Source organism: Mercenaria mercenaria, chromosome 19 (genome assembly GCF_021730395.1).
Source record: "Mercenaria mercenaria strain notata chromosome 19, MADL_Memer_1, whole genome shotgun sequence".
Classification (NCBI taxonomy): Eukaryota; Metazoa; Mollusca; class Bivalvia; order Venerida; family Veneridae; genus Mercenaria; species Mercenaria mercenaria.
In genome coordinates, this window is record NC_069379.1 from 28,889,965 (window position 1) to 29,034,143 (window position 144,179).

A 144,179-nucleotide genomic window follows, 5' to 3' on the forward strand; every position below is an offset into this window, starting at 1 on the left:
ATGATAAAAAAAACCAATAATGTAACAGCTTGAAAAATTAACAACAAATAAATTTGGATAGTATAAATTTCAAAGGAACTTTGGGCTTATTTGTTCGAATTCTTTTTAAAAACATGCCCTAATAGTAGTTTAAATCAGCCTCTTGAAAAAGAAAAATACTGTGACAATAACCATCTGTGTTAAAAAATGGGGTTTTTTTTGTAAAGTTTCAAAAAGTCATGAAGATAGACACTTTTTTCATAAAAAAATTATAATCAAACGATTTCCTTTTTTTGCGTGGGGATTTTTAAAAACTTATAAAGAATTTCAAAAGGGTTTTGTGTTTTTAAATTAATTCCATGTCTTTCAGTTCGTCACTTCGCTTGCCCAAAAATTAAACCCAACCCAAATTTGGGCCCACTCAACGTTAACTACGGGTTTTAAGTCTTTTTAAAAGGTTTTTTTTCTGCACTTATATAAAAAGAAATTTTAAAATTAAAGTGTCAAGAAAACGTATTTGTTTCAATGAAAATCAAAACCTTTCATTGGGTGAAACCCTTTTTACAATGGCTTACAACTAGCTTGTAGAAAGTGTTTTAATTTTAATTTTGATCAAATATAAAAACTTAAAGTTTTTAAATTGAACTAAAATACGTAGTTAGGGGTCTCCGCGCATCACAATCTTGGTTGAATCCATTTGGTCAGGACCGATCTCACGACCCCCAAAAAAAATGGTTGGGGTAATTTCTCTGAGGCACAGAGAATCACAAAACCCTCAGAGCCATGCATTTGAAAAACTGGGGCCCCAACAAAAAGAAGCTGAAAGGGAAAAAATTTTACAGATTTTTGCTTCCAAAAATAAAACAATCTTAAATTTTAAAAAATAAAAGGGGGAGAGGAGTGGAAAGGGGGGAAAAAGGCGTTGGGTGGGAAAGCGGATTTAAGGTGATTCAAATAAACCTCAAGTTTTTATCATTTCGAGCAAAAAGATCAGTATAAGCAAATCATAATTTTTTTATCAGTTACGTATTGGATCGCCAGAAGGTGATACCGGCGGGTATAAATTTCCCAAAAGGATTTTTAATTTAGATTTTATTTCATTCCTTTTAAAAATCTGTGAAACAGTATATTAATTTGTAAGATAGTACTTAAATTTCATTTGTAAAAGGCTTTTTTATAAACAATTAAGTACAATATCTCTACTCTTTCTAAAAATTCAGTCATCTCAAAATATTTCAAGTCCGTCCCAAAAATACAGATAAATACTGTAAAGAATATTTCATTTAAAGGTCAAATTTGTGTTTTTGGAAATTTTGACTGTGCTCGCGAAGTTTATTTCACAAAAAGGGAAAAAATTGGTTCCACTAAATTGTTTATATTTACGGTGAATATTTGGGGGAGGATCAATTTCCGGAGATTGGGCCTCGCGTTTAAAGCAAAAATTTAAAACCCCCTCGGGGAAATTTCTCTTTTAAAACAGTACATTTTTAAGGATTCGGTAGTTTTAAAATATAAGCTCAATCCCAGGGAAATTCGAATTTAGAGTTTCAACTTTTTATTATTTGCAAAATAGCGTTAAACAAATAATCATTGGGTTACCTTCTATATTATAAGTGTCTGAATTATTCTGATTTGTCAAATAAGGCAGGCCAAGTTTCGTAATAATTTGGGCAGATTACTTTCTATAGATTTACCTGTGTGAGCAGTGAAGCGATAAAAGCCGTCATAGCTCTCTTTCTTGCAAAACTTTTATTCCTTTTTTCACCACTGATTTCATGTTCTTTTATCTAATTATTATATCTTTCAGCCTTTTCTACTCACGTGTCAACAAATCCGCCAACCACAATTGGGTCCATATCACGTTGCAAAAGGTTTAAATTTTGCTTTTAAGTTTTTAAGAGCAATGTATATAGAAAAGTAAACATTCAAGTGTCTAATACGTCTAGCTTCAATGTAAAGAAAAATATATTTCTTGAGTATTGATAAGGACCTTTGGACTTTTTTTAAAAAGGGTCCTTACAACAGTTTGGGAAAGTGCTTCAAAATATTTTTTTTAATAAAAATTTAAAAATTAAAATAAACATTAAATTTAAAAATTTTATGGGTCATGTTCCCATTAATTTTTAAATAGATATTCATGATTTAAATCAATAGAATAAGGTTTTTTTCATGTACTCTATATTCAGTCTGTCCTTTGGCGCCTAGTATGTTGCATTTGAAATTCCCCAAAAAACTTTTTATTGCCTTAACACTAGCGCTTTTGATTTACTTCGTATTTTTTGTTACTTAAAAAGGATTCTTTTATTTTGTTGCCAAATACTTTGATTACACATGTTTTTATTTTAAAATACTTTGATTCCCTTTACATTTTTTTAAAATACTTTGGTTTACCCCCCTCAAACTATTCTTTTTATCATCTTATTTCCCATAACGCTTCTAGAAGGTAATCTTAATTGTTTCAATATTACAATGAAATTAAAAAACCAAACCTCTCCCAAAATGGTCCGAAGGTTTTGGAAAGGTCTGCTATTTGCGGTAATGGAATAACAAACGACTCGGCTTGGGAATAGGGACGGGGACTGGTTTGGGCCCGGGGAAAACCCATTTGAGACGGCCCCTTTTTACTGCCAGCAAGCCAGGTATGTTAATGAATCGTGTACCGAATTACACATTCATTTTGGATTAACTTGAACAATGTTTTATTTTTTCTTTCTAAATTATAAAATTTATTTTATTCGTTTACCCTGGTTCTCTTCCATAAAAACTAACAGTGATTCAAGAACAACTAGGCCACCGGGAAGTGGTAATTTTTGTCCAATTATTAAAAAAGGACCCTTTTGACTTTTTTTTATGGAATTAAAAAAAAGAATAAAGGAAATGCATTTTTCTACAAAGATTGATAATTTAAAGTCCCCCCCATAAATGGGGGCCCCCGAGGTAAAATAGGAAAAACCTCTCCGGCTTTAAAAGGTAAAACTGCTGGTTGATTTCAATGAAACTTTACGGAAAAGATCAGACTAACCCTAATTGTGCATGTCGCTGGCACGTTTTACTTCGCTGCACAAAATAGTCGCCAGAGTTTGAAATATAAAAATCTGCTGACTGGATTTTAATGAAACTTCAGTAGGGTGATCAGTAACAAGCCTAGTTGTGCATATTACTGTCATGTTTTGCTTCAAAATGGCCGCCAGGGCTAAAAAGCAGAAAAAATTCTGTCCGGGTTTTTTTACGGTCAACTCTTTTAATTTCGACAAAACTACACAAGGTGATCGTCCGCCTAGCGAGCATATCCCAACATTTTCCGCTCACTTCGCTGCACAAATGCCGCCAGAGCTAAGGTTACAAAGGGGAAAAACAAGTTCCTGTGAAAAAAAAACCTTGTTTCTGAACATTTTGGCTGAGTTACCATCATCACTTTATCATCATTCATACCACCCAACATCATTAAACCCTTATCACATCGCGCATTCTTTAGATGTTTTTTGATAACTGAACCTTTTTTCCCTAATTTTTAAATTTTTTTTATAATAAATGTCAGTTTAACCCAACATGTAAAGATAACAAAATCATAACAATAAATTTATATTATCATTATTTTTTTCTGTTACAGCAGTTTTTTAAAAATCATTTTTATTGGGGAAAATATTATTATTAAAATATTTTTTTATAACGTAAAAAAAAGATAGGTCTTTGAAACTAATTCGTATTTGTTTTTAACAGTCGATGGGTATGGCTGAAGGCACATGGAGCAGGCACCAAAACCTGTGGTGTGGGAGCAACACGAAAAAGGGGGTGCGACAATCCGCTCCAACATGGCGGATTTAAATGCAAAGGAGTACACAACGAAACAAATCCCCCAAATATATGGGTGTCCCCCGTAAAATAACATTGGAACTTTTTTCAGGCTTTGTCTATATGTGTCGCTGTAATGCGAAAAATGTTGTGAATGAACAAATTTGTTATAGGTTTTAAAAGGTTCTCGAACTCTGAAAAGATTGGGGGGTTTTTTTCGAGATATACTTATTTGATTTCAACGATACTTGTGCACATGGTTTTTTAAAAACTCTGGCGCCTTCAAATTTAACAGTTTCTTGCTTTATTTTTATGCAAAAAGGCTATTTCCAACATTTAGCAGTTTTTTAAATTTCAAAAGTTAATTTTGTCAAATTTAGAAGTTTTGGGAGTTACCTAATGCACAAAGCTGTTTTGATGAAAAAAAAGGAATTTTGAATCCTTTCCCTTAGGGAAAAATTTATGTTTTACTTTTTCCTTGCAGATCACTCAAAAATTCAGTCAATTTTTAAAAATTTAAAAAAGTTGTGGAACAAGCTAAATTTTACTTAATTTATTACATTTTACTCGGGAAATTTTTCGTGGCCTCCCGTGTCAAATCTCAAATTTGGGAATTAAACCCCCGTATTAAATACTTAAAAGCTTCTTTTGTCCGGGATCCTCACACAACTAAATTTGTTTTTTTGATATAGGGTGATATTCATTGTAAAAATGTTTTTGGTTTACCCAAGCGGAACCTGGCAGGGGTTTTGCCAAAGTGCCCTTTGTGGCAATTTTAAATATATTTCATTTTAAATTTTATTTAACTTTTCGGTGTGTTCCTTTCCTCCCGGGGGGTTACCTATTTCTTTGATTATCTTAAATTTTCCATTAAAAGTAAGTCGAATTCATTTTTTCTCAAATTTTACGAATTGGAGGCGTCCTACTAGACCCGGCGTCGGCTCCCTTCCCCGTCCGCAACCCGGTTAAAATTTTTTTTATGCACTTTCTCTTTAATTCCCAATTCTTATGGTAGTTTCAAACTTTAAACAGTTATTCCTCATCATCACCTCCCATATGCCAAAGGCCATAAATTCATCAATTTCTGAATTACCCCCGTTTTTCTTTGAATTTCGGTACGTTTTCGATATCTTCATCCCAAACTCATTATTACTTACCGATGGATTTAAAACCTTTAAAATATTTTCCAACATGTCCTAAAAACATTTTACAAAAGGTCAAAAACTCCGGGACCAATTTTTCCCCCATTTTCCCTTTTAACTAGAATTTTTGTTTAAAATTTTGTGCAAATTTCACATTACTCAGTTTTTTTAATAATTGGATAAACTTAAAATATTGCATGGCTCCACCTTATCATCCACTATTGACACAAGTTGCAAACTGTTGTCCCTATTTATTTCAGCCCTTTTACTTATTTGTGTTTTTATACACTTTTTCTTTTTCTCTCTTATTCTTAATTTTTTGACTCATTTCGCTATTGTCCCTTTCTATCTTCTTCACAATTTCCCAAAAACGAGTCTGAAACACTTCGTGACAGCCCGTTCCTCAGATGTGCCAAAAAGGCCTATCCAAATTAATGTTAAGGGCCCCTGTCCCTGTTAGCTCCCGTTTTAATGCTTTAGTGAGACTCCCAAATTGACTATAATTGTCGTTAAAAATTCTCATCGCTTTTTTGTTTCGACTGGTGGCTTTTTGGGAATATAAAAATCATGCATTTTAACTGTGGTCGGGCATCTACAACTGAAAAGGTATGTAGTACAGGGAATCAGTTGATTGACCCGGGAAAAACTCACAAAACCATGCAATTACGAACTGCTTGTAAATTAGCAAAAAGTTTTGGTTTTTGGGGAATGAATTTGTGTAAACAAAATTTTTTGTGCTTTTTTTTTTTTATTTTTCGATTTTTGAAGTACCTTCACTGGTTTGACGGCTTTTGTAATTATGGTTAAAAACAAAAAAATAGGGACTTCGTCCAAATTTTATTTATGTTTTAATTTTTTGAAAAAACCGCATAATATTTATTTTTTTGGGGGGTGCTTAGGGGATTTATATTATACAGTCAAAACCCGCTGCAGAACCCTCTTGGGGCTGAAAAATGCCGGTATTGTGAAAACTATATTTTCTAGAAAAGTGCGTGTTAACCCAAATAACGGTTTTTATTTTTTGGAGGTGTCTACGTACGGGTCCGACTGCATAAGGGAGTTCATCGGTTTAAGTCAAAAATGAATGTACCAAGTAAAATAGCAAAAAAAAAACAAAATATGTGGGAAAAGGCCGTGACTTTATTTAAATTTTCAATGAAAATTATGGCATATTGTAAATATATAGCATGGTATATATGAAAATGATGAGAAAATATGAAAGACAAAGCTCCAGCTAAATGCCTGGAAGCAACATAGCAGCGCGAAGGTGCAGAAAACTATGAAAATAAGCGCAGAACATACCAGACCTAATAGGAAATTGTAGGTTCTAGTACTTCGCACTAATGAGAAACGAGGCAAAGATGCTCTCAGAGATCTCTATGACATGAGATGATATATCAACAGAAATATTCTTCCTAGATAAAGTAAATGCGAAACGAAACATAACACCAAGATCAAAAATAAAATCTGATGTAAGTCAAGAAAGTCTTCAGCAAACAAACGCGCAAAAATATAAAATATTGAAAAAAATTGTTTCAATGTAATATATGAACAAACGGACCGGTGCGAGGGAATGGTTATAGCAAACTATGCTACAATAATAATATAATCCATCCAAGCGATTGACTGAGCTAACCAGCAGACTGGAAACGTAAGAAAACAGGGGGGATTTACATGTCTGTTTCAACATAACCCATGTGTTAGAGGTTTGTAGCAAAGTGATCCACAAATTATAAAAATATGTACGGACCTACACGTACATATAACAAATGCAACTTTCGACTGATCACTAATAATCGTATGGCCGATAAGTTGAACAACCCTGTTTATATAAGACACAGTCAATCCATGGACCAGGTGAATGGCCGACCACATGGTACAAGGCCCCTCTAACGGTTAAAGAGCGCCCGCCCAATAACACCAATAATAAGAGATGACCAACCGACGCGAGGTTGCAGATACGAGAAGGTCAACCTAGACAAGTGAGCTTTTATTTTGATACTGTCTAGTATACAAATAAAATATTTGTGGATCACTAATTATTGCTCACAAAACACGGACAAAAAAATTTAAATAAAATTAGAATTGACTGGAGCCCAAACATTTTAATAAAGAAGACTTTCTTTACTGTACCCCGAATAAAGATTACAATTTGTAAGCGCCATTTTAGTCACGACAATAAATAATTCTAAATTGATGAAATCAGATCAATGCAATAATGTATGTTTACTAATAAAATCAAGTTTATATACGCATACACGCCTTATTTCTTTCCTTTACTATATAACTAATACCAAACAAACAACTTTAACTGTTTCAAGATGGTGGTTAACTACTGTTCATATGCAATCAATATCCCAATAACACAATGCATCAATAGAACGCCTTCGAAATATATATAGACAGAAATATCATAATTCTTTCCAAATATGCATGTACTTAAGCAATCAATATGCCGAAAGAAACATAAAATATACCGGACTATTTATGAACATATGCAGTAAGACAGAATACAGAATGGACAATTCATATGTAATATGACAAATACTTGTCTGTTTATCTTATCTTTACGCATTATTATTATAGATTATTATTTTTTGTTTTAATTTCATCCAAAACTACCCAGAAAGACAGTTAATCGTATGCTGCGAGCCGGCTGCCCCAACCCTAACTCTTTTCTATTTTTTATGTTATTTTTATATAAGAGGGGGGAGGTAGGGAGAATCCGATGCTCTGACCAGCGAAAAGGCTCTCTCCACCCCTGCTTTCCGAGTATTTACTATCATGATGTTTCTAGTAGATAAAATAAATGTGCCAAACAGAAACAAAACACAAAAAACTGGGTAATGTTCATGAGCTGTCATCGAATTTAAATCGATGTACAAAACGATGTCCTACAAAAATATTTCAATTATGTTTGTTTGTTGTTTTTTTACAGAATAAATGACATTAAGACCATCTCTCATATTTCTGCAATACAATGCCAGAATTTGGCGAACCTGCATGCTATCGATTTGTGTAGTAAACCCGCACTAATTCATGATATCTTCATGCTTAATTCAAACCAAATTTAACAAAAAAACAACAAACAAAGTACCAAAACGAAAAAGATAGTAACATTCGGAATGTTAATAAATGAATACATGCAGTTAAAAATCAAGCCGGTTTCATTCAACCGTATTGTTCCATGATGATTAAATGTACCAACAGAAGCATACTAGCAAAATTGAGTTTATACACACACACTGTAAAGAGTTTGTTCTCTAATATACCATAGATTACAGAAGCGGCGTGTACATGTTTGGTGCAGCAGTACATTTTGTGGCAGGGTTCAGCAGTATGATTCACCATTGTGACCCTGAAACAGATTAAACTTGACGGCAGAAATATGTTAAAAAAACAACAAAGTTACTGTAATGGGAATGGGTGGAGGGAATTTTTTTATAAACGATCTGTCCTCAACGGATTTCCGATAAAGAATGTACTTGTCACTGCACTAAATTTGCCCATGAAAATCCCGTGGGATTAAAACTTGTCAGACTAGTATTTGAACTGATACGACTATAAATACAAATACAGGTGCGGATTAGCAGTGAGGCGTTATGTTAGACAAGACGATAGCCACCAAAATTAAAACAATTTATTTCATAAGAGAACATAAATTTACTTAATTTATTGGTGGGTGCTAGGGTATTTATATATATACAGTCAAACCCGGCTGCAGAACCTCTCTTGGGGACTGAAAAATGCCGGTATTTGTGAAAACATATATTTTCTCAAGACAGGTGACGTGTGACCATAGTAAGCAGGTTATATTTTTTGGAGGCTGTCTACAGTACGGGTCCGACTGCATAAGGGAGTTCATCGGTTCTAAGTCAAAAGTGAATGTACCAAGTAATATAGCAAAAGCAAAACAAAATTATGTGGGATAAGGCCGTGACTTTATTGTAAATTTTCAAATGAAAATTATGGCATATTGTAAATATATAGCATGGTATATATGAAAATGATGAGAAAATATGAAAGACAAAGCTCCAGCTAAATGCCTGGAAGCAACATAGCAGCGCGAAGGTGCAGAAAACTATGAAAATAAGCGCAGAACATACCAGACCTAATAGGAAATTGTAGGTTCTAGTACTTCGCACTAATGAGAAACGAGGCAAAGATGCTCTCACCGATCACTATGATATAAGATGATAACTATAGATTTCAACGAATGTAATGCATTTTAGATTTTAGTACTAATAAGATTTACAATATGCCATACCGAAATGCACATTACGTGTATTGAGGGCCACTCAACATTTTATGAAAATAAAATTCGCCAACACGAGGTATGCAGTGAATACACATTTACTCAATAGGTACAGCAGGTCATTGAAAAACAGTTAAGTCTGAGCTAGAAAATTGCCTTTTACTATGTACCTTAATTTTTAAGATGTATCAAAATCTATGAAACTCGCTACATATTTTACACATTGTATATCTTTAAATGTTACAATGTCAGTCAGGTACATGTAGATATTATCCAATAGTTCGATTACTATAAGCCAAGGTCATCATGAAACCTTTTGCTGAGGTTTCAGTCAAAATGTATTATCTATTTATTTTGAACGAACATCAGGCGAACGGACGGACGGGCAGACGAATAGGAAACCAATAGCCATAAGACTTTCAATTAGAAGAGTCTTACTGCCACTGACTTGTTACGTCATAAACAGAATATGCTTGAACAGTTTCCTGTGACGTCTTCTTTGCATTCATATTATTGAAATTATTATTCATATCATTATTGTTATTATAATTATTATTATTATCATTAACATTATTCTCATAATTGATTCAATTCTGTTTTACTCCTATTTTCGATATTTCTTGATTATTTCGTTTTCCATATCAATGCATTTTTATTACTTATTCTATTACATGCAGGCAGTTAAGTAATACATGCAACGGACCTAGATAAATCGGATCTAATAAAATTAACCAGGTACAGCAGTTACCTTTCAACACAAGGTGCCCCAACAGCTGCCGATCCCGACCATGCCACGCCGCTCCTATAGCTAAACTGTTTTAAAGACATGGGAGAATAGCCGGTTGACGACATTAGTTTTTTTGCAGCCCCTTATACCAGAGATTGACCGTGTTAATGCTGGTGTTACAGTTGCTGACGTAATGGATTATTCGCATCAAAGCGTACAGGCTAGAACTGCGTCTAAAAATAATGTGTATGCATTTCATTAGCGTGTAACAAAATTGATAACCAAAATCCATATTTTAGTCATTAAGAAATACATTTAAAGCTGAATATTGTTCAAAATATAACAACAATCTGTATCCATTTTTATAAGTCCTTGTATATGATAATCTTTTGCAGAACGGAACCATGCAAAGTATTAGCAGATTCGGTTCGATTAACTTGGTTCATGGGAAATCACTCGTGGCACTCCAAGTATAGTGTGGCTTATTCCATTTAGCTCAGAATGTTTGTGTTTTTATTTCTATAGCACCGTTCTCCATAAGTTTTCGTTGTTTTGCTGGATTTTATTCTTATGTAAAATACTCTCAGAAAAGTAACCAGACTTAAGTATGAAAAGCACATCTTACCTTAACTTCGAACATGTCCGGCATTATATTATTTAACAGTTCTGAAAGAGCTTTGTAATTTCATTACAATGAATTAATAATATATCTATAAATCCGTGAAGTATTTGATTTAAACATGACGCTTTCGTGCTTTAAGAAATATTTCTACGACTTAGAATTGTGACAGTATGTTATTAATTTTCATAAGCATCACTTACCATTTACTGTTATACATTACAAACAGTTGAGATCTAGGTTACCCTGCCGATGTATAAATGAAAATATATCTTACATTCTTTCGATATCTAACAAACAGCAGCTAACCAATATGTTACATTATGAAAACATCCAATATACACGTATCTTTCTTGTCAGCTGTTAATGTTTCATGCCATGGTACGAACCCAACTGGAACGCTCTCTTGCCAGGATAGCTAATAAGTTAATATAGCCAATTTCGTTCCTGGACACGTAAAAAGCGTAAGCTTACATTACCTTATTACATACCAATTTTCCAATGTGCAGTCTCTACGAACACTCCAAGCATCTGACTGAAATACTGTTGAAAACGGCATGGAACCAATTAATTGTATGCCGCTCCTTTCTCATCGGATCTGTTAAGCTGTAACTAGACTATGCACATGCTTTTTATCATTTGAAGCAAGATATTTAAAGTATAATTTTGACAATTGGTAAGAAACAACCAAATGTATATTTCTATTTGATTTAATGACATAATAGTTTGTAATTGTTTTTTTTTTTGAAATTATATTAGGCTACAAAGCAAAATTCTTTGATTGATCCCAGCGATACTAAATCATGTTACAAAATATTTCCGCAACAATGTACGTTAGAAATGCATAAACCTCAATACACCTCGGGTGAAACCAGTACATGCATACTGTACATATGATTAAAGTCCATAAATAATAATGACCGAGAATAATGTACAGGAACTAACGTACTGCATTTTTGCGCATGTACATGCAAACAAAAAAAAAAACGCTCGACCACACCCATGTTTTACCTGTGAGTGTTTGTCAGCTCACTATGTCTGTTAATTTTATTTATTTATTTATTTTTTTTTTTTTTTTAGACTGATTCAGTCAGTGATTGAATAAAACCAAATAACCAATGTCTTGCTGACTGTACGATGAACACGTGTCTCCATTACTTTCCAGAGGACATATTCAAATGCCGTATAAACAGAAAGTTCAGCAATCAAAATTATAAGCGCAGACATCTAAAGAAAATATATAATGTATACTCATCTCAATTGTGAATTTTCAAAACAGTAGCGCTGCAGTTTTCCGTCGTAATCTTCTTTAAATTTTTGTAAACGATCTGTCCTCAACGGATTTCCGATAAAGAATGTACTTGTCACTGCACTAAATTTGCCCATGAAAATCCCGTGGGATTAAAACTTGTCAGACTAGTATTTGAACTGATACGACTATAAATACAAATACAGGTGCGGATTAGCAGTGAGGCGTTATGTTAGACAAGACGATAGCCACCAAAATTAAAACAATTTATTTCATAAGAGAACATAAATTTACTTAATAGTTACGCATCCGTTTTAGAAACAATACTTTTACTGCACTCTTTCTCATGATTCTGAAATCCACCATCATCGATAAATAACAGATATATCTGCGGAAAAAACATAATAACGCTAAATAGACATGATTTCACTGTATTAAGCTAAATTAATTGTGCTTTCGCCAGATTTCATTATGATATGTATGTTTTCTTAAGGTTATGTTATAACTGACATGCTGTCATTGGATCACGCTAAAATGTCCGTGTTTTCATTTGATTATGCTAAGACATAATGTGCTTTCATTGGATTACGCTAAAATAAGTGTGCTTTCGACGTTATTACGATATGATATGTGCGCTTTCATTGGATCTCGCTATAACTAACATGCTTTCATTGGATTACGCTAAAATACATATGCTTTCATTAAATTATTCTATTATACACGTGCTTTCATTGGAATTCTCTGAAAAACATGTGCTTTCGTCTTGCATCGGAATACTCTAAAATGTATGTGAGGTCAAAAGAATATGCAAAATGTAGGTGCTCTCATCTGTCGTTGTATTATGTATGTGATATAAATATATATGTTTTCGCTATACTTCGCTAATTTTTTTAAAAATGCTTCCATCGCATATTCTTTCATTGCAAAAAGGCTAGAATACACGTTCTTTCATTGGATTACAACGAAATACTCGTGCTCTCATTAGAATTCGCTAAATACAGTTGCTTTAGATTTTCATTCAATTCCATATTCATTTGAATACACCTAAAATTGCTTTCTGCTTTGATTTGATTACGCATTGTTTTCACTGAATTGCGCTAAACTACAGGTTCTTCTAGCTTTCTTTGGATAATGCATATACTCTCATTTAAACAGGCTACAATTCTTTTGATTTAATTTGATTGCTCTTAAGTACAAGTGTTTTCAGTCTTCATTGGATTACGCTTGAGCTGTCAATGAAACACTCTACAATGCATGTGAATTACATTAGATGCAGGGGATTTAATTTGTTAATACAAAACGTGCTTTTCATAGATTACACTAAAACACAGGTACTTTCGGTTTTCATTAGATCTTACAAATTAATGCTTTCACTGGATTACGCTAAAATACATATATGCTTTCAATGGATTACGCTAAAATACATATATGCTTTCAATGGTTTACGCTAAAATACATATATGCTTTCAATGGATTACGCTAAAATACATATATGCATTCAATGGATTACGCTAAAATACATATATGCTTTCAATGGATTACGCTAAAATACATATATGCTTTCACTGGATTACGATAAAATACATATATGCTTTCAATGGATTACACTAAAATACATATATGCTTTCAATGGTTTACGCTAAAATACATATATGCTTTCAATGGATTACGCTATAATACATATATGCATTCAATGGATTACGCTAAAATACAAATATGCTTTCAATGGATTACGATAATAGCTTGCTTCGTTGTATAAAGCATTTGGCAAGCTTAAACATAAGACGAAGTTCAAACTATATCTGTACGCGCTATTTGATAAGTGGTCAATCGGGAACAAGTCTTTAAACCAAGCACCAGTTAAGCAAGCAATAATCATCAAATCTTTTAAGCCAGGCATTAGGCATTTATTTCAACGCACCAGTAGACCACCGTTCGTTGAATAGCTATTGGATTGTTATACGAACATATCGCAACGTCTTCTAATGTATTAAAACTCTCGACCTCCCAAAACGACGATGGTGAATAGGATGAAATTATGAAATAATTTTGACATTCCGCCATCGTATTTTCGCTGTTTCAACATTTCCACATCACAGTTTCGTGTTTCCATCATTGTGGTTTTTGACCTTTTACCATCGTTGTGTTATTTCAGTTTATCATCATCATCATCACAGTATCGTAGTTACCTAGTTTCGAACTCACAATATGTGACGATGGCCTTCACGGGACACTGTATTTTATTTTTAGTTAAACGTTAGACAACTGCTTGGGAAAATGGTTTATTTTGCGTTGATAATGCCTGATGCAGCCAACAATTTTATCTTTCCGTACCTGATAAATGTGAACTAGATCAAAGTAGAATATTTTAATTTTGTTAGCAAAACAAATCGTAGTGTCGACCAAACGGCATTGTATTTGTTTTGTTTTGGTTTTGTTGGGTTTAATGTCACATGAGCACAATTATAGGTCATATGACGACCTTCCAGCTTTGTTGGTGGAGGGAGACCCCTCCGCGCAGAGCAACCGCTCTTCCACAAGCCAGCCGGATGACTTCCTCACTTGAAGAATTTAACACCCCAAGTGAGGCTCCCACCCACATCGTTAAGGGACATGTGATTGTCAGCCAGCGACCTTAACCAGCTGGCTAGGGAGGCCCCTACTGTAAATTCTAATTGACTTCTCTACTACTGTAGACCTTTTTACACAGAGCTATTTGCCTAGGAAAGGGAAACAATTTTTGCGCATGCGCACTCTACGTAGGGCAAAAAGGCATGACTGCACAATATAAATTACGTTAGAGATATATTGTATTTTGGTCTATTTGAGCAATAATGAGTTTGTTTATAGTAAATATCCACCGAAAGACAAAGGAAAATATATGTAGTTCTTTGCAAACCCACAGCTTTAACTAATTTGCATTATCATTGATGATTTTGGATTTATGGACTATTCATTCGACAATTTCGATCTCAACAAATTAAGGTTAAGAAAAATGTAAAAAAAATGATATTTTCCATGAATTTATAAAGTAATAACAAAGATTTTGTTTTATTTTACTAATGGTATCTCTCGTAACTTACCACGTATCGCAATTAGCTTACATGATACTTGAAATATGATTAACAGTCGAAGTTGAGAATGAAATCTTCAATTAATAAAGTTCAGCCTGTGGTTTTGTATCCAATTATACTCAGACGGGGATCAATTCATTCAGTATTAAAAAAAGTAAAATAATCATCTTCAAATTGTTATTTTTTATCTTAATTGTTTCCTCGAATTTGATAGTTTTTTTTATTTGACATTATCAAAGTGGTTCGAATGGTGAATGCAGCGGTCAGATTTAATAGAGAGGGGGCGGGTAGACGGGAGGGGTGTAATATTCTTATCTTATCTATTCTTTGCGGAATTCAAGTTTATCATAATTATTCTATTAAATCATGGATTATGACTTCTTGCGCGATACATTTTCGATATGAAAATGATCCAGCATGTAAACATAAAAATAAAAAAATAGAGATTTGTATCCTTCAGTGTTTAGTTATAGTCCTTGATTTGATTAATATATTACGAATTAAGATTTTTTTGTAACTACAATTTCATCGTTTAAAAGGAAATGTCCATGGTACATTCTTATAGGTTTTGATATACTAGATATCACGTAAAATGATTATTTTTTGAATTATAAAAAAGCTCCGCCACGTGATATATTAAATTGAGTACTTTTTTTTAATGTCATTGATGACCGAAGACATTAATGTATACCACACCAAAGCCATCTTATTTGCTTCAGTAACTTTTATGGTCCGCTCTAATTAGGGACACCATCGAAATTAACTTACGGTCTTGATTACCCAGGTGACCTATTTTTTATCATGTCAATTGCATAATAGTTACTCAATGATTTCCGGTATATCAGCAACTTCAGTGGCATGGAGCCGCGACCCCGATGTAGATGTCATTTAAGGCGGAGAAAAAAAATATATGTTACAACTATTTGAAGTTGTGGGAAAAATAGATATAATGAAAAATATGAAATTTTCAAATGTAAGGAACAAGTTTTATATTTGTATAATGTGTGGAAGACTGGAAATGCTTGTTGTTTTCTGACGAAAATAAGAATAAAGCAGGCTTTTCAGGTAAGATAATAAATACGATTAATTAACATACATGTCTTTAATTAAATACTACTGTATAATATATTAATTGACTCAAATTATCTTTATAATGGCAAAACAATTCGTAATATAATGCTAGTTTTATGTAGGTTTTCTTATCGTTGAAAGTTCTTTTGCCACACGTAAAGAGCGCATGCGCGTTAAAATCAGGACATGCGCGGGTTAGCATAGCAACCAATAACTTGTGTAAAAGAATCTATTAATGCTGGCGAAGAAAATATGAAGACAAATGCCGTTTTGAAAAGCATTTCAAATATACAGTCATACTTCTTTAACGTTTGTCTCGTTGTAATGTACTTTATACATTTGTACCTGACACAACATTAAAGACATAAATCACAAAACTGATTATAAGCAAACTGACACTTGAAATTAAAAGCATAATGATTACTTAATCGTAATAGAACTTTAATTTTTTTTTCGTATCCGTCTACGGTTTCGAAGCACATGCATTGAATGCATGTACAGGAGTGATGAAATCCAAAATCATGACATGTAGTTAAAGTTGTTTTTCAAAAAGTTAGTACTTTAGCATGAATAAAATTTAGTATGTTTGATAGAAATCAAATTTCTTACCTCTGTGAATATTTGTTATATAAAAAATGTCGTATTATTTAGTAGAAATAAGAAAAAAAATCACAAAATTTCCGGAGTCTGAATACTAGCATCTTACTTTATTTCATATTATAATAATTTATTTTATCTGCCAATGTAGACACGATAAAAGCTTCACTGACAATCGTAAAGTTTCGTTCGATTCCGTATTTTACCGTATACGATTTCAGTATTATCCGGTTGCAACTCAAAGTCATATGGCCGTATAAGACGCATTTACGTCCGAGGAATGCCGAAACGACATACAAGAATTCATAATCGCACGTAAATTACCGATTGTCAGAACGAGGCTTAATTATGGGCTAAAATCCGGCCAAACATAAGTTGGAATGGCAAAAACCTGAAATCTTATCAAACAAGGTAATGGGTTATCAAAAGTGTGTCATATTCACACATCATAATATATTAAGGAATTTAAGTTTTAATTTTAGTCTTTCGATCACGCTTTTGTAAAATATTATATGACAATAATTTTTTATGTTATATCGTTTAATTAGGAAGAATCTGCAATAAATAGATATCTAAAATAAAGCCAAGGTCAATGAAATACCAAAGTGTGCTTATTGTAAAATGGTATTAAGGTTTATATGCATTCTTGGAATATGCAGCGGTTTTACAAGTAAGTGATTTAAACATCAGTAAAAACATTTTTCATACGTCCCACTATTTTCCACTTTAAATTAATTTGCTTATACTTAGTCTCTTTCCTGAGAAGAACCAGTACAGGCCTCTTAGTAAGGTGGGAGACACTCAAGAGCATCTCAGAAATTTCCAGTGCCTGGACCGGGATTCAAACCCGGACCTCTGGATTGACAGTCAAGCGTGTTACAACTAGACCACCGGCCCACCTACTTGAAGAAGATCATTCTGAACAATCACTTAAAATGTATGCCTTTACATTAATGCTAATCTTTACTTGATATAAAAAATAATTAAAAACCAGCAGTATAATTACAAAGTGCATGAGATTCTGTTGAAATACATCTAGTGGCTTCAATATATGGTCTTTATACTACAGTTGAACCTGCCTGAGCAGTCACCTCTATTAAACAGCCACTTACCTTAAGCAGCCAGTCAACTTACTTCTAAAATTGACTTTATGTCCTAATTTCAACCTCTCTTAAGCAGCCACCTGCCTATAGCAGCCAGATTATGCTGCTCCCATGACTGGCTGCTTAACACAGGTTTGACTGTATATAATATTAAAAATGTTACTGTGTTATGCACGTTTTGCTTTAGTATATTCTCGACCATTTGTAGTATATGTTACAGGGAACTAAGAATTAAAAAGCAGGAAAAAAGTAGAAAGAATTCCAGGTCTTTATATTCAAAGTTAACAATCGCATGCTTGTAGCGAATCTTTTATCGTTCTCAATTCGTTTAAAATATTGTGTATTTTCCACCTGTTTCTTATCAGATATGAAAGTAGTGCAGTATAACTAGTCTGTCTTGCTCTATGGGCGAATCAGTTCGGTGCATGTTTTTACGTATCTAAATTTTTACCAATAAGTTGCACATAAACAATGTGACACAGTTAAATGTGTCCTTCAGATCTTCAAACAATAGTATCACAAAGAAATGTATACATAAAAAGCAAGGTTAGTTTAGATTTAAACGTTTTAAAAGGACTAGCCTCAACATTTTGTTTACAGATACCTGGAAATAAATGCTGTATTTCTAAAGAAGGCGTTAAATCGTAATTACTGACACATTATATGTTACGGAAACACATGAGAGTTTCCTACTTTTACTACATTCATGATGAAAATCGAAAAGCATTTGTAACGCGTTACTCCAAAAAAAACTGTCTCGATTATAAATATCTATATTTTGAAGTCATAATTCACTAATTACGCTAAAGCGCTATTGTTTACGACGACTATAAAATGTCTATTGCCGCTGCGGTCAGTGGTTCGATTCCCGACGTAGTCATCTTTTTTTCTTTATTTGGATTTTTTAAAAATATTTTAGAAACCGTCATTTTTATGTTTTCTAATAAGGACGTATCGGAACTTTTTCTTTTTCATACTTTTTTCTACGCGTGTGTTAGGCAAGACCGTTCCCAGAGACGTTAACACCAAACAAATGAGAAAAGTACCAGGCAAAATCAAAGGTGCAGCTCGTTCATTTGTTTCGAGTATGCAATATTAGGGCAGGTACCCGTTCAGTTTAGAACAACAACAACAACAAAACTACCAGAGTTTTAGAAACTTCAACATTGACGTGCTTTTGACGTAAGATATACTAGTATTCTGCACAACAGGCGTAAATATATTAATATATGGATTTAACTTCTGAGCACCCACACTTTAACAAATAACACATCAAATATACCTTTCTCTATAAAAATAGATCAAATTATCAATTTTGTAAATATATTTATGAAAAAAAAAAAAAACAACAACAAAGACAAATACCAAACAGGGAATGCCTCGCACCAAAAACGCAGACCCCACAAAACGAAACCCACAGCACGTAGATGTGCACACCACAAACACAAATACATACACACACACTTGTCCTCAGAACAAAAAGAACAAACAAAGGAATACAGTGGAACGGCCAGTGGCAAAAACACCACTGGGGAGCTTAAACCGGTTAATGGTGCGCACCTAACCTCACTCTTACCCCCACAATGTTCCAAAGATACGGGACAGTGTAAATAAAAGTAATCCCGCCAGGTGAATCTCTAACACACGTAATGGAAACAAAAAGGCATTGCATGTAAAACACAAAAATGGTCGTGTATAAATATATTAAAAGCAAACCTTAAGAACCAAAAACGTATGTACTCAAGGTCTTTTCAGAAGACAGAGCAACAAGAGAAACATCCTTAAGGGCCCGACGAAACACGCCAGAAGACAGATATCAAAACAGTTCTGTCCTGGTAGGATTTAAAAACTGCTTATCTTCGAATCCTCCCCCTCTTCCGTCAGACACAATCAAAGAGGGAAGCGTAGTGTCCAACTGTAAACGGGTTGAACACTAAACATGCGGTTTGTCTCAAAACAGTTAGGTCGTACATGTAACCTCTTTTAATAAATGAGCCGTGCCATGAGAAAACCAACATAGTGGGTTTGCGACCAGCATGGATCCAGACCAGCCTGCGCATCCGCGCAGTCTGGTCAGGATCCATGCTGTTCGCTAACGGTTTCTCTAATTGCAATAGGCTTTGAAAGCGAACAGCATGGATCCTGACCAGACTGCGCGGATGCGCAGGCTGGTCTGGATCCATGCTGGTCGCAAACCCACTATGTTGGTTTTCTCATGGCACGGCTCAAAACGTTTTATAATTTTACCAAATACAGTTCGACATTATCATGACCTAAGATCTTACGAAGTTTGTAAACCACATCCGCATAAAATTTTAGAAATACCTTCTCGCAGAAGTGTCTTTAAATTACTATTGAATTTTCAAACCAAATCAGAATTACGAAAGTAAAATTTAGCAAAATGTTTACGCGATTTGTAATAACGGTAGCCTTACGGAAGAAGTTTACCTGTAATATATTGATTATGTTCATTGAAATCCTTGACATGACTACACGCTCTAGCCGCACCATGAGAAAACCAACATAGTGCACTTGCGACCAGCATGGATCCAGATCCATGTTGTTCGCTAACGGTTTCTCTAATTGCAAAAGGTTTTGAAAGCGAACAGCATTGATTCTGACCAGACTGCGCAGAAACTGACAATTAAGTACCAGATATTTAACATGATATCTAAATACCTAAATGCTGATATGAAGAAATATGTTTTATAACTCATTCATTTTACCGATTTTTGACTACGCATTAGCTATATGGAAAAACTCCTCTAAATATAGAAAAAACACCAACTTTAAAATTCAAAAGAGGACAGCTCGACTTGTATTGAAGGCATCCTTTCACACATCATCCAGAACTCTCTTCTGTGCACTTTAATGGTTAATTGTTTCAAGAAAGGATTTAATACAAAAGATTTGTACTGGAATTATATTCCTTTGAACTGCAGTGTTAAAATATACTTATATCTATAGTAGTATCGGAATTCATATAAATAAGTTTAAGATTAAATAGCTTTTTTTCATCACTGTTCTGTAGAACGTTAAATAAAAAAAGACGAAAAAAAAAAAAAAAAAACAACAAAAAAAAAAAAAACAAAAACAAAAAAAAAACAAAAACACACTGTACAGTCGAAAACACACTGTACAGTCGAAAAAACCTCTAATAACCTGATAGATATTGAAGTGTCTATAGTTTAAATCGTTTATCGGAACTTAAAATAAAGCTTTTTCCCGGTAAACGAGAAATGTAAATTATGCTACGAATAAGCCGCCATCCGATCAGATGATATTAAGTAAAACAACAGTTTTATTCAAGTAAGTGGAACATACTAGTATTATTATTTTTTCAGGTTTTGCGTCGTGTTTCCTTTTACCAACAGTATCACCTACAGGTAAATGACCATTATAGCTACTTTTTTACTCCTGTGGGCCTAAAATTACATTAAATATCATTGTACGAGGGGCGTTCAATATGTAATGTTATTCCGTATGTAGTTTCGTAACCGCTGGTTATTTTTAGATGCGGTTTTCGGCACATTATAGAGCAATTTATTGGAAACACAATGCTGTATAAATGATAAAAATCGGTAGATTCAACGTAAAAATATAATCATTTGAGTGAGGTGTACTCAGGTATGATGGACAATTTTATGTCCACAATATTGAGATTGTAATATGCAATTCCTTGATTCTACTATTCAACAACTAGAACTATAGTTCAATTTTCAGTTTAAACAGATAAAACAAATCATGATCTTCACAAAAACATTTGAATACTAAAATAAAAAAGTTTGTAACAGTATTAAATTGGGTGTGTTTATTTTTACTCGAAAAATGGTAAATTGAGTATAATAAGCCTCTGCAATTTTGTCAGGCGTGATAATCATCGTTTAAAAATTCTTGTATTTTAAGTTGATACTAATATCTTAATTCTCGATTGCGAAACTAGTTCTTACAACTTTGATTAATCGCTCTCAAGACCAATTCCAAATGGAATCAACCTAGAGTTAAGATGTTTTAGTTCAGTTGTAAAATGAAAAACGCAATAAGTAGTTTAAAACAAACTCAAACTCATCACAAATTGCTGTACCTCGTAGAAAAACGATTTTACAAGTTATTCTATTTTTCTGAGACCCTGGATGCCCAGGACAAACCTAAATTATAATTATTTTTGGAATGGTCCAGTATACCTGAGTACACCTCACTCAAATTATTAAATCTTTACTTTGAATCTACTGATTTTTATAATTTATATAGCATTGTGCTCCCATTAAATTGCTTTATAATGTCCGAAAACCGCATCTAAAAATAACCAGCGGACTACGGAACTACATACGACTGGTTCAGTTTTCTGTGACCAATTACGTAGCTGGGTGTGGGGATTTACATGCTCTTTAATTCTGTTGGTTCAAGCCAAGGTCGGGCCTGCCATGTAAGCAATCGAGATGACATGTTTAAATTCTACTCTTAGTTCGACACGTGTCTCAAAATAAAGCCAATAACTGCACCTCTGGTCTTTCTCAAAGATTTAAGCTGAACGACCGTTATAATGACTTTTATCAAGCAGAAATGCATTAATCTAAAACGTTTAGATGTTGGATAATTCAGATATCATTTACCATTATCATCAAATTCAAGATCTTTTGTTATGTTTCAGATGCGGATGTTTCAGAAGAATGGAGTGCATGGACTATTATCCGCACAAATCCTTGCCTTCGTCTTAGGACTAGGCACTGTGCAAATACATCTGTTGACTGCACAAACAAAGAATTTGCCCTTTGTCCAGGTTAGTCCAATAACAATAGGAATAATCATGACAGTGTTTTTTTCATCAGCAAACATATTTACAATTTCTAAAATATTTTTCGTTTTTAGTTTTATAAAATTTATTTATTTAAGTTCTATCAAAATAATTTGAAAAACTTTATGAAATTGATTTCTTCATTTACTTATACATTTAAGTGTATCTTAAAAAGATACCTATACTTTCCATACCACCATATTATAGAATTTTGTTTTTTCCACAGACACCCATTATGAAAACTTGTGTAAGATTCAAATTTTTCAAATCATTATATCAGAAAATCAAGCACACGATCATATCGTTTTTATTTGTCGGATTTTTAAATTACTTTCTGAAGTTTTGAAAAATCAGGATTGCATCAAATTCTACGTTGTGGATAAAAAATTTGATCCGAACGTACAGAACTACCTTAATTTGTTAAATTGCATATAACATAATTAGGAATTAAAATACATAGCTTGTACCTGTAAATTAAATGCAAATTTGATTACAATTCAAAGTCGTCCCTCTTTGGGAAGAATGGAGTCCGATACACTGTACAGTCCATAACGGAAGAACATGCATCATTGCTAGAACCAGAAATTGTTCTGTGCCGACACTTAAAGACTGTCAGAGTAATGAGAAGAGTCGTACAATACAAGTTTGGGGAGACATGAAAACGTGTCCTTGCAGAGAAGGTAAACGATATGTACATTTGAATCCGGTTTCTTAAATTCCAAAGAATGGAACGTTTCAATTCGAGATAACCAAAATTCGACTAAAATGATATTTTGTGCAATGCGTTTTCTGATTGGTGCGACTTGAAAATGTTTGCGATGTGTAATTTTGAACATAAGCGAGTTCGAGATACTGAGCTTTAACTGTATTTTAAAAAAAGTATTGTTTGTTTTTGGGGGTTTAACGCCGTTTTTAACAGTATTTCAGTAATGTAACGGCGGGCAGTTAACCTAACTAGTGTTACTGGATTCTGTACCAGTAGAAACCTGTTCTCCGCAACTACCAACTTCCCCACATGAATTATCATAGGTGGAGGACGAATGGTCTTAAATCAAATCGTGACGGAGAACATACGCCCCGCCCGGGGATCGAACTTGCGACCCTGCGATCCGTAAACCAATGCTCTCCCTACTGAGCTAAGCGGACGGGCTCTTTTAAAAAAGTGGATTACTACAATTTGAACATGTTAACCAGTCAGCCTACCTTACAAATGCACATTTTGTTTTTAGTCCAACCTGCTTAAAGTGGCCATTTAGCTTTATCAGCCATATTTCGCCACTCATCAGATCTATTAGAAGGTCAGAGGACAACCGAAACCCTACTGTTTTGGTCAGTTTATGAGAGAAAACGGAATATACACATCTCTCATGTCTTCCCAGACACCATATCACGTGGAATTCTATTGCAAATGCTTCACGTAATAAAACATTTATTCTAATTTGCTTGTTTCTGTTAAAACGCTCAAAAGCTTAAATGACCGATGACGTGAATGTTTTGTTGCGACCAAGATGGAGTGCTACGAAATTTTATCTTCTGTTTCAGATAAACGGAACTAAAAAAATGTATAGCAAATTCGTGTCTAACTTAAGTTAATACACTTAAATTCGACTCTCATGCAATTACTCCGCGTACGTATAACCTCTTTGTCATGTGTTAATGACGCTTCAACACGATTTTTCTATACATTTTTTCTTCAGTAATGTTGTGCTTGACTTTAAGCACCAGAGTACCGGTTCCGCCTTAGGCAATGTTTTAATTACAGAGAGTTCAATCAAACCTTCATGGTCAGAGTGGGGGCAGTGGGAATGCCATAGGGAACAAATTACATGCGTATTGTATCGGCACAGACGTTGTATTGGTGGGCAAGAAATGGACTGCGAGAAGATTGGCGATAAATCTTATGAGATGAAGCCATGCTATGACATCTGCAAAAGTGAAACCTTTTTATTTCCTTCACTTCTGCACATGTTTCTCCCGCAAACTTGCTAATTAATATACTAATTCGGATTTTTGTTCTTAACGCAATCAATTAATTTGATATGAAAGTTTTGTTTAAATGTTTACTACGTTACAGGTTCATTCGTAAAGACAACAACAACTGAAGTACCAGATGCATCAGCAACATTTGTTCCTCCATTATTGACGTCAACACAAACCTCTTCCCCTATGGCTGCCCCTTCATCAGTACCGCCTACTTCTCCTCCTACTGCTGCCCCTTCACCAGTATGGCCTACTTCTCCTACTGCTGCCATTTCACCTGTACCACCTATTTCTTCTCCTACTGCTGCCCCTATTTATTGGTTTGAATGGACAGGCTGGGACTGTCAAGAAACACTGGGTCTGTGCTTAATGAAAAACATAAGAAATTGCTCAACTTACAATCCAGATGACTGTGAGGATAAACTGGGAGGCAGCCATTATGAAATTCATAAATGCAGAAGAGAAATATGTCCAGGTACATTTCTACCTAACAAGACTTTTTTCCTTAAATTCTAGGTCTTGAACCAGGCAGTCTTTACAAATATATAATCGATGTCATTCCGAAGTTGGTTATTTTGTGTTTAAAAGAATACATACACTTTATGCTTTAAGTGTTATTTTTTCTTTAAAAATGTTTAACCTAATCTAAAATATGTTCAATATGGTGATAGAGCGAATGTTTTGATGTCGATCATATGTTTTTTTAAGAAATTCGAGTAGGAGAAAAAGGAATAAAATCTATTATAAGGTTCTTTGGAAGAAAAAATTTCAACCAAGCAAAAGAATAGCAGACTACGTGTAACTAGATGTTCGTAAAGGAAATGGAAAACGCAACAATCCTCGCTCCCATTACCCTAGGCTAAAGTGTAATTTCATTACACCTTTATTGAATAGACTCCATGGTCCAAAATATTTTATTTCCTCATGGTGCTGCCTTATATAGTAAAGCAGTAATTAAACAAAAACATTAGACTTCAATCAATTCTATGTCTGCATATTGCAAATCAAGAAAAAGTTGAAAATTTTTGCTCTGATATAGAATCTAGCGTGTTCTATACGGGCTATCTCAATGTTTTATACCGATACTTACAAAAATTTGATAAACTGTTACGAGACAGGCTTTTGTCATTTATAAAGAACGTACTAGGCTGCAAAAATTTGATGTGATGCAATTGAAGTATATCTCTATTTTTGGATTTACTTTTTTGTAGCTAATTGGTTACAGTGGGGAGAATGGAAGTGTTGGATGGGATATAACGGCTCTTGTAATATGACACGGACTAGGGAATGTTCAACAGGTATTTCCCTTGCATGTGGACCAATATCATCTATGACATTACCATGTGCAAAACAAGTTTGTCCAGGTAATTACATAGAGAATACTTGTTTGTTTTAGTGTTAGATCAAATATGTATTTCTTCCAGCCACTAGTGATAATCTAAATGTCAGTGTCATTGGTGATTTTTTTTTTTTTGAGATAACACTAAAACAAACAAATTTTCTTTTTATTATATGTATTTTCATTGGTTTTTATCAAATCATACATTTTTTACAACGCGCAACGTCACAAGCATCTTCTACGTTGAATAAAGATATGAATTTTTTTTCTTAACTTCCACGTTTCTTTCCCATATTATACAGGTGGTGTGAATATGTTTGTGTTCATGAAGGTATATATATATATATATATATATATATATATATATATATATATATATATATATATATATATATATATATATATATACATACAGCTGCATTGAAGTACATTTTGTAAAGAATATCCGATTTATTATGAATGACTATTCATGTTCTTTCGCATTGATATGTAGTCCTCTACCGTTGAAAAAAATCTGATGATGAAATTATCATTTTTAATATCACATCACTAATATATTCCAGTTGTTCAAAATAAAGCATAAAATAAACATTGCGTACATTGAAACGCCATTCGCTAGAGCAGTCGGGTTCAACTTAGAAATGTCGTGTGGTTGCAAGCCATTTTCCATATACAGTTGAAAATTTGTATCTCCAATTTGTTTATCTAAAACTTCCAACTATCTCGAAGACATGTTCAACTCTCGTCCCGAACACACAGAGTAATATGCTAAATCCCTTGAAATTACAACTAGATCTGGGCCGTGCCATGAGAAAACCAATATAGTGGGTTTGCGACCAGCATGGATCCAGACCAGCCTGCGCATCCGCGCAGTCTGGTCAGGATCCATGCTGTTCGCTTTCAAAGCCTGTTGGAATTAAGAGAAACTGTTAGCGAACAGCATGGATCCTGACCAGATTGCGCGGATGCGCAGGCTGGGATGGATCCATGCTGGTCGCAAACCCACTATGTTGGTTTTCCCATGGCGCGGCTCATCTATATTTTCTATACTTTTAATCACTCGAGACCATAGAAAGTTCAAAGTTTTTGCACACCTTTTCGTGAACCTGAGAGCGTTGTGGTGTTTCTTTGTATATTCACTTAATCAAATGATATAAAAGTGATCTTGTTTATTTTATATTTATAGTGAATTTCGTACAATATATTGGTGATATTTGAAAGGGAGTTATTCCATTGGGACCACTTTATTTGTTTGAAAGTGAATAGAATTTTGGTTTATTGTCAAATAAATTGTAAACAAACCTTATGCCACGGATTGCTTTGATTAAGTTTTTGTACCAAATACCATTTCTTATAAAGTTACAAAAATCTTTTTATATGGCTTTGCCGGGTGGCAAATCACACTTACACAATACTGTGAAATCATTAATATTCGTGGGGGACTAATTTTCGTGGATTTTGTGGTTGACTCAATCCACGAAATTTTATCCCAACGAACAAGTAAAATCCCATTCATTTTATGTTCAAAAGTTGAAATCCACGGATTCATATCCCCACGAAATTGCCGTTTTGACCAAAACCACGAAATTTCATGCCCACGAAATATAATGATTTTACAGTATAGGAAACATGACAAATTTACAACATATTGTGCAGGAGGAAACGTACCTGATATCTTTTTGCATAGAAAAGCAAATAGGCTCTTTTCTAGCATTCAGTGTTTGATAAAGGAGTTGGGCTTATAGGGTAATTTAAATCATATTGTCAAAATTATATTTGGACACCATTTGAAATTAACCCGGCTGGATGTATTTTTATTTTGTTTTTGTTTGGTTTAACGTCACATTGACACAGTCATCGGTCATATGGCGACTTTCCAGTTTTAATGGTGGAGGAAAACCCTAGGTGCCCCTCCATGCATTATTTCATCGCAGGCGGGCACCTGGATAAAAAAACACCGACCTTCCGTAAGCCAGCTTGATGGCTTCCCCACATGAAAAATCCATCGCCCTGAGTGAGGTTCGAACCCACATTGGTGACGGGTAAGTGATTCAAAGTCAGCGACTTTAACCACTTGGCCACGGAGGCCCAGGCTTGATGTATAACACGCACGAACAATGACCAGTCTGAAATGTCATAATTCATTTTAAATCTATATATGCGTTCTCATTATAGTGTTACCTCTGTTAGAGGGGGCAATCAATCTTTTTAATAATGACACATATCTCGTTAGCATTCTGTTCATGACCGGCGTCAGGTATATAGACCATTAGTTACCATTCTCTAACTAGTAGACGACTAACCGATAAGTGTTGTTAACAATATCCTTGTACCATATTTTATTTACATTTTAGACAAGGTCGAGCTACATGAGTCAGGCAGATGCATAGGCTATAGTAAGTACTTCAGCAGAAACTCTATGCCTTAAACTTGCTTATTTAAATACGATCCCGACAATACATGCCAAAATATAATTTTAAGTCAAATATCGGTCATATTGAAGTGAAACGTTCGGTCCCTCGAAATTTGAGATATCGAGTTTCATCTTAATTCTAGATAAGAATTTCCTGTTTGTGTTTTGTTTCCTGATTGTCAAATAGCTCATTTATCAAGTGTTATGAAAATACAACATCTAGCTAGAATCATTACATAATCATCTTTATGTCAAATAAACACTTTAAATTAGTTTAAACGTAAAACAAATACAATGTGCTGCCAAATTGAGGTGATAAAGATGAAATAACTTACAAGTTCAATCAGCTGAGAAGGAAACACAGTGCTACGAAATAACACCATAAGCAGTACAATGGAGAGCCAAAGGGTACAGATAAGGATAATTTACTTTTCAAAGGAACCAATATTCATTTTTGTAAGAGTATACACATGGCCAAAGAAAAGTTAAATGAGGAAAAAATGTCGTTAATTTCAACTTTTGGTGATAAAATGAATAGGCATTCTTAAAATTTAAATTAATTGGATTGACGTAACAACGAAATATTATAAATATTACACACTATATAATCTATTTCAATATAACCATTTTTGTCATGACTATTAAAAAGAAATTGATATCTGTGCCTCTGTTTCAGATGATACTAGTTGCACAGATGCCTCAAGTTGCACCATCATTACTGATCCACATGAGTTAGTTTGTCAGTTTAAAGATACGGCAGCTAAATATTGTCCAAAGGCATGTGGTTGTTGTGAAGGTATGTGTTTTCCCTGTTGATCTAACATAATCATCAGCTCATTTGCCAATTTAAAGATACGACAACTAACTCTTGTCCATTGGCATGTGGTTTTTGTGAAGGTATGCGTTTTCCTCCGTTGATCTTGCATACTCATCCGCTCATTTGTAAATTTAAAGAAGCGTCAACTACGTCTTGTCCAGTGGCATGTGGTTGTTTTGAAGGTATGTGTTTCCACTTAGCCACCCAAAGTTGATGGAATATGAGGCTTTTATTATATTTTACAATCGTTCGAATTTTTCATTTAAGATGGTAGACATTAATCATAAAAGCAGATTTATGTGATCCATGTTTGCTATTTCAGCATTTTCCGGAATTTTACGGAAAGATTGTGGTGCGTTGTGCCACATTTACGATCGAAGAATGCCATATGTGTTCATGTGATTACGTAATCGCAAGAAAACTGACGAAATTCATTTCGGTTGCATTACCTCAAGCGTAATAAAGTCCCTAACGAGGGATATAATATTCTTGTATACATTTATATGAGTTCTTTAGAGGTACAAAGGAAGGTTAACTGATGTAGTTTGATATTCCACCTGTGTTTCGAGGTCATCTTGACGGTTTCCCTTAAACAGCCAACTCACGAAATTAAACTTTGATGATATTCCCCTTTTCTTTAAACTTTCAACTGTCTTATTCAGTCAAATTGTTTCACTTCCTAGACAGACTGCTTAAAACATGTTTGTCTGTATATCAAGTGTTATTCAAGACTTTAACCCTCACACCGACTTCGTTTTTATAATACAGATGAGCCCCACTGGTCGAAATGGAGTGACTGGGAATGTAATATGTTGCCAAACAACACGTGCAGAATGAAACAGACAAGGAAATGTTCAACTAATGATACAAATGAATGTAAAGGAATGTCTGAAGTAATAGCAGCCTGTTCTGACAGCATTTGTCCAGGTATTATCATCATATCACCATGTTTAATGCTTGTTTGGAATTAGTTCGACTAAGTGTTGATATATTTCTTAGTCCTTATGGATCATGAAATTGGTTTTCCTGTAACTCTATATAACAAAATCGTGTCTAACTTAAGTTAATGCACTTAAATTCGATTCTCATGAAATTACTCCGCGTACGTATAACCTCTTTCTCATGTGTTAATGACACTGCAACACGATTTTTTTTTACATTGTTTCTTCAGTAATGTTGTGTTTGATTTTAAGCACCAGAGTACCGGCCACCAGAGTACCCTTTTAATTTGATTATTGTATCTTTCAGCTTTATCTACTCACGTGTCAACAATTTTGCCAACCACAACTGGGTCTACATCAACGTTGACAACAGGTTTAGTTGCATTAAAGAGCTTTTGATAGCACATGTATATAGCAAAGAATAACATTCAAGTGCTAAGAATACGTGCAATTTTCAATGTGAAGTAAAACTCTTTTATTGGCCCTCACAAGTAGCTTTGTGGAAGAGGCGACTAATAGGGTCTTAACACTTGGTTTTGCTGTAACTCTGTGATTCAAGCAGGTATGCAAATTTTAATTTCATACCTTATGTTTTTATTTTGATGTAAATGAAACCAAAATTTGTAGTCCTGTTTGGCGCCATATAACCTATACTGTGTTTGTGTGCCGTAAAAACCTAAATAATATAAATATATAAAGCTTTGTTTAAAGTGCTTCACAGAGTTTATCTTCAAGTTGATCAAATGTCAAACAATATAAACATTCCATTGAAATATTTTAGGTACTGGATATAGACTTCACCACTAAATGTTCAAACATATATTTAACAATTAAAATCATGAAGTATAAGGTCCATTCAATGATATTTCATGCTTGAGCCTGTGCGCATGAGTGGTGTTGCACATTTTATTACCTAAATACATTTGATTGCCCAAATCTATTTGAAGGCCTGAATACATTTGATTACCTTGCAACTTTTGACAAAATATTTTATAATTATTTTGATTACTTTAAATCATTTGATTACCAATCATCTAAAGTCAATTGGTTAGCATGTACAAAACAGCAGTTTTCCTGTCCTTTGCCGTATTGTGACAGTAAAAATATCGCTCCGTACTAATCATTCTACAACAAGTGTCAGATGAACAGTGTATTATTCAACGAAAGAAATTTTAGTGTTGTTGTTGTTTCATTAACAATAATGACGTCAAGAGAAGTCAGCCTGTAGTCAGGCATGGATGATGAGCAGTTTTATTCCTCTACTAAAACTGGGTCTGCTATGTTGCGTAATGCTTCGAGACAATTATATTAAACATCTTACCATTAATTACAACTGTAATTAAAACATAGCTCTGAGTTCGGCACAATGGTCTGAATGGTTTTATGGAAAGTGTTCTGTTAGTTGTGGTAATGGAACAACAAACAGACTGCGGCATTGTAATACCGGACGTGACGTGGATTGTGCAGGGAAGCCATTTGAGACAGTCCCTTGTACTGCCAGCAACTGTCCAGGCATGATAATTCAATATTTACAAACACGCATGCAGACGTTTGAATGTTAATGAATGTAGGGATAACGCTAATGTTGTTTTCGTGTTATAACATCTGCAGAATCCAGAGGCTGCCACTTGTGCTACTATTATAGTAATAGAAATGTAAAAAATAATACTAATTATTATTCATATCACCGCAATTATTCTTATTATTATTATTTGGTGAAATGTATTATTACTATTATCATTATTGGGATTTATATCTAAAATGATAACAAAAAGAAGAAGAAATTTTGGAATACTACTTTAAATACTTCACTTTTGTTATAAGTCGATGGGGTATGGTCTGAATGGACACGATGGAGCACGTGCACCAAGACCTGTGGTGATGGGATGCACACACGGATAAGGAAGTGCGACAATCCTGCTCCACAACATGGTGGATTACAGTGCAGTGGAGTACACAACGAAACAACTGCCTGCAGATATATGGATTGTCCTCGTAAGATAACAATAGGATTTACTTTTGGATTCTTGTCTATATATGCATCTTCTGAAATGCGAAACATGTTAATGAATGAAACAAATTTGTTATATATTTGAAACGCTGTATCTCGAAGTCTAAATAATCGGGCCCTTTATTTGAGATAGCCACAAATTGATTTAAACTGATATTTTGTGCATATGTTTTCGACATGTCTCTGACGCCATTCACATTGAACAGTTACATGCCTCATTTATATGCAAAGTTGCTATTTGGCAACATTCAGCAATCATAATTTCAAATGATAATTTTGTCAAATTTAGAGCTAGGCAGATACCAAGTACCTATGTACGAATGAATTATAAGCAAGCACAATGAATGAGATACATACACAAACTGCTTTGAATGTATCGTAAAATAGATCTATCAGTTTTATTATTTTTTTGCGCTTTTAAATCACATTCTATTGAATATTTTAACTGTTTTATTCCGAAACATTTTGGAACGATGCTAATTACACTTGGGTAAAATTTACATTGTACTCGGACTTTATCATAGATCTCAAACTTTGAATTAAAACCGATGTATTAAATACATGTAATATTGCTTCCTCTAGGGCATGTGTGGTCAAATCATAACAACTAAATTTGATTTCTGAAATATTGTGATATTGATTTCTACAGTCACTCTATGCTCTTTGTGAAAATGTTTTTGTTTACCTGAGCGGAAACTGGCAGTTACTTGAAAAAGCGGCCATTTGATTGGTCAGTTAGAATTTCTGATGTCATTTTGAATTCATAAATAACTAGTTCGGATGCGTATGCAGAGTTCCCGCCAAGTGTTTCCCATTACTTATGATTATCTTAATTACGTATTATATAGTAAGAAGATTTGCTTTAGTGAGACTCCGTAGTTGACTATAATTGTCGTTTCTGTTTCAGACTGGTTGGCTTTTCAGAATATTACATCATGCAGCGTAACATGTGGTACGGGCTTCGTACAACTGAAACGGTACTGTAGTACAGGGAATCAGTCTGATTGCACCGGAAGTGCTCACATAGAGATGCCATGCAATTTACAGAAATGCTTGTAAATTAGCAACAATTTCTGTTTTGCAATAGAATCTTAGTATTAAGAATCTTGTGTGCGTTTTTTATGATAAATTGTTCTGATCAATGAAGTGCTTTCACCCGTTTATCGACGACTTCGTAGGTTATGGTTAAAACAATAAAACAATATGGGTACTTCGTCACATTGTTCAAAATTATGATTTAATTTCTTGTAAATGTCGACATGCACTATGAAATAGTTAAGCATCCGTTGTAGAAACAATATTTTTGCTGCAGTTTTTTTTATTACTCTGAAATCCACCATCCTCGATAAGTAACAGATATGTCTGCGGAAAAAACATGATTACGCTAAATAGACATAATTTCACTGTATTACGCTAAAATACGTGTGCTTTCGTCAGATTTCGTTACGATATGTATGCCTTCTTTGGATTATGCTATAACTGGCATGCTGTCATTGGATAACACTAAAATGCATGTACATCCATTTGATTACGCTAAGATATATGTGCTTTCATTGGATTACGCTAAAATAAGTGTGCTTTCGACGTTATAACGTTATGATGTGTGTGCTTTCACTGGGTCACGCTATAACTAACATACTTTCACTGGGTTACGTTAAAATACATATACTTTCATTCAATTATTCTATTATACACGTGCTTTCATTGGAATACTCTGAAAAACATGTGCTTTCATCTTGCATCGAAATACTCTAAAATGTATGTGCAGTCAAAAGATTACGCAAAATTGCAGGTGCTCTCGGCTGCCGTTGTATTATGTATGTGATTTGATTGCAATACGCCAAAATATATATGCTTTCGCTATACTTCGCTAAAATGCAGGTGCTTCAATCGCATATACTTTCATTGCAAAAAGGCTAGAATACACGAGCTTTCATTGGATTACACCGAAATACTCGTGCTCTCATTAGAATTCACTAAATACAGTTGCTTTAGATTTTCATTCAATTCCGTATACGCTTTCATTTGAATACGCTTAAAATTGCGTTCGGCTTTGATTTGATCACGTATGTGTTTTCATTGAATTGCGCTAAAATACAGATTCTTTTAGCTTTCTTTGGATAACGCAATACTCTCATTTAAACCGGCTATAATTCTGGTTAGTTCATTGGATTAAGCTAAAGTACAAGTGCTTTCAGTTTTCATTGGATAACGTTAATAACAGAAAAATGCCAAAACCAAACAAACAAACATTTTTGCGATTTTTCTCTTACTACTACCCAGGGTAAAATGTTTTCCTGGCAAGGAGTGATGGTCATCATGAGTCCGAATTTGAAAACGATGAGCACAGTGTCTGTGCGCAGATACCATACCTTAAAGCCCGGAATACTCTTATTGTGGTTGATTTTCAACACGGCTCACAAAGCGTATTCTAAGCTTGCAACTTAGTTCCAGCCTAGGATGATAAATGAGTGCCATAATTTACTTGATAGGGTGACTTTATTTACTGTCCAGGTTCCCTCTTTTCAGTTCATGGTATTTTGTAAATAGTGCTTCTAATTTGTTGTAGATAACATTTGTTCGTTGTTACGGTTATTATATTCTGAAATACTCCTTTGCTCAAAGTTATAAAGTACGTCCCTCATGCTTGCCACTTTGTATTATATACAGTAAAATGTGGTTGTAACACGTATTATTATTACACACATTTGTTAGTTCTTTGCGTTAGTATTATATATAGGCATTACATACAGTGATGCACCCAGTAAGCGTAACGCATCAATATACATAAGTTTAACGTTCCGTTAAACAGGCGATTTTAGAGGCAACTGCCTCGGTTAAAATGTTCAAAGCAGAAAAAATGCAAAAAAAACCAAAAAAAAAAAAAAAAAAAAAAAAAAAAACACAAACAAACAAAAAAACCTTAGGCCCAACAGTAAAACTTAGTTCTGAATGAAAGGTTGACTTCTGATAGGTCAGTTTTATACTTCTAAATTCAATATTAGATACCTCTATTATCCTACTAAATGAAACCACAATGAGCACAAACATGATATATCAATTCTAAATAAAATGCATGTCAAATGTTTGCACAATGCCAATTAGCAGATATACCCGAAGGTGAAGAGGAAAACGAAACAGACATATTTAAAAGTGCTTCAAAAAGGCACACACTCCAAACTCTCTCGGATCTTAGATGGTTATGAGTCGTCGCACTTTCGAGTGACATCACATATGTACAATGTTCTAACTTGCTAAAGGAAATAAAGGACGAATCGTTGGGTTAGTTAGCTGCTGATGCTTCCAGTTATTTGCGGGCAATGGAAAATTTCGAGTTCACAGCGAAAGATAGTGACCTAGTACGTGCGCGAAATAATGCAAGTAACCTTAAAAGCATTTTGAAAGTTTTCGATTCTATTTTGTTTGAAAAGATATTTGATAGACCTGTGACAGTAGCTTCAGAAATAGTTATATTGTCACAAAGGCCACAGACTCTCGGTAGACAACGGTTCAGGACAAATGCCAGTTGAAATACGGCAATGACTATAACTTTAAAGGTGAAACATTTTCTCCATTCTAGACCAGTGATACAGCATCTTCCGCCTCGTTTTCCAAACCAGCTAGAAGACGTATTACATGCTATCTATAGGCAATAATGACTGTCAAACGAAAAACGTTGAAAACAAAATCAAAAGAATTTTTAGTCCCGAACACCGGAGGGGGGTTATATGAATATCCTCTGTCCGTCTATCTGTCCAAGCTTACATTTGCATACTTTGGTGGCTACAGTAACAATAGATGACTGTTCTTTTTCTTTGATGTCATTCATCCCGTAAGCTTTAAGTGACTTATTTTCTTTTACGAGGCTAAAAGAACTATAGAGAAAACAAAACAGTGACAAAATTAATACCCATGTGAAGGAACGTCCGTCCGTCCGTCTGTCCGTCCGCAATTCTGGATCCTGCAATTACTCAAAAAGTATTCAAGTTAGGTTGATAAAAGTATATAAATAGATGGCATTATGTATATTATGCACATACATAACTTATGCTTGTAGGTCAAAGGTAGAGGTCATTATTGAAGGTCAATTTAAAATTGTTTCCACTTCATAAGTTATATATGAATGGATGGATTATCTTAGTGCGACACAGAAATGTTGCCCATGTTAAGACAATATTTCATCACATGACCTATGCTTGTCAGCCAAAGGTCAAGATCACTATTGAAAGTTTTCCACAGGTAGGGGACTTCTGTAATGCTACTGCAAAACTAGGTCACTTGTTTCTCATGACTAAGCGATGAAAAACCAATTTAAGACAAAATCTGTAAGGTAAAAACACGTAGATTATAACATTAAAAGTGTCATGTCTCTCAAAAACGGGGTTGAGCTATGCGACAAACATTTACGCCATATATTGCAGCTGATTCTGAAATTGCCTGTTGGATCCTGCTTTTTGACGAACCTTCAGAGCTTTTAGACGACTTAAAACTTGGACACGAATGACTGACAACCGGCCTTATGTTCGTTCACAAAAATACGCGAATTGATAATTTTGAAATTACTCAGGTCTGGGACGGGACACAAGGTATCTGGGGATGGAAAATGGAAGCGGTTTCATTTTTACCTTGTAAAAACCAAGATGTGTAGATAAAATGTTGATTCACCAAAACAGAAACCATTCCAATTTTGAATATGTTGTTGCAAATTCGTTTATTAACTAAAAGACAAAGTCATTAGGAAGACATTTATAGTTTACATTTTTGATTTTTTTATGATATCAATTATTTTAATGAGAACTTACAAACTTATTTCTGTTAAACTTCTTTTTTGATCAACACGAGCTAGTAAGTATCATTATTAAATGACGAAATCGCATTTCTCATCACATGACATCGACAGGCATTTCTCAATTTTTGAGCTTTCTGGTGAGTTTCAATAAAAAGCTTTTCTTATCAAAATAAATAAATGCTGACTTTTACTGAAACAAATAACACGACGAACAAATATAGATTTTTACTATTGTAAAGTGTTCTCTAAAATGATAACATCATTTTTTATTTAATTGTAATTTACAATGGACTAGATACTAATACCTTTAATCAAACAAAATGTGTAAAAAAGTAACCGATAACATCTTATAGGCGAAGCACTGTGCATAACATCATATAATTATTTGTCTGTAATCTCGATTTTTCAATTTGTAAGAAGACTTGCTCAATTAAGGTTAACTTTTAGGTTTTAGATCACCCGCGGCGGTGTTGTAACACAGCAAAGTGTAAAAAATCAAGATTTGTATTGCGAAGAATAACAGGATTAGAAAATCAAGGAAAATTTATTCTGGTGTGTTAACAAATACCACATTGCTCACAGTATATGTTCTATTCATTTTATTTGCAATTTAACTCTATACCTAATGATACGAGTTAACATGTATATATAACTGCACACTTTCGTGATCCGTGTATTATCTTCTGTTTCGAAAAATAGAACTTGATAATAGACACTGCATATAAAAGATGAGTGCAAAATGAATGAATTTGTTTGTAACACACGAGCTTAGATTTAGCTTAAGTGGAGGAACTATTTTTTAAAAAGGTTGCTAGTTCGAGTCCTATTAGGGCCGTTATGAGAAGAAGGTACGATAATGCGTCGTAGAACACCGGGTTAAGGTCGCATGTTTCGAATCACCAGCCCCATACTGTTGCTAGTTCTGGACCTGTTCGGGTCATTATGAATATCTTTATTTTGACTTATAATAAAATTGTGGAATAAATCAGTATTTTGTCATGCAGTAAAAGTGAGGATAGAAATTTATTTTGGTTTACAACAAACGTGTGGATAAAAATATGCATGTTCTTTTTACAGCAAAAGTGAGGATAAAAGCGTTTTTGTTTTACAGAAAAGTGTAGATAAATTATTATTTTGGCTTACAGTGAAATTCCGGTAAACTTACCTTTTGTTTTAAGGCAGAATTTTGGCTTACAGTAAAATTGTGGATATATTTATTTTTGTTTACATTAAAATAAAAAAAACAACAACATAATATTAGTTTACAGCAAAAGTGTGGATAAAAACATAATTTGGTTTATAGTAAAAGTGTGCATAAAAACATAATTTGGTTTACAGTAAAAGTGTGGATAAAATCAAATTATCTAAAGTAAAATCAAACTATGAATATGTGTAAAACATCCGCCTAGTTTTGACCATTGCCTAATCTACATGAAGTCTTATCAATCCAGACCATGGGACATATTGGAATTTCGTGATTTTAATATATGAATAGAGCTATTTTAATATAATGCTACTTAGTGCTAACAACAATGTATTAAAAATCTACACTGGAACTTTGCTTTCATTAAAGGCACTTCAGCAAGTTGAGATTTAAAAACTGACGGATTTTAATCAATGCGTGCTTTGGTTCAATATGGAGGTTAATGTTAAATACATGTTTGAACTTTGCACCATCTTTGCATGTATGTTGATTTTCAATTTTCGATTTAGTGCTAGCGTATATTTAAAACTTAAACTTCATTTACTTTAAGTTTACATGTGGCTTACGTTCTTAACTGTTTCAAAATTTTAAAACCATTTTTTAAAACGTGACGACATGTATGTGTGTCTGAAACAAACGGTACAAAATAATAGCTAAATCGGTAAATAGCTAAATAGGTAAATAGGTAAATAGCTAAACAGGTAAATAGCTAAACAGGTAAATAGCTAAATAGGTAAATAAACACGATGACAATCGCTAATTTCGTGAGATTACGTATTTTTGTGTATTTATTGTACGGCAACGTAGCTTATACGTTTTAATTTACCGGAGAATGCCGAAATTGCAATGGGACTAACGTCATCGAACAGAAATTTCCGATTGTCTATTCGGAACCACTGCCTTAAATGGCTTTATTCATTTATGATATGGATAAAAATGTGAGAAATCACTCTCGTTGTTTACAAATGTGTATCACATGTTTGACGTTGCAGGAGTAAAACAAAGCCATTACATAAAATTGATAATACACTAGAGTAATAAAGCTTGACGTTGATGTTGTTTAAACATGTTAAAGTATGGTATGATAGACGTTGGCCAAAGTGGCATGTTTATTGTAATTAAAGAAAGTAGATTTTTTTTACGTTTCGGAAGGAAAATCTAACGTGTGATCAAAAGAATATTACCTTTGTGGCATTCCATATTGAATTTATGAAACTTAAACTGAATAAAATTGATACCTGCTCGACAGAACCTCGCATTTTATTGTTGTATTCAACTCGTTAAACAAACTCGGTATGAAAAGACACTCATGTAATATCCTTTATTTATGTTACAAAGAAATGCTAAATTCTAACTTCTTACATTTTCAGTATCAGGACTGGTATCGACTTTTTTTCTTTCACCAGCATCAAGTAAATATAAAATTTCATTACTAAATAGTTACTACTTAAACACAATCACAAACAGTGGGTAACATGTACATGTTGCTTAATGAGCTTACGTACAAATACGTTTTATTTTTTTTTGATATCAAATTAAATAAACGTACAAAGACGTGTATTGTGTGTTAAGATGAGGTCTGTGAACTTGGCTGGAAGATGGGTATTGGGAGTTGGATATTCAATATCTAGTTAGGTTCAAATTCCCAGCCAGCTCTGAGTTGGGTATTCAAACTATTAAACGCTAATATCCAGTCAGAGGCGAATACAAAGCTAGCTATGAGTTGGGTATTCACACCACGTAAGAAAAATGAATACGTAGCTAGAATCGAATATCCAGCTAGCTCTGAGTTGGGTATTCAAATTACCTAAGACGAATATCCAGCCAGAGGTGAATACAGAGCTAGCTCTGAGTTGGATATTCACGACATATACGAACACTGAATACACACCCAGGATTGAATACCCAGCTAGCTCTGAGTTGGGTATTCAAATAAAAAAAAACCGAATATCTAGCCAGAGGCTATTTTCAGCTGGCTCTGAGTTGGGTATTCAAATTACGTTAGATGAATATTTACCCAGAGGTGAATACCTAGCTAGCCCTGAGTTGGGTATTCAAATATAAAAGACGAATATCGAGCCAAGGATGAACATCCAACTTGCTCTGAGTTGGGTATTTTAATTACGTAAGGCGAATATCCAGCCATAGGTGAATACACAGCTAGCTATGAGTTGGGTATTCAAATTACCTAAGACGAATATCCTGCCAGAGGTGAATACCCAACTAGCTCTGAATTGGGTATTCAAATATAAAAGACGAATATCCAGCCAGAGGTCAATATCTTGCTAGCTCTGAGTTGGGAACCAAATAACATAAGACGAATATCAAGCCAGAGGTGAATACACAGCTAGCTCTGAGTTGCATATTCACGACACATAAGGAAACTAAATATACAGCCAGGTTTGAATACCCAGCAAGCTGTGAGTTGGGTATTCAAATAAAAAAGATGAATATCCAGCCTGATGTGAATACCCAGCTAGCACTGAGTTGCGTATTCAAATTACCTAAGACGAATATCCACCGAGAAATGAATACCCAGCTAGCTCTGAGTCGGGTATTCAAATTACCTTAGGCGAATTTCCAGCCAGATGTGAATACCCAGCTAGCTCTGAGTTGGGTATTCACGACACATAAGGACACTGATTATACAGTCAGGTTTGAATACCCAGCTAGCTCTGATTTGGGTATTCGAATATAAAATACAAATTTCCAGCCAGAAGTGAATATCCTGCTAGCTCTGAGTTAGGTATTCAAATATAGAAGATGAATATTCAGCCAGAAGTGAATACCCACCTAGCACTGAGTTGGGTATTCAAATTAACTAAGACGGATATTCACAGAGAAGTGAATACCCAGCCAGCTCTGAGTTCGGTATTAAAATTACCTAAGACGAATATCCAGCAAGAGGTGAGTAACCAATTAGCTCTGAGGTGGATATTCAAATAAAAAAGACGAATATCCAGCCAGAGGTGAATATCCAGCTAGCTCTGAGATGAGTATTCAAATTAACTAAGACGGATATCCACAGAGAAGTGAATACCCAGCCAGCTCTGAGTTCGGTATTAAAATTACCTAAGACGAATATCCAGCAAGAGGTGAGTAACCAACTAGCTCTGAGGTGGATATTCAAATAAAAAAGACGAACTTACAGTCAGATGAGAATATCCAGCAAACTCTGAGTTGGGTTTTCACAGAGGCTACTAATGGGACGATGTTATCTCCCGCCACTTGTTCCTGGAGGTCTGCGAGTGTTCCTGAAAGTGTCGCAGACCGTTTTAAATGATTTAAAAAGAAACAGGAACTACTTGGTTCGTGTTACCTCTCCTTGCACCGATTCCCGAAAGTCTGCGAGTCCTCGTGAAAGTGTCACAGACCGTTCTGAATGGTTTGAAAGGACACAGGGATTGCTGTGTCGGTGTTTTCTCCTTTGGCACCGATTCCTGAAAGTCTGCGAATCCTCCTGAAAGTCTCGCAGACCGTTCTGAATGGTTTGAAAAGATACAGGGATTGCTGGGTTGGTGTTTTCTCCCTTGGTACCGATGTCACAGACCTTATTATATGATTGAAAAAGGAACAAGGACTATTTGGACAATATTTTCTCCATTGGCAAAGGTTCCTGAAGGTCTGCGAGTGCTACTGAAAGGGTCACAGACCGTTCGTGATGTGTTGAAATAATATAAAGGCTACTAGGACAGTGTTATCTTCCTTGACACTAGTTCCTGCGAGTGTTCCTGAACTGGTGCCAAGGGAGAAAACTTTGTCCCAATAGTCGTTGTTTTTTTTTTGTCTTTTTAATTATTTAAAACGGTCTGTGACACTTTCAAGAGGACTCGCAGAATTTCAGGAATCGGCGCCAAGAGAGAAAACACCGACACAGCAATCCTTGTGTCTTTTCAAACCATTCAGAACGGTCTGTGACACTTTCAGGAGGACTCGCAGACTTTCAGGAACCGGTACCAAAGGAGAAAACATTGTCCCAATAGTCCTTCTTTCATTCATTTTAAACGGTTTGTGACACTTTCAGGAGGACTCGCAGACTTTCAGGAATCGGTGCCAAGGGAGAAAATACCAACACAGCAATCCCTGTGTCCTTTAAAACCATTCAGAACGGTCTGCGACACTTTCAAGAACACTCGAAGACCTCCAGGAACCGGTGCTTAGGGAGATAACACTAACCCAGTAGCCTATGTATCATTCTTAGGTAATTTGAATACCCAACCCAGAGCTACCTGGATACTCACCTCTGGCTGGATATTCGTTTTATGTATTTGAATACCCAACTAGCTGGGTATTCAATGCTGGCTGTGTATTCAATTTTCTTATGTTTCGTGAATATCCAACTCATAGCTAGCTGAGTATTCACCTCTGGCTGGATATTCGTCTAAGGTAATGTAAATATCCAACTCAGAGCTAGATGTGTATTCACCTCTGGCTGGATATTCGTCTTTTTTTTTTGAAAACCCAACTCAGTGCTAGCTGGATATTCACCTCTGGGTAGATATTCGTCTTAAGTAATTTGAATACCCAACTCAGAGCTAACTGGGAATTCACATCTGGCTGGATACTCGTCTTTTATATTTGCATACCCAACTCAGTGCTAGTTGGATATTCACCTCTGGCTGGATATTCGTCTTATTTATTTGAATACCCAACTCAGAGCCTAGCTGGGTATTCAATCCTGGCTCTGTATTTAGTTTTCTTATAAGTTGTGAATATCCAACCAAGAACTAGCTGTGTATTCACCTCTGGCTGGATATTCGTCTTAGGTATTTTGAATACCCAACTCAGAGCTAGCTGGATATTCAACTAAGACTGAATATTCGTCTTATATACTTGAATACCCAACTCAGAGCTAGTTGGATATTCGATTCTAGCTATGTATTCATTTTTCTTATGTGGTGTGAATACCCAACTCATAGCTAGCTTTGTATTCGCCTCTGACTGTATATTAGCGTTTAATAGTTTGAATACCCAACTCAGAGCTGGCTGGGAATTAGAACGTAACTAGATATTGAATATCCAACTCCCAATACCAATCTTCCAGCCAATTTCACAGACCTAAGTTAAGATATATATCTATATGCGCCAACTGCAGTAAAAAAAGGGCGACGTCCGTCTAGCCCGATGACGTAATTTTCTTGAATTTTAGTAACATTTTATATCAACTGAAATATAGAGAAACACATGTTTTGACAACTTGAAGACTGATTTTTGAATTTACATTATCATTAAAGTCCTTGCAGCATTTTATAATTGTAGATTTTTTTACACTGTATTCTTATCAAAACATTACGCAATGTGCATGTAAATAAGACTAGCAATCAATTAGCATGACAATAATTAAACGTGTATTACATCAATCTAACTATTGCTATTGACGTCAGTAAAGAACTGCAGTTGAACGTCTCAAATTTCGAAGGATCGAGCATTTACTTCAGGATAACCGAAATTCGACTTAAAATTATATTTTATTGACTTGTGTCTAAGGGACGGGATGGGACTTGAAAATATCTACGAGATAGCCGAAATTTTGAGATAAGCGATTTCGAGATATAAAGTTGCATCTGTATCTATATACTCTCTTTTACAATTTAATAGATGCATTTTCTTTTATACTAAGGTGCAATTAAATCTGAAGATTACGGTGAATGGAGTTCCTGGTCAGTTGTCCAGACGCAACCATGTCTTCGTTTACGGTCCAGAAACTGTTTGCCAAAATCAAACAACTGCACTACAGATGAAGAATTCAGTCTCTGTCCCGGTAAGCGAAATAAACTTAAATCACAATACCTATTTAATGTGACATTTCTTGAGCTTATATCATTTTTAAATTAAAAGAAAATGTATGTGTTTAATTACATTGTCAGATAATAAGACAAGATCAGTTCCAACGATTACAAAAAATGAGGAGTTTTATTCTAATTTTGTAAAACAATATCGTTAACAGCAAATGTGATAATATGAGATATTACCGCCTCGGTAGCCTAGTGATAGAGCATTTACTTCGAAGCGGGAAGTCGTGAGTCCGATCCGCGGACGTTTAAAATGGTACCAATGGTTCACTTGCTTGGCGCTCAGCATTAAAAGAGAAACTGGTTTCTTTTCTAATACCCTGGTTGCAAAGGATTCCATCAGGGCTGAGGTGTGGAGAGTGATTAAAATAGGTTGTAGAACTTGCCACACAATCAATTTAAAATAACTTGGTATAAAACATTTGAAAAAAAATACCGATAAATGGGAGTAAAGATTAAAGCATCAAAGTATAATATATGTTAAACAAGCTAAAATTGATAATAGCATACAGTGGAGCGAAAAACAAGCTCAACCATTCACACGTGCTATACATTTTGATACTTTAATGTTGTTCATTTATCTTGCTAACAACCTTTAATCGTATCACATTCACTTGTAGAAGAAATAAACTATTAACAATTTTAACGGTCAACAGTTAAAAGTTCCATATTAAATATGTGTAGTTGTTCAATGGGGCGAATGGGGCCCGACGCAGTGTACAATTACAACAGGGGTGTGCGTTATTGCAAGGACCAGGAATTGTTCTGTGCCAACAATAAAAGACTGCCAGAGCACCGAAAAGGATCGTGAAATACATGTTTGGGGAGATATGAAAACATGTCCGTGTATGAAAGGTAAACTAATTGCTATGAAATAGCCATGCTTTATCAAAATTATACAATGCAAGCGAGTAAGATAAGGAACAAAAAATGGCAAAGATGTTCCCCTTCGTGAAGAAAGCACCAAATTTTGCATTCAATTACTTTGAGGTATCCCAAATCCTACAAGAGGAGGAGACACGCTATATCTGCCCTGGAACCTCCTTTTAAATCAATTTAAAAAAGGGAGGTCAAAATGTTTTGAAAAAAAAATAATTTCCTTTAAATTGAACTTTATCTATAAAGTAATGTTTCATATGATCTAAACATGGATAACATATTACTAGCATAGACAGACAACCATTTGGTATTGACAAATATACAAAGTTTACTACAAAATACTCTTATTTCTCAAGATACATACTAAAAAGGGAGGTAATCAGATTTTACTGTAAGTGTAATTTCAAAACGGCGTGTGAAAAGATGTTTCTTATGAAGAAAGCATGAAAGTTTGTTTTTAAGTATTATAAAGTATTCTGGATCAGAAATGGACTATATGTACGATCTGTTGGCTTGAATGGACCAAAACATGAGGCCACAAAGGGGAACTACCTTTTATTTATTTCAACTGAATATATCTATAACAATTTCAAAAATGATGATTCATTACCTTAACTAATTATAACCCTTGACACAAAATTTATTCAGTTACATTTTATACACATTCAATATACATAAAATAATATGAGGTCCTTAAAAGCGAAATTGTTAAAAATCACATTTTAAGGGCAAATTAATTTATTTTAATCGTTAAAATATCATATTACTGAACTAAACTTAAGTAAAGAAACAGAATTCATGGATATTATGTATAAAATATAAAAAAAGTAAAAAATATTCAGATGTTTAGGTCCACCTACATATCTGTATTTATTAGGGCAATAGATTTATATAAAAAAGAGAGGCCCTTCAATGGATCATTTTAGTATGTTACATAACAGTATAATTATGACATAATCATGTATTTAAATCTAATGACTCACCCAAAGACCCATAAAATAAAGAAACTGATAACTGCACCCATTCAATAGATATCTAAGAATTGTAACAGGTTTCCCAATACTTCTCTGATACATTTGTTTGACAATTTTATATTTGCACATAGTAATGAAAGTCAAGTGTCTTTACTGGTTAATCCAGATTCAACATAATTAAGCAATGCAAGTGCCACATTTAGGGTATACAGACACTAAATAGAAAACTGGCGCGGAAAAAATCATGGTAGTCGCAAAATGGCGCTTTCAAAGAGTCTGTCTTTGCTTTTTTCCTTTCTTTTTACATTTTTTTTTTGCTGAAAGCACATAACTTGTAAACTTGCATAACAGATATATCCTTGACATATAGGAAGCATTTTCGCAATAATATGATAGCATGACCGATTTGTTATAGAAAAATAGGTCGTACAATTTGGGGCATCATTTTTAGCTGATATTGTTGTTGGTTTGTTTGACTGAAGTACATGACCCCCAATTTTCTTTTGATGTTTTTTTTCAGCACTGACAATATTCTTTAAGAAAATGTAAAAATGTAAGCTACATACTTTTAAAATGGGTCCTGCTCTGTGTTGTAGCTATTTGAAATTTGTCAATTGTATCTAGAATAAAGAAGGCCAGCTATTAGGTATGTTCATACCTTAATGTCTCTCCCCAAACATGGCTTAATATATAAATGTTAGAAATGTGAACATCAGGTAATTTACATGTTTCCATGCTGTCTATTTCCTTTTGGAACTAGAATTTTATCTGGCACCATTTACTGTCTTACAGCTTGATACCTTTGTTTATAACATGACCATGTATTGTTCCAAAAGTTTAAAGTCACAGCATGTGCACAAAAAGTTATGCGACATGATACACATTTGTTTGCCGCAGATGTATAAAAACAAAACCACAAAGGTATAATATTACGAGCAACCAACACTGATACACACTGTTATTTCCTATAGTAAAACAGTTTACTAGTTGTTAGCTATAGCTTCATTTGGCCATTCCAAACAGTTCTGGTACATGTTGACTAATTCCGTAGTAAGCAGTCTTTTTTTACATAAAAACAAGGACAAAATTCTAACAGGAAAAGACACATCAAAGAACGTAGACTTAAAGCTAACATTCTTTTTAACGCATTATCTGGTTGTGATACTGTCTCAATACCTTTTCAAGGCAAAGGATATCTTTGCATATGGTTAGGCCGTGTTAAAAGATTCAAGAAGCGCACATGACAACTGGAAGGATAGGTTGTTCTGTCATGCAAAGAAATATAAAAATGAAGCCAAAGAATATATTCTCTTAAGCAATTAGACGTATTGAAAGCATCCCCTGAGAGATGTTCATGTATGTAGCAAAACTATTGTATCAAGCAGGTTGTAGACAGGACTTTATAGCAAATTACATTGACATTGCTAATCCTGTCAACAGGAAATGGTCAAGAAAACAGGTACTTGGCTTTAATTATGTAATACGCTTCATAATTAGCTGCTGTAAGTTGGAGAAAACTCATCAATGTAACTACAAGAATACATACAAAGGCAGATATAAATGTATTAAGCCAATCCTGTGTACTCTAAGATATTTTGAAGACGTGAGTGCTAGAGAGTGAACTACTGGCAAATCTATTACAGTTTTAGTTAAATATTGAAAGGGTTGTTACACCTTAAATTAAAAATTGTTTGTTTAGGGTATCTTGATTGTTACTTTTCTTTCAACTTTTGTAAGTTCACAAAAACATGCTTGGGACATTACCCTAAACAAGTAATTATTCTAGGACTTATAATTGCGCTACGGAGAGGTATTCCTAACACAGTATTGGACAAAGAGCACTTATCAGCTATGATTATAACTAGGACGGCCTGTAATAGCCATTTTACTCGTGCTGAAAGAGTTCCATTGGCTATACCGAAATGCAGAGTATACTCAACTCTGACCCACAAGTACAATGTTCTGAATGATCATTTCTTTATCAGATACATGATATCATTATACAAGCCGATTTGGAACCTAAGACAGAAAATACACTATTTCGTTATTTGCCAAAAGGCTTAATTAATATGCATGATAACTGTAGCTCAGTATATTATAAGGAGACATTGTTTTTAAACTAATCCATTAATCTTTACCTTCAAAAATTTGCATCTAACTCTATTTGGTATGACTTTCTTTATTTCTGTATCATATTTTCATCTTAAACAATTTTTATATGTAACTATTTGCGTTCTTAGGGTGTCTGCAGTAAATCAGTGCACTGTAGAAATGTTTATAGTTATAAGCTCTGTGGAGGGGTTCAGTGAGTGTGACTGTCTAGTGGTAAAGGTGTTGCCAAATCAATAGGAAGGTCGTTGGTTCAAACCGTACAAAGGTTAATCTATCATACAATACCAGAGCTATTTTCAAGACAGCAGAATTTAGACTGATTCTAAAACTTGAAATCTTAAACTAATTCAAAATAAATTAGTATCATTGAATATAGTACGAATTAGCAATAATAAATACAATTAGTCCACGTTCCATTTTCTTTTGTTGTAAAGAAAGCATTAGGATGACCGTATGCTTTAGCTTAAAGTCATTAATTGTCTTGAAAAACATATATTAAATTATGTTTTGTATAATACGTTTTACATGAATTTAAATTAGATATTAAATTAAAAGAAAAACACAAATAACCCCTTCTTTAGCTGCTCTTTTGACTGCTAATAACAGGAAAATCGAACTAACGGTACCCCAGTATGTACGTATATGTGAACTTATTTTATAAAATACTCTTAATGAACCTCGGAATGTAAAGAATGTTTAAATAATATTTTGATATATACCAAAACATGATATAATTTAATACCAAAATTTAAGTTTGTTTACCTGAGTGATATAATATTCACACTTAAAAATAAAGCCATCCTGTAAATGAAATTTTTAAACAATTTCCCCCCTTTTTCGGACCTCATCTATGTCATTTGTCAGTAGCATATATATCAAATGTGTATAATATGTAACTAAATAAATATCATGTCAATAGTAGTTACTAATTTAGGTTATAAATTAACCTTTTGGACATTGCTTTCAAAAATATATGATTAAAATAAATGAAATATAGGTCCCTTTTTGGGTCCTCATTTTAAGCTAATTAATGTTAACGAACAGCGTGTCTCCTCCTTTTTTGGATTCAGCATACTTCAAAATAGTTACATACAAAGTTTGGTGCTTTCTTCACAAAAGCAAACATCTTTTTCCTATAACCTATTCACTATGCGTCTAATACGTCTTGTGCGAGCGGTGTTCGACAGAATTTAATAAAAATCATGTTCAATGATCTACATTTCATTGTAAGAATTTTTTTTTGTTCTGCATGTGATCAATGATAGTAATAAACAAAACTTTAACGCTCCATAGTTTGGCGATATCTTTTAGATTACTGATAGTGCATATATGCAGTGTTTCACATGTTTGTAACAATATGATGTTAAAGACATGATACAGGTTAAGCAAATCGATTAAATACGGAATGATATTTCACATCAGCTACAATAAATAACTTATAGACTTATGCGTAAGCGGACGTGACGCTATGAAGATAACGTTACGTTGAATGGTGGTAAAACGTACACTGTTTTCCTGCTAATCATCAACCTCGGACAAAAAGTGTTCTACCTTTAGAGTCTCACTTATTCGTTAGATACAAACGAACCGACGACATTTCACATACAATCAAACCTGTTTTAAAGACCACCTCTGAACAGTGACCACCTGTCTCTAAAGATCACATGTTTTGTTTCCTAATTTAACGATTACAATTTTGTATTTTTCTTTTTTGGTAAATAGAATGTTACCAACACTTTGTAATACTAAATAGTAACTCCCATTATTATCATCAAAGTGTTAACATTAACTATTTACAATACTAGAAAATAACGCATTGCAGCATCTGCTTCGGTAATGCTAAGTCTAGACATACTCAAATGTAGATATATCTTTATGTTGATGTAGAAAATGAAGAAACCATACAGATGTTCATTCTCATCCATCAGATGTTCGTCAAAATCCCGAGATGAACCTCTGATTTATTTCTGTCGTTTATTTGGTGAGCATGCGCACTCGTAATTACTGCCGAGAGAAGTTTCAGCCAATCAATGTTCGCTACTATTTGGCACGCCGAATTGAAATTTCAAACAATATGTAAGCAAGGTAGTTGCTAACGATGGATAAAGGCAATATTCCATGATTGCGATTAATTAAGATTTATTTCTGTTATTCGATGTTAAGAAATTTACCTGAAGAAACAATAACATTCCTCGTAAGTCGGCATCGATATGAAAAGAAGCGGTCACGCTTTTCACGGACGATTTTGATTGGTTCGCTACATTTTGTCGCGAAATGACGCTGATTGGCTGAAACGTTTTACCTGTAATGTAACCAAACCACAAATATCGGCGAAATGTGCCAGAGGTTCGTCCGGGTGACAGATGTTATATTCAAAACATTGTTTCACTAATGGTTTTTCGTTCTCTGTAATTCATAATTGATAACTGGCTCATACCTGCTAGATATCAACCTCAGACTAGAGTTGTCTACCTTTTAGGTCACTGTTATAAGAGTTTGCAGTTAAATTCAAATAAACTAAAATTTCACATGTTAAAATAATTTATAAAAAAAAATCTTTTCGTAATTTAAAAGACTTGCAATTCAATGTTTAAGCTTAGATCTTCTGTGATTTAACATTTGAAAAATTAAGGTACTTACCTGTGCGAAACACGGACCAGGCCCTGTGTTCACAAAACATTTTCAGTTTCAGCTGATTTTGATAATGAAACTATATTTGTCATTTATATCTAAATAGCATGTTTGAAACAAATTCTTAAGTAAATAACTATTTTCAAGTGGCTATTCAGTATTGATGGTCAGTCTCTGTGGAATTTTACCTTGAAGATTTAATAAAATTGATATCAAAATTTCAAACTCAAACTCAGACCCAAAAATGTTTTGTGAATACGGGGCTTGATTTATAGTTCAAAAACGTCTGTTGAAGACCTAATATTACACATTCCAAACTAAAGGACTTGTTTAGGGAGCTCTACAAAATACGATTGTAAATATTTTTTATGGAAGGAAATTGTAAGCAATCTTTTTTAAATGCATGTTTTGGACTACATTTACTAAAACACTGGGTTTTCATTTGTAATAAAATAAGTGTAAACATTGTTAATATACTTGTAACAGAAATAATATATAAACAATATATTAAGTAATAAAATGTTTAAACTGGTAAGAATTATAGTAATAACTGCACTAATGTAATTTGTTTTAATGGTAGTAGACTATTCGATAAAAAGGATCCATGGTTTCTACTTTGTAACACCCAAGTCTGCAAGTAATATACTGTACTTGATCTTTCGTTTTTCTTTTTGTAGCTATTTTTGCCTTTTATAGTGCAATACACATTACCTTTAAACTACCATGGCCCCTATACTATCTCTTCTTTCTGCACCTTTTAAAATAACACTTTTACAGTTGTAACCTTTTGGTCGTACTTACAGCTGTATTTATTTTATGCTTACACTTTCATTCTTATAAAGCTGTATCTAATTTGCATAAATAGTAATGTTTTACAGATGTTTTATAACTGCAAAATGAAATCTATAGCTGTATGAAACGCGCATGTTGATATATGACATCTACAGGGATCATATACTATGTGAAAAGACAAAAGAATTAAAATCTTGTTTATGTATCTGTTGCATATATTCGTGATTTATGTATTAGCTATTTTACTAAGAATAATATGTGGTCACGTGGTCAGTGCGTCATTGGTTCAAGAAGTAGGCCATTGGTTTAAACCCCAATGAGGTAAAGGCAGCATTATTTTATATTTTTATGACACTCGTAATCATTCCTCATGGAGGCCGACTTGAGAGTGAAATAGGGCATGGCTGGAATATATATATATATATATAACTCCAACCATGCGCGAGGCATTCTGGGAAAACAGTTTGTTGGTCTGTCTTCATATGCCAGATGCCAGAGCAATCGACAACACTTAGCTCAATACATATATTATTTGATATTTTCTTAAACCGTTAGGTGGAACAATAGATTCTGCTCAGAACAGCGGTCAATGGGAAGATTGGAGTAGCTGGCAATGTCAGAGAAGTGCAGACAGCTGCTATGTATTCAGAACGCGTCACTGTAGCGTTCCAGATACTAAGAACTGTCCAACGAAGGGTAGCAGTCAGCTAAAATTATGGGAAGGCACATGTCCATGTGGAAATGGTATTCACACCCATAACACTTACTTTTATTTAAATGATAATTAATAAGGAAAAAGAGCAAAAGACTAGCTTAAATTAAGGATAAAATGATATTTTTATGCAAGTATTGTCGGGACGGTACTTGAAAATGCCTTACTGGTAGCCGTAATTTTGAGAAGTCGAGTTTTAAATGCAACTTTGCGAACTTACCATGCAACTTAGCGAACTGCAAGGTGGTAAGATGAATATTTGTATCACGTGTTATTTGAACTAAACTGGCCGAAGGTTTAGGAAAAAGTACAGGGTCAACAAGTTTTGAAGTCTTGTCAGTTTACTCCTTATAGTACCCTTTGTAAACTGATAAAAGCGTTTTCCTGACTTTTATCTGCATTCGAGTCATTACCTTGCATTTAAGACGACACGTTGAACCATTTACCTAGTACTAGTATCAGTGATGTGCCATTTTAATTTATCTGTCCAACTTCTTTTATATTTTACATAAATAATTTTTGAACGAGTTTTCTTTTTTAATGTACACTTAAGTGATAGTATTTTTTATTATTAAATGTAGATCATTGCCATATCCATTGACACGTAGGCGGAGCAAAAACATGTATTGACCGTTGACGTTAAAAGACTTTGTTGTCATAACAAGGTGACGTCGAGCTCAATTTAAGATCAAAACACTAGAAAAAAGACAAACTGTTGGAAATTTTTGGATTTTGTTACAGTTACAGTTGAGTTGTGATATTTTATTAAAAACACAATTGTGACCTTTTAGGGATGACCAATATTAGGATTCATCGAATTAGGGGATATCTATTTCAACCTCAACATAATCCCATGGTCGATATGATTCTTCCATGTCGATAAGTCATGATATCGCATGTCGATAAGTCATGATATCGCATGTCGATAAGTCAAGATATCGCATGTCGATAAGTCATCATATCGCATGTCGATAAGTCATCATATCGCCTGTCGATAAGTCATAATATCGAACACGAACTAGAATATTGAAAGTAATAACTGTACATTGTGGTTTTTATTAATGTTGCCTTGTGAAACGTGGTCAAGTTTATTTATTCAATTGGTTTTCAATCTTGTTATCTGTTAATCCGTCCATGCGTTTGTCTCTGTAAGTGCTGATGTATAACTATTACCTTGTCTGAGACTCCAAAGATACCTTTCTTTTTGAATTGATGTCTTCATGTTTTACTAGTCTCAGAGAGTATATCAACATCATCACCACCATCAACAACAACAACAACAACAGTATCAACAGTCGCAACAGTATCAAGCACTCTACTTACAACACAAAGTCAACCTCTCATCCAGACTACCTATGCTAGCCATTGGCTTGAGTGGGGAGAATGGGACTGTCACAGTGTCGGGTTCGGATGCATGCAAACTAGATGGAGAAACTGTTCGGCGGAAGATCATACTAAGTGTAATGGAAACCGTTACGAACTGAATTCTTGCACACAAAACACATGCAAAGGTAATTTGTTTTTGTGTTCAGTCAAATGTCAGATATTCAAACTCGTTTTGAAAAAAACAACAACAAAAAATATAAAACAGTATTAGGTATAATCCTAATCAAGGGGGTGGACGTGTTTTGCACTTTGCTGCTTTTTAGGCGAGGAAAATGCTGTTTGCAGTTCAAAATGGCATTATTTGTTTACTTTTTGACCTAATAGAGGACACACTTTGCAGTGGTAAGTGTGTTTATTATATACACATTTTCAAACGATAACGCCCAGTCGGTGGCCATGTAATTTATTTTCACTCGGCTTTTGATCTTACATGTTTATCGTTGTTTGTTAAAACGGTATTGAAGGTACAGTGCTAGTTTATAGTGACGAAAAAACTCGTAGCCGTGCATGAAATGTAATTCCTGTACAAAACGAACTCTTTACGGGATGTTTATTGATTTGTACATATACATACATTTATACTCTGATTTAAGATATTTATCTGCTACTTTTAAAACCTTCCATTGCAAAAATATTTTGGTACAAGCAAAATTTTGGTGTTTAATGTTGTATACACGACAGTGTTGTTGTTTGATTGTTCTACCGAGATGTCCTCTTGAAGTTTTCTATCTAATATAATGATTGGCAACATTAAAAATATTTAAAAGTGATATATATATATATATATATATATATATATATATATATATATATATATATATATATATATATATATATATATATATGTATGTGTGTGTGTGTTTTCCTACAATATATGTACAAATAACAACATAAAAATGTCAGTTTATAAAAGTTTTCGGATGGAACAGCTGTTTAATTTCATTCTTATTATATCACTAATATTATTCATTGTTTGTGCATTAATAACATATCTTCATACAGGTATAATGAAACATATACTTTCTTTCGCGTTTTTGTGCGGAACCTACATAAGTCTTGTGGTCCTACCTAGGGACACTTATTTGCCTGTAAATGACACTGATGCGTTCAATCGTTTTAGATCTTACTATGTAGGCAACACGCAACACTGCATTCTTCTTCTTCCTTCTTCTCATTATCATCATCATTATTAGATTAGTAGATTTACTCAAAAGTTATGTCCTTGTACGCTGCACTTCATCTCAATGACCTCTGTCATTGTATACTATTTGCGTAAATTCCCTACATCACTTGTAGTGTAATGTCCTGGACAGTAAAACTTACTTAAGGGACATAACTCAAAACGTAGGGTAGAGTAATGGTTCGTGTGCGTCGCACATTTTCACTTGAACCAGTTTTACGTGCAAATAAAGGAAGAGCTATGTTTGTAAGACAGCAAGCTCGACTTTTCTCAGTGCTTGACTCTGAATTAGGTCTTTGCCAGTAAACACGTTATAAAACATTAACCAAAAAAAAAAAAAAAAAATTAATTTAAAAGGGGCATAATTGTTACAAAATTCAAATCAGAGTAATTTGTATTGTTTCTCGGTGTAGTAAATTACTATTTTAAGGTTCAAGTCAAAAACTTTCACTGTATGAGACATATTTGACTTTATCAAAAATGGTCATAACTGTGTCAGATTTCAAATAAGAGTTATTGGGATTGTTTCTGCTTGTATAGACTTTGATAGTGAATAAATATTTTAAGTTTTAAGTGAAAAGCTATCACAGTAACAGAGATATTTCACTTTAAATAAAAGATATAAACGAAAAATTCAAAGCTAAAAAGGGGCATAATTGAATTAGACTTTCCTCATCGAAATCAAACTTTCTTGATGGAAATAAGGAATACGTAATTATTTTTTTAATTTGTTTCATATGGTACCTAGGAACATGACATACAACGGCTGCAGATTGGTGTTATCAAAACTTTTTATATATCTGCTTCCCCAGGCGACAGTAGTTAACTGATGTTCATTGATAGGAATTAAAAATGTACGAAGTCTAGAAAAATGCATAATATTTTTGTCGCTTTCACTAGTATCGGTGAGAATCACATTAGACTTATTATTATCAAAGAACTATAAAATATTCACTTTTTTAAGCTCTTTGGTATTATATATATATCACTTTTGAATACTTCTAATTGCAAATCTTTATATTGGATTGAAAAACTTACAGAAGACCTCTCGGTAGAACAATCGAACAACAAAATTGTCGTGTATACAACATTAAACAATAAAATGTTGCTTGTACCAAAATATTTTTGCAATGGAAGGTTTTAGAAGTAGCAGATAAAAGTCTTACATCAGAGTATAAATGTATGTATATGTACAAATCAATAAACATCCCGCAAAGAGTTCGTTTTGTACAGGAATTACATTTTTAGCACGGCTACGATTTTTTCGTCACGATAACCTGGCACTGTACCTTCAATGACTTTTAACAAACAACGATAAACATGTAAGACCAAAAGCCGAGTGAAGATAAATTATATGGCCACCGACTGTGCGTTATCGTTTGAAAATTTGTAAATAATAAACACACTGACCACTGCAAAATGTGTCCTCTATTAGGTCAAAAAGTTAACAAATAACGCCATTTTGAACTGCAAACAGCATTTTCCTCGCCTAAAAAGCAGCAAAATACAAAACACGTCCACCCCCTGCTAATGTCAGACAGTGGTGTAAAAATGCCATAGGTATCAAATTTAAGTACAATTCTATGCATTTCATGACTCACATGTATTAGAAAAAGATGGATTCCACGTACAGTTTACACAGAATTGATCATTATTTTATTTTTGCATTTTAATGACAAATTTTCCAGTTATAATAAGTCAAACGTTCAACAGTAACACTCGGAATACGAATATTTGTAATAGCTGTTTGTACAAAGCATACAAAGCAGGTTTTTAACAGACTCTTCACCAGATGCCACAACAGCAAGCCCCCTGGCGAAATGGACTCCATGGGGACCATGGGAGTGTCATAACGAGCAAATACCATGCGTTTTATACCGATACAGAAACTGTTCGACATTTGAAATTGACTGTGAAGCTAAAGGCGGATCAAACTACGAACTGATGACATGCGGTGATATGTGTGCAGGTATCACAAAAATGATTTTAAAATGTGTCATGGTAAACATCACAAAACCGTTTTAACAAAAGTAAATACCTAAGTATTTAAGTTGATATTCTGGTATTGGGAATTAGAGTTGAGGTGACTGATTAACATCGCACTATCATGTCTTCGACAGAAAACATCATAAAATCAGTTTTCTTTCCGTTGAAATTATAATTTCATAGTTTATCTGAAATATAGCATAGTTTGCAAATAAATATATTACCTCTCTTTTTTTGCCAATTCATGTTCAAAATTTTGGAAGAAATATCTCATCCAATGAATACATGCCGCTTTATAAGGAACAGACGTATATATGCTTTATTTATAATCGAACTGCATCATATCGAAGAATGTTCCTCAACTGCTTTTTTCGAGTTGTCTTTCAAAAGTATCGATTTATTTTAGTGTTGTATAGTTGAAAAAAACTGTACTTGTATGTTTGGAATGGCGATATCAGTATTTTTTGCGCATGAAATGCTTTGACATTATGCCTGTATTTATAATGTGACCGCAACACTTTTGCTATTAACATATATATTGATTTCTTGTTACATCCTGTTTTCGATAATTGGTTTCTCTAATAATTGTTAAAGATAACAAAACACAGCTTTAACGAAGAGATTGTTTAATTATCTCCATTTATGGTTCTAATGGAATAGGTTCATATACAGTATGAAATAAAACTTAAAACTAGTGTTATTTTGATCATATAATTACAGATACCATCTATTTTGATAGCTATTTCATCTAATATTTACATAAAAATTGTAGCTTTGTAGAAGTTCAATTTCGTTTATGTGAAAGCTATGAAAATATCGCTTCAGTTCCAGACAAAGCGAGTACAACAGATACATCAACAGTTGATATATCTACACCTGTAACGACATCGAGTAACACGACACCATTTTCAGTGACCTACTGGTTAGAGTGGGGTAGCTGGGATTGTAAGAAGCAAGAAACAGGTTTATGTCTTATGGCTCGCACAAGAAACTGTTCAACGTACAATCCAGATGATTGCGAAATCAAAGTGACTGGAGCACATTATGAATTAAGACCTTGTGATACAGATATATGCGCAGGTTTGTTTTCCTTTCTTTCAGGTTTTTGTGGATATTACATGAGTGTCTTTTCATACTGAATTTATTAAACGAGTTGAATAAAATAATAAAATGTGAGGCTCTGCCGAGCATTTTATCAATTTTGTTCAACGAGTTTAATAAATTCAATGTGGAAAGTCACAAATGTAATATTCTTTTTATAACATGTTAGCTTTTCCTGTCGAAACATCAAAAATCTTTTTTCTTTTACTATATAAACAAGTCAATGTGACCAACGTTTTCTATACTGTCAATGACGTCGACGTCAAAGCTTTATTACACTAGTGTATTATCAGTTTTAAGTAATGGCTTTATTACATTCCGCGACGTCAAACATGTGATATAGTGTTATACATGTATATTACGGTTGCTGAATAGTGATGATATCTGACTAAGGTGTTGTTTTTTTATTCGGGACTCGCCGAAGCAAACTCTCCGCATCGTTTGTCTAGCATACAGTTTCATTAATTATAGAAGTCAACAAAACCATATTTCTGCAGTCAAAATGATTGATCGTATATTTTTTTAAGTATGCAGTATTTTAGAACTAAGATATAGTTCTGTTATAAATATTAACAAAGGGCGCTATATAAATTTGGTATAATAATATTAATAATAACAAGTTCAAGATACATCGTCACGGAGAACATACATCTCGTTCAAGCACTGCGATCCATTATCTGCGCTCTCATTACAGACCCACGCGAATGGGCAAATTTTACAAGTCCAACACTCGATTTAGATCTTGTTCTAGCTAGCGTAAATGTAGAACTTCATATGAAATATATTTTATTTCATCTATGAGTGTCACATTTTAAATGATCTGTTGGATTTATTGAATTTGCTCCATCATAAAAACATATATTTCGGTTCATTTGATATACAGTGAAAAATTGTGAAAGACCAAGCCGTGTCAAAAATAGCTACAACTTATGCGCTTAACGCTCAAACCTCTGTGCATATTGTATCTAAATATAGCTCAATCCTCTGTGAATAATGTGTCTAAATATAGCTCAATCCTCTGTGCATAATGTGTCGTAATATAGCTCAATCCTCTGCACAATGGTCTGACTGGTTCTATGGAAAATGTTCCGTCAGTTGTGGTAATGGAACAACAAACAGACTGCGGCACTGTAGCACCGGACATGATGAAGATTGCGCTGGAAGTCCCTTTGAAACAGTTCCCTGTGCTGCCACAGATTGCTCTGGTATAAGAAAATTATGTTGTTTTTTGATAACTATGATCACTTCACTTTTAAGATTACAATAATTTATTTATTTATTTGGGTTTTACGGCGCACCAACACAGTATAGGTTATATGGCACCAAAAAGATTACAATAAGGACTTAACAAACGATTGCGTACCATTTATTTCGCGCCATATATCTATTTAGCGTTTGTTGCCTACAGACAAATGCACAGATGGAAAACCATATTTGACAAGGCGATAAATTGTCAATTGACTGGACCCTTAAAATTTATGGTAGCGATTGCTGTTTCTACATGTTCAAAGACCGAGTATATAAGGGAATACCTGTCTGCCTACTTCACATAACTGAGACATGTGTGTCTATTGACACATTCCTAGTTTAAATCTAAATAATTTCATTACTCATACCCAAAATATTCTAATCACTTAGCCAGAAAAAAGACATACTTTGTGCATTATTTAAGTTGTGTTTCTTTTTTTCAGTTTTAGAGATATAACCAGCCATTCCTATTGTCTCGGAAGTGCTTACGTCGAAAAATGATTTTAATGACTAAAATGCTTGTGTTTAACTTATTTTGTTTGCAATATGAGTTAAATATTAAAGAATATGTTGTCTGCGTTTGTTAACATTTTATGATTTTTGTTTCCCATCTAGATTATTGTACTGACTGCTATTGAATATTTAGCAAAGTTAAATAATCTCCCGAAATACGCTAAAGTCAGTGTTCGAGAGCGCTGCATGCGCGGTTATGCTTAATCCGCGCAGGTATCTTGATATTACAGCATCGTGCCCTTGTCCTTCCGTCCGTCTATATATGGGTCTATGTTTACATTTGCATACTTAGGTGGCTATAGAAACAATATATAATTGTACTTTTTCTGTGATGTCATTCATTCCGTGAATTTTTATGGGGCTAATTTTCTTTTCCATGGCTAAAAGAAGAAAAGAGAGAACAAAAGAGTCGCCACATAAATACCAATATGGTGGAACGTATGTCTGTCCATCCGTCTCACTTCTTGATAACTCAAAATGTATTAAAGGTACTAAGTTTTAATTTTGGGTGATCCCACTTTTGAATTATCTTTTTTTTTTTAAAACCTTGTCCAGAGCATAACTTGAATACTTTGTAAGATAATTACTTCATATCTTATATATTTAGAGAGTTTAGTGAGAGAAAGCGCAATGACTATTTATAACTTTGGGTTGTCTCAGATTTTAATAATTTTCCTTTTCCTTTTCTTCTCCATTTGTTTTGAAAACCTTGTTCGGCCATAACTCGAATTCTGTGTAAGGTCTTGACTTGATACTATATACATGTATATTCATAGAGGTCAAAAAGTGCAGTAACTCTAGGCGGTCCCATTTTTGAATTATCTCCCTTTTTTAAAATACTTATCCTGGACATCACTATTTCTATATAAGGTATTGTTTTATTACTACATTTATTCATAAAAATCAGTGAGAAGGAGTAAAGTCGTTAAACCACCACTCTCCCTGGCCACATTTCTCCTTAATACAAACTCCCTGACTTATTAAATAGCTTGCCAGTCAATAAACAAAACTATTAGCCTTTCGGACATCGGTTAATACTTTTATTTATTGATCGGCGAGCCAGTCAATGTGTTTATCGTTGAATCGTTGACCTCCCTTCAATGCTATGAAGAAAATTTCAAAATCGTATATAAATTAGAAAGTTATCAACATGTCAGTATTTTCTAAACATTACAGAAATTTTGATTCATTATCAACATTAAAACAAAACGACGGATTTAAGTTTAGAGAAAGTAATAAAGAGTTATCAAAAATATAATAAGTTGTTGGTAAGAAAATCTCAGACTCACAAAAGTATAAAACTTGTAGCTGTTTATCACCTGTATTATAAGAATGATTTTCATGAAGTTTTTGTGAGTTACAAAATGTTTGAATTCCTCACGCTATGATTTTAAACATCACGTTATCGTTTGGGCATTTACAACTCGTTTAACGGGGTCAACAGTGTTGTTGTACTTATAAAATAGACTTGCCCGGTTTATAGGTTGGTCAGAGCTACAGATATGTATTGTATTTGCCATCGAAATACCTCTATAAAATGCTTCTCCACGTTCCGTTTGGATCCGCCCATGTTTACAAACACGTTTGTTTATTCTATGGTCTGTACAACTCGCTACTGTCCATAAAATAAACAAACGTGTTTATAAACATGGACGGATCCAAACGAAAGGGGAAGAGTTATTTTTATACAAATATTTCGATGGCAAAATACAATACATATCGTAGCCCTGACTAACCTATAAAAAGGGCCAGTCTGTTTTATAAGTACAACAACGCGGTTGACCCATTTAAAGGAGTTGTAATATATTTTGCATCTAGTTATAAAATATAGCCTCGTTTCGGAGCATTCTCCGAAAACATCCGAAGATGCGCGACGGGTTCGTAAGGAGTCGGAAAACATACTTTCGGTTTTAAATACTAGGCAAAAGGTTTTTGTTTATTTGTTGCTTATTCTTGAACATATTCATGACTATTTGATCATATCCGATGTAGTGGGACATAATCTCAGTAAAAAATATGAAGTCTTAGCTACAAACTCTGGTTTCATTTAATACTCGTTCGGACGTTACTAGTGAACCTTTTAAAACTTGTGAATAGTAAGAAGTATTATTCTGAAGAATTCTGAAACTACATACGAGAATACGTAATCGCGCGTAAATTACCGATTGTCAGAACGAGGCTTAATTGTGGGCAAAAATCAGGCGAAACAGATGTATGTATGAAAAATCTACGACGAAAACATTGAATCTTATCAAACATGACATTTGGGTTATTAACAATGTGTCGCATTTACTGATATATTATATTGAGGAATTTAAGATTTAATTACAGATATGTCAGTCTTTCGACCACGCTTTTGTAAACGTATATATGACAAATATTCTTAGTCGTGTCGTTATTAGTATTGAACATTATAAGTACTCAGGAGCAAATTACAATAAATAGATATCCAATAAAGACAATGTGTGCTTATTGTAAAACGTTGTTCAGGCTTACTTGCATTTTTGGAATATGTGGCGGTTTTACAAGTAAGTGCTTTAAAACATCAGTTAAAACATTTTTATAGGTGCCATTATTATCCACTTAAAATTAATTTGATTCTATTTTTAGTCTTTCCAATCGAAGCAGTGATACCATTTTAGCCTGACATGCGTCTCTATGTCTAGTCATCTTATTTTTAACCCTTACCCTGTTAAATTTCTACAATAAATTTATCCAACTTTCATTTTGGACTGTACCAGTAACTGTTAAAAGGGGTGCAGACCAAAAATATACTGAATGAATGGCGAACAGTGAAGATCATGATCAGAATGGATGTGTAGGCTGATCATGGTATGCACTGGCCGCAAAGGCAGAATCAATCGTGTCCAGCATATTAAGGGTTAAGGACTGCAATAGAAACGAGCGGTTTTTACTGTGAAATCATTAATTTCGTGAGCAGTTTATTCAGTGTGAGTTTACCGAAAGGGACATTTTGCGGGGATATAAATTTGTGGATTTGGATTTTCGACCATAAAATATATTATATGAAATTTATCGTTCGTTGGTATTAAATATCGTGGATTGACTCACGGAACGTCTAAGGAAATAGATGTGCTTATGTTTACCGTATTTCCTATCTAGCATTTACCCTGCTAAATTTCTAGAATGGACTGGTCTATCATTCAGTTTGGGCAATACCATTTATTATTTGAAGAGACGTTCCTTAAAATGTACTGAATGTATAGCGATCAGAGCAGACCATGATCAGCTAGTGCGCGGATCTGGCTTATCTTTGTCTGCACTGGTCACAAAGGTAAATCAGGCTAAAAGCGAATTTGGTTTTATCTTACAGACAAAGGAATCAGTCTAACGTTATTCATTTTAGAGGTTGAATGACGTTGTGTCTGAAGTCATTCAACCTCCACATCGGAATAAAAAAAATGGCAGTTTCTTATGGAGAACTGATTAGTACTGGTACACAGTCCAGGAAAACTGGTTAAGTTAACTGCTTGTCGTTGCATATCTGGCTGACTGTTGCAAAGATATGCTAAACCAAAGCAAACAAACAAAAGAAAATATACAGGTATTGATAAGAAGAACTTCTGGATTTGAACTCTAAAATTTTATCTGGTATAACACAGAAATGTTAACTTGATGGATATGAAATTTAAAAAAATCTGTAGTCATTATGAAACTTTCAAAAGCATGACAAAATATATATAATATTTTTTAATGTTTCAAGATTTACAAACACTAGATTACAATCTACTATGTAGTCGAATTTCTTAGATATACTGGAAAATTATGAGATCCACCAGGAGATATATATATCAATAATAAAACTATAGTTTATATAGACAAATCAAAATGATCAATTTTCATACACCTTTTTGAAATGAACGGACGTATTATGGGTTGGTGTGTGCGTCAGTCTGTCTGTCCGTCATAATCATTGTCCGAAGCATAACTTAATAACCATGCATGGTACTGACTTACTGACTTGACATATAGGTAGATGGCAATCTGACTAAAGTACTTGATCTTCTAAACGAAGATCTGAGAATGACCCATTCACATTTGTCTTCCGTATATTTTGGATTTCCAATTTCGCAAATCTATTTTTATTTGAACCAAGCAGACGACTTGTTCGAATGTCAAAGAGTAAGAAAAATGTGCAGTCAGTCCGGGGCTCTAACCCGGGATCCCTCGCTTACAGAGCAAGTGCCCTACCGACTGAGCTAACCGGCTATCTGACACATTTCGTCATAAGAATTGTAAATATGAAAATGTGTTTTCTTCATTGGCAAACTTATGACAATATAACTTTTATTAATATATTTCTTCATTCTATTTTTTACAAAAATATAATAAGTTATTTTTTAGATTGAATAACGAGGGTCGTTCGATAAATACAATATAGATTGAATCAATAACTTAGAGATGGTTCATGTAAATCAAAACTTAAACAGAACCGTATATTTCTTAATGAATTTATGAATATGTAGCTTGAACATTAGGGCATCTAACCAGTGAGTCTATCATAGGTCATTTTTCAGGTACCGACAGTTCAAACAAATATCCGTCATGGTCAGAATGGGGACTATGGGAATGTCATAATGAACAGATTACATGCGTATTGTATCGGTACAGATATTGCTTAGGTGGAATAGGCGAAGATTGCGAGATGATTGGCAGTAAATCTTTTGACATGAAGCGGTGTGACGACAGCCGCCAAAGTATATCATTCTAATCTCCTAGTGCACCTTTTGAAAACTTCTGCACATGCAACACTTGATATCTTGCTAAGATTACTATCTTTATTTGATTGAGAGAAAACATATTGGTAGAACAATAAAATGTGGATGATAAATCAAAACTTAAACAGAACCGTATATTTCTTAACGAAGTTATTCTTTTTGTCGTCACAATGTTTTTGAAATATTACACAATCAAGATAAATATAAAAGGTTAATGAAACAAGTTGATTGCGTTATAAGGAGAGAAAGAACTAGAAATGGACCACGTAATAGATTCTAAGACAATATTTGTATTTTCTTCTTAAATTTCACCTACAAGCTCTGAATACAATATGAAAGCAATTGAAATGTTTACTGGTTGTTTTATTAAATTTATTGTAGATTCGTTAGTAAAATCTACAAAAACTTTATTACCAGATGCAAATGTGACCTCAGTTCCCACATTACCAACGACTACGAAGGGGCTTTCTTTTATTTCTGTCGTTACAAAGACGTCATTTGCGTCTTTTGACCCGTCGTCTGTCGTTATACCATTTACAAAGTCATCAGTGACGACTACTTCTCCAAGTACTGCAATCCCTATATATTGGTTGGAATGGACAGGCTGGGATTGTCAGGAAACATCGGGTGTGTGCTTAATGAGGAAAATAAGAAATTGCTCAACGTACATCTCAGAGGACTGTGAAGATAAACTGGGAGATGACCCTTACGAAGTTCGTACATGCAGAAAAGAAATATGTCCAGGTATATCTGACACTGAAATTACCATGAAACGAACAGGCCTTTCAATGATACACTCAGTACATCCAAAGACGTAAACCTTTTGTTATCGCATTTCTCAAAAATATGATCAATGTAGTTAACGCATTCGCATTCAAACAATACTTTTGTGTAATTCAACATTTTAAATGGAAAAATGAACTCCAGTATGCAGTAACTACACATATATTATAATTTGGACCTTACTAGAATTGTTTTCAATTTGTTTCGTTGTTTGAAATGCATTCTCGTAAAATAAAGGGTTAGACTTTTCATGACAAAACATTTCAAAACAAAAAATATGTTTTAATTGTATACATGTTTGTTTTTCTTATTTATAGCTAACTGGCTAGCATGGGGCGAATGGAGATGTAAAATGGGATACAATGGTTCTTGCAATATGAAACGGACTAGAGAGTGTTCTACGGGCTCTACCGAAGCATGCGGACTAATATCTTCAATATCACTGCCATGTGAGAAGCAAGTTTGCCCAGGTAATATATAGTGCATAGTGTAAATGCACTTCCGCAAGTCGTAATATCTTTTGATTGTATCTATATGCAAAGTGCCAGTTTTCTACTTTATATTTATTAGAAACATAATATAGCTGATGTTTCAAGAAGAAAATCCATTATTCGAAAGGTATTTTTATTAAAGTAAGTCATGTGCTATGACATGGATTTCTTATTGTGATTACTTATTTTAACACTAACTGGTCGTGCATTATAAAAATCAAAACGTCGCTCCATGTCCCTATTACGCAATTTATTTGATGCGATGAAGTTCTGCCTTACTGTGCTGGATGGTGCTAGTTCCTGCTAGTATGTTCGGGGATGGACCAGGGGTCACCTTATTACTTCCGCTATCATAATATGTTGGAACATTGACATATCAATTTTAATCAATTATAAACCTTGCCCGTCATTAGTCTTGTCTGTAACATGATATAAATATACAAGGTGTTGACGTTAACCTAAACATATCTGTTGATGGCGATGAGACAATGTGTAGAGGGTATAATACTGGTCAATGAGTTAAAGGCTAAGGCCGCAAAGGGAGATTAAATGTCATTTTGTCCCTCATATTTTGTGTCCAGTGCATGACTTAATAACTTTTCAATGAATTGACTTTTAAATTGGCATATCTGTCGGTTTGCGATGAGATGATGTGCAGAGCTTATTAACCGGGTCGGTAGATAAGATCAAGGTTACATCTGGAGTTCAAATGTCACATTTATCCGTCATTTTTCGTGTCCAGAGCAAAACTTAATTACCATTCCAAGTACTGACTTCAAATTTATCGTATGGGTAGGTGGTGGTGAGGTAATATGCTGAACGCATGAACCAAGTAGTTAGGTCAAACGTAAATATTACATCAATACAAAACATGTCTGCCATATTTTGTGTCATAAGCATAACTTATTATTGGTATTATCATCGATTCAGCATATATGTATATGGTGATGAGAGGATGAGCAGAGTGCATCGACTTGGTCGGTTAATCAAAGGTCGAAGTTGAGTTCAAATGTCAAGTGTTTCCTTTGTTATTTTTTTTTGTCCACAACACAACTTTTAAGTCTATTCAAGAAATTAACTTATTATAAATCTAGGAATATAGCATGGTTGTGATGAGAGAACTGTAGAATTGCAGGTGTGCAAAAATCCACATTACTCCCCAACCCACACACATTAGTTCATTAATCTTTTGCCTTTATATTCCGTCACGGCTGCAGCATAAAACTTAATCCCTACCCACCGCCACTTTACATCCATCGCCAAAACGAACTCCAAAAACATCTTTTAAGTTGTATGTCCTCTCTCTCTGGTCTAAAACTTTGGGCGTATATTGGTTTGTTTTGTGGAGCTCTTCTTTCAAATTGCTTCATGTTTGATTTAAATATTAGTAATTTTATGGAAGAACATTATTGTACCTTTGAGTCTTATTACATTTTAGACAAGTTTGAACTTCAGCAGTCTGGTCAATGCAAGGGGTTTAGTAAGTATTATTCTGTGTCAGCGTGTACACTGTTCTGAGAATCGTATGTTCTTTATCATATAAGGATAGTTCAATTCGACGAGACATAGACAAATACACCCGAATTTGATGCATAGGCAATTATAAAATTAATCATATATAGTACTTACTTTCGTTTTAAGAACCTTGTTTTAAAACCAAATACAAGTAACATTAGAACGTCTGAGGCTTCAGTGAATACAAGTTTCAGGTACAAAAGTAAGTTTTACAAGTGGTAACGAATATAATTGTTCGTTTAACGTTTGTTTAAATTAAATAGGTATGTCATAATGAAAACTATACTCCATTATATGTATTTTAGTTTTACTTTTACCTGATATATTTCGGGCTACATTAAATTACTAAATAAATGTAATCGCATTACATACTTCTTTTGCTTGTTTTTAGATGCTACTAGTTGCGCAGACGCTTCATCTTGCAGCGTTATTACAGATATGCATCAGCTAATTTGTCAATTTAAAGATACGGCAACCAAAGATTGTCCGAAGGCATGCGGATGTTGTGAAGGTATGTTTTCTCCCCGTACATTAAATGTGTACAGCCTTATAAAAATCATTTTGCGGGAACCCGAATCGACGCAAGCACAACATTGCCTAGCAAGTACAAAATCTGTTTCTGTCCTGCCAGTAACGTTTCGGTAAGCATAGAAAATACACGTTTTCTATAAAATATTGCACAAACTATTTCACCCAGAATTAAACAGCATTTGCACCTCAAACAAGACATTTAACAAATACAATAGTATACAATTTTTATGCGGGTTATAATGATACAAGATGATATTCGCTGATAAACGTTGGTATTATACTTAACGTTTAAATGTCATCTTGACGTAAGTTGGGGGAATAACTATTGTTTATTTGAATGTTATTTTTTTCCGTACGCATAAAGAAAAGCGCCTTATATACATTCCTATTTATAAGTATAGATAAAGTTGCTAAAGCGCCCCTTGTAAGCAGCCAGCCACAATGTGTCACTTTCTCAGCTGTCTTCTTGATACAGGGTTTACGATGTGATTTCCAAGACTTTGATTTTCTCACCAGACTTCGATCCCTTTGTTACAGAGGAGGCACATTGGTCGGAATGGAGTAACTGGGAGTGTCAAAGATTGCCAAACAACACGTGCAGAATGAAACAGACAAGGAAATGTTCAGCTAATAATACAAATGACTGTAAAGGAATGTCTGAAGTAATAGCAGCGTGTTCTGACAGCATTTGTCCAGGTATGATCATTATATCAACGTTTCGGATCATGGAATTCATTCAATATTCCTGTATACTGCTTCAATCAGTGCTACATGGGAATTTTATTATTTTTTATGAAAACTCTTTTGAAACGAGTCTGCTATTTTGTTCGCTTTGTTGCAGTCAGTACTTCCACACGCACGAAAGAGATCAATTTGAACAAGATATTAGCAATAAAACTTTCTGTTTATTTAATAGTTGTTGATATGCCTTTTGCAAGACTGTATAGTCAACATTGTATCGAAATGCGTGTTAACAAACAGAACAATTTTGAGTGCCTTTGTTACATCAATCGCATCACTTAATAGCTTTGAAGATCTGTGCAGATGAACACTAGAGCAAAATGTAATGTGAATAACTTATATAGTAAACGGGCAACTTATAGTCTTTCCTTGTGAACAATTTGTTTTGACTTTCTTTGAATGTACTTGTATATGCCATTTATTTGCATTTAACGGATTAGCTATAAAGATTGTGGACCTGTGATGACAAATCGACAATTTCTGTGCTATTACATACTCGGGAATGCTATTTCGGCGTCCTTTAGACATTACCGAATATTGTTCTTTTTACAACATCCGACGAATGCAAATTGCATTCAGTATGTAGTCAAATGGAAGACGCAGATCCACTTAAATGTGACATATCGAGTATGTGTTGATAAAAAAGCGTTTAAGCATATAGCTTTACTTCCGTTAAAGAGTATGAATGTTGTTTTATTTATGTGGTTTTGTTAGTTTAACGATATATGTATTCATGTATTCTAAGATCTATGTGAAATTCCTTACGAAATTTATGAATACAACCATTAAGGAGGAGCGCTTGGCTAGTGGTTTGGGTGTCAGCTGTTCAACCCATAGGGCGTTGGTTCAAGCTCCAATGGGGTCATGACCACACCTCATAATACAACACCACTCTTGTTTTTGTAAAGGAAGCGGATTCAAGGGTGATTCAAATAAGCTTCAAGCTTGCATCACCATCGAGCTAATTTACATCAGTATAAAGCAAATCATGATTTTTGATTAGATACGTTATTCTATGATCGTATGAAGGTGCTTGCGTGGTTTGTTATAAACTTCCATATGATCCTAAATTAGATTTTGCTTGTCTTGTTATGCACATTTATTAATCTTTGTAACAATATAGTTTCGTAATGCAAACTTCATTTTGTAATAAATCTGTTTTATATAAACAGTTGAAACTCGATATCCCGAACTCGAAAATATTTTCAAGTCCAGTCATGAAAACACTAACATACAATTCTATTTTAAATAATACTTCGGTAGTCTCGAAATATCACATTCACTCCCGTGGAATAAGAAACGTCATTTCCAAAAAAGCTTTAAAACAAAATAATAATTACGTTATCATCTACATCGTCGTCGTGCTCAATTTCCAATGTATAGAGTAGAATCTTTATAAACAATCTTCCTGTCAACACTGCTGACTCGATCTCAAAAACAGGTTTACACAACTGTTCACTGGGCACCTTAACCAAAGTTGTTTCAGTTATTCCGATTCGTCATTTATCATGTCCATGCAGTATGTATTGTCCTAATTAGAAATGAGTTCACAGCTACGTTTCATGGGTGACCATTTGTCAGTAATGATTATATTAATCCGAGTTTTCAACAAACACGGAAAACATAGCTAAGAATATTCGGCAAGTGGCATTCTGTCCCATTTTAACACAGATTCACAGAAATCACAGAAATAATGCAATCTTTATTTGTCAAAATAAGGGTGTCTGTCCCTTATTAGTCCCCTACTGGTTGAAAACCAGTTTTGGGGACTATAGGAATGCTCTTTTCCGTCATTCCGTCTTTCCGTCATTCCGTCATTCCGTCCGTCCGCAATTTCGTGTCCGGTCCATAACTCTGTCATCCATGAAGGGATTTTAATATTACTTGGCACAAATGTTCCCCATGATGAGACGACGTGTCATGCGCAAAACCCAGACCCCTAGCTCAAAGGTCAAGGCCACAATAGGAGGTCAAAGGTCAACAGGGCTTTTTTCCTGTCCGGTCCACAACTCTCCCATCCTTGAAGGGATTTTAGTATTACTTGGCACAAATGTTCCCCATGATGAGATGATGTGTCGTGCGCAAATCCCGGACCCCTAGCTCAAAGGTCAAGGTCACAATTGGAGGTCAAAGGTCAACAGGGCTTTTTTCCTGTCCGGTCCATAACTCTCCCATCCATGAAGAGATTTTAATATTACTTGGCACAAATGTTCCCCATGAGGAGACGACGTGTCATGCGCAAAACCTGGACCCCTAGCTTAAAGGTCAAGGTCACAATTGGAGGTCAAAGGTCAACAAGGTTTTTTTTCCTGTCCGGTCCATAACTCTCCCATCTATGAAGGGATTTTAATATTACTTGGCACAAATGTACCTCATAATAAGACGATATGTCATGCACAACTTTCAGACCCCTAGCTCAAAGGTCAAGGTCACACTTAGCAGTCAAATGTTAAAATAGCATGAACAGGGTCTGTTTCGTGTCCGGTCCATAACTCTGACATTCATTAAGGGATTTTAATATTACTTAGCACAAGTGTTCCCCATGATGAGACGACGTGTCATGCGCAAATCCCGGACCCCTAGCTCAAAGGTCAAGGTCACAATTGGGGTCAAAGGTCAACAGAGTTTTTTTCCTGTCCCGTCCATAACTCTGCCATCCATGAAGGATTTTAATATTACTTGGCACAAATGTTTCCCATGATGAGACGACATGTCATGCGCAACACCCAGTACCCTAGCTTAAAGGTCAAGGTCACACTTTGAGATCAAAGGTCAAGAGGATTTTTTCCTGTCCGGTCTATAACTTTGTCATGCAAAGCAGGATTTAGATATCAGTTGGCACAAATATTCCCTGGATGAGACAACATGTCATGCGCAAGAACCAGGTCCCTAGGTCTAAGGTCAAGGTCATATTTTAGAAGTCAAAGGTCAAATTCAAGAATAACTTTGTATGGAACATTTCTTCTTCATGCATGGAGGGATTTTGATGTAACTTGGACCAAATGTTCACCACCATGAGGCACCCTTGTTTTTAGAATTACATCCCTTTGTTGTTACTATAAATAGATTTTATTGTAACTTTTTTATTACTGGCAGTAGAGAAAAATCGAGACCACTTTTCTGTGGTACAGCATGCATGTTACATCCAATTTTTAGGTGTATTTTGACCTATCTCTACCTGGTAAAGAGTTTCTTGTGGACTTATATTATTAATTTTTTTTTTTTTTTTTTTTTTTTTTTTTTTTTTTTAAAGATTAATTTCCCTTTGTTGTTACTATAAATAACTTACATGATAACATTTTTATAATCAGCCAAAAAAATTCAATATGAAAACAACTGTGGGTTTTTATATATGCACATTTTAATCCAAGTGTGTTGTTATAATGTTATAACATATTGTATATGTAGTACAATATTGTTTATACATCATTGACAGATATCAGTTCATTATGTTATACTGCAGTAGAAAAAATTAGGTGCCTTCCAGTAGGGGACTTTGTATTGCATGGCAATACTTCATTCACTTGTTTGGTTATATAATCGTAAATCTTGAAAATCTTTTCCTCGGCGTCTGTCGGTCACTTTTCATAATAATTTGGGCAGATTAATTCTAATTATATCTGCTTTAGTTGGTAGCGATATAGGGCCTTCGCCATAGCTCTCTGTCTTGCAATAAAGTTTATTTCCATTTCACCATTGCTTTCTGTCCTTTTTTTTATTTGATTATTATATCTTTCAGGTTTATCTACTCACGTGTCAACAATACTGCCAACTACAATTGGGTCCATATCAACTTTGACAACAGGTTTAGTTGCATTAAACAGTTTAATAACGTATGTACATTGCAAGGAAGGAATTAACACAGTAAAGTGTCGGGAACACGTATTTGCTTCAATGTAAAGTAACATTATCTTTCATTGAGTGAGCCCCTTTTTGTTATGGACCTTACAACTAGCTAAGCTTGTAGAAAGTGCCTCATAAGTTTTATCATTTTTATAACAGAGTCATAAACATTCAATTGAAATATTTAAAGGTATATATACTTCGCTTTTCAATTGTCAAATAGATATTCAACGAATAAAACCAAGAAGAATAAGGTCCTTACAACGGTATTCTATGCCTGAGTCTGTGCCTAGGCGCGTTGCTGGTGTTGAACATTGTATTACCTAAATATGTTTGATTAACTGTAAAATATAACCACGTACTAATCATTCACGAGTTAGTGTCAATTGAACAATTCGCTTCTTAATAAATCAATTGTTGTGGTATTGTTGCTGTAGTGGGTATTGTTTCTGGTTTTTACGCTCATGGCATCGATTAAATTATATGTAGTTAATGACAAACATCCGCCTAAACCCCATTACACGAAGCGTGAATAGTTGCATTGCCCCGTTCGAACATAGTCTGAAATTGTTTTGCATGGTTACGTATAACGTTTCTTGAAAATTATTTATTATTAAGATAATTATATTATCTGATCATTAATTGAAACTGTAATTAAAATATAGTTCTTAACTCTTCACAATGGTCTGAATGGTTTTATGGAAACTGTTCTGTGAGTTGTGGTAACGGAACAACAACCAGACTGAGGCATTGTAACACTGGACATGACGGAGACTGTACCGGGAAGCCATTTGAGACGGTACCTTGTTATGCCAGCGTCTGTCCAGGTACATGTATGAGAATTCACGGTCTGTATAAATGCTTAAAAACGTTAAAATGCCATGAATGTTGTAACGAATAACAGAAATGAAATAATTGGCTGCACATTTTAACTTTTCTTTCTGACACATACAGATCATTTTATCCCCTATTCCCCTTATTTCTCTTAAAATGTAAAACACTTACGCTGATATTATAAACATTCTACCGGCCATCGAGGGCTTTAATAGAATCATTTTTGACCTTTCAAAAAAAAAATCACAATTTTTTAATTGATCCTTAAAAGATACGTTTTCGTATGTTATTTTCAATTGCAAATTTCAGCCATTTTGACACCAATAAAAACCACTTTATTTGAGAATGCATTGTTTTAAACGATTCAATATGTAATAGTTAGAATAAAAGCGTTATTTTAAAACTAAACACAGCATAATTTCTAAAAAAAATGGCTATTGGTTATAATTATAATGTTAACTATAACAATGATAGTCATAAACATCATCACCATCATCTTCATCATCGTCATAATTTCCTTAATGTCTGTCGTTATTACTGAAATTGTTTAATACAGCTTATCACATGCATAATGCATCATTTTTATTATGTTTACTAGCATCATATATTAAGAATTGTAATTTTTATTATTATCACCGTAATTATTCTGATCATTTTAAAGTGAAATGTCATTAATAATGATGATATTGATAAAAATGATAATAATAATAATAATAATAATAAAATAATAATGAAAATAAGATAATAATAATATTATTATTATGCTTATTATTATTATGATTGTCACCATTAGTGGTAGTAGTAGTAGTATTAGACCATTCTAAAAGATATATTGCGAAAACTCTATTACCATATAGATATGCCTTGTATGCCTATTATGTGTCTAAATATATCTAAAACATCTGCAAAAAGGTGTATGAATATAGCTCAAACCACTGCACATAATGCATCTTAATACAGTTCAAACCCCTGCGCGTAATAGGTCTATATATAACCAAATGTGTCTTAATATAGCTCAAACCTCTGAGCAATGGTCAGATTTGTTCAATGGAAAATGTTCTGCCGGTCTATATAAAACCACAACCTCTGTCCATAATGTGTCTTATATTATATCTTAATATAGCTCAAACCTCTGCGCAATGGTCTGGCTGGTTCAATGGAAAATGTTCTGTCAGTTGCGGTAATGGAACAACAACCAGACTGAGGCATTGTAGCACCGGAAATGATGAAGACTGCGTTGGAAGTCCCTTTGAAACAGTTCCCTGTACTGCCACTGATTGCTCTGGTATGAGAAAGTTGTGTGTTTATTGCGACACAAGTTAAACAAAAAGTAGTTCAATATCAGTGAAATGATATTAGTAACTAAACATTGAGGTGCACGATAGAGAAATGACCAGACGGAAAACCATATTTGACAAGCCGATACATTGCATGTCATTTGTTACTTCCTTATAAATCATGATGACTATGGTCTTGAAGTGACTGCTATCTGTCCATGTTCAAAGAGCCAGTATTTAAAGGAGTGTCTGTCTTTCTACTTCTCATAGCGGATGCATGTGCGTCTGTGCACACAATCCTAGTTTTAATCCAAATAATTCCTTCACTCACTCCCGAAACATTATAATCACTAAGCTAGAAAAAGACATACAACTTAACTAGTAATACAATTTAATACTTTTGTCTGTGCATTATTTGTGTTTTTTTTTTCCAGTTTAAAAGATACAGCCAACCATTCTTATTGTCTCGGAAGTGTTTTCGTCGAAATGTCGAACAAATTACTTAAGTGACAAAGATGCTTGTGATTTGACTTACATGTATTTTGTTTGCAATATGAGTTCAATATTAAAGAATCTGTTGGTTAAATTTTGTGATCTTAGTTTCCCCTCTAGATTTTTGTACTTGCTGCTAATGAATTTTTAGTAAAGTTGAATAATCTTGTGAAATATACTCTGATGGAAATGATCGAGAGCACGCGTGGTTATGCTTAATTCGAGCAGATGTCTTGACCTGACAGTCTATCGTTTAACATGACGTGAATTATATTTGATTAAAGACCGAGATAAAGGCAATAATAAAGCATAACATCGTCAGTATAAAATATATCAATTGCAGAATGAGTTTTAAGCTTCTCGAAGAAGGATTAGGTAGAGCATTAGGTCACATATTCATAGAGATCGGTAAGAGAGTATGCAGTGACAAATAGTTCCAAGGTGGGTTCATTTTTGAATTATCTCCCTTTTTTGAAAACCGTGTCCCGGACATAACTGTTATTTTATGTAAGTTATTGATTTGATACTTTACATATATATATAGAAATCAGTTAGATGCAGTGCCAAAAAGTCCGTTGTTTTTATCGTTATTCTTCCCTGATGATAGCATAACGCCGAAATGTTGGAAGTTAATAATTATTTATGAACAAACACTACACTTGTTGTTGTTGATTTTTTCTGTTAAATTAGATGCAGTGCATCATTAAAGAACCACAGCTCATGCTGACCATATTTCTCCTTAACACAACATCAGTGACTGAAAATCTTTTTATTTCATAGCGGCTTTCCGGTAGCATCCATTGGTGTTACCAATCGCCTTGGTAAGTTTTATTAAATGATTCTTTCTATAAATCGCTGGACCATAGTTTGGACAATACGGCCTGTCTACACATGCTGCATGAAACACATGTTTACTAGGCTAATAAATTAACAATGTTAATACTATGTAAGACTTACTGAATAGCTTGCCAGTCAATAGACGAAACTATTAGCCTTTCGAACTTCGGGTAATACATGCGTTTATCGATTGGCGAGCCAGTCGTTGTGTTTACCGTTGACCTCCCTTCAATGCTGTGAAAAAAAAATTCAAAATCGTGTATTTATTTGAAGACGAATTATTATTCAATATCGATACGGATAAATGCATTAAGTGGAGCCGTACAGCGGCACATGCTTCGAGTAAGTTTTTCATACAGTTACATAAGAAATGTTCATTTACAAAGTGTTGGGTGAAATGTTACAAATTAAAATCAAATTTCTAGACGAACCGGCTGTCGATTTCCGACAAAAGTAATATATAAGGTTACAAAATTTTCCTTTTCCGGATCAAAGTCACAGAGTACACTTATTTTGTATACAATCATGGCTCTAGGGTTGCATTAATAATATCTATTTACAAAGAAAATTTAGAAATATGTTTTAAGGCGCAAAAGAGTGCCATACGTATGACACGAGTTTTACTTATTGTGTGTGATGTTTTATTTTTTTACACTTGTTTTGAGGAGAAAAGTATTTCGGCACAATTATAAGTCATGTGGCTGATTTCAAGTTTTGATGGTACAGGAAGACCCCAGGTGCCCCTCCGTGCGTTATTTCATCATGAGCTGGAACCTAGGTAGAACCGCCGACAAGTGAAGGACAAGTGATTTGAAGTCAGCAACATTAACCGCTCAGCCACAGAGGCTCCAATCCCCACAAATACGTGCCTAGCTTTAACCTAGAGGAAACGAAGTGTATGCTAATGATTCAGCTGGCAGGTTTATAAAGGAAATATTTTTTTTTTCAGACGTTAAATAAATTCGTAAATGATGTTTTAAAATCATCAAAAGTTCCTTTAATCATTGCATTATTAAATAAAGGTCGAACCTAAGTTCTTGTCCATAGTAATTTATGAAAGTACACTGGTACCAAATGACCCCATGAACTTGGCCATTTTTGTAATTGATAAACCAATGGCGATCGTGTCTACATGCCGTAATAATATTTGATAGTTTACCAACCTAGACCATGTGTATACAAACAAAAGCTTGTCTAGTGCGATGTACATTCTTCAAATTCTGTACGGTAAGTGGTGTTTTTTTCTGTAATGTGATGCAAAAATGCGCATTAATATAGTCAATTAACATGTGTAAAGAAACTTATTTTGATATAAGAATTTCTTTGCTAAGTAGGTATAAACGAAGAAAAAAAAAAAACGCATTTATACCAGATAGAAAAATACTTTGGGTATTTGTTAAATTCGCTTATTCAGTGAATTACAATTATAATTTTCCAGATTCAGATATAAGTTCTAACGTGTTATGGTCTTTGATGGTGGCAATAGGAAGTTTCTTGAATTTTTGAAATGCATGTTAAAAGTATCTTTTTCCCTATCTGAAATTCTGGTCGCCACTTTGTTTATTTCTTGCAAATTAAGATATCCTGAAACTTTCGTGTGATTAAAAAAGGAAGTAAAAGTTAAAATTCTAACTCTTTTCGATCTTACAATGGAAAATAAAAAATGAAAATCGTTTTTGGACGATGAATTCAAGACTACTCGAGACTTTTTTAGAATTCAGAATCTTTAAAATGATATATAATCATTCAGGTAACATCTTGTTAAGAAAAAGTTAGAATGAATTGTAACTTCTTGTAATGGAACATTTTAGGCATTTAGTAATACCTGAACATATTTCAAATAAGATGTATTTTACATATTTCAATTTCATCATAGGATTGTGCGTGACGTCAGCATTTATAGTTGGTATCAGCGGATTTCTTTGTAAGTAGCTAAACTGCTAGGAAGCTTTAATATGACTTATAAACATGAATGTACTTAATAGATTTGCTAAAAGACACCCATCGTGTAAAATCCTCTATATCTGTAATTAAGTTTAATGCCGTAATCAACGGTATTTCAGTTAAGTAACAACGATACAACGATTAGTGTATCTAACTTGTTTTCAGGGCAACTGCTCCATATGAATGAGGAGCGTGTGTGTGTGTGTGTGTGTGCGTGTGTGTGTGTGTGTGTTGGAGGAGGGGGGGGGGGGGTTTGAGAGGACAACAAATGATTCAGAAATTCTGTATTCTAGACACATCTTAATATGTTGTTAATATGTATGAAATATTTTATTTTTTAATTAAAAGCACAGCGTTTATCATGTCCTTTTAGTATGTATATATTACCAGGAATGAGTTGTTTGCACCAGTCCCCTTTGGTGTTCTGTTTTTTTTTTATTTTTAACGTGTAATTTCAGTGCAACCAATAAAGCGATATGATTGTAATTTCGATCACAGTATGTGCGCGTACCAGACAAGCACGTGGTCCCACGTGATGCATTGGTCTTGGTACCACGTCTCATCATCGTCTGCTATTCTTTCTAAAGACCATACTAACAATAAAGACGGTATTGGTAAGGCGTTTGCTTTTAATCATTTACATCGAAGAATTTTTAAATTTTATTACACAGTATGGAGATCTTCACATTATCTTTGGCGAAGAATATATGTCGGAGAATCCAGTGTAAGGAAAAGACATAAAAGTACAGATTGAAAATAGAAGAATTATTAAACTTTATTACACAGTATGGAGATCTTCACATGATCTTTGGCGTAGAATATATGTCGGAGAATCCAGGGTAAGGAAAAGACATAAAAGTACAGATTGAAAATAGAAGAATTATTAAACTTTATTACACAGTATGGAGATCTTCACATGATCTTTGGCGTAGAATATATGTCGGAGAATCCAGGGTAAGGAAAAGACATAAAAGTACAGATTGAAAATAGAAGAATTATTAATCTTTATTACACAGTATGGAGATCTTCACATGATCTTTGGCGTAGAATATATGTCGGAGAATCCAGTGTAAGGAAAAGACATAAAAAATACAGATTGAAAATAGAAAAATTATTAAGCTTCAAGAAATTTTAAAGCTTTCTTATTGGTTCAGGATAATGAAATTTCTGAAATTTATCCCAAAGCTATCAACTTATATCAAACATGACATGTTACTGAAGCAAAAGAAAGATATAATTTTGAAAATATATTTGTCTTGAAGGAATGTATTTATGATATGATATAAATAAACACATCGGAACAGACGTAGATGTATTCTATCCACAGATTTAGATTTGATAACATATATTTAAACGAAAATATGCTACAATGTGCGAGTGTCAATTTTATCTGCCTGATCATTCAGTTAAAGAAAATACTATCGTACCAAATTTACGAGCAAATGTCCATGTTTATAATACGGGTATAATACTAAAAGAACTCGTATTAACTTTTAGCCAGCTGGCGGCAAGTGATTTTGACTTTACTAATTATTGTCTGCACTGTTCGCTATTCAGTTATTAAAATTCAGTGAACAACCCTTTGAATAATAAATGGTATTACCCAAATTGAATGATGGAATTGTCCATTTTAAAAAGTTAGTAGGCAAAATGTTAATGACATTAAACTTACGTCATTTCTGCCGTCCAATCATTTTGTTAAACTGTTTTAAATTTTCTATCTTGCAGGTCGCGTATTGAATGTTCAGGCTTCAACTTTAAACAAGCCAGGAGACACAGTTAGGATTTCATCCGGTGTCCTTTCCTTTCCGAATATCAAATATGTATCGGTAGGGTTTTGGTATAATTTTAATGGAACTAACCCACTCACCCTTAAAGTCTATGTGAATGGAAGTGCCTCCAGTGCAGCCATTTATTCAAAGGACGGTATGTAAATATTTATATATACATATAACTTGCTTAAGCTCACGTATGATTGACATCCATTCACGTTTGCATATATGCCTATTTTTTACTCGATGATTTTAACACATGAATGATTTGATGTTGTAGCTGTTACTTTGTTCATAAATATTCTCATTGCCGTGTTTCAAATTTTATTTTATCATATATTTATTGCAACAAACAAAATACAAACAAATGAAGAAAACGATCAAGTTCATTTATACTTTTCCCAGTAGAGTGATTTTGTTTAAGTCTTAAGAAACGTGTACTTTGTGTAAGTATGCTTTTTAGAATATCAATAAGTGTTTTGTTTTGTTTAAGCAGTACAGTCTTAAGCAATTCATTACGGTAGCGGACCCGTAATGACGTTCGGTAATTTCCGTGCGATTACGTAATCTCGTGTTTCGGCATTCTTCGGACAAATACGTAGCTCGTACGAGCACCTGACTTCTTATTTATAACAGAGAATGCCGAAATATACGTATTCGAACGGACATTTCCGCTGTAATAACGAGTCTACTTCATATATAATCACAGGTCGTTACGGAACAAACCGCTGGAGACATGGCTGTGCTACGACGGCTGTCAGCACAAGCAATATAAAGGTGAATTTTGTGGCCGTAGTTACACATCCTCAAACATCCGGGTCATTGGCGATCGATGACGTCACAGTGGATGAAGGTTACATATGCCATGATCTCAGTCACACTTCTTCAACGACAACAAATTATCACGTGACAACTTCATCGACCATTCACGCGACCACAACGAAATATCAAGGTATAACGCTTTCAGAAATTATACTGTACATCATTATTTATGTATAACAGCGATCAGGCATTTATATTAATTACAAAATGGAGGCTGTGAGTTTGTGATTATTGTAGGTATATTTATCCATCAGAATGAATATTTACAAATTAGAAAGAAAGAAAACGCATCTCGTTTCTGAAACAAAGGACGCTTATTGACTGGATAAGAAAATACCGATTTATCGGTTAACGAGAATGACTTTCTAAAATCTCCAACGATTTTTTCGGCTATCTCCGAAACAATCGTTGATTTGTACCAATCACTTGTTCGATAATTTAATAACCAATGAGCTAATACCAAATTAATGCCACGCCTCCTTTTAAGCACGTGAATCATTATTTGTCGTGATTTCTTTTTAAGAATATATAACCGCTGATAAAACTCTTTTCAATAAAACAAATCTGAATTTATCTGAAGTCATAAAATAAGTAAACGATATCCGGCATTAACTTACGAACCCGCAGTTCTGTGAAGTTCAGGATCAGACTGGAAAGTTCGCTTGTAGTATTTTCAGATTTGAGCCAAACAGAACGGTAATGTAAAGCATCATAAAGAACCAAAAGAGTGAATAATTTTCGCAGATAACTAGTCTACAAGTTCATTATGAAATTAAACTGGTCTGCATTGTCTTATCTTGCCTTACTGCGATAAATTTACACAATTTCATTCTCACAATATACTTCAGTCTGTTCTTTTATTCGGCTCGAAAATTTTAGTCAATCTCAATTAACTCCATGACGAAATCATGACCATCCGCTAAATAAGACTTAGTGGTGTCAACGATAAATTAATTATCATTTTGGAACGAAAGAGTAATTTATTTAAAAGCTGATCGTGTTATTTCTTATCAACTTTCATCGCTTTTTTTAAACATCCCACAGTTTCATGCGTGACTATGCGATAATCTTATTTCTCGTTTATTTTGCGGGAGAATCTACACTTAGACAGTAACATATCGTTCACGTCCTTGCTGAAACATTTTGCAATGTAATTTTCTGTACTTGTAACTTTTTCGTTTACTTCAAGTATTAATGGAAATACAGTTATTGTTAGAATTTTGCTCACTCTCTTACTTCATTTCTGATAGTAAATCGTATTTAACAGCTTCGTCATCAGTGTCGTGTGATTTTGAATCGCCTTTTGTTTGTGGATACCACCAAAACTCAGGTGATAAATTTGACTGGACAAGACATGCTGGAACAACTATATCGTCTGATACAGGACCGAATGGTGACCATACAACAGGGCGTGGTTAGTGCTTATACTTTGAACCGGTTACATACTAAATACTAGTAATTAAGAGGGGAAGGTGAACGCTGGTTTAAATTGTCGCAAACTCTTCGCAAACTCTTCCACAAGCAGTTTTGTAATGTACTTTATAATAATGAATATGATTGGAAAATGCATCAAAGCTTGGCTGGTTTTTATAAGAGAGAATAAAGTTAAGACAGTTTAACAATGCCTGTGGTAATATAACATAGAAGAGATAATATTTGTTATATAAGATTTCAAACTGTACGATACGGTGTTTATTATTATTATTATTACTATATTATTTACATAAGAAGGCTTATTTAGTTTTGTCTAATTACTCATACATTTAAGATAGAACTGATTCAACTCTTTCAAAACTTTTGTTTAAAATTTAAGGATTGAGTTATTTGTACAAAAGCCTATTTCAAACAAACAGTCAATCCAACATTTTGTTAGATTTATTACATAATTTGCTTTTTGAAGGTCATTACTTGTACATAGAAGCGTCATCGCCGAGGAAACCAAATGAAACGGCTATCATTGAGTCGCCCTCATTCAAAGCCAACGGCCACGAACGTGTTTTGTTCTGGTACAATATGTATGGAAATAACATCGGGGCTTTAAAGGTGTACCTTGCAAGATATGGTGTCAAAGGAAGTCCAGTTTTTGCAAAAACGTCAGGTAAAGATGTAAAACTAAACCCACTTTACTCAAGGGAACAACATATTTGAGCCGCGCCATGAGAAAACCAACATAGTGGCTTTGCGACCAGCATGGATCAAGACCAGCCTGCGCATCCGTGCAGTCTGGTCACGATCCATGCTGTTCGCTTTCAGAGCCTATTGCAATTAGAGAATGCGGATGCGCAGGCTGGTCTGTATCCATGCTGGTCGCTAAGTCACTATGTTGGTTTTCTCATGGCGCGGCTCCTATTTCCATACATTTCTTTGACTATCGTTTTTTTTCTCAAATATCCATAAAATTTGAGTACTCATGGTACAAACTCATTGACATAAGGCTTTTGCAAGATATTCTTATAAATAACCAAACAATTTTGCAGGAGGTAGTAAACCGATGCAACGCTTTTTAAATACAAACTGTAATGCAGAAAATTTACATTTTTTTCTTGCATTTTTATCAACAACTCACTTTCATTTTCACCCACTTTATCATTTTTCAGTGTGATTTATACATTTGTTGAAATGAACATGTTAAAAAATTTCACCCAAACTGTAGGCGGGTAGCTTTAAAACGTCCATTTAGCTATTCAATTATAATGACGACAAAATACATGATAATAACGATATATTGACGACATAATACATAATAATAACGATATAATGACGACCAAATACATCATAATGACGATATAATGACGAAATTATACATTATAATGACGATATAATGACGACATCATGATACATCATAATGACGATATAATGCCGACATAGTTTAAAACGTTAATTGAAAATATCTCAACGTTTTGCGAAAAACTGAATAAGGTTGTTATAGTAGCAAAAATAATTAAAATGCATTCTTGAACTGGTCGAAATCACGGATATATGTCTGCTTGTAGGTTCTTCCTCATCCATTTGGCGCCAAGCCTGTATTGATGTTACAACTGTAGCCTCGAGTGTTCAAGTTGTATTTGAAGGCGTTATTGGAAACGGTTTCGCTGGAGATATTGCAATTGATGACGTCAAATTAGAAAATGGAAGCTGTAAGACAGGAACTGCTGGTATGTTTTCATTAAAGTTCAAAGACATTAGTATGAACTAAAATTTTCTAACTGTTTGTAAGTCAAGAACATTTGAAGTTGCCATGTTTACAGTTAAACAGACCTTACGCTTAAGATAATGCATGGCACATAAGATTTTGAAAACAGTGAGAAATAATAATAGTTTTAAGTCTATTTTATCATGGTTATTTATGTAAATAATAATGAATATCTGAGGTTATCAAAGAGTAAAATTGCGTCTTACCTCTAGTTATGAGGTATATCAATTAAAACTTTAAAATAATGCGCTAATATATCTAGCAACGTTTGGTAAATACTGTTTATTCGTTTTTACCCATCACAAAATAAATTGAATTTGTTGTGTTTCTTTGATAATCAATTAATCATTATAGAATGTGCATGATTTGAATAATTATTTGATATCTACATTTTCACTACAGTTCCAAATTGATAGTGACATTTGTGAGGCTTAAAATTCATCTTAATATGCAATTAAATTGAGAACACATTTCGTTTCTACATTGGAAAATATTTATCTAACAGTGAATTTAAAAGTTCAAATATATTGAAAAAGTCTCACTTCAACTAGATTAATTCAAAACCTACTTTTAGTTGTCTGGTATCATAAATATTTTATATTTGTATTACCAGAGTGATTTTCCCGAAGGTAAAATGACAAAAAATTAGGACATGCAGGGCCTTAAAATGACCTCCGATATAATTTTATAACACTTCTATTACGTATCTGTACATTTTCTTACAATACAGCATAAAGTAAGAAGTGATTTTTTTTTTTCTAGTTGTAAATAATTGATTCTCCTTTGAAGCTTTGTGTGATTTCTCCTCTTGTTATTTTGACATTCTGCTTCGAGTAAATGGCCATATCTATAAAAAGTTACACTATTATTGGAACATTTTAATCGTATCATATTTCTAGTAAACGGTCATTGGGGATCATGGAGTTCTTATAGCGCATGCTCAGTGACCTGTGGAGTCGGTCACGTGACCAGTCGCCGATACTGTAACAACCCAGCACCTTCAAATGGCGGTAATAACTGTACAGGGAATTCTACAAGACAGACACCGTGTCACAATCCTTCATGCACAGGTAAATTTGATAGTAGTTTCACACTTTTATCTGTGATTTAAAATATCTCAGATCGAATTGTTTTGATCGGCGTGAAGTTGGCAGTACAGCAGTAGCAGCAGTAGGAGCAGTTAACTGCTGTAACTGCTGGCAGTAGCAGCAGTTAACTGCTCCTACTGCCAGCAGTTACAGCAGTTTATTGCCTGTCGCAGTTAACTACCACTAGTTACAGCAATTGATCGTGTTTACTAACACCAGTTAACTGCTACTACTGCCAGCAATTATAACAGTTAATAAAGCTGTATTACCAGATGATGAGAATGACATAAGGTATTTATTTTGTCAGTGTCCTACATATAATACTGCCAGCAGTTAAATTGTGTTATTAAAATCAGTTTTACAAGTTTCCTTCAGATGTGTAATAGGCCGTAAAACCTACCTTTCCCGCTTATACATTTGTCCGTATCGTTTAAAGATCATTGAAGCGTTCTTAATCTATTTCTATCAAGAATTTTCTGCCCTTGAAACCGACTTTCAAGGGCATAAAATTCAGGATCAAGCCTGGATACCTATGATTTTAATACATATTTTCGTTCTAAACTTGATTCTCAGTAAGTATACAAAGTTTAAAGAAATACTGCCCATAGGAAAAGTTTTTGCCCTATAGGAAATTGTCCCATTTACCCTTAAATTCTCCTATAAACTATGTAAATCTGCCGTTTTTTATTACAAATGTATATTCACTTCCTGTCTAAATAAAGCGTGGAGTATTGTCACGTAAGCGGTTGGGACTCTGTACTCTGTCAATTCATTTTTTATTAACCTTTTATGTGCGATAAAATTAATTCATTCTTTCACTTATATGTTTTCTATTTTTCTTTTCATCTTAATGCAAAGTACCATGCATAATTTTCATTATTGGTAAGTTTCGCCAGCTAATTCGTCAGAGTCCACAGTATAATTTTTTCTAGCCAAGAATTTCATAAAATTATAAATAATTTGATTTGCACATGCATGCATCACATCCATTGTGCATTATATAAAATATTTTGTACTTACTTGTAAAAAAATATTATAATACGCATTAGACTTCCATATAATTTCGTTTGATCTGTTGTCGCTTTACATAACATTGTGTTAAAGATGAAAATTTATATTGATTAAAATACTGATTGATATTTAAGCAATGCTTATACCTACCATACTATCACAGCTATTTAGGCGGTTCATCTTTTTGTTGCTAAAATTAATTATTATACAAAATAAATCTTTACTGCTATATTGTATTTGCAAACACTATCCAAACTATAGACCGTTTCCTTTATAAAAAGGATAAAGCATCGCTAACTTTAAAACCGAACATTAACTCATGGCAATAGCAGCACTTCACTTGTGGTAGTACAAGCAATTTAACTGTTGTAACTGCTGGCAGTAGCAGCAGTTAACTGCTCCTACTGCTGGCAGTAGCGGCAGTTAACTGATGTAACTGCTGGCAGTAGGAGCAGTTAACTGCTGCTACTGCCAGCAGTTACAGCAGTTAACTGCTGCTACTGCTGCTACTGCTGTACTGCCAACTTCACGCCGATATTGTTTTGTTATGACAAGTAGGAAAATCCCAAAATAGTTTTACGTTTTATTCTGTATAAATGATTAAGTCTTTACAAATTTTCCTCTGTCGTCTGAATCTATACTTGTACGTGGCAGAATATGAATTCTGACTAGTCCTGATTGTTTAAAAACAAAAACATATATATATCAGTAAAGCCTGATATGTGCATAATTTCTTACAAAAATGATTACTCACACTAAAGCTTTTCAGAATATACAATTCATCTTTAAACATCATAGAACTATTCAACTTGTGAAACAAAATTGATACATTCCTAACAATTTAAAATGTTTTTTTTCTTTTTGTATTCCCTTAGTGAACGATACTTCGATCTTACAACAAAAACCCCAACATTTCCACTGTGTATGTGTCGTGATTAGTGCATGGCTCTCTGGCTGTGTTTAGGTTACTCTGTGCTTCCAGAAACTCACCTCTGACCTTTTATTTTTTCAGTGAACGCAGGTTGGTCAACTTGGAGTACTTGGTCGAAATGCTCAGCATCTTGTGACCTTGGAACAATAACACGTGTTCGCACATGCAACAGTCAAGCATTGCCGTCTGGTGGAAGCACTTGTACTGGGCACAAAACAGAAACACATGATTGCTCACTGGGACAATGCCCAAGTACCTGTTTTATATATTTCAAATGGAAACGGATTCTATGTGTGAAGTTTATGAAAACATGCCTTGTTCTTTAATGCTTTATCACAGAGATTGAAACATTTTTATCGATTGATGTAGCTATTAAATAGCAAACCATTCTTCCATTGAGTAAATCAGAAGTAATTAAGAAATTCCGGCAGAAAGGGTATTTTCCAATTAAAGATACAATGTACTTAAAGAGTACAAGGACTGGTTAGCCCGGTGTGAGTATAATGTGACTGTGTCGGATATCATGTCACGTGGCCATGGCGTGATATTTGAGTGAGGCAGCACTATAAAGTTGGGCTTTGTACTCACTGCTACAAGTAGACACCGTCGTTAAAATAATTGAAAAATTGTTGAAAAAAGCCGTTAAACTGGAACACACACACGCACGCACACATGCACGCACACACGCACGCGCACACATAAAGACACATGCATCGATGCAGGCAGGGAGAGATATGCTCTCGCGGTATTGCGCAATATGATGACATCATGTATATACATTAAAGTAATACAATAAAAACCATAAAAACAGAAACTATTTAACTTTAAATTAATACGCATAACTATTATCATAATTATTCTAATTGCAGCTTGGTCGCATTGGTTTGACGGTACTTGTAGTTCAACTTGTGGAAACGGAACAATAGAGCGTCTCCGCACGTGCAGTACAGGGACACAGTCTGACTGCGTAGGAATTTCCACGCAAATAGTTCCATGCGAAGGAGTAGATTGTATATAATATTGATATTAAATAATACTAAACACAGAATTATTTTTTATGTATCTCTGGAATGTATTTCTCGGCTATTTTAATAATCTATATATGAAAATAATAAATATCATTGATGTGAAATTCGAAAATTTGATTGAAAGAGTTGTTAAAAATATCTATTGAATAAACAACATACTGATACGATTTGGTGAGCGGTAGTCTAATGGATAAGGTGTCGGCCGCTCAATCCAGGGGCCGTGGGTTCGAGCCCCACTGGGGTCACGGCTATGACTTCTCATATGACACCAGTACTGGATTTTCCAGGAAGCGGACTCGAGAGTGGTTCCAATAAGCTTGAAGCTTTCATCATAATCGAGCTAAAACAAATTAGTATAAAATAAATAAAAATAAATATATTTGACGTAAAATAATGTTCTGGTGAAGCCGTAGAAAGATGTTGCACATTTCATTACCTTTCATAAACAGAACGAGTTACGCTGTTGCGTGCTATAATTCATAAAGATCTTAGATTTTTTTATTAAATATTTAAGACGCTTGTTTAATTGTAACAGTTTCACACTGTTACAGAACTCCTTATAGGTTTCAACGTACTGTTAAGTAATATTTGAGGTATGAAATATTAGCATACATGTCCAAACATTATTTGTCGCTCATTAAATTGTTCCAGTCTGTTACAGAACTCATCCTAATGCTTTCCAACGCCCGCAAAATTGAAATAGCGAGAACAATACATGAAATGACATGACTTAATTATATCCCACCACCGTTATTAAAATATGTTTTTTTTTTCTCTGTTGCAATGAAAATTAATCTGTAAACTACAATGAGAGGTAATTGTTAGACGGTTCGAGTTAGTGGTTAGGACGGGATGAATATCTCAATATGGACAAATATTTAAATTTTACTTTGCAAAATTAACACACATAACCTGAACTTTATTGAAAAGGTTCTTCGCTGCTGAATTAGTTGTTGGGGTAGAAAAATAATCTTGATTTGGACAAAAATTGCAATTTTACATAGCCAAAGTAAAAGTACATATTCTGCGAAATGTGTTTGGCGCCGGCTGATTCGGCAGCGAGAAACGTTTATTCATAGTTCATAAGCCTAATACATTAGGCTATTGTCAATGCGAAAGAGTGTTAGATTTCATTTTTAAGCACATTTATCCGTATTAGGATGATATCTGTCACAGACGGTCACAAAGGCTTCCAACCCTAAATACATTTGATAGGACATATACAATGTCATGTACCATTGCTATGTAAAATTTCTCACATTACCCTTTGTAAAATTTCAATTTTGAGTGCGTTCAGTCGTTAATTGTCCAGTTCTGTGACAGACGGAAACAATGCACCAAGCGCCAAATATATTTTACAGGACAGGAATATTTCATTTTGGTATTTAAAATTTCAATTTTTTGTCTAAAATGAGACCGTCATGCTGCCTACAAAATATATTTTTAATCGTTTTAGCCTGTAACATAACTCATTCGCTTATGGCTAAACGCACTCAAAACTAAAAATTTCAGAACTCATTCTCTCAAACGCACTCAAAACTGAAATTTTCAGAACTGATTTTCTCAATCGCACTCAAAACTGAAACTTTCAGAACTGATTCTCTCAAACGCACTCAAAACTGAAACTTTCAGAACTCATTCTCTCAAACGCACCCAGAACTAAAACTTTTACAACGGCAAAATATAATACATCTATGAACAATCTTCTGAACTGCAATTAGGTGTTTCTCTTCCGAATTGGTTAAGTTTAAGGCAGGATAACGGTCTCAGGTTAGACAAAAATCGAAACATAGCACGTATCTAAGCAAAAACCATTAGATAACCCTTAAGAACGAAAATTGACTATTTGTCTATTATTAAGATAACAAAGTGATAAAAAATGTCAGAACTTTAATCAATATTTATTACGATGAATAAGAATGTCTTTTATCAAGCATGTTCACTTTCAACACTTACTAAAATTTTCGCAGCAAATTACTGTAATATGTATATATTAATTTAGTTGTACTTAATTAAAGTACATGTATTGTATACACTAAATAAATGTCTGGTCTGTTAATGACTTACAGGTGTCCAGATCCGATGTTTACAGACATATGAGACGATAGATTTTATATTCTTGGAAATATTGTAAATCGGATGGCTGAAAAGAAATAAGTATGATTGTGCATATGTTACTTATGAGTAGCATCTTGGAATATTAAGCTAATTTTAAAAAATGAATAAATATGTTTGCTCTAAATTTACAAAGTATTTGTAAGAACAAAGCGAATATTAAGATCTGCATTCTATTTTGTTAAGGCTACTAGTATGTGCCGCTCGGTCTGGAGACGAGCGTTGAATCCTATCTCATTGACCTGAAAATATTTCTTCGCATTTTGTTCTGTTAAACTATTGATGAAGGCTATAGTTAGCATAATATTTGTGACGGACTGTTGGCAATACATTCGAAACTCGGTATCTCAAACTCGCTTACCTCGAAATTCCGCTTAAGTCGAAGAAATTTTCAAGTCCCGTCAAATTTCCTTCTATATATATGTAATTCAACTCCGGTAACGTCAAAATTTGACTTACCGAGACTCCGGATATGTCGAAAGGGATTTTCAGTCCCGTCAATAAAATTCAAGTGCATTGTAAACTCGGTAAGTCGAAGTGAGGAAAAAATGCGATAAAATTTCACACATCTCATCGTGAATGTGGTTGGTTGGACCCGTAATAGAGTATCTCCTTTCTGAAGAGTATTCAATTCCTACCATAAACCTACTTTGACTGCAATTTTCAGGGGGGCGTAGGTTCAAACCCCACTGGGACCAATTTTTTTTTCCCCATGTTTTCCTTTTTTTCTAGTAAGTCTTTACTTCTTTCAAGACTAATTATGGATGAATTATACAAAAGTGGAAAATTTTCATTTTATAAGCGATTTTTTGCAGTTCAATGTGAATTTACCTCTGAATCAGGAGGGGTAGAGTTAGACATCTTTAAAAATACCGAGTTACGTGCGGTAAAAGTTCTCTATTTTGCCTTCATTCTTTAGATTACATATTGTGGAAGAAATGCAGGTAGGTTTTACTATTGCCCCAAGCTTATTTTTGAATGAAGTGAGCAAAATTCAAAACAGACCCACAGGATTCGACCTTAATTTTTCAATGTTGGAGTTAGAATTCTGTCTCACCCTAGACAAAAATGATTTTTAAAGTTTTATTTTGTGTTTTATAATTGTTTAACAATAGTTTGATGTTTCTTTTATCAAAATTAATGCTGTAATGAATTCTCTGCAAACGTTTTAGATAGTGACCATCACATTGAATTTTGTCTGTTCTTGAGCGTGAGGAAATACCATAAATTATACAAAATTTACAAAAAACGGCACAGTAAAAGTTGTTTAAAATTTGCAACACAGTGTGAAACATTGTCAACATTAAGAATATACCAAGCAAATGCAATTTTTTAAACATTACTATTAGGGGTCCAATACCAAAGGTGCGGCGATAATCAAAGTGAGATGATGTCTTACTTGTTTGCACGTGCCATAATGATAATTGTTTGATGTAAATATTAGATTTCTTAATCAGCGGTCATTTGTTTTTGAAACTTTATGAAAATTGCTTTTAATTTAAACTAATGAATAAATTAGTTTGAACAGCTGGGATCTTTGATAAGGATTAATTAGAGGTAATCGCGATGAGAATGTATAAAAAATTAACTTCTTGGGGGAAAAGCATCATTCGTTCAAAATGCCAGATCGAAATGCTGTCAATCCTCCGTGAGAGAAACGTGGTACAAAAAGGAACTTTGCTCAAAAACATTTGAGGTTAGTATCATTTTCATTCTTCAAAAAACTGAAAACTTTGGTAAACACAAACTGTACGGAATCGTTTACGTGTATAGTGCCGACAGCGTATACACAGCATCACGGAAACTGCTTTTATTTTTTTATTAAAACTTCTCGTAACTAAACCAACTTTTTTCATCATTTCGTCCATACATCCCTTCTCATAACTCGAATTTCGGTTATCTCGAAATAAAAAGCACGGTCCCTTGAAATTCGAGATACCGAGTTTCGACTGTATATTCGTTTTAATGTTTATTCTCAAAACAAATGGATATTGATCAACAGTCACTGGCTCGCGGATTTTGCTTTTTCTGCGTTAACACCGTCACAAATATTTACCCTGGATGGAAAATCGCGATGATTATTTCACATTGAACCACTATTGACTGGAGCGATAAATCGCGATGGTTTTGTAAAAATACCCACAGCGACTCGCGGTGAAAAATCTCAGCTGGTAGCGCTGAATTGCGATGGATCGCGATGAATCATCGACAGTCACCGCAAAATCCAGGTATGGTTTGCTAAGGGCATTTAACAAATGAGATTACACACTATCTGGAACCACGTTTATTGTAAATATGTTAAAAACTACTTAAATTATCTTTATAAAATTTTGATTTTACCAAATACGCTTTTAATAACTTCATTGCAATAATATTTGTAATCATGATAATTTTACTTTAATCACGAAAACTTAGACTTATACGTTAACTTATAAAAGGAATGAAAATAGATCTAGTGCATTTCCTTCGTATTGGTTTGCTTCAATTATACCGGGTATATAAAAATAGCATTTTATTTATTTTCATATAATTATAAAGAACGGTCTTCGACATTAAAATATTTTAGCTACAATTACAAAAATCACACTCTATGAATTAATAAAAGTTATTCAATAGGGTATCTAGACTTAATATTGTATACTTTATTACATATATAAATATTTCGAACATGTTATACATTTTTTAACAAAACAAGATAAATTGGAACGCCTCCGACTGAAGTTGTTAAAGCCCTGTAGTGAGCTGAAGCTAGGAAAAGCGGCTGGACCAGACTCAGTATTAAAAGAATTTTTCAAATACGGGGCACAAAAGAGATTTTTTTATTCGTTTATTTTGATTTGGTCCTCATATATTTGTTCAATAAAATTTTTGACCTGGGTTATTTTCCGGAAATTGTGGACAGAGGTATATATTATTCCTATTGTTAGGACGGCCAATAATTTAACAATCACTCTAAATTCTTTAAACTTCCATTTTTATTTTTCCATAGAACCCAAATTTATATATATTCTTTTAGTTTGTCTATTCTAAATTTCTATAAAAATACCTGCATATCTTTTTCTCTTTTAAAGCTGAACTCTTTTTCTAAATTTATATATACTCTTTTAATTTGTCTATTCTAAATTTCTATAAAAATACCTGCATATCTTTTTCTCTTTTAAAGCTGAACTCTTATTCTAAATTTTCTATCTTTCTCAAATTTCTATATATCTCTTTCGATTGAGCTCTCTCTGTGGAATGCTTTTTATAAGCAACCGGTTGTAAGTTTTTATACATGTTTACATTCTATACATGAAACCAAAAAGGTTTTTCCGGGAATACATATACGCCCGCCAATCAGATTTAACCAATATGGCGGCCATTGTAAGTTGACAGTACACAGTGCATGCTACTTTGATTTGAACTAATACAAGTAATATTTGTAATAATTAATTATAAAAACCTTAACAAAATACATTTTATATTGATAATTTAACTGTTACTTATATTCAAAGTGAAACACCAATATGTTTTGTGAATTTTACGAAAAGAGTTTGGTTGTCTTGCGCTCATAATTGTGTGGGGTATTGTAACCAGCATCGCACTATACATAAAAAGAGCGATACAGGCGAACCTGGAAACTATAGGCCAATTACGTTACTTAGCACTATTGGTAAAGGTTTTACGAAAGTGCTAAATAATAGATAAGATCTGTGGGCTGGAAATAACAATGTATACATAAAAGCTCAGGCTGGTTTTAGGAAAAATATGAGCGCGATTGATACTATTTTTTTTGCATGGCCTTATTATGATTCTTTTTTTTTGATTTAACGTCGCACCGACACATGATAGGTCATGTGGCGACTTTTCAGCTTTAATGGTGGAGAACGACCTCAGGTGCCCCTCCGTGCATTATTTCGTCACGAGCGGACACCTTGGTAGAACCACCGACCTTCCGTAAGCCAGCTGGATGGTTTCCTCACATGAAGAATTCAACGCCCGGAGTAAGGCTCGAACCCACATCGATGAGGGGCAAGTGATTTGAAGTCAGTGACCTTAACCACTTGGTCACGGAGGCTCCGCATGGCCTTATTAACCATATGCTTAATACAAATAAAAAATATTGTAGCCTTTATTGATTTTATGAAGGATTTTGGTTTTGTTGTACGTGACATTATTTGGTATAAGCTGCTGAAGTTTGGAGTCAGAGGTAAATTATTAAATGTTATTAGATTAATGTATAGTAATATCAAGTCTGAAGTTAAGCATATGAATACAGTAAGCGAAGACTTCACATGTATGTTAGGCGTACGTCAAGGTGAGTGTCTTTTAACTTTTTTTTGTTTGCATTGACGTTTTCTTTTACGGTACGCTGATGATATTGTTATTTTTTTCTGAAACGGAATCTAGCTTACAAAAGGATTTTGACAATGAGTGAAATTTCATATTTACAAACCAAATGTAGGTAGGAACCGCGTGCAGATCGCATTACAAGCCTGTTTTAATCCCGGAATACTGTGACTTATGTGTTTATCTCTCTTTATTATTAATTCAAAAGATATTTGTTTAAAATCAATTTTGTGATCTACAATTTGAGGGGTTTCACCGCCGATTCGGTTCGTTGGTTAGGGCAGGGTGACAGTATCAATTTGAGTAAAATTGTATATTTACAGACCAAATGTAGGAACCGCGTACAAATTGCATTACAAGCTTGTTTTAATCCCGGACTACTGTGACTTATGTGTTTGTCCCTCTCTTTTATCGAAGATATATCTTTAAAATTAATAATATGATCTGCAATTTGAGAGATTCCGCCGCCTATTCGATTCATTTGTTAGGACATGGTCACGGTATCAATTTTAGTAAAATTTTATATTTACAGACCAAATGTTAATAGACATTTACGGATTAAGTCTACGTGGACTGTGGACACCTAAGGCGACAGATTTTTCAAGGGGACCGTCTCAACATAGTTTAATTATATTATGCGCGATATGAAAAAGTGTTTATAACGGTAATAGGGTTTGAGTTATTATATCATCACTATGCGGTAGGTGATATAAATTTGGATGTGCCTGTTTTAGCTCGACTTTTCGAAGAAAAAGTAGAGCTATTGCACTCTCTCCGGCGTCGGCGTCGGCGTCGGCGTCTCCGTTGGGTTAAAATTTTTGATAAAGTCAAATATCTCTGTTACTGTCAAAGCTGTTGACTTGAAACTTAAAATACTTATTTACTATCAAAGTCTACACAAGGAAGAACAATCCCCATAACTCTGATTGAATTTTTACAGAATTATGCCCCTTTTTAATTTAGCATTTTTGGTTATAGTTTTTGATAAAGTCAAATATCTCTGTTACTATCGAAGCTATTGACTTGAAACTTTTAATATTTATTTACTATTGAAGTCTACACCAGGAGAAATAATCCCCATAACTCTGATTGAATTATGATAGAATTATGCCCCTTTTAACTTAGAATTTTTGGTTAAAGTTTGTGATAAAGTCAAATATCTCTGTTACTATCAAAGCTATTGACTTGAAACTTAAAATAGTTATTTACTATCGAAGTCTACACAAGGAAGAACAATCCCCATAACTCTGATTTGAATTTTTACAAAATTATGCCCCTTTTTAATTAAGAATTTTCTGTTAAATTTTATTATAAAGTCAAATATCTCTGTTACTATCAAAGCTACTGACTTGAAACTTAAAATAATGATTTACTATCGAAGTCTACACCAGGAAAAACATTCTGCGTAACTCTGATTTGAATTTTGATAGAATTATGTCCCTTTTTAACTTAGAATTTTTGGTTAAAATTTTTGATAAAGTCAAATATCTCTGTTACTATCAAAGCAATTGACTTGAAACTTAAAATACTTATTTACTATCGAAGTCTACACAAGGAAAATCAATCCCCATAACTCTGATTGAATTTTTTTTACAGAATTATGCCCCTTTTTAATTAAGAATTTTCTGTTAATTTTTTTGATCAAGTCAACTATCTTTGTTACTATCAAAGCTATTGACTTGAATCTTAAAATACTAATTTACTATTTAAGTCTACATGCGTAGAAACAATTCCCATAACTCTGATTTGAATTTTGTTAGAATTATGTCCCTTTTTAACTTAGAATTTTCTGTTAAATTTTATTATAAAGGCAAATATCTCTGTTACTATTAAAGCTATTGACTTGAAACTTAAAATAGTTATTTACCATCAAAGGCTTCACCAGGAGAAACTATCCGCATCACTCTGATTGAATTTTGATAGAATTATTCCCCTTTTTAACTTAGAATTTTTGATTGAAGTTTTTGATAAAGTCAAATATCTCTGTTACTATCAAAGCTATTGACTTGAAACTTAAAATACTTATTTACTATCGAAATCTACACCAAGGAAAGCAATCCCCATAACTCTGATTTGGATTTTGACGATTTATGCCCCTTTTTAACTTAGATCATTTTGTTTAAATTTTTTGATTATTTCAAATATCTCTGTTACTATTAAAGCTTTTGACTTGAAACTTAAAATAGTTATTTACTATCGAAATCTACAACAAGAAAAGCAATCCACATAACTCTGATTTGGATTTTGACAGAATTATGCCCCTTTTTAATTAAGAATTTTCTGTTAATTTGTTTGATCAAGTCAAATATCTTTGTTACTATCAAAGCTATTGACTTGAATCTTAAAATACTAATTTACTATTTAAGTCTACACGCGTAGAAACAATCCCCACAACTCTGATTTGAATTTTGTTAGACTTATGTCCCTTTTTAACTTAGAATTTTTGGTTAAAGTTTTTGATTAAGGCAAATATCTCTGTTACTATCGAAGCTATTGACTTGAAACTTAAAATAGTTATTTACTATCGAAATCTACACCAAGGAAAACAATCCCCATAACTCTGATTTGGATTTTGACAGAATTATGCCCATTTTTAACTTAGATCATTTTGTTAAATTTTTTGATAATTTCAAATATTTCTGTTACTATTAAAGCTTTTGACTTGAAACTTAAAATAGTTATTTACTATCGAAGTCTACACAAGGAAAATCAATCCCCATAACTCTGATTTGACAAGAAATTATAACTCTATGTGGTCACACCTTTGAATTACCTCCCTCTTGACACTTCTTGACCGATGATAAACTAAATAAGTATTGAATATACCAAGTCGTAACTTTATACAATGTTAGACCTCATTGAAAGGAAGTGCAGTGACAAGGAACCATAACTGTAGTTGGTCCCATTTTTAATAATCTCCATTTTTAAACCTCTCTGGGGCATAACTCGAATACTATGCAAGATAGATTTCATACTTTACAAACTGATAGAAGTCAGTGAGAAGGAGTGTAGGGACAAGGAACCATAATCTAGGTCGTCCCATTTTTTAATTATCTACCTTTTTTGAAAACTTTATACTTACTCTAGATGCCACATTTTCTTTATGAAATTTAGTCCAAAGACAGAACATTTCTCTTTTTAAATGTATAAAAAATTAAAATACAGTTAGCTGGGATATAAAAGTCAGTCGATAGGTCATATCATAGAAATACCTTTTCAACAGTCTGAAGGCCTAGTTTCTACGTACATGTCTGTGCATCCCTTGTGTGTAGAAAAAACATAACGGAGTGAGTGTATAAACTGAAAACTGTCAACAAGAAATGAATTTCATTTAATTCATGTTTATGCCATAATACAGTATAAATGGGAAGATTTTTTTATTTTGATTATTTCCTATCTTCCGTTCATTTATCTAGTAAAAAAGCTGTCCATCTCTTCGTCCATCCACTACTGATAAATTAAAACAATAAAGATATACGAATACAAAGTCTTTAACGCGGCTAATACAGAAATAACAAGTGCTCCGCCAAGCGGGGCAATATACGCCCGAAGGATTATATCAGGGGATGGGAGCAAAATTTAAAGAACTTTACTGTTGAAGCCCAAACGAAAAGGACAACAAAGGGAAGAAATTCCCCGAAAAACTCTAAGTCCACTAAAATCATTACCAGGTACCTTAACTTTGCAGGTACCATCCATGTTGTACCACAGAAAAGTGGTATCGGGTTTTTCCCTACGGCCAATAATAAAAATGTTACAAAATAACCTATTTATAGTAACATAAAAGGGAAGTAATTCAATAAAAAATTATTGTAAGTGAACAAAAAATGGGTATGCCAAATAAAACCAAAAGCACCGCAATGCAAAGCAACATAAACACAAAACAAAGTCATGTGACCATTGACCCCTAAGTGTGACCTTGACCTTGAAGCGAGCCATGCGCTCTGCACGTCGTCTCAATGTGGTGAACATTTGTGCCAAGTTTCTTTAAAATCCTTCAAGCAGTTCAAAAGTTACACATCGCACTCGAAACAAAGTTATATGACTTTTGACCCCTTAGTGTGACCTTGACCTTGTATATAGCCATCCAAAACATGCGTTCTGCACGTCGACTCGATGTGGTGGACATTTGTGCAATGTTTCTTTAAAATCCCTCATACAGATCAAGAGTTACAGAGCGGACACGAAACAAAGTCATATGATCTTGACCCCTAAGTGTGACCTTGACCTTAAAGCAAGCCACCTGATACAGGCGCTCTGCACGTCCTCTTGATGTGGATAACATTTGTTTCAAGTTTGTTTAAAATCCTTCAAGGAGCGGAGTCGACATGAAATTGTTAACGGACAGACGGACAGACAGACAAACAGACAGACAGACAGACAGACAGATGAACACCTGTGGTATCCCAAAATACGTCCCTTCAGGCGTATAATAACAACAAAGGAATGGAGACGCAAGCTATTACGTTTTCTACAGTTTTCACAATGTTTTACCTGCTGACCTACATTTTGATCCCAACTGACCCAATTTAGATTTTTTTTCATGTTGGACGACGCCGACGATGGAATACGGATACATTGCGATCAGACTAGCTCATCTTTTCAACTTTGTCGCAGATGCGCAACTTATAATATTGAAGAACATTTCAGGAAAGTGTTATGACGCTAGATCAAATACTTTTGCGATATGTATAACAAAACATTTCTCTGGCGAGCAGACGGACGGACAGACAAATCCAAATATTATCCTGTGCAGTGACATATTAAGCCAGACCTTACCATCATTATAGGAATGTTTTCCTACCAAGCATAAATTAAAATTATCATGTTGAGACGGTCCCCTTGAAGAATCGATCGTTCTAGGTGTTCACAGTCCACGTAGACTTAATCCGTAAATGTCTAGTATACGTTACATTTATATGAAACATATTTGGTACAGGGTGATTTCCTTCAGCTTTCACAAAACTCATCCGTATAGAAGTCAACGCAAATGAGGACCTTATACGATGTTACAAGCCTTAGTAATTCGGGCTACTATGACCTAAGCTTTTGTCATTATCTGGCCTTGAAAACATATTTGTGTATATTAAGCTTCTGATCTGATCTACCATTTGAGGGGATTTACTGCCGAATCGGTTTAGCGCTTAGGGGAGGATGGCGAAATCAATTTGGAGTTGGAAATTGATATTTACAGACTGCAAATGTTACTATATTAAGTTGCATATGAAAGCTATATTTCACTAGTTTTCTTTGTTTTTTTTTCAGCTTTCACATAATGCACCCATATGCGACTCAACGCAGGTAGGAACAGCGTGCAAATCGCGTTACAAGCCTGTTTTAATCCCAGGCTACTGTGACTTACGTGTTTGTCATTCTCTACTATTGAATATATATATATATATATTTAAAATTAATATAGTGATCTACAATTTGAGGGGTTTCACCGCCGATTCGGTTCATTGGTTAGGGCATGGTGACGGTATCAGTTTGAGTAAAATTTCATATTTACAGTGCAAATGTAGGTAGGAACCGCGTGCAAATCACATTACAAGTCTGTTTCAATCCAGGGCTACTGTGACTTATGTGTTTGTCCCTCTCTACTATTGAATATATACATATTTAAAATTAATATTGTGATCAACAATTTGAGGGGTTTCACCCCTTCGTTTCGGTTCATTGGTTAGGGCATGGTGACGGTATCAAATGGAGTAAAATTTCATATTTTACAAGCCAAATGTAGGTAGGAACCTCCTGCAAATCGCATTACAAGCATGTTTTAATCCCGGGCTGCTGTGACTTATGTGTTTGTCTCCCTCTCTTATTCAAGATACATCTTTAAAAAATATTCCTATCTACAATTTGAGATTTTTTTTTCCCGCCGATTTGATTCAATGGTTAGGGCAGGGTGACGGTATCAATTTCAGTAAAATTTCATATTTACAGAGCAAATGTAGTAGGAACTGCGTGCAAATCGCATTACAAGCCGGTTTTAATCCAGGACGACTGTGACTTATTTGTTTGTCCCTATTATCTATTGTCTATTATTGAAAACATTTCTTTGAAATTAATATGGTGATATACAATTTGAGGTGTTTCATCGCCGATTCGGTTCATAGGTTAGGGCAGGGTGACGGTATCAATTTGAGTAAAATTTCATATTTACAGAGCAAATGTAAGTAGGAACAGCGTGCAAATCGCATTACAAGCTTGTTTTAATCCCGGGCTACTGTGACTTATGTATTTATTCCTCTCTATTATTAAAGATATATCATTAAAATTAATATTGTGATCTACAGTCTGAGGGGTTTCACCGCCATATCGGTTCATTGGTTAGGGCAAGGTGACAGTATCAGTTTGAGTAAAATTTCATATTTACAGACTATTATACGTTGCATTTATATGAAAAATATATAGTACTGGGTGATTTCCTTCAGTTTTCACAAAACTCATCCGTATAGAAGTCAACGCAAAGGAGGACCTCATACGATGTTTCAAGCCTTAGTAATTCGGGCTTCTATGACCTAAGTTTTTGTCATTATCTGGCCTTGAAAACATATCTGTGTATATTAAGCTTCTGATCTACTGTTTGAGGGGCTTTACTGCCGAATCGGTTAAGTGTTTAGGGGATTATAGCGAAATCAATTTTTGAGTAAATTCCTTTTTCCTTGTTTTACACGTGAGACCCATCTTCTTTATTTTATCTATTTATTGATAAGCAAACAAAATAAATAAGCAAACATAAATAATCTAAAATTGAAACTGTATTTTAAATAAGTATATTACAACACATTCTTCAAGCTGTATCACTACGGTTTCAATTCACCAAAATGGCCGCAGAAGTCCGAAAAACTGAGGAAATGATTTCAGCAGTTTGACAGAAAGTTGGAAGCGACTACCTAATAAAATAACTATTTTTTTTCAAAATAGCATTGTCTGAAAGATCGGAAAATATAGATACAGAATAAAGCTTATACCATTTTGGCATTTTATTATTTAAAGTAGAAATAAACCCTTAAACTAGGACACAGTCGCAATTCTATTTTTATCCTTTTAAATTATATTCTATATGAGCGATGGTGAGGAATTTTAAAGTTAAAAGGAAGAAATTCCCTCTTCAAATATTTTCGTATTTTTTACATGAAATGATAGATAAAGAAATGTAAATTGGGAAAATAGGTTATAAAATTATGACAAATAATTGTCGGTGTTTTAAACGTTTAAAAACAATTTCTTTATATGAACCAATGCTTGTTTTGCAAGCGAGTCCGCATGAAAGGTGTTAACAAGGCAGATAATTTTATCGATAGACCGGAGCAATGTATGCGTAAGTCCGGTATGTTTCAGAAACTGTGTAATATATAAGGGGAAATTCATACTTCCAAATGCAATGTGTAATACAGCAAAAAACTGATATCCTCAATATTTGTCTTGTGAACGCGCTCCCATGTTATATACATGTTTATCACTTGTTTGACGTCGCGGGAGTTAAATAAAGCCATTACATAAAATTGATAATACGCTAGTGTAATAAAGCTTTGACGTCAACGTCGCTTAAAGTAAAAGAGACGTTGGTCAAACTGACTTGTTTATAATAGTTTAAGAAAGTAGATTTTTTATGTTTAGGCAGGAAAAGCTAACATGTGATAAAAGGAATATTACATTTGTGACTTTCCACATTGAATTTATTAAACTCGTTGAATAAAATTAAGAAACTGCTCGGCAGAGCCTCGCATGTTATTATTTTATTCAACTCGTTTAATAAATTCAACATGAAAACGCACCCATGTAATATCCTCTATATAACATATTAGAGTGAATTTTTAATTATAGTTCAGTACCGAAAAAAATGAAAGTGATTTGATAGCTATACTTTCGTTTTGAACTTGTTAAACGCCCCACATAATAACAACAACAACAATAATAGTGATAACATTAATAATGATACACTAATTTCTAGAAGATAACACATTTAAAAAAAGACATAACAGTATATGTAAACAAATTTCTTGCGCCAATGTTTGTAGTATTCCTGTAAACACAATCTATATACATAAAATATGGCATAAAGCTCAATTTGCATTGTATACATATCTTACAGCTTTATTTGTTAAGGTATTCGATCTACAAATAGATAAAATTTCGATGCCTGGTGATCCCATGTTTTTAAATAATATGCACGAATCACTACCGTCATGTTTTTTTTTTTACTACGAATTGATAAATCTTACACTGTAATAACGGATTTTCTGTTGAAGTATGTTTGAAAACTGTGAAATAATTTTTTAAAAAAATCTATAACATATTTAGTATGTCATGGAGGAGTTTATATTTTCGTTTTTAGTAAACAATACACTTTCAAATGATACCAAAATTACACGAGCTTTTAATAGAACTGTTATATACAACTTGCTTATTTGTTGACCGGATACCTTAACACTTAAGTTAGATGATAGTGTGGTATCATAATAAATGCATAATTATATCTCAATATTTTCAAAAATGTCACTTAGCATACTGTAAGATTGCGGCGACGTGAAAATCAAACATTAATGGGTATATTTGTGCATTCGCCTGTTTTTCGTTTTCTTCTGACAATTCAGAAATGTTTTCACACTCTTCTAAACATCATTGTAGATGTAAGTAAGGACTCCCAACCTAAAAAATTGGGATATATCATTCCAATAGAGCCACATTCATGAAATGTTGTCCCAGGTGTACAATACTGCCCATTCAGATTTACATACATGCATTCACTAAACCACCAAGCGGCTTTATGGTCTAATGCACAGTTCCCACTATATGAATCCTGGTCTTTGTCATAGGTACTAAACGCTGCATTATTGTTATATGACATCCCATCCGTTGTACTGTCACCTGTAAAACACATTTTTTTAGAATTTAAGCACGTGCAAAACCAAAATGCCAAGAAATAACGTATTTGTATAGCAGAGGGACAATTTCGACATGTCGTGCATTTCATTTACAGGCACACGTGTACCCAAAATGTAAAAGGAATATGCTGCTGAAAATCCATCTAACAGTACGAGGGTGGGATAAGAAAAAAATCTCAGAACTGCCACTATCGAAAGATAGAGAAGCTTTTGTCTTTCACATGGACTTTATACAAATGTACCGTTAAGAACAATTTTTAAAATAAAACGACAGAGACTTCCAGTCAAATCTGCACTCTTACATGCACTGTTAATGATTAAACTTTCGATGTTGCTCATTGAAGACCTGGAGTGGTCTTCTGCGCATGTCCGGAAGTGATTATCAATTGTAGCGCATCGCAAAAATAAAACTGTATGCACGCTATCGGAATATAAAGCAAAGCACTGAGACTGTAAGTTTATAAAGATAGCAATAACGGCAATATGAATTGTGAAGATAAATCATAATCCTTAATTTTGATTTCTAACAAAATGAAGGCAAGAAAACTGCTAAAATAGTTTAAACTCCTTTTCAAAAAAGCTTGTATGCTAAGATTTAAAGTACGTTAAATGGTCAACAATATGTGTACATCCGCTTTCAGCATTGGTAGCTGAGACTTCAGTTATGCAAGGTACCGTCAACAGACATTCTTCATTTTACATAACGCAATGAATGCTTTAAATTGAGAGAATGAATGCCACCATTTTAGCACTATTTTTTGATAAAACAAAACACGGGTCTCTTAAAGGGACAAACCCACACATTTAAGGTGAAAAATGATTTACTTCAAAAATTCATATAGAAATTGAGTAGGCTACTATGAAAGTGACTAGTGGTACAAACTTATTGACATAAGATCTGTGCAAGATAATTTTATATACAACCAAAAATATTGTGCAAAAGTTAGTAAACAGTTTTAACGCTTTTGAAATAATGCAGACACTTTACATACTTCTTGCTTTTTGTTACCAAAATCTAACTTTTATTTTTACTTACTTTATCAACTTTAAGTGTCATATAAACATGCTATGCCAAATTTGATGGAAATTAACATGATTTAAAATTTCACACAAACTGGGGGCGAGTAGCTTTGATTTATGTTTAAATGTGTTATATGTGACATATATTTTTCAATAAGATAAAAGTCTAACACGAATATCTTATTCTTGGTTATAAGATGTACATGATTTACAAACCTATAGTTCCAACTCCTAACGAAATGTGCAATGAATAACTTGGACCAGCTGATATTGAAAAGTTCTGGAAGGTTATGTAGCCTTCGTCTCCGGAAGCAGACGAAACATGAATTCGAAGTTCTGATGGTCCCTGGGCTACCATTTCATGAAGATATTTCAGCCCTGAAATGACAGACCTATACGTGTTCATTAGTCCTTACCTTGTTAAATTTCTATAATAAACTTGTCTATCTTCAAATTTGTACAGACCAATTAACTGTTAAAAGGGGTATTTACCAAAAACGATACTTGCCGAATGGAAAACAGTGCAGATCATGATCAGTCGTGTCCGGCATGGTAAGGGTTAACTGCTTAATTCAATATGGAGAGCGCAGATCTACATATCGCGGGGTCGTGAGTTCGCACCCGGGCGAAGCGTATTCTCTACGTGACATTGTGTGTGTGAAATTATTCATCCTCCGTGGCTGAATAATGTGGGTAAGTTGACAGTTGCCTGCAGCGAACAGGTACAGAATCCAAGAACTCTGGTAAGAATAACTGCCAGCCATTACATAACTGAAATACTTTCGAAAACGGTGCTTAACCCAAAAGAAACAAATTGGTACAAAATTTGGGTCCGTCTTTTTATTCACTGAACGTCTTGAATTACGATTGTTTTTTTTTTGAAACACTAGAATATTGATTTTGCACTTCTACTACTGTCAATGAACAGGCTCTGTCAAACCGAGTCTGCAATTTTGTCGTTTTTATCGTATTGGGCTACCAGTGGTTTTCAACTTCTTCTATTTTATATGATTTCGTATGTAATTATATATTAACCACAGAATGTATGTGTAAATATTGTGAGGATCTTATATGCCTGCCTGTGTAAGAGTTGTCGGGTTTTTGTCTTGGAACGGTGTGGTATACAAGTCCGAGAAATAGCTACGGTTTTATCCAAGCTGTCCTAAGGGTAAGGAAACAGCTGTCTCACATCTGCAGACATTTTTGATCAACTTTCTTGCCTATCATGTTCAAAAAGATCGTGGAGGAGTACCATTACTGTGCGATGTCACCTAAGTTTACGCTTATTTTAACAAAGTTTTTCCCTAAGGAAAGACAAGAATATCTATCCCTGACATGTGCTTTGACAAATGTATACTTTCCCCGCTAGGCAGGCAAGAAAATATGTTTCACAATATCAAGTTGCATTAAAAAATGATTGAAACGCGTATGTGTATCCATACAAAAGAAGAGCAGTTCAAGAAGAGTTATGGTTATTGATAAGTCTTCCTTTCTTATAGCTGTTGTCATCGAAACTATCTACTGTTCTTAATGTTTTCAAAATATAAGGCACAACTTACCTAACCATTTCTCGCCATTTATATCTCCAAATCCATTTTCATACTCAACAAATGTCCTGTAAAAATCAACTTTCCCACTATATCTGTCTTGTAAAATCTGTAATGAAACATTTTCGAAAATAAGTAATTAATTTTGACGATTAAAGACGCGCCACAAAATTTCTGTATTATTTTGTATTTCCATGATGGTAATTATACATACTTTGCATGAAAAAAATTAAAAATAACAAGTGTCTAGTTACAAATTGACAGAGACATACATAAGGCCAAGACAATGAGTTTAATGTTTAAATATATTATTGAAGGAATTCAGTTGTATGTACAGTACTTGATATATTAAGGTGAGTTTAGACCACACTTTGTTTTTACAGTATAAGATAGTTATCATTCTATGTTGAAAATAGATTGACTGAATATTTTTGGAGATGAATTTGTGAAAACACATTAATTTAGGGAGGGCCTAAATTGCTAAATTGCCTACCTGTTATCTTGTATTTAACCAGTACTATCAGAATGATTTTCACAAAATTCATGTGAGAGGAAACAGTAGGTCACTAGGTTGTGGTGGGTCTTTAAACCTGACAGTTGACAATGTTCCTAATTCAGATTAATATGTTGACTTTTTTGAATTTGATAGGTTGGTGTCAAAGAGTAGACAATATTTTTATAAGACAAAAGTTAATTGGTGAAAGGTTCTTTTATCCAAAACTGTTGCGAAAAAAGCAACATCGTACCACTGATACTTTTATTCTATGCTAAGTAAAACTACTTTGGACTGTTTCTGTGTAAAATGGTACCCATGTATGAAAACATGCATGCTCTAACATTATCACAAAAAATATTGCTGGAAAAAATGTCCTTCCGCCGAAATAAACATACAGGTCTACTCCGATAGCACAGCTGTATGCTGATATAATTTTTAGATACTGTTATGTCATTCAATAGAAAAATGTCAACATCAAGAGCATTCTCTCTATAGGAATAAAGAATATAATGAATCCGTGGCGGTCGCACCTAAGGCTTTGCAGTAGGTTTAGCGCTCGAGTACAGTGTTTACAAATAAGTCTTGATAAAATTTACATAATTTTGCCCTTTTCCCCTGTTAATATGACATTTTTCTTAATATGTTTTATTTATCTTTTTTATTTTATTTTTATTTATTTGTTTAATTTATCTATTTATATTTTTAATTTTCTGTAGAATGCTTAATGTTCTGAAATGTATTCTTTTTCTTACACACTTTTATACCATTCCGATGCATATTGAAAGTATATCGCAAATATATATGATTTGCCGCTTCACTTATTTCGTAAGATTGGCGCACATCAGCGTACGTCGAATAGACCCTTGCAGTGCCGGGAAGTCAAACGAATGCCTAGCCGGTTGCCCGAGACAAAAGTGAAACGAATTGGCCCACAGTGTAATGTAATAGCACAAAATAGATAAGCATATGTATTATTGAATTCTGACCTTAACATGGACGCTTTGTGACAGTAGTTACAGTTACTGTAGAAATGAAAGGCACTGACCTCCAGATTATGCTAAAATGAACCTTCTTTCAAATTGAAGTTTAGTCATAATTACGAACATTAGAATATGAGTTTTTGTTTCTTAGCTATTTTAAAAAATGACTAATCAAGAAAAAGGATAACCGCGTCGGGAATCGAAGCCGGACCGCCACGGCAATAAGGATTTCCTTAACGTCACCAATAGCGCTATGGAGGATTAAGTGTACAATGTGCGTTACATATATATATATATTTATAATCGAGGCAGTTTACCCTTTGTAAAGCGTAACAAACGCTTTTCGATTTTCATCTTAAAAAGTAAAAAAAAAAATAATAATAATTCTCATGTGTTTCCGTAACATTTAGTATGTCAGTAATTAGTTTTTAAAGACTTCATAAGAAATATAGCATTGATTTCCAGATATCTAAAAATCTTCTTTTTTTTCTTTGTTGACGGACGATCTGGAGACCAGTGCCTTTAAACTGACACTCAATTTGTTTGCCTCGTGCCCTTTAAATCAATAGTTTTCGAAAAAAGCGCTACAGCGGATTTAATGTACAATGCGCGTTAGATATAGATATTTGTAATCGAAGCAGTTTACCCCGTGTAAAGCGTTACAAACGTTTTTCGATTTTCATCTTAAAAAGTAGATAAACAACTAATTCTCATGTGTTTCCGTAACATTTGGTATGTCAGTACTTAGTTTTCAAAGCGTTCATAAGAAATATAGCATTCATTTTCAGATATCTAAAAAATCTTTCTTTTTTCTTTGTTGACAGACGATCTGGAGACCAGTGCCTTTAAACTGATACTCGTTTGTACGTTAAATTCGTCTAACAGGCTTACTTAACTCCTTTACGCCTGCTTGAAACGACCATTTATTATTATGATATTAACGCCGATGATTAAATAAATTGTATGTTCTAATGTCAAAGCCAAAAATGTCATTATGCACTACAGGCAGTCATTTTCTAGATCTTTCGTTCAGTCCTTCTGCTTCACCTCAAGTTTTCACTAACTCACTGGCTAAGTGAATGAATCAATTCTTGCCAGATAGCCCTTCTATCTTCATACCTGCTCTGGACATCTTTCACTGTGCTGCAGTAGTCCTTTTTCATGTAAATACAGACGAAACAGTAAATTGCCATTCTTCAGATACCAATTAGTATCAAAAAGAATTCTACATGATAGTTACTGTTTACTTTAAATCGCATCCTTACTGTCTAGCCCTACTACTACATGCTTATGCACAACGCTTAATAGCTGCCTACCCTTGTACAACTTTTTACCTTACAGGGAACTGTTACTAAAACGTTATGTTTACTGTACAACGCATACTTACTGTCAAGCCCTACAATACGTTTACGGCACAAAGCACAGTTACGGTCCAGCCCTACTACTAGGTTAACTTCATAAAGCACACTTACTGTCCAGCCCTACTACTACATGTTTACTGCACAACACATACTTATTGTCCAGCCCTACCAATATATGTTTACTTCACAAAGCATACTCACTGTCCAACCCCCGCCATCTGTATACATGTCACAATACACTGTGATATTTTTAGCAGATTCCCACAGTGATATTTGATGTGCACCACTGGAAGCAGTAGGGTCCCTATCAACAATATCCTTACAATCCGAATTACCTGAAACATAAACAATTTTCAACAATTCAGACGTAAGTTTCGCTCAAAATCCACTGATGTAATGCAGCGTGTATGATATTGTTTATTAAAGTAATCCTTTCAGCTTTATTACTCGTATCTTCTTGGCCTTGTGGGGATCCGCCGCAGTTCTAATTACCCTCCAATTAAAAAATATTACGCAATCGCTGATAAGCAGCAGTTAAGGTTTGAGTTGTTTACGAGGTGGTGGGGAGACACAAGGTGTGTGAAGGCGGGGCGATGCGGGTGGAAGCACTTGTATAACAGTGGATCTAGCCCTTTAAGATCAAACAATTTACACTTTCCTCTAAAAAACTATAAAACTATTATAATATATATGCCACGGACCGCACTTTAAAAGCTTTGTCTTCACATTTTAGGTTTAGCAATACAACTGTAATCAAATCTATGCTTACTGTTCTTACAACCAACCTTAGTACACAAGAATATCAGACATATACCTATTTTTTCACAGGTTGATGACTCCCATTCTTCGGTAGCCAGACATATGATACTGGACTTGTCTGTCTGGTACCCAGTATCACAGGATACAGTTGCAGTATCAAGATACGACATTTGGTCAGTGTCGTCAAGGGTTGAAACGCCATTTGGTACAGGAGGCAAAGTACCGCACACTATGAAATATGTACGAATTTGTGTAATAAATCAGAATAGTTAGTACGTCTTCTAAAGTTATATATATATCATGACCAGTATCGTTGACGGAACGATACAGATACCAAAATTATAAATATCCTGCATTTGTGCGTAAGGTATTATCTTGCGGGTATGGTGTTGCCTGACACTTGTCTGTTTGGTCACCCGTATTACAGGTTATTGTGGCAGTGTCAAGATACGACATTCCGTCTATGTTGTCAACAGTCGCACCTCCATTTGGTTCAGAATACACACTACCACATTCTTACGTCAATATGTAAACAAATCGATACTTTTCAACGTTGTTTAAGGAATGTTGGTTATATTTTTCCAAAATTAGCCTGGAAGTTTCATAACATTCCTTAAATCAGTGAAGCAAAAGTACAAATGCTAACACTTTTAATGTTCCAAAATGACTCAACTTAAAACACTACAATAGAACACTTACTTTCAGAACTTATCAGTATTTATTACGAAAATGACATTTTACATTAATTAGAATATAGACATAAAACCTTTCTTTTCACATGTGGACAGTTCCCATTCTCCGCTTGCCTGACACTTGATACTGGTCTTGTCTGTTTGGTATCCCGTATTACAGCTTATTGTGGCAGTGTCAAGGTACGACATTCCGTCAGTATTGTCAAGAGTCGCAGCTCCATTTGGTACAGAATACACACTGCCACATTCTTTTATATGTATGTAAAAAATCGACATTTTTCAACATTTTTCAACATTGTTAAAGGGAAAATGGAAGTGTAAGCTACCGTCCACGCCCTCTAGCCCCGGGTTGAGCAGAACTCAACATTTACACATTGTCATAAGTACCAGAATGTAATTTAGAGACATCAATAGATGTATTCATGCGGCGGTGCACATGGAATCTTCAATGATGCACAGAGTGCAATTCCATGAAATAAAGACAAAATAATGGCTGTCCCTAAACGAAAACAAAATGGGCAGAACTAAACAAACTGGAATTTAGAGAGGAGATCTGTGGCAACAGTTATGGAGCCTGCATATCACAGAAACTGTCAAAAGACAATCTTAAAAAGGTGGCACCCATTTCCATTATTTACTTTTCTATGGACGACATAACTATATATTATAATCATGATAACAGAATTATAATAATTATGAAAAATACATGTGTATACACCTTTCTTTTCACATGAGGCTGGTTCCCATTCTGTGTCAGCTTGACACTTGATACTTGTCTTGTCTGTCTGGTACCCCGCATTACAAGATACTGTAGCAGTGTCAAGATATGACATTTTGCCAGTGATGTCGAGAGTTGCACCTCCCTTTGGTATATCAGGCAATTTTTCACAAACTATTAAGTAAATAAAAATTATTTTCGATTTTTTTCCACACAGTTGATAGCGTACAACATTGCTTAATTATCTACTTAGATATTCTGACAGTTTCATAACAATTCATCAACAAATAAAGTCATTGAATATTTTCAAAGTGTTGATGTTAAAAATGGATTCATCTTATACTAGAAAATATCGAGTTTTTGGCAATAAATTCAAAATGTTTCGATATTTCTTGAAAAATTAGCTAGTTCTTTTCCTATCCTAAAAGTTAATTTATATAATATACGTTGTACATGTATGCTACGAATGGCAGTATCTTATATTAATAATGAAAAAAAGAAACCTTTGTTGCTACGGAAAAACATGTATCAAGCAGTAAGTTTATATAAATAATATAAGTATTTCAGAATTTACATTTAAATCGTTATTTTTGTAATAATATTATTATTAATTTATCAATGCAAATTTGTTGTTGAATAAGCATTACTAATGACTGTTACCATTTCTCGCCCGCGATTATATATGGACATATTACGTTGTATTATACAATATAGCGGACTCAGGGAAGAATGTATAAACGATATACACTTTTCATTCCCATTACAAATGATATTAATATATGAAATATAATACACCTTTCTCATATATCTAGCCTTTCCGTTTATACGACAAAAACATCAAGCCCACCGAACTATATAAATGTAAATATACATGATAGGTAATATGCAGAATAGTTTATTCAAGTATATATACTGTGTCTTCATAATGAAAGGCTGGATACCTATTCGGTACCCGTTCTGTAGACGTTAAATAAATTTCCATAAATTTCCATAAACAATGTCAAAACGCTTATAAGTTCCACGAACCCAACCACCTCAGATCGAGCCCTTGCTGTTTGGACAAACACTGGCACTGCATTTAAAGGTTCAGAATCAGAAACACCGTTTTAGGGTACATACTGTTCACATTTTCCATGACTGTCTGTCTGTCTGTCTGTCTTTCTATCTGTGACAGTGTCTGTTATTATCGGACTTAATCAAATACGACTTGACACTTAACATCTAACACCTATTTTTCAAAGACTTACTGATGTATATGCACTGAAAACTGTCCCTGTCAGGAATACATCTTTGGTTTTCTGAACACGGTCGTTCACCACACTTGCCTGCTATTTTCTGAAATATTCAATTTTCTAGTCAATTATCACTTTGAGATAGAATTTCTACAACTGTGAAAATCACATTTTTCGATATCAGTTATTGCAGTCGTAATACTTTTGCCTGAAATCAGCAATTTCAAAGTAAGTTCTGTATTTCCTCCCTATGCACTATATAGTGGAAAGGTTTGTTTCTAATGATTGTCAATGGAATGGCAATACACATGTATTAAATTAATTAACTTTTTAATAACGAATAAGAAATGTTTAATGTTTTAAACAGCTTCAGTTAAATAAATTAACAACATACTTAATAGGTTCATTTAGATAATCAGCAATATTAATTATAATTTACATACACTTGGCCATTCCGTAATATCGGAGAAAATTGCACCGGGCTTGTCTTCGAAATCAGTGTCTCCAACAGACATACTCTCCACGTCATTGAGCTTACAGAAAAGCTCATTTTTATGAAAGTCAAATGATTTACAAATTCTGTAGAAGAAGCAATGTCTCGCACAGTCATGGAGGCCATTCACTTTTGGTTCTAGTATTCCATGTCCAGTCAGCCTTTTATTTAGATTGCTTTTATTGACCTTAAACACCTTGCATGTGCCTTCCCCAGTATCAGCAGTGTCACAAGGAATTGTACAAAGTATCAAAACTAAAAGTTTTGTAAATATTCCCGGCATTTGTAGGCGCTGGTATCATTTTTTAAGTTTGGCAGCAAAATCCCTGACTCTGTTTTCTCTGCTTCTTTCACCTGAATGACCTTCTTCCAATTTGTGATGGCATATAAGAAAGGTTAAACATTTCTTGTTCAGAACTGTAATTTACCACAGCAGCAATAAGAGTCCATTGATATGATATTTTTCAGTGCAACAAAATAAATGTTGGTAAAGAGATATCAAAGTAATATTATTCTTCTAGATTGCTGCATAAGAGGCATAAGAGGCACATGTCAAATTCTCAATTAGTCTTAGTAAAGAATATGTAGACACAAATATAACTATTTATAAAATTTAAGATACATCTGTAGTAAAATTATTGCCGTGGAATAATAAACAACTTGACCTTGTTTCAGTAGCCATTTTAGAAACAAGTACAGGTAAGTTTTTATTCCATTAAAGCATGCCCTTTTTATCACTTAAATGAAACCTTTATCTCATTAAAAGTGCCCTTTTTGTCACTTAATTGAAACCTTTATCTCATTAAAGTGTCTTTTTATTATTTGATTGAGACCTTCATCTCATTAAAAATACCTTTTAGGTTACTTAATAGAAACAAATGAAACAGGTTTGAACATTGATAACAGAGTGTCAAAAGCGGAACTACTGAAACGACGATGAGAACAAACAGTTATACATTTTTCATCTTCAAAACTGAAAGCAAATTTAGAAATAAATTGTACTTTATAAATTTTCCTCAAATACGTATTAAAAGTTTGCGGACATGTCATATTAAAATAGAATTGTTTAATTATTTGATAGTATGAGAATAACAACGTTTCTTTCGAAATTGGCACTCCACTCCAGTTTCTTACGCTCCAATCTCTAATAATCTACCATTTTCATTCGAGTTTCTAACTTTCTGGCATTTACACTCCAGTCTTTAACGATCTCTCATTCATTCTCTACTGATCTGAAATAATTTTACCAAACTCTTTGAAATCATTTGCACTCACATTAGAACTATTTCAGATTATACAATGATGGATACAGGCAAAATGTGTCCCATACATTTTTGTTATAAATAATTTAAAACAATATGCACCAGATATTTCAGCACGGGCGATTTGCAGGAAGCGCTTATGTTCCGTAACTACAACGCTCAAAATATACATATTTTCTATTTTCATTTAATGCACGCAACATATATTTATGTATCATAGCACTTGTTATTAAGCTTTCAATTTCAGACAAACCTGGACCAAAAGTTTGCTATGTAATATTATTGTAGAAATCCAATCTGACAATTTATAACGAGCCCGAAGCGCAGGCCCGAGAACCGAGCTTTACGGTTTCATACATACTGGTGGAGTTACGAACTTTTTCAGTAAACTAACAAGGCGAACCTGGCGATGAGCATTTCGTTTCACCGCAGTAAAGAGATAGAATCATTCAATTGCCCAAACTATTTTTTACTCAAAATCGTACAGGAGAGGTTTCCAGTTAGTTCATGAAATTATTATATACGAAACAATTAGAACAAAATGTAAACTATTATCAATATTATGTCTAAAGTCAGTACACATGTACGTAAAGGTGGTAAATAGGAAATGACGTCAACGTGTCATCAGCTTCCCGGGAAAATATTATATATCAAATATTATAATAGATATGATAAAAGTAACAGTAAACTTTTTTTCAAGTAAATAATTTCTCGCGAATTCTCACTTCCGTTTCAGTACTCAGCTTTACTATATTTTAAATGTAAAATCTTACTTTCTCGAGCTTGTTTTGAGGTTTTGGCTAATTTCATATTAACATATTCTATTTATTTCGGAATATTGATATCAGAAATTCAATGTCAATTAATTAGAATCAGCGCCAATCAAGGTAGTTCTGCAAGTTTTATTAAATAGAAGTGATAGCGTAACGTCATTTATACGAATTTCATAGAATAACGTTTCGACCCGGAATACGGAAAGAAAACCCACCCTACGTGTAAATATCATAAGTGTGTACATTTATTATAAAAACAAAATTGTTTTTCTTTCTAAAGATAGAAAGAAAAGAAACCAGTGTAGACTCGTGTAATTCCAAATAGACCTTTCTAACGTAAACGTAATTACGAAACGGAATACTGAATCCGTAAAATTTTAGGCTAATTTGTGGTCTAGGGGAGACAATTTCATCCAATAGAAATGCAATAGTATCTACCCTAGACCGTTATTTGCAAATAACATTTACGGATTCAGTAATCCGTTTCCGATTTACGTTTACGTTAGAAATGTCTAATAATACATAAAAATCCGCCTTTGCGGTTTCTTAATCATGGACAAATATCTAAATCATACGCACCAATTCATTTTACTGGACCAATAGACAATATGCTGTTTTACGAGTAATAATGATGTGCTTTGTGATTCTCCCATAAAATCCCACAAGAAGAGTTTGTAAGAGGTTCAAAGTTTTCAAATCAGTCTATCAAAATTCAAGAACAAGACCCTATGTTGTAGAATTGTTTTAGTTCGAAGGTGCAGAACTACCTTAAGAGGGATATTTTGTCTATTTTTTATATACTAAGCTTATCAACGACTTCCTAGGCTAAAATATCATATATCATTAATCCCGCGTTCAATACACCTTCACATATTACTTTATGGGCAAGCACATTGTTTTCTTAAACTAAAACGCGATAACATTACCTACACAAAACTTATCAACGACTTCCTAGGCTAAAGTATCATACATCATTAATCCCGCGTTCAATTATTCGTACATTATTTTATGAGCAAAAAAGTTGTTTTCTTAAACTAAAACGCGATTACAATACCAGGATTCCGCCGATATCACCGAAATATAAATAACTTTTATTTCTAAATTGGCCGTCTTTCTTTCCTTAGAAACTAGAATGAAATATCCACATGCTATTTCAACACATTATTAAATATCGAATCATTTACTCATATTACTAAAGAAGATCCGTTATTCAACTTGAATAATTTCAGAAACACACTTTTTCACAAGGATACTGGATACTGTTCTGCTCCCAAAAGGTGTATCCTTCGCATTCCCGTCTTTTTGCTGTACTGGGAATTTACCTTTATTGTGTTTGATGAAGTCTTTATGCTTGGTTGCGAATAACGAGACGAATAAAAGTCCGACCGCCGATTTATTTATAAATTTTAGATAATTAAAATGTAAATTTTAGAATTCCATTATATGTTCGATGAAGCCTTTGTCAGGGTTTATTTATATTCTATCACAATACAAAATCTAAAATTAATTTCCCTCTAGCATTTCGACAAGCGTTTATTACCGTTATTTATTAGCGGAATGTGTAATTACTGACAATCGTATACCCGTGGCAGCGGACATGATACTAGTGTATAATTGACCAGTCGCCACCTGTCAATCTTATCAATGATCCAATCAGATATCAATATTTTAACACACACGTGTGTAACGCTAATCGCCGCCATTTTCCTTCGACAAGCTGATTGTCTTGATAAGCAGATAAATAACACCATATTCAATATATTGATATTCAATTTGTATGTTCAAAGGTCAACGTTGTGCTCTGAGTAACAACTATTTGATGAAGAGAAATTAATTAATTAATTAGTGCGACAATTTACAAATTGCACGTAATAAATATACATATAATGATTGGATTCCAAATTTATCTATTATAGAAACTAAGTTATGCATACAACATAATGTGAAATAGAATTTACTGATTTTATCAAATAAATATAATCCAATAAATAGTGTTATACTTAGACAAATGCTAAGAATTTTAGAACCATACGGGCCGACAACTTTTATTTTCGTTAGAAATATAGTTTTTTTTCTGGTTTTTCTTTTTAATTTTTTTTTATAACGAAATCTTGATATATTATTGTTACACTTATATAGAAAAAAAAAACCCGAAACTTTAAGCGCGGATTTCATTTAAAAACCTATTTTTACACACTAATTATTTCACAGATTTTCAAACATAGATGAAAAATTGAAAATCATGAATTAATTAAAAAAATCTGACGTGAAACTGAAATCGCCAAGAATCCCCAAACTGGGTACGGGACCCGCATGTATCATACTGAAATATCAGTGACTGATCGGATACCCATACGAACCCCCTGAAGATAAAACTTAGAATGTTTATTGAAAACATGTAGTCATAATGCACGTCGCAACTGGCAGTTAAAAACAAAACAAAAGAGGAACCGTTTGAATATGGAATGAATTAGCATAAGTAAATTCCAAATGAGAAGTAAATGGTACCAAGAAGTTAGAAGAATTCACAAAACGTACATTAAGTTAAAAAAAAATGTATATTAATTCGAACGTAAATTTGTCAAATGTGTACATAATGCGTTAAATGTGAAAAAATATCTAATCTGGTTATATTGGGAAAATTTCGTTTTAAAACCTGCCTAATCTGGAAAGTACTTGAAACACAGTATAGAATTAAAAAAAAATAAAACAACAAAAAAACAACAACAACAACAAAACATACGTCGAGTGTGAAGAAAACTCTCTCCTTAAACTGAACAAGCAGCCTATGGGAAACATTTTGACTTTCGAAGTATCAACTTAAAATGTTGAATACCCACAGCCTCTTTAACCTCTATAGCGTAATTTCCGTGGGAAAACATATATCGTAGAGTTAATATACGACTCGTAAGCATTCTTATAAGTCAGAACGATATTTTACTAGGAAAGAAATATTCGTCACCATCTTAAGGGAAACGATGTTTCTCATTACAGATCTGGTGCAGCCGTTCTGAGCATGCCCGGAATGATTATCAGTTGGAGCGCACGGCAAAATTACGAAATTTTTTTGCATGTCCGCACGCATTAAGTGTGCGATATGCATAATATACTGACTAACGGTTAGGATTAGGGTTAGTATCACCATGGTTACAAAATACATGCATTTAGAGCTAATACATGTATATTTTTTTGTGAATCCGGTATATACCGCTGTCTGTAATATATCACAGGCGCACCAGATCTGTTTTTAGTCACAGTCTAAGGGAAATCATTCAGCATTTATCGTATCCATAATATTGAAGTTTGTTTGTGGGAGGTTTGCATTTCCATTTTTTTTTTGCCAAATTTTACATCTAGATTTAGTATTCTGAAAACGATATTTCATTTGGCATCGTAAAAGAAAATCTGAAAATGTTATACGATGAGATGAGTATAATTATGTGAAAAATAAGTCGACATTTTTCAATTCTTTATAACATTTTTTCTCGCGAAATTTTCAGAGCGTTTCCTTCAAATTTTCAAATTTGCAATTCCTTGCAACTATAATTGCCAATCTTGTAATTTCTATATACTTTATTTACGGTGCCCTCCTTACATTCTAACATTCTGTTAATAATAATAATACTGACCTGTCTGTGGCTTTTTCACCCTATCGGGGTGATTTAGGCCCAAATATTTTTTTTTTGATTTAACTAAGGCCAGATACTATCATTTCAAGAAAATTACTGTCATCACTTTACAGCTATAATTATGAGAGCCTCATACACCTGACACTGTCCTCGGGTTTTCCTTCAGCTAAACGCGAAATCATGTCCCTGTCTAGTTTTTCCGTTGCTCTTTCCAACGATACATGGTACATTAAAACTTGCACTCGAAAGCAGGGTCAGGATAAACATTGTGTATTTTCGCCCTGGTGCATTTTCTAAATAAGATGTAAAAGATGTAAAACAATGATAAAACAAAATTGTTAAATGACTTCATTAATTATTAAAACAATGTTAACATCATTTGTTATTTTATTCGACAATTAAACTGTAATTTTTGTTAGTCGGTCCGCTTAGATCAATAGGGATACCACAGATCTACGGATTGCGTGGTCGTGAGTTCGATCATCGGCCAAGGCGTATGTTCTCAGAGTTATTTGGTAAATAGAGGATATTTGTTTGTTTTGAGTGAATATGGAATATATATCACTGCAAAAATGAGAAAATTTCAAACATTTTCATGAGCGCTAAGAGCGAGTGAAAATCTGAAAATTTTCTCACTTTAAGGCGAAATTTTCTATATTCACGAAAGAACAAACACATTTTCTTTTTATTTTATGCTTAATTACGTTGAGATGTGCATTTTGAAACAAATTTTAATCTCAGCGCGGGAAACAGACGCTCGGAAACGAACATAATGTCAGACGTGTTGTGACGTAAGAAAGACGCACACGACATTGATAAAACGCAGTATTCCATCAGTTAGCATAAAGTAAATGACAATATCTCTAAAATCATTCCTCACCAACCTCTGATTCAGGTGGGGGAAAGTTGGCAGATACTTGTACTGGTACAGAATCCATTAACACTGGTTAAGTTAACTGCTCGTCGTCTCATAACTGAAATACTGTTGAAAAACGGCGTTAAACCCAAAATAAACAAACCAAAGGTGTTTGCTTCTGGTATCCCGACCTACACTCAATTTTTGACCCGACCCAAAATGTTTTTATGGCCTTGGAGAAAATGTTTGTCAGAAATTATAACAAAAAGTTGCAAAACTGCACTTTTTCTGCTTTAAACATGGTCATCATCAGTGATGTTAGAAATCAGCTTATTGATGCTCTAAAGGCATAGCCCCCTTTGTTTGTATTCATATTTTGACACAAAAATAATTTCTGAAAAATCCCACTTAATGAGCATGTTACCGGAAACAAAGACATTTTTTACGCCTTAGAATATGAACTAAAGTCAAAATGTTTTATAGATAGCATTTTATCTATCAAGCTAATGACATAGCTGTGTCTTATGGATACATATCCAGTTTTAATATACCTTTTATAAAGGAATATAGAACGACCACAGTGAAGGATCATTCCAGTTAGATTGGATATTTACGAAAACAGATATACATTTAAAGTTCTATTTGTAAAAAAATAAGGTCGGAGTATATCTATGGAAAATGCTTGAACATTTATATAAACAGCTCTCTCAGTTTATTAGTACATTATTTATGTTAGAGCATTTCTGTGGAAAGAGCCTGAACAGTAAAGTAAACAGATATGCGCCGTAAGCTAGGTCAGTGTATTGGTATTTTAATTCTATCAATTTGAAAGCATTTGTCTGAATAAAGCTTGAACATTTGTGCAAACAGATATGTATTTAACATGTTTTAAACTCAATCAGATTATGTGTACATTCATCATGTCGAAGTATCACTGTGCAACAATCAAATGTTATTCCTCCAACCGTAATTTTGTGCTTCGGTTGCTCTGCAATTGTAAATAGCATTAAAACGCAGGCATACATTTTGGTGAACGCCTCATGACATAACTGACCAAATGCCAAATTTCAGATCGCCCCGCCTCTTAGATTACGCGTAGTCTAAAATGCGAAATTTTCGGCAAACCCGCTTCAAATTGACGGATACAAAAAGGCTGAATAATTTCCCATAAGATGTTGATGAATATTTCTCTCCTCACAAAACATCTTAGTGACTAATGTGACTACCAATAAATCGTATATCAAATCTATGAAATGTTTTCGGGAAAGGAAATAACCTTATTGAGTTTAAAGAGGCTGCGAGTGTTCGTCATTTAAAGTTGGTGGCTATAAAGTCAAAATGTTCACTAAGGCTCCATGTTCAATTCAGAAGTTGAGTTTTGTTCACTCTCTTATGTTTCGTTACTTCTTTACTTTAGTTTAATTTTTTTCACAAAGTCTGCATTTATTAAAAAGAATATATTCAAATGTAACACTCGCAAAGAAAACGCTTAAAATTGTTGCATATTTAACGCAATAATTACGTATTGAACAAATTTAGGTGTTTTTGTCACTGTATTTACAGTGTGTCAATCCTTCTTATTTCTTGATGTCATTTGTATATTCATTTTAAATGCACTTACGTAAATGCATGCCGTATACAAATGGTTTCACATTGTGGTTATTTAACCGTAATGTATAACCTCCTACTTGATTTCAGCATGACTACTTATTTCTAATGAACTTGCTAGGTTTTATTGTTAGGTGGTGGGTATGAGTATCCGACCAGCCACTATGTTTCAGCATGATTCATACGGATCCCGTGCCAAGCTTGATGATTCTGTTTGATTTCAATATCATGCCAATTATTTTTTAATTGATAACAGTTTCAATCCTTCGTCTATATTGAAAACCTGTGTGGTATTTATAATGTTAAAAGTTTTAAAACGAAACCTGTGCTTATAGCTTAATTTTGTCTTGTAAAGCAGTATCATGAGTATTGTAAGACTTTATTTGAGAAAAAAGACCAACACTAAATTTCTGATGAAAATAATGTTGGCTGTTCAGTACTGTTCAATTGGCTATATATGTACATGTATAACCGCTACGTACTGAACAATAATTGTTCATTGACAAAATAAGTATATGTGCACTTAAGTTTATTTAGAATTCATATTGTTTTAGCTTAGTTTATTTATGCGGTGTATATTGTAAATATTCGCACAAATGTAGTTTAGCGGTTAATTAGAGCACAAAGTTGACTTGTGATAAAACAGTATACGTAAATATGTTGAATATGATGCCACAGATTAATTATATTTAAGTTTAATGAAAGCTTATTTTAGAGTTTAACTATCTTTGACCTGTTCGCAGTTCTCTCGGGGCTTTTTTTCGAGTAATGGATATCTTGCACAACTCGAGTTTAAGAATAAAAGGATAATAATATTAGATTGATGCCTACTTAACAATCAGCTTGTCGAAAGAAAATGGCGGCGATAAGCGGTACGCACGTGTGATATCTAATTTGTGGATTTGATTGACAGGCGGCTACAGGACAGTTGTTCGGTAAGTATTTGTAAGGTTGAACTAAGGTATCGTTTAAAAATTGTCTCAAATTATGGAGAGCGAAATAATCAATGGCAACATTTGTAAAGCCAAGTGATCTTTCTATGGCAAGTACAAACTTTCTGCCGGTTGAAAAAGATCCAACATTTATTAAAATGCAAAACTCTTAACGTTTTGATTAGCTATTCTCATGTTATCATGGAAATTTACCACCTGTGCTATAGCGGATCTCTAATACAACTCGGTTCTGGATCATAGCTGTTATACAGTGCTGAACAATGGCTGTGTTCTTTATTTCGTGTTTTATTTCACTTTTTGTGTTATGCTCCTCGGCTTCTCTAGACGATGAGCCAATGTTCTCAAAATTCAAGTATGACAAGGAAATGTTGGAGACAATGGTAAGGATGGAAGCTAGAATGAAGCAATGGGATAAAGAAAGAAATATATTCGAAGAGAATGTCTTATCTATTTTGGAGCATCGTAGGGAAGAAATGCAAGAATCGTTTTCTGCCCAAAATGAAAAGTTACAGAGGATGTTTGAAGACTACAAAGACATACGCGATGATCTAACAAACAGGACTAATCACCTAGAAATATTAGCAGGTACATGTATAATTATTGAACGATATTTTAATTGGTTTAAAGTCTTTTTGTGCATTCAAAATGACTGAAAAGCTGAGGTGTAAATTTCTACTTTTTTTCCCGCTTCTTTATCAGTCTCGTTACAGATACGTATGGTAGTCCTGCACGTTTGGGTCATTTTTTTTCTACAAGGTAGAATTTGTTTAAACACCAATTTTTCAAAACTTTAGAATTTTTTTTTAGAAAATTCGGCAAATAGAAAAAAATATGGTCACGTACTCCATCTTTTGTCTGGTACACTGATTTGAGGAATTTGAATAAATAAATGGAAAAATAAAAAAATCGATGAAAATTTCGTAAACAATTTCTTTATTCTACAATGCAGATTCTAATGAAACTTTTCACAGTCGTAAAATAATATGTATCGTCAATAATATGGAGAAATAAAAAGTGTGCTTGTTGTCGAAATATTTGCATATGACTAAAAAGATCCGTATATTTCAAGCTAATTCTAAGATTTTTTTTGTTATTATTCAACATGTCAACATTTTACTATCATCGTATTTTGTCAAGTTGCCGGTTTAATAAGTTTTTTTTTTCGGGTTGGCATTGATTCATAGAATTGCGTTAGTCCGGTTTTTACTATGCTATCCGGATAAATGAAGTTACGCCATCTCTTCCTGTTTACCCGACATGCAGAACTACCTTTAAAAAGTTACGCCATTACTTTTGGTATATCAGACATGCTGGACTACCTTTAAGAAGTTGGGTCATTACTTCCAGTTTATCAGACATGCAGAACTAACTTTAAGAAGTTGCGCCATTACTTCCAGTTTATCAGACATGCAGAACTACCTTTAAGAAGTTGCGCCATTACTTCCAGTTTATCAGACATGCAGAACTACCTTTAAGAAGTTGCGCCATTACTTCCAGTTTATCAGACACGCAGAACTACCTTTAAGTCTCATAATGCATTCGATAATAATGTAGTGTTTACCATCTTTGTTACGAACATCAGATATATCTGTATCTTGGTGAATCTTTTTTGATAGGGAATCTATCCTACCGATTTTCGTTGTGAAGCGACGGAAATCTGGATCGATCTCTCTACGGTAACATGCGATATATACCGAATGAGATATACTATGATATCTAATTAAAAATATGGTCTTCCGGCACGGGCACAGAGCATCTGACTTTTTTGAAAAATACGCGTTGACCTTGTGCGTAATAAGCGTCCATATAAATTGTCTTGCACATCAGTAGAAGTACGGGCAGTATTGTTTTTCATTCCAAAATTTACCTTTAAATGGATACAAATGCATATTTCTGGGCAAGCTGATGGACTGTAACGGTTCCCGATTGAGGGATTGCCTTATTTCATATTACTTCTTTTCTTGTGTATTCACTAAAGGTTTAAATATTGATTTACTTAGTAGGGAATATAACTCAATCCGTTGTTTCTTATGGCTTGCCTTCTTTGTTCTAACTGTATAAATTCATGTGTAATATTGAATTCATTGATTATTTACCTATGTAATGATACGTAACTTCTATATCGATAGCTGCTTGATCTGTTTTCAATTGGAAAATAAATGCCTTACGGAATTTGTAATAAGTATTATGCATACTTTTCAGTTATATATAATTGTAGCTTGACAAACATATACACCTACATAAGCCAGTCTTTATACGCATTTTGTCATCTCTTATCATGTTTCACCATTATTTATATCGATAAAAAACATTTAAGCATTCATATTTTCAGAAACTCTGGGCGACACACCAAAAATTGCATTCAACGCATACACAAGGTCTGGCGGAAGCTTCTCAGACAACCAGAGGATCATATTTCCTCATGTACTACTAAATGAAGGCGGTGGATACAACAATAACACAGGGTACTTCACTGCACCTGTTTCTGGTCTTTACCAATTCAGTGCACACATCTGTGAAACCGGCACTAACTATATGATTGTCTCCATCGTCCATGAAAACAAAGAAATTGCGATCACAACTGAGTACGAAAACGGTGGCGATAGCTGCAGTTCGGTCAGTGCACCAGTCATCATGAATGCTAATGAACAAGTGTTCATAAAGTCAGCCTATAGTGCAAGCAAATTGCATGCAGATGCTGATTACAGATGGCCATCATTCGCTGGATTTCTGGTACAAAAGTAAAGTGTTAGTGTAAAAGTTCTTGGAGAATAAATTCGTTTTCTTAGCACTAAATAATTTATTAAATTATAATGTTCAAAATAATCTACAAAATACATTTACTTGTATATCAGACTAGAAGCACTTTAATATCTTTGTATGAACAGAGAAGTTTTGTCTAGGCAAATGTATACAGTGTGAGCGTTTATTCTAGGAAACATTTTCATATTTTCTTTTGATCTGATAGTGCTCGATGAACAAAGGTCCTTTATACTATGTTCTGATGTCTATTTCAGATGTTTGTTTATTCTTTACTTGCATTCTTAGACAAATCAAACACAAAACGAACACATGTTAATTTTACTGACATTTTTATGAAAAGAAAGTATTTTAATGAAAATAACACAAATGAAACTTATCAAAATAATGCAGTCAGTTATTTGTTTTTAAATTGTTGTATAGCGTATTGTGTGTACATCTGATATCTAGCACGATAACAATACATGCAATAATTATTCATATGCGTTTCTGTTTTCCTTTACCATTGCGACGTAGACCATATGTTGTAAATATTTACTTTACAAAAGCTCTACCTACGTTTACATGTGGAAGTTTTCGGCAATTAAATTGTTTAACATTGTCTACAGAACAGTTGAGAGTAAATTTCTCTGAGTTATATCTATTTACATTAGAATACAAAAGGGTTGTAAGCATTTCATAAAACTTAGGCGTTAAGGAGAATACTAAGTATTTTAGATTTGTTCACGTGTGGGCGAGAGAGTGAAATTTAATACGTACAGTTTTGAAGTTACTTGAATTACTTTAGTCAAGATGTGGTTTGAATTTTAAAGTTTTGATGTGTGTGTTGGGGGCGGGGTGTGTTTGGTGTGTGCATATATGCGTGTTTGCCTCTGCGCGCTAGTGCATTTTTTTCTCTTTACACGTCTTTTCATTTTTCTTCAGTCAAATTAAAGACAATATCTTCTTGAAGCAGTTAGCTTAATTCCCAATTTTAAAGTGCTGCCGCGCTAGAATGCCACACCGTTCATACATACCATGATACCCAACCTATCACATTATACTGGCACTGTCCTAATCAGTCCTAGAGGTATTCTAAATGCTGTCTGATTAGCGGGGGAGATATTAATACTATTTGTAACGAGTTTGCAATGACGTGTCCAGGGAGTGTCACCATGATCTCCCGCTGTCGAAACGGGAGCTCTAACAGAAGGGTCAATTTTGAGATATAATGTTAGGTTTTAAATGGTTTGTAATTAAAGTTTGTGTTACCGGCCTAAGTGTGTGATAAAAATTCTGTTAATGTCTCATTTGAAAAAAAAAGAACGCAGTCAAGCATCGTAAATGAGTCTGTTCATTACAGATAATTAAATGAACAACAAAGGGCTTGGTTCACTTATAGGTTAAAATGGCACAACATCAAATGTTGTTGAAATATTATTATAATGAATGATCAACAACTCAGAATGCAAAATCTCATATTTTAATTCATTTGAAATTGTGCTGTTGCCATGGCAACCGATTGATTTTCTTTATGGAAACATGAAAATCTCTTATAACAATTACATCAGAATGCATAATTAACATTCACATATGCTAAGATATAACCCTAAGCAACGCCTATAATTTGAGGCAAAAAGAAATATGGTTGCCATGGAAACGGAGATAAAAATGAGAATATTTGCTATGTCTTTTTTTTATGGAATAAAACCAATTTAGGTCATTCTTTTAGAAAAATAACATATGTAATTTATTTGTGAAGATCATTATTCATAAATAATACAATATATTTCTGTTGCTATGGTTACAATGGAGTTGCAGTATATGCTTCAATGAGACAACAATGACGTTTTTGCTACGTTATTGTAAAACACTTTCAACATTTACCATTACATGTAAAAATAAAAAAAATTGCATCACTAAAAAGTGTTCTTCAAACAATGTTTTTTTCAATACATAATATAGAACAACAGAAAAATGATTCCATGGTTACGCAGTTAATTCCGTAAACGTAATACTACATAATCTCATTTAACACACAGTAATAGTTCAAGAAAACTGCCTTATTAAATGTCTTGATCATATTAAAAGAGTTAGATGATACTAACGACAATAATACATAGTTAGGCATACAAAAACTAAATTGTTTCTAAAATAATCCAATGTATGTTTTACAAATTATACATATATTGTGATTTCTGACAGGTTAAATTAATTGTTTATGAAAAGGAAAAATGAACATGATACTGCCGACTGAAATGATTACATGCAGTTTGAATACAACTGAAAATATTCATAGATCTATATAATCCAACTGTCGTGATGAAAAAATGTACATTACTACCATATATGTTACAATTACTGTTGAAAAATCTTCCAGTGTTTTAGAGGAATTTCACATTTATACTGTGTTCAGCCTTACATGTATATAGTGTGTCAATATTTAACAAATGCATAGTATTGTAAACTATATGTATCATTTGTTCTTTTTCAAATATATGGAATTTGGGTCTAGTACATCTTCAAAAAATCAAAAACACTTTCAAATTAACCAAAATTTCAGAGCTCTTTCTCTGTATTACTTTAAATGTTAAACACTTTTTTCCATTCATTCTTCGTTTTAAGTGACTTGAATTATCAATTTAATGGCTTTGATACTGCTGGTTTTGAGCATACATTGCTGTTGCTGCAAATGGGCGCTATGTCAATATACAGGTACCACTGTCGACTGGCATCCAGCTCAGGAATGGTAATACGGTTGGTGAATTTGCCTGTCAAGCCAACCCCCTGCCTAAAAATATTAATCTCCGTCTCTGTGTTGAAGTTATAATCCTTCAAGAATACTATCTATACCAGGTCATGCAGAAGACATTCTGTAATGATAAATGTATCAAATATTTAAGACAAAGACCACATAACCTTTTCATCAATCCTGAACAACAGCATTCCAAAAGACATCCCACACATAATTACATTAAATAACATTTTAGAATTTTATTACAGTAATAACTTCTTTTCATGAAAAAATTCAACCATCGCACATATTCTACATCAAGTAAGGGCCATGATTTTGATCTCATTTTAACAAATAGTTCTTTAACCTGGTTAAGAAAAAACAGTTACTTTATTAGAATTATGTTATTTCTGTTTAACTTGCTTGCAGTGAGCTAGACACTCATTAACAACACAAACATAAACAGAAACTGTGGTATTTTAATGTAAGTGGCCTCTTTAAAGACATGATCTCTGCAGCAAGTTTTATCAATACTTAATTATTAATAAAAACATAACTGATTAAAGAGGCTCAAGCCAAATATACCTAAACATGTACAGGACTGAATTCTGTATGCCGGGCCTCAATCAGGTTGTACTCCAAGTCATCATGTAGACCCATCATAACAAGCCACATTCCATAGCTAAAATAACGGTTATATTTAAACAATGAATTCTTAAACAAAAACTTGTAAGTAGCAATAGTGAGTCCTTAGAATATAACATAGCATCATTTTATTAAAACAAATAAATGCCAGGTACACAGTTTATTTTCTTACATACACACCTAAGTCTTAATACAGTATGTTGTGTAAGTACGCAATATTCAAATTGTAATTCAATGTTTATCAGTGGAGATATTATTTTTCATTTAGATAAAATTATGCACATTATATATATAAACTGGAAACTAGTGACTTTCCAAACTGAAGTGTATGAACACACTTAAATTAAATATTTCAACATCAAATTCTGTGTGCTTAATAAATATTTCTTTATTTATTGGGAATTCTTACCTTATCACAACACTTTTCTTATTTTGTCCACTATAATTGTCCATATGTAATGAAACATTCTTTTCTCCATAGCCATGATGCTTGAAGTGATGGTGGACCATAGATACCACACTGTTTGCTCCACTTCCAACAGCAGTACTGTACTTTTCATACAAAAACAAGAACAGTTTATAAGAAATGTATTAAATTCTCATCAAAAATGGAGTGAATCAACACTGACCAAACAGTTCATCCTTTCTTATAGATATTGCTTAACATTAACTTGTATTTATCAAAATTTAATTGAATTCCAATTCACAGTGCTTATGATATAGCATCTTTAGTATAAAGCAATGCAGTATTTTCAACCCAATTTCAGGGATTTACAGAAAGTTCAGTGAAAAAAAAAACAACATAGAAATTAGTAATATCAAGTCTTAACAAAACATAACTTCCTTTAGATAATTTTACTTGACAAAATTTCTGCAAAGGTGTCACTATAATTCCAATGTAAAATGTGCACTGCAGGCCAGAAGCTTTTATTCATAGAGTAATGATTTGTTTGAAGACTATGGAATTTAATTTAGTGATATATGGAATTTCGTAGTTAAAATTGATATTGAAAAAGTGCATTTGAGGATACTGACACTGATATGAATGTAAGCACTAAAATCTTATACCTGCATGAGGATTCACAGAAATACAAGGGCCCTACTTGCTGAGCATAGTATGGGGCCAGTACTTGTTCAGCACTCCAAAGTCAAAACTGCAGTGAGCCTTTATATTTCTTTCTGCTGGAGGTTATCCTGAAAAATATAAAAAAGAATTTCTCATTTATTTAGTAGCCTACCAGCATGCTGTCTACCAGTAATGGCAGTAGTGAGAATGAAAAAAGTAGTTTTTATTGTAATTTGCATGTAGAATTTTTAAGAAATTTTCAGGTCTATTTTAGTTGCTATAATTACAACAAAAAGTGACAGTTTAAAACACCACTTTTCCTGTGTTATTGTACTATAATTTTCAATTTTCATAGACCCCATAATGAGGGGGGGGGGGGGGGTATTTGGAGGGATCCTATTGGGGGGAAGGGGAGGTGGGTATTTGAGGTAACCGGGGTGTGGAAGGGGGAGGGGGATATTTTCTGAAATAATCCGAGAGGGGGGGGGGGATTTGGAGGGATCCTATTGGTGGGAGGAAGGGGAGGGGGTATTTTCAGGTAACCGGGATGTGGAAGGGGGAGAGGGGGAGGGGGGGGGACGGGTAATTTTCTCCGAAAAAACTGCCTCCACAGTGGGGGGTGGATATTTTCTGAAATAGCCCATTCCTGTTCATCAGTTCATTTACCTCTTTACAATTTCTAGATAGAAAGTTTCATACAGAATGTAGGCCTACTTAACATAGTAGATGCCCGACTGTCTTGGCTACAAGTATATTCTGCCATCATGAAAACTTACAAATACACAGGAAAGATATTAGAAGTATTTGACAGCAGACAGTCGAATCGAAATGTCAACACTGCTATAGTCAACAAAACGAAGCGATCTGTCCATTTTGTTTGCCTCCAATTACGAATAAATTTATAATGAAAATTAACACTTACCATAACAATTATTAAATCCGCCATGCACTTTAAATATCCGCGTATATTCAGAGCAATAACTGCATGTATTCTCTGACCCAGTTTCAGACATGTATCCACCGATAATGGCGTGTTGATTTCAAAGGGAAACAATTCGCTAATTCACTCATTAGGTTTGTAATATTTCACTAAATGTTGAAACGTTTAAACTTAAAAATCTTCGTCCGATATTATTGATTTTAACACTAGCTCTAATGGCTGTTGCTTGAAAAACAAATTAATGAAAACAAATATCAAATTAAGGAGGTAGGTTACCTTCATATTTGTTTGTGCGCATGTCCAACCGGAAGCTAACGTGACGATTTACGACGACGTTTACGACAAACTAAATGTGTTTGTATATTCATTCTTCTGAAAACAAATCATGAACCTGTCTCCGATCTGATGCTTTATGGTTTAAAAATGCAGAAATAATGAATAAATTGCCGCAGAAACGCTTCAAAACAATGTTGCCTGAAAATGACGTCATTGACGTCATGACGTTACGTGTCAGTTACCGCGCAAAATTAATAGCTTTTATTTTGAAAGTACGTAATTCTGTGCATTTTCTTTATTTGAACTATTTTCAAACAGCTATTATTTGCTGAAACATTTTTTATGAGTCTTTTGCTCTGAATAACAATCAATATTTTGCTTCTTTTATGTAGTTATATTGAAATGTTATGCGGAATGTAAGAAAATGGATGATGGTAACCGATGTTATTTGGAATATAGTTGGATGAAAGGTTACTTGTTACGGCCATTTTCAAATAAAAAACTTGCAGTTTGATTTGTAATACCTATTTTTCAGTTTTTCATTGATAATTTGTTAGTTATATACTAAAACTAAGCTCTAAAATTGTTCAAATTTCAGTAGAAAATTGTGATTTCTTGAATTGAATTGATGTTACCATGGAAACGAAGCCCGTGACCTATATATCTAAATGTAAAATTCAAAAGCGTTGACACTGGTCTATGTAAGGAACACAGCTTCGGCTTTTTATTTTCATTACAACAACATCCATGAGAATAATAGCAGATGCTGAACGATTTTTCCATGAAAAATGCAAGACGAAGGGTACTGCTGCAAGTATTTTAAGCTGTAAAATTTGTTTGAATAAATACAAATAACACGAAAATATAACTTACGTTTGAAATAATATGTTTTGAAGCTACATTAACAAGAAATATAATTTTATTCAATATTTTTTATAAGAAATTGCGACAAAAAGCAAGATATAAGCTATTTTAAACATCTCTGTTGCCATGGTTACTTTAAACTTTAAGAAAAATAGGGTACCATGTAAAGTGCTTGGTATTTTGCTAATAATATAACCCAAATATTCCATGTTGGTCATTAACAGAATGGCACTGAAGCCGTCGAAAACCCCGTTTTTATACATAGCTGTTTAAAAATGAGAGAAAATGCGTTACCATGGAAACACGAGCCCCGCGACATATACATTTTAAGCTTATATTAGAAAGCTAACGCGCATACTAGTAAAATTATCAATTATGCAGACTTCTACGGATATCAGTGAAACTAAAATACACTGAAAAGTGTTAAATATCCGTATTTTCCTTCTTCTTTCAATATAAAATACCTTTGGAGGGTCATGTTCTTTAAACCTGGATAAAAATTGAACTTGAAGGGCCAGAGAAAAACGAAATTGAGATTGTAGCTGTTAAAACATCATATTACACAAATTACAAAAAATTGCTGCGGTTCAACTAATTTGAATTTATCCTGGTAACAAGGTAACCTACCTCCTTAAGTGACGTCAACTTCAACGTCATTTTACCGAAATCGAGGCTTGTGTAATTTCAGATAAAAATGTGTCTCTGAGACGAACGTTTTTTTCGTTTTTGAATGTGGCGGCATTGCTCACCAGCGATGATTTTTGCACTTTTTGTTGGTTTTTAATGTACGAAGTAGTGGTTAAAATATTAAGACTGGTAAAGGATGCCGCCAAGGCGAAAATCATAAATAAAGTCTCAAATTTCATGGAAAATTCACATTTTTTTGGAAAATGGAGCATGTTTGGAGTAATATATAAACACAACAACACATTATTTTTCAAAGTTTATTACTTATATATGAAGCATTGTGTTTACTTGTTACGAACAGCATATGTATCAATGTAGAATAAGTAATGTATAATATGGCTAAATTCGGTGCCATTTACGCACATTAGTGAACCAAGCCCTTTCACGCCCCCTACCCCCACCCCCAGCCCCCTCCCAGAACCGTCTTAAGCACAATTATATTATTGATTATAGTACAACTAAATGATCCCAAAGGACCAAAAATATAACAACACTGTGTATGGGGAGTCGTTTTGTCGACGCCACATAACACTTAAAGTCTGCTGTTGTGAAAGCTGATGATGCCAGTGAAAGATCCTTTGAAATCATAAAACGCAACCAAGCAACATAAAGCTTTCTGAAAAAAGGAGTGCAAATTATTTTTATGAGAAGAATGTGTGCTGTCTACATTTAATTAGGTGTAAAAAGTGCGTAGTCATGTTTATGGTTGTACTGTATATACAATGAGGAAAAATGTTTAAACTAGATGTGTGTCCATAGGACACAGGTGCCCAATACCTGTAACTGTACACCGTTTCATGACCCTTATGTGAAATATTTTTAAGATTTATGTACCACAAACGTTTAAGCACTTTATGTGTTCTTTTCACTATGTGACTTTACTCTGGCCCAGCTGAGTAAAAATCCCAAAGAGAATACCCGAATCTCAAGTGCACAAATTCATATGGTGGATAATATTCCAACATGGTTTCATGACTCTTCGTGAAACCTTTAAGCATTTTATCTGTATCTTTCACGAAGTCAAAGACCATAACTCTAGTATGGTGGATTGAAATTGCAAACAGAAAGACAGGTGTGCAACTTCACAAGCTATTTAACGATCCTCTAATAATGTATGACTCCAGGTGTAAAACATTTTGAGATACATGCGACAAAACTATTACGCTCTTTATGCATATTTTTGAAAATCACGGGCCTTAACTCTTGATTTGACTCACATAAATCCAGAACAAATCCGCAGGTGCACGACTTCACTTACAGAATACTGTTTCTTTGATGTTTCTTGACCCTAGGTCAAATACGTTTTGAGACATGTGCGACGAAAAAATTCCCCCGTTACTGCCATAACTCTGGTCTGTCTAAGTGATATCTCAACAGAATCCTAGGCAAACTAAGACAACTTTTTAGACTTCGACATCCTAATTTATACTTAATCACATTTCTTCTGAAGAGATATTGAAGCAAATCATATAAAGGATTCAAAAAAGTAATTCATAGTCTGAGTTCAGACCCTATCTTTTCAACACAGGAGATACCTTCTGCAGCAGATATTCATATTTCATATAATAATGTCTCTTTTCTTCTCAAAACAGATGTTGCTAAAATTAACTCGAAACTGAATCTCAACTCAGACATGTGCTGACTATCTTTAAGCTAAATACTGATTAAAACCTCTGCAGCAGAAATTTATTGCAGTGTGCCATACTTGTGAACGGTCAGCTAACGGTGTATGATATAGGTCACAAGCCCTGACCAGATGTTACTAAAATAGATAATCAGAGACGAAACTGATTAAGTCAAAAGTATAAGAGAAAGTTTAGTCGGTAGTCAAATTAACGGTTCACCGCAGTCAGGAGTTGTTCTTATCTACTGTAACTAAAACCGTCACAAATACTTGAAGTACGACATCTTAGCCTCTTTGGTGATGTTAATGAAGACCTACTCGACAAAGGAAATAAATATTCTAAAATATCTTAGCCTTAAACAGATTGACCAACTTAATAACCGAGTAAAAGATATTTCAAGCACATCATCAGTTTAATACTAATTTACTTTTGGTCGAATGTGCAAGTTCTACAACTTTTATTTAACTGCTGGCGGCAGGTGGTTCTTCGTGTCACGGTACGGACTTGGTCACGTAAGGGGAGAAAAATGGACTGACTCACCCCGGACTGACTGCACATTTTTCTCACCCTATGACATTCGTTTGCTATTAGTGCAGACCAAGATCAGCCTGCGCATCCATGTAGTCTGATAATAGTCTGCACTGTTCGCTATTCAATAAATTTTCAGTAATCACCCCTTCGAATAATGAATGATATTGACCAGTCCATTTTAGAGGGTATGAGAGAAGAAAGGTCAGTGTCTCCTTTAATGCCGAGTGCCAAGCAAGTGTTACACGTAACATTTATTACGTCTTTGGTATGAAGCACAGTATTAAATCTAGCAATAGTATCTCATTTTACTCTAGATTTTTATACACTTCATAAATAGTGTGATCATCACAGACCATTTGCGTATGGCAAACGTGATTGTGTATCATCTACGGTTTGCAAACGTAAGGTGTATAACTAGAATTACGGTGAATTGAAAAATTGACGACTAGCTAAAGTTTTGCATGTAAACAAGAAAGATCTCGTTGAATCATGATTGTTCCCTTAAGTATTGTTACTATCTGCCAAGACGATAAACCATGAAACAATTACTACACTTCAGATACAAAAATTGTGGAGTACAAATTCCTATACACGCCATATACAGTACTATACACGCCATATATAGTACTATACACATCGCCATAGACAGTACTATACTCGCCATAGACAGTTCATGTACTATACACTTCAAATATAGAAATACAAATTTCATAAATCATACAGTATTATAAACTTCATATACAGTACTATACACATCATACTTAAGGACAAGCACTTTGAATATGCAATTTATACACGAATAAGAGCTTGTATTTTGTCAAAGGAAATGGAAAACCATTTACGTTTTGCTTTAAAGACGCGCCACGGAATAACAACATTATTTTGCATTCCTATGATGGTAATTATACATGTTTTGCATAAAATATTGAGAAATACAAGTATCTCGTAACGTAGGTGAAGACAATGTGTTTAATGTTTAAACATTATTTATATTTGATGCATTAAGATTGGTTTAGACCAGATGTGTTAAACGTGTAAGATAGTTATTTCTCTATGTTTTAAAAACTATACTGAAAAGATATTGCTTGAATAAGATTGCAGATGAAGTTGTGAGAATACTTTAATTCAGGATGTGTCTACATTGTCCATCTGCCAGTTTTGTAGACTAAGTATAGCTGTATTATACCAGTATTATCAGACTGATTTTCACGAAGTTCATGTTGGAAGGATAAGTAGGTTGTGATTGGTCCTTAGATAGATCCTATTTTCACAAATCCATTAAACAATGTTCAATCTTACAATGAAAACCATAGGATATACATTCAGATATACAGAACAAAAATAAAGTTATTTACAATTATTGAAATTTTCGTACACTGAAGTGGCTTAGTGTATACATTGACCTGCTTCTGTTGAAAAAGTATTAATGTAAATATCTGTACTGAATGTAGTACAACATATATGTGTAACGATAGCAATCAGGAAGAGGAAGATATAGTTAAAAAATTATAGCACGGTTGTCTTATTGGTCAATTTTTAAGCTAGTAATAAATAAACAGGCCATGTATAAACCAAAAGTCGTTTTAAAGCCATCTGTTCGAAGATTGAACGTAAATTTTCGGAAAATGCACTAAATATTATTATTTATTTAATATAATATTACATATCTTAATATATTAAAGGGACTGGCTTCCAGATCGTTCGACAACAAAAACAAATTTTAGATATATGGAAATAAATGTTATATTTCTAAAGAAGGCTTTAAAATTTAATTACTGACAACAATACGTTACGGAAAACATTAGTATTCGCAGGTTTTTACTTCTTTTTACGATGAAAATCGAAAAGTGTTTGTAACGTTTTCCTCAAGGTAAACTATCTCTATTATAAATATCTATAATTCACTGATTTCGCTATAGCACTATTGGTTACAACGATGGAAACATGTCTTTATTGTCGCGGCGGTCCGTAGTTTGATTCCCGACGAGGTCATCGTCTTTTTTCTTGATTCGGAATTTTAAAAATATATTAGAAACAAAAACAAATATTGGAATGTTCATATTATGACCAACTTCAATTTGAAAGAAAGATTATTTTTTAGTCAAATCTGGAGGTCAGTGCCTCCAAGATGACATTTGTTAAAAATGAAATGATCAACAATTTCATAATATCTTAAGACGTTATTTTGATATCTTATTCATAAGTATATTTCTCGAAGTGTACGAAAAATAGTACTATGTAGATGCCTAATTTTTATTATATTCCCAAAAAAAAGGGCTTTACAGTAACGTAAATCAAACTGTGCGATAACTTAACTTTGAACTATTTCGTGCAAAGATCGATGCAAAAGAAAACTAAATAACTGTTATAAATGTTAAAGATTGGCAAATTATAATATATTGTGTTGAAAAGAAGTAGCGATATTTATACTTTTGAAGAAAATAAGTAATGACTGATCACATTATCGTAATTTATTTGTGTTTATTTCAGTGTTATGTATTTAGGCAGGATAATTTCTTTTGTTTTACCTCCCACCAGATTCTAGTCCGTTCATTGGTTCATTGGTGGCCCTCTATATTTCTGCAGAGGGTCAGTGGGTGACCCTACATGAGAATTGCAATTCAAAATGGCGGAAATTTGCATTTTCGATATAAAAATGACGATAAAGTAAAAGTTATTATAAGAAATTTTGTAATATTCATATAGATTACTGCTGAAAAAAATGTTGTTGAATTCAAGCAAAATATTTCTTCTTTAATTATGATTTAACGTTTCATTTTTTAGGTTGACTATTCAATGAATGAGGGAGCTATCCTACTTGCCAGGGAGAAGTAATTAATTGGTCGATAAAACAAATCAATTATTGGGTTTGTTACTGATCCTCTTGTATCAAACCCAATAATTAATAATGTTAAATAAGGCATACGACCCTACACTATAAAAAAGCAGACTGAATATTAGGATATACATATAAAACTGTAAAGTACTAACTTGCTAAGACACGGGAGTTTTGTTACTCTCTGTTACGTTGACAAAATTATCTTTGTTTGGCAATATTAATATACAATATACCGTTATAAGTGTTGGAGGTTTACTGTAAGTATTTTCATAACCCTGATTCCCTGGTTCCGTACAAAAACCAATTAAATTTAAAAGTAATATCTCATATTTGATATAATGACTCACTCATATTTATAGGTTCAGAACTGTTTAATTACATTTTCTACCAGGTAACATCTAGACTAGCTTCTAGACTATGATATTTAACTTTACATTTTTATTATTGAATGTAGTGAACTGAGCCAGTCTATATCCCATGTCCAATGATATTTTGAAAATCATTCCTCTAAAAGAGACTGGATTTTATCTCTTTGAAATTGAATTAGACAAAAATGGGAAAAATGTAGAAATATATTTGTTATCAGTCCAGTGGCAAGTCTAGGTATCATCAAAACAGCGCACAAAATGCGTTTGTACACGTTAATAGCTAACTGCGTAATTTCAATTTGACTTGTTTATTTCGACATGTTTGTGTTCTTGTTCCTGTTTTTTTTAATTCTTTTCTAATTCTTTTGAATTATTTTAAGATCATATACGGTGTAAGACATCATAAATAAATACACATGCAACAAGGTTAAAAGAACTCGTTTTCAAAAAGATTAAGATAACCATTATCAAACATTTAAACTTCAATTTATTTTTAACTTGAACATTTTTTTTACTTTTGTTCAATAAACAATTAAGTGACAAAGCATTTTATAAACAATTACTACATTGGAGTGTTTCAAAATACCAAGCCGAAGAGATAGTACATGTAATCGGGAAAAAAACCAACCAAACTAAATATACAGTGTCAAAGTTATCTAATTGGTTCAACCGTCAAACATATATACTGTTACTGGCCGTTCGGTTTGTTTTTTTATTGAGATAAATTTAAATTTAATTTATGTTTCTTTTTTCAGGTATTAGACAAAAAGTCCATTGGTTAGTTGTTTAAAAAAGTAGAATATGAGAAACTATTATTAGACGGTAATTATAACAACACACCGATTGAATATGTATTTTGTGCTAATAGAGTTACGTTTTTACTGTCATTTTTGAATAAAATGTCTGCGCTTTCATTGCTTTGAAAATATTTATAAAATCTTTAATTAGTTTTTTGTACATAATGTATTTATAATATATTATCCAGTCAAAATAATATACACACAGCTTTCTTAAGCGTTTGTAACGCATATGAAATAAAGTGCAGAACTGTACCAAAGAACAAAAAAAAAAGAAAAGAAAAACAATTTGTTAAATATCTTGGTTTATCGTTTTCTTTATATTTAACACCCCTGCTTACTGTAAAATTTCATTTTTCATGTTGACGAAGAGGTTCACCCTTTTAATTATGTTTAAAATGTGTTGACAACTTTGTTGGAAAGATAGTCATCAGGAAGAATTTTTAAATTGTAATTACAATATCTCTACCTCGTTCATGTCCAGTTTATAAATGCGACATAAAAGGAGTATCATTTTCGCTAACGGCCCCACGAATTTGATATATGTAAATGATATAGTTTTTTGATAAATGCTTTGCAGGTATTGTGACTATACATATGTTGATTTAGACTGAAAACGGCATGGTTGTATCATTCAGCTGATACATTCAAAAGGTTGAACGTTTTTACTTGGGTCCAGTTAGGCCCCAAAATTGTTCAAATTATCTCCTAGTAAACACTTCAAATCTGTTACTTACAGTTTCAACTTTTCATTTAATACATTTTTATAAAGAAACGCATTGTATTTTTTAATTGTCATCATTATTATCAACAACTTAAAGTTACTGAGTTGAATTGAGCTGTACTGAGTAAGTGAGTATCCTTGTCTTTTGTAAAATAAAACTGTATTAGAGGAATACATCCTTTTAACGGATATTACAATTTTCGCATTTTTAGTATAACTTCCGTGTTATGTGATAATTATCAACATGATTACCGTTTAATTGTACTAATTCTAGACACATAAGTTTTGGACCCAAACGGTTTAGCCATTTCCGTAAGCTTTCAACAAATTTAGCTTTTTTTAAGAATAAAAGTCATATCATCAACAAAAGCTAATGATTCAAACGACTTAAATAACAATAACACCAACAAATAAAAATTAAAATGCACATACAACACTAGAGGAATATAAAAGCAGAATGAAAGTCTTTTTACTTGAAGAATGGCTATTTTTCACATGTTATTGCCAAACTCGTTAAGATAAAAAATGAAGAGAGAAAAAAATGAGAGAAAAAGATCATTGGCACTGAAAGCTTCCAAATTTACGTTGAAAATGGCAAAATAACTGTAACATTTGAGTTCATGATTTTTATCATGAGAAACCTTCTTTAAAATGTTTAAAAATTGTTGACGTCTTAGGCTAGATGATAACCATCAGGAAGAATCTCTTAAGTGTCGTATACAAAATCTTTATCTCGCTGATGATCTATATAGCTAGTACATACGTGACAAACGGTGATAAACATTTTCAGTTTGAAACGTCATAGTCTTTAATATTGCAACTGAAGCAGTGCTTAATATGTTACAAAGTAAGACAAAGTTGAATAATTTGATATATATATATGTCAGAATAAATTGTATGTTTGATATATTGATAATGTTACACGTAAGCACAGATAGTGTTTGACTCCCTTTTCATGCTATCATTGCTATAATTATTGTTGAATTGCTGTTAATAATAGGATTTGGGTCATCTGCGGCTTATTTGGGTTCATTATGTCGATAACTGGATCCCAGCATCACACGTTATGTCATATACAATAGTTTAAGGGCACCAAATATACTAGTTGTAAAATACTATGTATGAATTTGGAAGAACACATTCTATAAATAGCACCATTCAAAGCTCACGTCTGCTTAGGTATAAATAGGTAGATGCATCACAGAAAGTTCATTTGGTATCCAGCGATTGAAGAAGACACATCGACGATTCAACTAATTTATGCCAGTACCGTGATAAGGAGGTTAATGCAACTACCCTGTCAGGGCGGATAAAAATTATTAAAAAGAAGACGTTTGAAATTTATAGATTAAAAACGTGTTGCAGATTTCAACAATGTTTTGAGCTATTGGGCAAGAGCATAGGAAATTTAACTTAAGATAGCTGAATGATATAGACAATAGCACAGAGAGGCTGAGAATCGGAAAGCGGAGATACCCAGAGTTTGTTAGTTTAATGAGATAGGAGAAGAGTTCCAGCTTATAGACGTTCAGCGTTATTGGCGAAGTACAGCCAAGGCATCGAAGATATACCTATATGGTAGTTGAATGCTACATGTGATAGCATATAAGCGCTGAGCATCCAGGAGACAGGGTAATTATGTAAAGTTGCAACTTCAATTAAAAGGACAGAGGCCGAGCATTTATGCGTTAGGACTCGTATGTTGTTGATTCAAAGGCATTGTCTGACGGGAACTTCAACTATAAGACCAGTCAAATATAGAATCTCCAGCCTATAGGAGTTCGAGCTTATTATTATTATTCTTTGAAGATTGTTAGTTTGATACATTTAGTGATTTGTCTGATCCCTGAAATTATTTAGCTCCTAACAGAAATTGGTACACGAATCATTTAGGCAAGGTAACCAGAGGAAAATTCTATACATGAGATATTTGGTCTAACCAGCTATACGTTTTAACAAAGGACGTTCCACATCGTTTGTCAGCTAATCTAGGACATAGTCACCTTAGCGACTGGACCCATTTCATTGTTCAAGATACATAAGGTGTAGGCACTTTCTTGGGTCATATCACTCGTATCATGACAATATATTGTATTTTATTTTATGAATAAAGGAAGACCACAATATCCATTGACACTAGATGATGCACTCCCGATACCTTTATGCAAGCTATAACTTTCTGTTTCAAATGAGGTTTGAAAACGTCCTGAAATATAGCTACAAAAATGTTGTAAAATAATTAATATGTGTGATAATAATTTTCTTGAAGTTCATGGTGTTGTTTACAGTTGTCTCGACGCGTTTCATGCAATTACATATATGATAGCTTTAGTTCTTCAAATATTGTCTGAAGGTATATTATTTTGAAATTTCAACGGTACAACCTGATCACCTAAGGGAAATATAAAACTCAGTCTCTTAACACAACAGGTCATTTAATACAACATAAATTATTCTTTCATAACTCAGAAAAGACAACTAAATGCAAGTGTTGTCTTAAAAGATGCGTTATTTTCAGCTCGTTTGCCTGTACAGTTGAATTTCAAGGGAGTCAGTGGCATAGTGATGAGCTTGTTGGACTACGGTACTAGCTGTTGGAATTTGACTACGGTCATGTCTGTGATCAAGACTAATTCAGCGCTTGATATAACTCGACGTACTTAAATTTATACAGTTTCCAACAACATTGGCAATGTGTATTTATATAGCAGTCGGATAAGAGAACAGAAAGAGCTTCATGTGGTGCAGCGCTTTTTATAAACATTGCATGACAACATGGGACTCTACTTTTCAGTTTGCTGCATTACATTTTACGTTGCATCGGCCAATTACATTTTGTTCAAGATAAATTCTTCCTAAATTCAAACTTAATCTTGAAGGTCTTGTCCTTTCATAAAAAAAACAAAACAAAACAAACAAAAATATAATAAATAAAAAAAATATCGCATACATATATTTTGATGGGAGATTTTTAATGGTCACCATGAATGTTGAATCCGTCCTGAATGCATTAAAAATTGTTAAAATATTCACGGACGGAAATTCTATATGTTCGTTAAATGAAAAGACCAAACATATATACTCTCTGCAACAGTACGTTATTTTTCACTCGATATACATAATTCAGACAAATCTTGTCACTTATAATTTCAAAAAACAACAACTCAGAATCTCCAACTACAGAGCATTTACTTACATTTCAGGGTAAATATAGTTCATACATCAAAATAGTTTAATATCTACTAACAGCCTTAACGTAAGTATATTAAACAAAACTGTGTTTCAAGACCGATTTGTTTATTGCAACATTGTTTAAAAGGGGCCTCCGTGGCTGAGTGGTTAAGGTCGCTGACTTCAAATCACTTGCCCCTCATCGATGTGGGTTCGAGCCTCACTCACGGTGTTTAATTCTTCATGTGAGGAAGCCATCCAGCTGGCTAACTCAAGGTCGGTGGTTCTACCCAGGTGCCCGCTCGTGATGAAATAATGCACGGATGGGCACCTGGGATCTTCCTCCACCATTAAAACTGGAAAGTCGCCATATGACCTATCATGTGTCGGTGCGACGTTGAATCCCAAAAAAACAACAGCATTGTTTAAAAGACATTGCCCACGTATATGGAGCATATTTCATTCCTCGCGTAGTTGTTTTTGTACAATGTTTCTCTCTATTTACTATAAATAAATGAACTCTGGTGTGATAAATTATCCCTCACATCACAAGATAGCACATATTATTGTACAGTTGTACTTCTTGATGGAAAAGCTGCATAAAAAAATATTGAGATTGAGACGATGATTTTTTTTATATTATGAAGTTGAGCGTCTTGGCCAATATCTTTATGCACAGTTGAAAAGTCCATAATTTGGTAATAACTTAAATTTAAAGACTTCTTTTTCATGAAAGCTACATGTCACAATTTTACGACCTGACTTCGTAAGTTTGAAATATAGTGTAGAGTTTTCAAAATAAAAGGTAGAAGAATAAACAATGACAAAAGTGTTTAAAATAGCGTGACTGTGTCAGTTACCAATCTTCCGTTTTCGATTATCTTTGAAAATTATTTGCTGACAAGAGCAGTACAAAGCAACCAAGTCATCATTCAAGCTACAGGATTGGTTGGTTTCATATTTTCATAAATATTTACATCCTGTTTTTAAAGTATAAAACTACAGCTGCTCACTGATATTTCATTCACTGTTTGCTATTCTACAGTCTCTGTGAAGAAAAATGGCTGTTTTCTTGATTTCGTGTTTTTTGTGCTATTCGTTTGTTGTTCCTTGGGCGCTCTAGAAGATGAGCCAGTGTTCTCAAAATTGAAATATGACAAGGAAATGTTGGAGACAATGGTTAGAATGGAAGCTAGAATGAAGCAATGGGACAAAGAAAGAAAAATATTCGAAGAGAATGTTTTGTCTATTTTGGAGCATCGTAGGGAAGAAATGCAAGAATCGTTTTCTGCCCAAAATGAAAAGTTACAGATGATGTTTGAAGACTACAAAGACATACGCGATGATATAACAAACAGGACTAATCACCTGGAAGAATTAGCAGGTAAACCTATAAATTTTGACTGTACTGAAAACTCTTTAGAATTTTTTCTTGTATATTTGCTTTTAAAATGACTGAAAAACTGTAGTGTTATTTTTTACATTATCTTTTTTCCGTCAGTCGTAGAATGTATCTAAATACTTTATCAAGTCAACATTTTTAGGTCTCGTCATCCACCTACAATATGGATTAGGCATATTTTAATATTTATACTGTCTCTGAGTTATTCTAGCAAGACATAACACTGGTGCCTGACGTTATACGGGGTGATATTATTTTTTCTTTAAATTTCCATTTTTATTTTTATCTAAAATAAACATTTTGACATAAATTGTTTTCAGAAACACCAAAAATTGCATTTAACGCATACACAACGTCTGGGGGAAGCTACAGCGACAACCAGAAGATCATATTCCCTAATGTCCTACTAAATAAAGGTGGTGGTTATAGCAAGGACACCGGAGACTTCACAGCACCTATTGCTGGCTTATACCATTTTAGTGCACATATCTGCCATATCAAAGGTCAATATATGGTTGCCTCAATTGTCCACGAAGGAAAGGAAATTGCAATCACAACCGAGTACGAGAGCTCTGCTGAAAGCTGCAGCTCTCTCAGTGTACCTGCTATTATGAATGTTAATGAAAAAGTGTTCATAAAGTCATCTTATGGATCAAGCAAAATGCAGGCAGATTCTGATTACAGGTGGCCATCTTTCTCTGGATTTCTTGTAAATAAGTGAGGTGCAGAGTATCGTATGTAAAGCAGTTACCGCTTAAAAATCTAAATGTAACTTCCGTTTTTCGGCATTGACTAACTTCACGTAAGTTTGCTTGTTTCACTGGACAATGTTTATTAGTTCATGTTCAAAATAACATAATATGTAATTTATTACAGGTTTTATTACAGATTTAGAGCTCCTTTTTGTTACGAACGTTTACAATGTAAGCATGTATCATGTTATGATAAGAAACTGCTCGACGAAATAATATTGTGAAGGTTTTGTCTATATTATAAAGTTTGTAGAGAAAGCGAAAATTGTTGTCTTAGGTTTATTTATTTACCTATTTAACTAACACATCTTTTTTGACAAAATAATTATGTAAATACATGTACTTTTAAACTAATAAAGTCAGAATAATGAATATTGCTTTAATTGATATTATACGCGTGGAAGTTTATTTATAATCTTAAAAATATTCAAATTTATACAAGTAATTCTAAGATTTGAATTTTTAAACTGATTGTTTGTTGTGAAAACTAACCACGTATCTAGCACATCTTTTGTACTTCCGGGCCCATATAAGAATGTTTTCTTCAAATTTTACACATGAATTGCTATGGTTCAGTATTACATGAGTGGCCGATAGATATAGTTTTCATTTGTTTGATCTATGGAAGTGTAGGATAAATAATCCATAAAACTGTTGTTTTTTTATTTAGAAATATAAGAAATCCCTAATTCTTATCTTTTTGTTTTTCTACTTAGACAATGATGAATATTGACTAAGACATGCAGAGTAATAACAAAATTGTATAAATTGTATTTGTATGAATGTTATAACTTAACATTTCTAGTTTGAATTATATGTATTAATATATACTCAAAACACGATTTTAATAGCTCTTTAGCAACATCAGCTACCTGTCAACACCTAGATAAGACAAACATGGTTCAATGACGGCATTCAGAAGAAAATATCATTTCAAATAGATGCTAATTACATGAGATAATGTGGGTAGCAAATTCAAATCAAATTTATACGCATAATCTAGAGAGCAATAGTTCAAATCAGATGTTGAAAAGTATTTTATTTGCAAAGTGTAAATGCATTTATCACTTTTAAGAATGTTCATATCTGCTTGTTTGTTGACATTTCAAAATATTTCTCTATATGCACACAACATGCTACTTTTCCGTCTAAAAACTTGTTTTGTATAACAGACTCAAAACATGTTAACGTGTGTTATCGTGCCTATATCATAATCTTTAATTCCTTAGA

General features: G+C 33.7%; 5 protein-coding genes and 1 long non-coding RNA gene across 8 annotated transcripts in view; 5 read left to right on the plus strand and 1 right to left on the minus strand.

Annotated features, from left to right (window-relative positions):
• The first annotated feature begins 16,953 nt into the window (after positions 1-16,953).
• LOC123541811 (coadhesin-like) lies at positions 16,954-33,008 on the plus strand. Of its 2 annotated transcripts, XM_045327421.2 has the most exons (14): positions 16,954-17,175; positions 20,953-20,994; positions 22,260-22,388; positions 22,907-23,083; positions 24,166-24,336; positions 24,478-24,858; positions 25,595-25,747; positions 28,077-28,118; positions 28,812-28,931; positions 29,721-29,879; positions 30,201-30,266; positions 31,244-31,405; positions 31,718-31,888; positions 32,812-33,008. In XM_045327421.2, exons 1-14 carry the CDS (start codon positions 17,127-17,129, stop codon positions 32,961-32,963), a joined length of 1,974 nt encoding a protein of 657 aa, XP_045183356.2. In that variant the 5' UTR covers positions 16,954-17,126; the 3' UTR covers positions 32,964-33,008. The 2 variants fall into 2 exon arrangements, with proteins under 2 accessions (XP_045183356.2, XP_045183357.2); XM_045327422.2 differs by lacking the exon at positions 22,907-23,083 and having other exon boundaries at positions 16,955-17,175.
• Positions 33,009-39,266: 6,258 nt separating this feature from the next.
• LOC123541954 (A disintegrin and metalloproteinase with thrombospondin motifs adt-2-like) lies at positions 39,267-59,271 on the plus strand. The gene is made up of 9 exons (XM_045327579.2): positions 39,267-39,309; positions 43,518-43,658; positions 44,374-44,544; positions 51,633-51,821; positions 53,022-53,300; positions 56,136-56,324; positions 57,167-57,421; positions 58,486-58,647; positions 59,134-59,271. The coding sequence occupies exons 3-9, from the start codon at positions 44,520-44,522 to the stop codon at positions 59,145-59,147; spliced, it is 1,113 nt and encodes a 370-aa protein (XP_045183514.2). The 5' UTR covers positions 39,267-39,309; positions 43,518-43,658; positions 44,374-44,519; the 3' UTR covers positions 59,148-59,271.
• A 2,118-nt stretch (positions 59,272-61,389) lies between these two features.
• On the plus strand, positions 61,390-87,083 carry LOC123541810 (uncharacterized). 2 transcript variants are annotated; one of them, XM_053531653.1, is made up of 20 exons: positions 61,390-61,731; positions 63,742-63,921; positions 64,360-64,686; positions 65,043-65,195; positions 66,655-66,696; positions 67,123-67,242; positions 67,800-67,958; positions 71,743-71,808; positions 72,512-72,673; positions 73,804-73,965; positions 77,163-77,210; positions 77,689-77,844; positions 78,959-79,156; positions 79,712-79,954; positions 81,092-81,238; positions 81,725-81,922; positions 82,818-82,979; positions 83,917-84,087; positions 86,129-86,299; positions 86,917-87,083. In XM_053531653.1, the coding sequence occupies exons 1-20, from the start codon at positions 61,665-61,667 to the stop codon at positions 87,063-87,065; spliced, it is 3,081 nt and encodes a 1,026-aa protein (XP_053387628.1). In that variant the 5' UTR covers positions 61,390-61,664; the 3' UTR covers positions 87,066-87,083. The 2 variants fall into 2 exon arrangements, with proteins under 2 accessions (XP_053387628.1, XP_053387629.1); XM_053531654.1 differs by lacking the exon at positions 66,655-66,696.
• Positions 87,084-120,755: 33,672 nt separating this feature from the next.
• On the plus strand, positions 120,756-124,027 carry LOC123542625 (uncharacterized). The gene is made up of 2 exons (XM_045328552.2): positions 120,756-121,374; positions 123,122-124,027. The coding sequence occupies exons 1-2, from the start codon at positions 121,050-121,052 to the stop codon at positions 123,532-123,534; spliced, it is 738 nt and encodes a 245-aa protein (XP_045184487.2). The 5' UTR covers positions 120,756-121,049; the 3' UTR covers positions 123,535-124,027.
• A 968-nt stretch (positions 124,028-124,995) lies between these two features.
• Positions 124,996-129,179, minus strand: LOC128551096 (uncharacterized). Its single transcript, XR_008368611.1, has 5 exons — positions 128,896-129,179; positions 127,976-128,101; positions 127,317-127,459; positions 126,848-126,944; positions 124,996-126,401 (listed from the first exon to the last, which is right to left on the minus strand). It is a non-coding gene; the product is annotated as an uncharacterized LOC128551096 (long non-coding RNA).
• Positions 129,180-141,795: 12,616 nt separating this feature from the next.
• Positions 141,796-144,179, plus strand: part of LOC123542626 (cerebellin-3-like) — a 2,434-nt gene continuing 50 nt past the window's right edge. Inside the window, exons 1-2 of the mRNA XM_045328553.2 lie at positions 141,796-142,179; positions 142,518-144,179. The exon at positions 142,518-144,179 is cut by the window's right edge and continues 50 nt beyond it. Coding sequence (XP_045184488.2) covers positions 141,960-142,179; positions 142,518-142,918 — 621 coding nt within the window. The 5' untranslated portion in view covers positions 141,796-141,959 and the 3' untranslated portion in view covers positions 142,919-144,179. The remainder of the gene's footprint in view (positions 142,180-142,517) is intronic.

Coding starts and splice junctions, on each gene's coding strand:
- LOC123541811 (XM_045327421.2), top strand. CDS start 17,127: ATGGTATTAAGGTTTATATGCATTCTTGGAATATGCAGCGGTTTTACA. Junction 24,859..25,594: donor CAGAAGAGAAATATGTCCAG/GTACATTTCTAC, acceptor ACTTTTTTGTAG/CTAATTGGTTACAGTGGGGA. Junction 25,748..28,076: donor TGCAAAACAAGTTTGTCCAG/GTAATTACATAG, acceptor TTTACATTTTAG/ACAAGGTCGAGCTACATGAG.
- LOC123541954 (XM_045327579.2), top strand. CDS start 44,520: ATGAAAACATGTCCGTGTATGAAAG. Junction 44,545..51,632: donor AACATGTCCGTGTATGAAAG/GTAAACTAATTG, acceptor TTAAACCGTTAG/GTGGAACAATAGATTCTGCT. Junction 51,822..53,021: donor CACATGTCCATGTGGAAATG/GTATTCACACCC, acceptor ATGTTTTACTAG/TCTCAGAGAGTATATCAACA.
- LOC123541810 (XM_053531653.1), top strand. CDS start 61,665: ATGTGTGCTTATTGTAAAACGTTGTTCAGGCTTACTTGCATTTTTGGA. Junction 63,922..64,359: donor GTGTGACGACAGCCGCCAAA/GTATATCATTCT, acceptor CTTTATTACCAG/ATGCAAATGTGACCTCAGTT. Junction 86,300..86,916: donor CTCACTGGGACAATGCCCAA/GTACCTGTTTTA, acceptor TTCTAATTGCAG/CTTGGTCGCATTGGTTTGAC.
- LOC123542625 (XM_045328552.2), top strand. CDS start 121,050: ATGGCTGTGTTCTTTATTTCGTGTTTTATTTCACTTTTTGTGTTATGC. Junction 121,375..123,121: donor TCACCTAGAAATATTAGCAG/GTACATGTATAA, acceptor TCATATTTTCAG/AAACTCTGGGCGACACACCA.